General features: G+C 45.9%; 1 protein-coding gene across 1 annotated transcript; it reads left to right on the top strand.

The window, feature by feature from the left end:
- The first annotated feature begins 38,737 nt into the window (after positions 1 to 38,737).
- Positions 38,738 to 110,922, top strand: IRX6 (iroquois homeobox 6). Its single transcript, XM_068260203.1, has 5 exons — positions 38,738 to 38,935; positions 39,468 to 39,719; positions 42,320 to 42,429; positions 83,672 to 83,973; positions 110,492 to 110,922. The coding sequence occupies exons 1-5, from the start codon at positions 38,894 to 38,896 to the stop codon at positions 110,509 to 110,511; spliced, it is 726 nt and encodes a 241-aa protein (XP_068116304.1). The 5' UTR covers positions 38,738 to 38,893; the 3' UTR covers positions 110,512 to 110,922.
- Positions 110,923 to 144,179: the final 33,257 nt, after the last annotated feature.

Here is a 144,179-nt window from a genome sequence, read left to right as displayed (position 1 = left end):
GAGTGCGCACAGCGACGATGTGGCAAGATGCGTATATCTACGCCCCTGGAACAGTCCTCCAGTGGGGCGTAGTTATACTGCCTCAGCAAGAATAATTGTTTAAAGCCTGGTACTCGCCTTCAACTTTGATTGACCAACCACTGACTAATTTTACCACTTCCATGTAGTATACCTACACAAGCTTCTCATAGTATTCAGAATCTGCTGAATCTCATGCTACAGTATATTGATGTGGTAAAATTGGCAAATGGCCAATCACTGTTCAATCAAAATGTAAGGTGTGTACACCAGGCTTTATTCTAAAAGTGAGTGAGTGAGTGAGTGAGTGTGTGTTTATATACAACTTAAATTTAACCTGAGTTGAGAGGCATATGAAGGCTGACATATCCATGTAATCTTAAACAATACCAGTTGTAGTAATCATTCTGGCTTCAGTAGTGTCTAAATCACACACCTGAAAAAAGCATGCTGCTAATCTAGTGAGACTTCAGTCAGAGCCCCTGATGTGCATGCTTATTCAGGGTCTATGGCTAAAAGAATTAAGGCACGGGATTAGACAGCCAGGCAATGTACATTGTTTAAAATGAAATAATAAATATAAAAAGCTTCTATATCCCTCTCACCTGTGGCTCTGATTAGACAAACAATTATATCTATCCTCCTACTCCTAAAAATGACTTCAAGTTTCCTATGGTTTTCTTTTATATTTAAACATTAACCACTTAAGTTAAAAAAAGGTGGGGGGAAAGGCTGCGCGTCCCTAAACACATGTTGCAATTGAATAGTTAATCGCACAGGCATACACCGCCTCTGTCAGACTGAAAAATGCATGCCCTGCATCCTAGACAAGTGCTAACATTTATTAAACTAGGAGGAACTTTAGCTTCCAATATGGTATGCATAAAAAGTATATTATACTAGACACTTGCGCTACAGTGAGGCAAACCTCCAGGCAAGTGACCTAACCTAAATTTAAAACCTTGGGAGCAGCTAAGCAAAAAAAATGTGTAACTTGCATTTTGTTGAACAGCGAGGAGAACGCCAGCGCATACCACTAAGGCTGCATCTGAAATGACCACCAGCTCAGTGTGAAGCACCTAAATAGATTTTCTGCACACTTTGCATTCAATTCAGATGCAAATCATTTGCAAATCTGCTACTACTTATTATGCAAACAGGAAACTCAGGAGGAGGGGCTGGGAGCAGCTAACCTGACAGTTACATAGTTACAAAGTTAAAAAAGGTGGGGGAAAGGCTGCACGTCCCTAAACACAAGTTGCAATTGAATGGTTAATCGCACAGGCATACACCGCCTCTGTCAGACTGAAAAATGCATGCCCTGCATCCTAGACAAGCGCTAACATTTATTAAACTAGGAGGAACTTTAGCTTCCAATATGGTTTGCATGCAAAGTATATTATACTAGACACTTGCGCCATGGTGAGGCAAACCTCCAGGCAAGTGATCTAACCTAAATTTAAAACCTTGGGAGCAGCTAAGCAAAAAAAATGTGTAACTTGCATTTTGTTGAACAGCGAGGAGAACGCCAGCGCATACCAGTAAGGCTGCATCTGAAATGACCACCAGCTCAGTGTGAAGCACCTAAATAGATTTTCTGCACACTTTGCATTCAATTCAGATGCAAATCATATGCAAATCTGCTACTACTTATTATGCAAACAGGAATCTCAGGAGGAGGGGCTGGGAGTAGCTAACCTGACAGTTACATAGTTACAAAGTTAAAAAAGTTGGGGGAAAGGCTGCGCGTCCCTAAACACATGTTGCAATTGAATGGTTAATTGCACAGGCATACACCGCCTGTGTCAGACTGAAATCTTATCTTTTGTGACTCTCTTTCAACTGGCAGAGTCCCAGTGGATTGGCGTACAGCCCACGTTTTCCCATTATTTAAGAAGGGCAAAAAATCAGATCCAGGAAATTATAGACCTGTAAGCTTAGCATCAATTGTATGCAAACTATTTGAGGGGTTACTAAGAGATACTATACATGACTTCATACTAGAAAATAATTTTATTTCTCAGCATCAACATGGGTTTACTAAAAACAGGTCCTGTTTGACTAACATGCTCAGCTTTTATGAGGTAGTGAATGCTAATGTGGATATTAGGAATGCTGTAGATGTGATATACTTGGACTTTGCAAAGGCCTTTGACACTGTTCCCCACAAAAGTCTGGTGCAAAAGTTGAGGATGCAAGGACTGGGGAAGAGGCTGTTTGCATGGATAGGGAACTGGCTAATGGACAGAAAACAAAAAGTTGTGGTCAATGGATCGTACTCAAAATAGGAGACTGTTAGCAGTGGGGTACCACAGGGGTCTGTTCTGGGTCCAGTGCTCTTCAATGTATTTATTAATGACCTAGTAGATGCAGTAGTGAGCAATGTTGCTATTTTTGCAGATGATACAAAATTGTGCAGAATCATCAACTCTCAGGAAGATAGTGTCATATTGCAACAGGATCTGGATAGGATGGCTATATGGGCACATACATGGCAGATGAAATTCAATGTTGAAAAATGTAAAGTCATGCATTTTGGATGTACTAATGGTCTAGCACCATACAACATAAATGGGATACAGTTGGGGACATCAAACTTGGAGAAGGACTTAGGAGTACTCATCGACAACAAGTTAAATAATCGTACTCAATGCCAAGCAGCTGCAGCTAAAGCTAACAAAATTTTGGGATGCATTAAAAGGGAAATAAAAACTCGAAATGCTAGCATACTATTGCCCCTGTTTAACTCTCTAGTAAGGCCACATCTGGAATATGGAATTCAGTTCTGGGCACCACATTACAAAAAAGATATTGCAGTTTTAGAGCAGGTGCAGAGATGAGCAACAAAATTGATACGTGGGATGGAAGGTCTCACTTACCAAGAAAGGTTAGATAAACTGGGTTTATTTAGCCTAGAAAAAAGACGCCTTAGAGGGGATCTAATTAACATGTATAAATACATCAGAGGGCAATATAATGGCTTGGCGGATGAGCTGTTTGTCCCTAGGCCTTCTCAAAGGACTAGAGGACATGATCTGCGCATGGAGGAAAAACGTTTTAGCCATTTATTTAGGAAAGAGTTCTTTACAGTAAGAGTGATTAAGATGTGGAATGCATTGCCACAGGAAGTCGTTATGGCAAACTCTATACCTGCATTTAAAGGGGGCTTAGATGTTTTCCTTGCGTTGAAAGATATCCATGGCTACAATTACTAGGTAATGCCTAATGATGTTGATCCAGGGATTTTATCTGATTGCCATCTGATGACGCGCATTGCAGAAGCCATCACTAGAGCGATGAGACAGGAGACCACAGGGCTGCGATCCCGGGAGCCGCTGATACAGTAAGACTGCGGCGGCTATTTGGATATCGGGGGCAGCGTACACGCAATCGGGGAGGGTGGCAGAAACGAGCAGGGGGGCTAGAGCATAATTGCGGGGAGGGTGGCTGAAATGAGCGGGGGGGCTGGAGAATAATTGCGGGGAGGGTAGAGCACATTTGCGGGAGCGGACACAAGCAGGCAGGGGCACGAGTCAGCGGACCACACGGGGGGAGCCAGGAACACATAGGGGCAGCACAATCACACAACACACAGGTAACGGGGACACATGAGGGACAGCTATGGACACATAGGGGGCACCTGGGGACACATGGGGGACAGCTATGGACACATGGGGGCACCTGAGGACACATGGGGGACAGCTAGGGACACATGGGGGACAGCTAGGGACACATGGGGACAGCTAGGGACACATGGGGACAGCTAGGGACACATGGGGGACAGCTAGCATGGGGGACAGCTAGGGACACATGGGGGACACCTAAGGACACGAGGACCACACTGGGGACACCTAAGGACACAGGGGGACCACACTGGGGACCCCTGGGAACACCTGAGGGACACCTGAGGTCACATGGAGGACATTAATTGGGGGAGAACATCTACAAGACGCTCCAGTATATAGACACACCAGGTTTAGTACACATTTTTTTTTCCCCTGGTTTTTGCCCTCTAAACCTGGGTGCGTCTTATATTCCGGAGCGTCTTATACGGCGCGAAATACAGTAGGTTAGGTCACTTGCCTGGAGGTTTGCCTCACCGTGGCGCAAGTGTCTAGTATAATATACTTTGCATGCAAACCATATTGGAAGCTAAAGTTCCTCCTAGTTTAATAAATGTTAGCACTTGTCTAGGATGCAGGGCATGCATTTTTCAGTCTGACAGAGGCGGTGTATGCCTGTGCGATTAACCATTCAATTGCAACATGTGTTTAGGGACGCGCAGCCTTTCCCCCCATCTTTTTTCAACTTTGTAACTATGTAACTGTCAGGTTAGCTGCTTCCAGCCCCTCCTCCTGAGTTTCCTGTTTGCATAATAAGTTGTAGCAGATTTGCATATGATTTGCATCTGAATTGAATACAAAGTGTGCAGAAAATCTACTTAGGTGCTTCACTTTGAGGCATTTGGTTTCTAGACTACTCCTCACGCTTTAGGGCCCCTAAAATGCCAGGGCAGTATAGGAACCCCACAAGTGACCCCATTTTAGAAAGAAGACACCCCAAGGTATTCCGTTATTTTTTGTCACAAGTTAGTGGAAAATGACACTTTGTGAAAAAACAATAAAAATTAATTTCCGCTAACTTGTGACACAAATAAAATCTTTTATGAACTCACCATACTACTAACAGAATACCTTGGGGTGTCTTCTTTCTAAAATAAGGTCACTTGTGGGGTTCCTATACTGCCCTGGCATTTTAGGGGCCCTAAACTGTGAGGCGTAGTCTAGAAATAAAATGCCTCAAAATGACCTGTGAATAGGACGTTGGGCCCCTTAGCGCACCTAGGCTGCAAAAAAGTGTCAGACATGTGGTATCACCGTACTCAGGAGAAATAGTATAATGTGTTTTGGGGTGTATTTTTACACATACCCATGCTGGGTGGGAGAAATTTCTCTGTAAATGGACAAATGTGTGTAAAAAAATAAAAAAATTGTCATTCAAAGAGATATTACTGTCTCTAATCGGTGGCGGCCTATTAACCACTTCCCCGCCTGGGTACAGTATATCTACACTCCTTTGGACTTGAGTTCCCCGCCCGGATATACGCAACCCTGCTTCTGCCGCCGCTGTCCACGCTCCCGCTCGCACGTGCGCGTGCTCCCGTGATCGTGCACGCCGCCGCCTGCTCGCCCGGAGATCAATGAACGGGAAAAAACATTCCCGTTTGTTGATCTCTGCCCCCGCAATGATCGGCATGCTTCTATGAGAAGCAGCGAGATCATTGTGAGAAAAACTCAGTTTCCCAGCCTCCCTAAACTTCCTGCAAGCGTCCTTCCGATGGTTGTAGGACGCCTGCAAAAACAATAATGTGGCCATCTTGTGGCCAAAAAGTAATACTACACCCAAAACATTTTTCATATACAAATACATGATTTTCAAATGTAAAATTAACTCATTAACTCCCACACTCCCCAATTGTTACCATTTTTTTTTTGGTAATATTAAAATAAATTAAAAAAATTACAATAAAAAAAAACTTTTTTAGTTACCTTAGGGACTGAAATCTTTAAATATTTATATAAAGAGGGTATAACACTGTTACTTTATAAATTATGGGATTGTAATTAGGGATGGACGCAAAACTGAAAAAAATGCACCTTTATTTGCAAATAAAATATCGGCGCCAAACATTGTGATAGGGACATAATTTAAACGGTGTAATAACCGGGACAAATAGGCATATAAGTTACATGGATTTTAATTATAGTAGCATGCATTATTTAAAAACTATAATGGCGGAAAACTGAAAAATAATGATTTTTTTTCAAAATGTTTTCCTATTTTTCCATTAAAACACATTTAGAATAAAATAATTCTTGGCATAGTGTCCCACCTAAAGAAAGCCTAATTGGTGGCGAAAAAAAACAAGATATAGTTAATTTTATTGTGATAAGTAATGATAAAGTTATAGGCTAATGAATGTAAGGAGCGCTGAAAGAAGAAAATTGCTCTGGTGCTCAAGGGGTAAAACCCCTCAGTTGTGAAGTGGTTAAGTGCCCCAGACTTAAAATACATAAACTATTGAACTTTTTATATTTCTCCCCATAAGCTAAGAAGTTGTATTCTGCCAGGAAAACTTTTATGGCTGTAAGTTGCATATCAGTGATGTTAACTATATTACTGACAAGGTACAGAGAAGACAGAAGCGATCACTTCATGCCTAGAAATTAACTCTTTCAGGCAGCAAAATAAAACAAGTAAAACAGCTTGGTTATTAAAGTTGACCTGAACTCTTGCACAGGACAGAAGGTAAACATAGAGAAATGCACCATGCATTTATGTTGAGAGTTTAACCTGTCTAATACCCCCTCATCTGTGTCTAATCACAAGTTGTAATTTGATCTCTCCCTTGTGTGTCACCTGAATGCTTCCATGAATGCAAGAAGTAGAAACACTGCAGATTTATTGTAGGGTTTGTATCAGCTGTAACAAAGAAATGTTTTTCTTTAAAAGTTATTATAATGTTGCGTATCTTATAGAGCAGAGAGGAAGTTCTCAATTCAGGTCCGCTTTAATACAAAATGTAATACTTTTTATTTTTACATCACTTGGCAATAAATAGTGCATCATCGCCATCTGGTGGCATAAAAATAATTGGCAACAAAAAAGTTTCTTTATAGCTGTTTTGATATATTCTTATGTAAATATTACATATTATAAGTAGATATCTTATGCTTTCTCCTAGAAGATAATTGTTCTTCTGTTTAAATTAAATATAGGTAAAAAGGTACTGTCAAAATGACTCCAAGTATTCACAGGAGAGGAAAAAGCGAATTGAACAAGAGAGTGTGAGTGTGTATGTGTATATATATATATCTATATATCTCTATATATATATATATATATATATATATATATATATATATATATATATATATATATATATATATGTCTATATATATATATATATATATATATATATATATATATATATATATATATATATATATATATATATATATATATATATATATATATATATCTGTGTGTGTGTGTGTGTAGTGTGTGTGTGTAGTGTGTAGTGTGTGTGTGTGTGTCTGTGTGTGTGTCTGTGTGTGTGTGTGTCTGTGTGTGTGTGTGTGTGTGTGTGTGTATAAACACACATTTATATACAATAAACATTTGTTTAATTGGAGAAACCTGAGGAGACCCACAGAATCCACGAGAACTTAAAAGGACACACTGCATACACAGGCAGGTAAACCAAATATTTGATAGGTGACTATATAGAGATGGAACAACCAAGAACTCTGAAATGACAAGGTAAAAGTAAGCATGAATAAATCAAAAGGATACATAAAGAATAATTAAAACTTCTTTAGAAGGTGTAAAGATAATAATAAATATAATAAAATAAGTATATGCATTAAGGCTGGAATGTGTCCTGGTTATGGGCACCACTGAAACATTTATCAATTCAGTAAATAGTGTTTGGGCAAGACTCCCTGCAGCTCTCAAGTGCTTTGAGTTTGACAGAAGAAAAGCACTATGCAAAGTTAAGTTATTTAATATAAGTCACTATATAAGTTCTGTGTGAATATGTTAATCACTCACATGAGGCTTAAAGAAAGGGTGCACTCCAAAATAAATAATGCAGGGGTCTGCGCTGGTTCATGCCAAAATTACACTTTGGCAAGGGGTGAAAAAGAAAAGTAATACAGTTTTGGAAAATAAATGTGATAAAAAAGTAATTTCCTGCACTTACTTAGGCAAAGTGGTGTAATGTTAAATTTGTAAATAAGATATTCTTGCAGACGTAAAATTTTATGCATTACACCCGTAACGCGTAAAAATGTACTTGTTGACATCTGCAATAGCTTCCTGCACCAGCAGGGATGCGTAAAAACGTACGCATGACAGCCGGCCAACTCCCAGTCGGCAAAAACGAAACTAGCTGGGGACCAGAGGAGCCATGAGTGACTGCGAGGGCACAGGATGGCTGCAGGGGGCTGGTAGATGCCCCAGGTAAGTAAAACTCCTTTTTTTTTTTGTACAGTTAAGGTTCCCTTTAAATACGTCAGAGGGCAATATAAAAGCTTGGCAGATGAGCTTTTCGTCCCTAGGCCTTCACAAAGGACTAGAGGACATGAACTGTGCATAGAGGAAAAATGTTTTAGCCATTTATTTAGGAAAGGGTTCTTTACAGTAAGAGTGATTAAGACATGGAATGCATTGCCACAGGAAGTAGTTATGGGAAATTCTATATCTGCATTTAAAGAGAGCTTAGATACTTTCCTTGCATTGAAAGTCATCCATGGCTATAATTACTAGGTAATACCCAGTGGTGTTGAGATTTTATCTGATTCCCATCTGGAGTCTGGAAGGAATTATTTCTTTTGGGGCTAGTTGGACCATGCCTTGTAAGAGTTTTTTGCCTTCCTCTGGATCAACAGGGATACTGTATGTGAGGGAGCAGGCTGGTGTTGTACATTGTTTTCTGGTTTAACTCGATGGTCTTTTTTTAACCCAAATACATATGTAACTATGTAGCATGGGGGAGTCTGTGTGCACAGCATGGTGCTTTCTGATGTTGCTGCTGCTGCTGCTGGCTGCTGGATAAATGGTTCTGAATTGAGGTCTGATAAAGGTGTTGGATTTCAACATTAATTAAAGCGGAATATAACCCTGCATTTCAACTTTGCTCTAAAACATTATTTACAGTATATTATATGCAACCAGCATTTTTTTTTTACTAGACCAGCATTGGAAGGGTTACACAGGACTTTAAAGTCCCTGGAGATTTTTGCAGACGCATCCGAACTTGAGTTAGATACTTTTTGTTTACACAAATGTATCTAAGTGTTTATTGTGACTCATCTCTCTCACTGAGAAGGAGTTGGAGGACAGCCAAAGAGTGTGTAACATTTCTAAATATATACATATAACTAAATAGAATGTAACTATCTGAACGTCTGCACGGAACTTAAAACCTCTGTGTTTAACCCTTCCAATGCTGGTCTAGTAAAAAAAAATGCTTTTTGCATATAATATGCTGTAAATAATGTTTTAGAGCAAAGTTGAAATGCAGGGTTATATTTCGCTTTAAGGTAGGGCAGGGCTTATTATGCAGCTCTGCTTTCCCTGTTTTTGTGAAGTCGTGTGCTCCTTTCCCCTTGCTTAGCATTGTGCTTTTAATTGTACTGGGATATGTCCTGAATAAATCTATTGAGTGTTGAGACATCGGTGCGGACCGTCCTTCCTTTATTCTGTTTTTCGCTGGGCCTGGCTGCCTGTGATCCAGCACTGTCTCACAGTGTACAGTGAAGAGGTAATCCCTGTTTTTCACATTTTCCCCTTAGCAGTGATTCTTACCTGATGTGGGAGATCATTTGTTTAAAATGTCCTTTAAGTAAACTTGGTGTGTGCGTGTGTGTGCATGGGGGGGGGGGGGGGGGGTTGGGGGGTTAATTTTACTTACCTGGGACTTCTTCCAGCCCTCCCCCACCCTTACCAGTCCCTCAGTTTCCTCCTGATCCACTTTTGTTATGCTCTGTGCCCCTCCAAAACCCCACAATATTGCCCGTCGTTAATCGCACTCCTGTGATCTGGAGCCTTTTTATACATGAGCAGTTTAAATCTTTATGGACTGTGCATGTGCAGAATGCTCCTGGCTATGAACAAGGAGGCGTGCATGCAGTTGTGCAGCTAAAGACCTATGGGCCCAAGAACAAGTTTTACATTGGGCCCCCCCAAGCACTCCGTACATAACCATTGATACGTTGCACCAAAACCTGTCAAGGACTAGAGATGGCCCGAACCTCCGATATTCGGTTCCCGAACTGGGTTAATGAACTTCCACCAAAAGTTCAGTTTGCGTGAACTTCCGCGAACTGTAATAGACTTCAATGGGGAGGCAAACTTTGAAAACTAGAAACATTTATGCTGGCCAGTGATGGAAAAGATGTTTCAAGGGGTCTAACATCTGAGTTTTTGCATGGATGAGTGGGATAGACGCCAAAAGTCCCGGGGAAAAATCTGGATTGGACGCAAAGCAGCGTTTTAAGGGCAGAAATCACATTGAATGCTAAATTGCAGGCCTAAAGTGCTTTAAAACATCTTGCATGTGTATACATCAATCAGGGAGTGTAATTAGAGTGCTGCTGCACACTGAGACACCAAACTCACTGTGTAACGCACCGCAAACAGTTGTTTGCGTAGTGACGGCCGTGCTGGACAGGTGCGCACAATAGCAGGCCGTGGCGGTTTTCAAGCCCATATGGGCGCCGGGCTGAGGTAGCAGAATGACAGAACAGTAACTGTCCAGCTGCAGGCACGGAGCTAGGGGGGTCGGGGTAGGACACGTGCCCCCGGGCGCTAGGTCCCCAAGGGCGCCCAGCTGAGCTGCCGTGTTTTTTTTTTTTCGGGAGGGGAGCAGCGCAGAGAAGAGGGAGAGCTATGGGTACAGTGGGGAAGGGTGGACGTCTCCCCCCCCCCCTTCCCTCACCTTAGGGGGCTCTCCCTCGCTGGCTCTCCCCTCCAGAAGTAATGTCGGGGTGGGTAGCAGCGGCGGGCGGGGCTTACCTCCGTCTCGCTCCAGCGCCGGAAGTTCGGGTGTCGCAGCCGCTGCTCTGGACCAGACCAGAATAGTGGCAAATCCATTCCGCGCTGCGACGAGACGCAGGTAAGTTCTGCCCGACGCTGCCAGCCACCCGGACATTACTTCTGGAGGGGACAGCGAGGAAGGGAGAGCCCCCTAAGGCGAGGGAAGGGGGGGATGGCCCCCCTTCCTCACCGCTGCTCACAGCTCTCCCTCCACTGCGCTGCTCCCCTGCTGGGACACACACCTGACTACCTATTCTGGGGACATATACCCCCTGACTACATATACTGGGCACATATACCCCCTGACTACATATACTGGGCACATATACCCCCTGACTACATATACTGGGCACATATACCCCCTGACTACATATACTGGGCACATATACCCCCTTACTACATATACTGGGCACATATACCCCTGGCTACATAAACTGGGCACATATACCCCTTGACTACATATACTGGGCACATATACCCCCTGACTACATATACTGGGCACATATACCCCCTGACTACATATACTGGGCACATATACCCCTGGCTACATATACTGGGCACATATACCCCTGCCTACATATACTGGGCACATATACCCCCTGGCTACATATACTGGCACATATACCCCTGGCTACATATACTGGGCACATATACCCCTGGCTACATATACTGGGCACATATACCCCTGGCTACATATACTGGGCACATATACCCCTGGCTACATATACTGGGCACATATACCCCTGGCTACATATACTGGGCACATATACCCCTGGCTACATATACTGGGACATATACCCCTGCCTACATATACTGGGACATATACCCCTGCCTACATATACTGGGACATATACCCCTGCCTACATATACTGGGACATATACCCCTGCCTACATATACTGGGACATATACCCCTGCCTACATATACTGGGACATATACCCCTGCCTACATATACTGGGACATATACCACTGCCTACATATACTGGGCACATATACCCCTGCCTAAATATACTGGGACATATACCCCTGCCTACATATACTGGGACATATACCTCTGCCTACATATACTGGGGACATATAACCCTGCCTACATTTACTGGGCACATATACTCCTGGCTACATATACTGGGCACATATACCCCTGGCTACATATACTGTGCACATATAACCCTGACTACATATACTGGGCACATATACCCCTGGTTACATATACTGGGCACATATACCCGACTATATATACTGGGCACATATTATACCCCTGGCTACATATACTGGGCACATATACCCCTGGCTACATATACTGGGCACATATACCCCTGGCTACATATACTGGGCATATATACCCTTGGCTACATATACTGGGCACATATACCCCTGGCTACATATACTGGGCACATATACCTCTGGCTACGTATACTGGGGACATATACCCCTGCCTACATATACTGGGCACATATACCCCTGGCTACCTGTTCTGTGGACATCTCTACCCCTGGCTTCCTGGTCTGGGGACATCTATACCGCTGGCCACCTATTCTGGGGACATCTATACTGCTGGCCACCTATTCTGGGCATACAGCAGCCATCTCAGGAAGAGCACATGGCTCTCTAACTTACATCATCTACTCAGCCTAGCATGTACTGCAGGGCCTACAGGCTGCTAAAAAGCACACATATAACTCTTTACATTCTACAGAACTATTATGGATATAGATCATAACTTTTTACAGCAGATGGATTAACTTTAGCTTCAGAGAACACAGACAGAAGGCTGGTGCACACCGAGCGGCTTTTTCAGCGTTTCTGCAGCCGCTTGCGGCTGCGGATCCGCTTGGTCAATGTATCTCAATGGGGTGGTGCACACCAGAGCAGGAGGCGTTTTGCAGAAACGAAAAATGCTGGGGTGAGGAATTTTTTGGATTGCGGGTGCGTTTCTGCCTCAATGTTAAGTATAGGAAAAACGCAAACTGCTCTGAAAAACGCCAGTTCAGATCGGTTTTGCAGGCGGTTTTGTTACAGAAGCTGTTCAGTAACAACTTTACTGTAACAATATATGAAATCTACTATACTGAAATCCGCTGCAGCAATCCGCAAAACGCTAGCAAAACACCATAGAAAAATAAGAAAAAGCGTTTCAAAATCTGCTAGCATTTTGCGGATCTGCTAGCGGTTTTTGGTGTGCACCAGGCCAGAGAGCCTACCTCTTCCACAGTCAATCTTTGCACTGAGGAGACCAAACCAACAGGCGGGAATACACAGGGGGCTTTCTGGAAAAGTCCATTGCTAAGATTCAGCCTCTTAACACTTTCCTCAGTTTTAGCTAATGACACATTTAAAGAGGTTTATTTTGCCTGTCCTGACACTCTGTTAACAGCTTTTGAACAAATTAAACTATATCCAACAAGTGTACATTTCTGCAGCTCCTGTATGTTGGTATGACCCTCTTGCAAACCTGCAGACTGGATATTTGGTGAAACTTCATAGGCCTAAAAATCCCTGTGCTACACCAGCAGTCAGACTTCATTCAGAAACATCTGATCTGCATGCTTGTTCATCGTCTATGGCTTAGGCTGGGCTCTCACATAATATGTGTAAGCTCCTTTCCAGGTAAGTTCCTTTCCAGGTATGTCCTGGCAGTTTTCCTAAGTTTGCATCAGTTATTTTATCAGTTTTCTATGGCTGGGTTCTCACACACAATGTATACAGTTCTTTTTCAGCCTTGTCCTGTCAGTTTTCATCAGCTTGCATCAGTTTTGTATCAGTTTTCTATGTGTGGGTTCACACATACAGTGTGTAAATTTCCGTTCCTGTCCATTAAAACTGATAGAAAATAAATGCAAACTGACAGGACTGGAGCGGAATTATACACATTTTATGTGTGAACCAAGCCTAAGGTCCTGTTCACAGTGTTGTGTGTTGCGGTGTAACAAGTTTTGGTATGGTATTGCAATGCATGCAGAGCGTTACCAGTAAATGCGCACATTGACAGTAGAAGAGAAGCATACTTTTCATTGGATGATGGACGTGTGTCAAGAACTCAGACTAGTCCATTGATCTTAAAGCTGAATAGGCAGCCGAGGCGCATGCGCGGCGGATCCAAGATGGCCGCTTAGAGACAAAGCTCCGACCCCTCTCCGCACAAAATCCACCGCATCTAGCTACAACTCCGCAGACACCGTGCGGCGACCACAGGGACCAGTGCCAGAACACCCACCCGAGCAGATGGCTACCAAATCCGGCTCCAAAGCAGCCCCGCAAGCCGGAACTATGGATCGGTTCGTCCGCCCGCCCCAGAGCCAAGATGGCGCTGGCCACGCTGAGACTGTCAGCTCTGGCTCCATGACACAGGCCTCGCAGCAGCAGCATCAACCTAGCTCACTCCTCCAGCCCGCAGATGAGACTCCGCTGACAGCATTAATGCTAGAGGTAACCCTGGACAAACATTATCGATCCCTGCATGACTCCTTACAGCAGGTTATACTCTCTGCCATTGGAGACCTCAAAGGGGACATTACCACATTAGGGGAACGCACTAAGACACTAGAAGACAAAATGGAGGGCTTAAATGTTAAACAACAAGAGATTGAGGATGAAGAACTTATTATACAAAGTGATCTGAAAGCTATAAGGGCTGCACAAGAGGATAGCGAAAATAGAGACAGGAGACAGAACATCAGAATCAAAGGCATGTCAATGTCAGTCACACCAGACCTGCTGATACCTCATCTACTTGAATTGTATAAATCAGTTGTGCCTGATCAACCAGATGAATTCTGGCGCATGGATCGAGCTCATAGATCCCTGGGAGAAAGACAATCTACTGCACGTCGCCCCAAAGTTGTTATTATCAGGCTGCTTTACTATGAAGCAAAAGAAACATTAATGCGAGCTTTACGCAGCACGTCCAAAATTCCATTTAAGGGAGATGAACTTTCGATTTTTAATGACTTATCCCTTGTCACCTTGAATAAGGGAAGGGCCCTTAGACCTGTTACACAGCTACTTGCCGATGCAAAGATTTCTTACAAATGGGGATTCCCGTTTCGCCTGTTAGTGAACAGACAAGGACTTCAATACTCACTCACAGACATAGATGATGCTCCTATGTTTTTAAAGCAAATGGGCCTCCGCTTACCACCGAACACGATTGCCCAAAGCACCTCTTCCCCCTCGGCCAGATCTCCGCCACGGAAAATACGCCACATATCTGATTGGGCTAAAACCCCTATCCGCAGCCTCACCTATCCTGATAGATCAGATGACATGGAGGCCTTGCCTAGCTGATCTACCCTATACCTCTCTTTCTCAAAAATCCTAGATCTAGGAAAAAGAAAAAAAGAAAGGAAACATTTCATTATCCCATCTAGCAATGCCGCTATAATCCACAAAGTTCTGTATTGATCCCTCATAAGTAAACTTAATTGAGTGCTGGATCCAGGGCTCTGGGAGGCTTCCCTTGGACCCCCACATGTACCTCCAGAGGGCTGCTCATGAGTCTATCTGGCCCTTACGAGGACCAGATACCCTCAGACAGTTCTCCTTTATGCAACCACTTTTGGTTGCCCTAATATGTTGCCACAATTTGAACAGTGGCCATTATACGACTAAAACTGTTTCAATGATGTTTTGTTATTTGTTCATGTTCTATACATGTTCCCTCATTCTTTCTTGCTTATATGTATTCTTTCTTTCCCTCTTCTTCTACAACATCTATAAACTCTTTCAGGTGGTTACCGATTTTGTATGGGATGAAATCCTATTATTAGATAATGGTTAATCTATATTCGCTAAATACTAAAGGCCTCAATGTTCCACCGAAAATAATGTCTCTTCTGAGAGACTTACGGAGATTGGATGCAGACCTGGTCCTCCTACAGGAGACTCATCTAACTGCCCAAGACTCTTTACGTCTCCATAACAGATATTACCCAGATACATACATGGCATCAGGACCTAAAAAACGTGCAGGAGTGGCGGTACTATGTAAAAAAGGTTTACCCTTTCAAGTAGACAAAACAATCTGTGATGATAAAGGGCATTATATGATATTATTGGGATCCCTCGCGGGCAAACCAATTACTCTAGCAAATGTATATGTTCCCAATACACAACAAATTTCTTTCCTGTCGTCTTTTCTTACTAAACTGCATAAAAATGCTAAAGGCACTATAATCCTAGGAGGGGACTTCAACTTGGCCTTCTCCTCTACTAGAGACAGAAGTAAAGCACCCTCTACATCCTCTTTTAGTTCCCACGACCGCAATTCCCGTAAATTCCGAATATTGCTCAGAAAATTTGGACTAATAGACTTAGGGAGAGTTGCCAATCCAACAGCAACAGACTACACCTACTACTCACCACCCCATGCATCCCACTCACGCATTGACTATTTCTTTGCTAAAGCACCGCTCCTTCCCATCCTAACTGATTCCACTATACTCCCCACAGCCTGGTCTGATCATCAAGCGGTTACGCTAGAGCTAAACTGGCTTTCCAACACACATAAGCCAATGTTCTGGAGATTAAATGAATCCCTTCTAAGGGACAAGGCTCTGACACTGGACTGCTCAGAGGAGTTGCGCTCATTTTTCGAAACAAATATAAATTCTGTCCCATCATTCGGCCTAATCTGGGAAACACACAAAGCTTATATAAGGGGATTCTTCATAGCACAAGGCTCTAGGAAGAAACACAACACCTCCAAAAAACTAACAGAACTAAATGCCTCTCTCACAAGAGCAATCTCTACCTATAAACAACAACCGACACAAGAACACTTCTCAGCCATTCAGCAACTTAAATTAGAAATACATACTATCCAATTATCTCAATTGGAAAAGAGCCTAAAATGGAGTAGACAGTTGTTCTTTGAGAGAGGCAACAAACCACATACCATACTCGGCCGAAAGCTTAACCCACAAACTACTCAACAGCCAATTTATTCAATAAAAGACACCCAAGGGACTATCCATTATGATCCAACTAAAATAGCTAACTTCTTCACCTCGTTTTATGAACATCTATATAACTTGCCAGATCCTTCCCACAACCCACAATATTCAGATAAAGTATCATCCTTTTTAGAACAACTTAGCCTCCCCAAGCTAACAGAAGAAGAAGATCGATCCGCCCTAAACGCTCCTATAACCTCAATTGAAATATCAGAGGTCCTCAAAAAATTACCATCATCCAAATCTCCCGGACCAGATGGCTTACCATACTCGTATTACAAACATTTCCAATCAATTTTAACTCCACTATTAGTAACCCTGGCCAATAAAATCATGAAAGGTGAACATTCCCCTAACTCTATTCTTAACTCATTAATTACGGTCATCCCTAAAGATGGCAAAGACCCCCAACTACCCCAGAGCTATCGTCCTATATCTTTGTTAAACTCCGATCTTAAAATTATCACAAAAGTATTAGCTAATCGCCTCAATCCTATATTGGTTAGACTCATAAACAATGACCAAGTGGGCTTTATAGTAGGCCGCCAAGCAGGAGATAATACCCGCAGAGCTATTGACCTAATATCTCTAATGGGTAGATCCGAAAGGCCTTCTCTGCTCCTAAGCTTGGATGCAGAGAAGGCCTTTGATCGACTTCACTGGCCATTCCTATTTAAAGTCCTAGACCACCAAGGATTCACAGGACCTTTTATCAACTTAATTAGATTTTTATATTCCACTCCATCAGCTTCACTCAAACTTCCATTCGCCCCCACCGCTCCGTTCCAAATACATAATGGTACAAGACAAGGGTGCCCCCTCTCCCCTCTCCTCTTTGCACTCAGCATAGAACCACTAGCTGAAGCCATTAGGCAAAATATTAACATAAAAGGGGTCACACAGGGCAAACACAAATTCAAAATATCCCTATTCGCGGACGACATCCTACTAACTATAACGGACCCACTCACATCCCTTCCAGTCCTACATGACATTATAAAACTATACGAATCATTATCGGGATTTAAATTAAACCTAGACAAAACCGAAGCCTTACCCATAAAAATTCCTACTGACCTTCTTATCTCCCTACAATCAAGCTACCCCTATAAATGGCAGCACCAATCCATTAAATACTTAGGAATCCACCTCACCCCCCACTACAATACCCTATACAAATTTCGCTTTCCATCCCTCATCCAGAGAATCCTTCAAGATCTACACAAATGGACAGCTTAAAAGATTTCCTGGTTAGGCCGAATCTATGCATTAAAGATGAATATTTTACCCCGTTTACTATATCTGTTCGAAACCCTCCCAGTCTCAGTTGCATCCTCTCAACTCAAGGCCTTACAATCTGAATTCTCTAAATTTATCGGGAACTATAAAAGACCAAGAGTGCATAAAAATGTACTACTCTCACCCAGAGAACAAGGAGGTCTCGGGCTTCCACATATACGCTACTATTATTACGCTACACATTTAAGACAGCTACCTGAGTGGTCTAGTTTAAGAGTCTATACAGAATGGGGCCTCCTGGAAGCAACTAGTATTTTGCCAGTCTCATTAGCATCCTTACTATGGTCCCAACCACCACCAAAGCTTTCCCAACAACATATACTCCCAACAATTAAATTCACCATGCAGATATGGAGTACCACAGTCGATATGGCCAAGTTGAGGTCCTCTCCCTCTCCTCTCCTCCCGATATTGGGCAACCCTGGCTTCAAACCAGGCCTCTCTGAATCCTTCATGACCACTTGGTTTAAATTGGGCTACTTCAATTTGAACAACTGGGTTCACCCTCTTACAGGCAAAATTTTTACCAGATCACAACTGGAAGAAAAAATCCCTTTCACCCCACAACTAATTATGGGATATAACCAAATCACCCATTTTTTACACTCAATTATACGTAAACCTAACACAACTCTCTCCATCTCCCCATTTGAGCGATTGTGTTTACATGCGGGATCTCAGAAAGGCCTAATCTCACAAATCTATATACTTCTTCTCACCAAATCGGGCTCCTGGGTTCCGAGTCACCCATACATGTCTAAATGGTCAACTTCCCTCTCCAAAATCATATCCATAGATGACTGGTGTAAAATTTGGGAAAACGCTAAACATTCGTCATTATGTATACAAATCAGAGAGAACATATACAAAATTATCTTTCGCTGGTACCTTACACCAGAAGTTCTGTCAAAAATCTATCCAGACACAACAGATATATGTTGGAGAGGCTGTAATGATAAGGGCACATTGGAACATATTTTTTGGCTATGTCCTCTCCTCTCCCCCCTATGGAACAAGGTCCAAGAACTCATTACATCCATCACTGGTGTCACGGTTCCTCTTGACCCTCTACATATGGTACTAGGTAAACCAATGCCAGATATAAATAGACACGTAAATCGTCTAATTACGCACATCTTAACAGCCACTAGACTAGCTATATCCTCAGCATGGAAAAATCTAACTCCACCAGATATCTCAGAGGTGTTTCTTAAAGTTAACTGGACCAGGTCCGTGGAACAACTTACGGCTTCACTAAGGGACCAAGAAAAGAATTTCCATAAAATATGGGACTCATGGCCCTACACCTCACCTATCAGCCCCCATGAGTTATAGATCCTTAATCTTTACCATTGACGTAGGCTCGAGAAGGTACTGTGACACCATATAGACATCTCTCTTACCCCCCAATATAACATTGGGCCTTTACAAACCCACCCAACTAAACTAACTGCATCTTTCAAAAAATTGGCTAACCACTGACACATCATATATCATAGAAGCTAAGAATACTGTTCTATATCTTACTTCTTCTTCTCTCGACTATCTTTTCTTTCTATTTCTCTCAATCTAATCTAACCTTATCTATATCCATCAGTGGTGCTCAGCAGAGCTCGAATATTCGAGTAGCTCGAATATTCGAGCTCTTTTTCAGCTATCCGAGCTCGGTATTCGAGCTCCGAATAGCTGTAGCTATTCGAATGGGCTATCCGAGTACACTCGAATAGCCCATTCACTATTCGAGCTATTCGAGCAAACGGCGCTATTCGAGCTCGGTACCGAGCTCGAATAGCGTCATAGCCCAGATTGATGTCCTTAGAGCCAATCAGAGGGCTCCCAGGCCCTCTGACGGCAGCCAATCACAGAGGGGGACCCTGGCCAGCCCCTACCCTATAAATAGCGGCCGCCATGTTCCGTTTCTCCATGCTTGCCTGAGACTTGTACAGAGAGAGAGTTGCTCCTTTGTGCTTTGGCTTAGCAAGTGCTCTATTGTGATCATTTACCTAGCGTTTTTGCTCACCTACACCTGCCATATACACCTATATTGTTGTTAGTTAGATAGACATTGTATTTTAGTTAGTAGCTTGTGTGTTACATTAGAGACAGGCAGCTGCTGCAAGCTTACAGGTTTAGGCCTCAGGGGGGCCTTGCCTCTGTGGGCAGCGGTCCTCTGTTTATTTCTCTCATCTATACCAGTATTTCTGCTGTCCTTTACTAATAGTATTGTAGTTATACTGTACTAGGAGTAGGACACTCACTGACTGTCACTGTTTATAGGCTACTAGCTAGCTCCTGCGTGTGTGCACTCACTCACTGTCTGTGTGTACACACACTCTATTTCCTTCTGATTACTGATAGATTATTGTTAGTTAGTTGTACTTACTGTTACTACTTACTCTTACTGTACTAGGAGTCTAGGACACTCAGTCAGACAGTCACTGTGTTCATAGGCTACTAGCTCCTGCGTGCGGTCACTCACTGTCTGAGTGTACACACACCACCCACACTCCATTTCCTTCTGATCGCTGATTGATTATTGTAATTAGTTAGTTCTACTTACTGTTACTACTTACTCTTACTGTACTAGGAGTCTAGGACACTCAGTCACTGTGTTCATAGGCTACTAGCTCCTGCGTGCGGTCACTCACTGTCTGAGTGTACACACACCACCCACACTCCATTTCCTTCTGATCGCTGATTGATTATTGTAATTAGTTAGTTCTACTTACTGTTACTACTTACTCTTACTGTACTAGGAGTCTAGGACACTCAGTCACTGTGTTCATAGGCTACTAGCTCCTGCGTGCGGTCACTCACTGTCTGAGTGTACACACACCACCCACACTCCATTTCCTTCTGATCGCTGATTGATTATTGTAATTAGTTAGTTCTACTTACTGTTACTACTTACTCTTACTGTACTAGGAGTCTAGGACACTCAGTCACTGTGTTCATAGGCTACTAGCTCCTGCGTGCGGTCACTCACTGTCTGAGTGTACACACACCACCCACACTCCATTTCCTTCTGATCGCTGATTGATTATTGTAATTAGTTAGTTCTACTTACTGTTACTACTTACTCTTACTGTACTAGGAGTCTAGGACACTCAGTCACTGTGTTCATAGGCTACTAGCTCCTGCGTGCGTGCACTCACTGTCTGAGTGTACACACACCACCCACACTCCATTTCCTTCTGATCGCTGATTGATTATTGTAATTAGTTAGTTCTACTTACTGTTACTACTTACTCTTACTGTACTAGGAGTCTAGGACACTCAGTCACTGTGTTCATAGGCTACTAGCTCCTGCGTGCGTGCACTCACTGTCTGAGTGTACACACACCACCCACACTCCATTTCCTTCTGATCGCTGATTGATTATTGTAATTAGTTAGTTCTACTTACTGTTACTACTTACTCTTACTGTACTAGGAGTCTAGGACACTCAGTCACTGTGTTCATAGGCTACTAGCTCCTGCGTGCGGTCACTCACTGTCTGAGTGTACACACACCACCCACACTCCATTTCCTTCTGATCGCTGATTGATTATTGTAATTAGTTAGTTCTACTTACTGTTACTACTTACTCTTACTGTACTAGGAGTCTAGGACACTCAGTCACTGTGTTCATAGGCTACTAGCTCCTGCGTGCGGTCACTCACTGTCTGAGTGTACACACACCACCCACACTCCATTTCCTTCTGATCGCTGATTGATTATTGTAATTAGTTAGTTCTACTTACTGTTACTACTTACTCTTACTGTACTAGGAGTCTAGGACACTCAGTCACTGTGTTCATAGGCTACTAGCTCCTGCGTGCGGTCACTCACTGTCTGAGTGTACACACACCACCCACACTCCATTTCCTTCTGATCGCTGATTGATTATTGTAATTAGTTAGTTCTACTTACTGTTACTACTTACTCTTACTGTACTAGGAGTCTAGGACACTCAGTCACTGTGTTCATAGGCTACTAGCTCCTGCGTGCGGTCACTCACTGTCTGAGTGTACACACACCACCCACACTCCATTTCCTTCTGATCGCTGATTGATTATTGTAATTAGTTAGTTCTACTTACTGTTACTACTTACTCTTACTGTACTAGGAGTCTAGGACACTCAGTCACTGTGTTCATAGGCTACTAGCTCCTGCGTGCGTGCACTCACTGTCTGAGTGTACACACACCACCCACACTCCATTTCCTTCTGATCGCTGATTGATTATTGTAATTAGTTAGTTCTACTTACTGTTACTACTTACTCTTACTGTACTAGGAGTCTAGGACACTCAGTCACTGTGTTCATAGGCTACTAGCTCCTGCGTGCGTGCACTCACTGTCTGAGTGTACACACACCACCCACACTCCATTTCCTTCTGATCGCTGATTGATTATTGTAATTAGTTAGTTCTACTTACTGTTACTACTTACTCTTACTGTACTAGGAGTCTAGGACACTCAGTCACTGTGTTCATAGGCTACTAGCTCCTGCGTGCGGTCACTCACTGTCTGAGTGTACACACACCACCCACACTCCATTTCCTTCTGATCGCTGATTGATTATTGTAATTAGTTAGTTCTACTTACTGTTACTACTTACTCTTACTGTACTAGGAGTCTAGGACACTCAGTCACTGTGTTCATAGGCTACTAGCTCCTGCGTGCGGTCACTCACTGTCTGAGTGTACACACACCACCCACACTCCATTTCCTTCTGATCGCTGATTGATTATTGTAATTAGTTAGTTCTACTTACTGTTACTACTTACTCTTACTGTACTAGGAGTCTAGGACACTCAGTCACTGTGTTCATAGGCTACTAGCTCCTGCGTGCGGTCACTCACTGTCTGAGTGTACACACACCACCCACACTCCATTTCCTTCTGATCGCTGATTGATTATTGTAATTAGTTAGTTCTACTTACTGTTACTACTTACTCTTACTGTACTAGGAGTCTAGGACACTCAGTCACTGTGTTCATAGGCTACTAGCTCCTGCGTGCGGTCACTCACTGTCTGAGTGTACACACACCACCCACACTCCATTTCCTTCTGATCGCTGATTGATTATTGTAATTAGTTAGTTCTACTTACTGTTACTACTTACTCTTACTGTACTAGGAGTCTAGGACACTCAGTCACTGTGTTCATAGGCTACTAGCTCCTGCGTGCGTGCACTCACTGTCTGAGTGTACACACACCACCCACACTCCATTTCCTTCTGATCGCTGATTGATTATTGTAATTAGTTAGTTCTACTTACTGTTACTACTTACTCTTACTGTACTAGGAGTCTAGGACACTCAGTCACTGTGTTCATAGGCTACTAGCTCCTGCGTGCGTGCACTCACTGTCTGAGTGTACACACACTAAATTTACTTGTGATTACTACTGATTATTGTAACTGCTAGTTGTACTTCCTGACTGTTACTACTTACTTACTGTACTAGGGGACACTCACTCAGTCACCTCACCAACCAACCCACTCCATTAAAGTACCCCACTTTTCACCCGCCCTTTTACAAAACTTTTGTCTATACGCCCAAAACATTTAAGATGTCTGGAAGTGGCAGCCAGGGGGTTTGGGCAAGGGGAAGGGCAGCAAGGGAATCAGGAGGAGAGGGAGCAGCATTGTGGCAAGCCGCGGCCGCGGGCGCGCCACCATGCACAGTTCCGCAGCAGCAGCAGCAGCGTCAGTGGCTAACATTCCTCCCATAGCCACTGGCCGTGGACGCCTTGGGCGCCGCCCAGCAGGAGCATCTGCAACTCACGCTGCAGAGACACAGCAGCAGCAGCGTGTAGCACCTGCTCCCATTTTCCTCCAGCCGGGTCGGAAACGTCCCATTGAGGAAAAGGATGCAGACACTGTGGTGCAACTCATGACGGAGGATGAGCAGCCCGCCATCAGCTCTGCATCCGAGGCCTCCACCCTCACCACCACCACCACCCCTGTTCGCAGCAGCCGCCCAGCAGGGTCTGGGGAGGAGGCCAGTTCACCGTCACTCGCCGACCTGTCATTCAGCAGTCTTTTGACCCCAGGCATCATGAGTAAATTGTCTGCTGTTGTTGGCGATCTTGAGGAGGAGATGCTGATGGGCACTTTGGGGGATGAGGGATTGGACAGCAAGACTGTGGCGACAGTCAAGCAGCCCATCCATGCATCAGGAGAGGAGTTTGGGGGGTCCTCATCCCAGCAGGACATGTTTCAGGAGGGGGAGGATGATGATGACCCGGTGACAGACAGAGACTGGGTGCCACCACCTCCAGGGGATGTCGTCCTCAGCAGCTCTGAGGAGGAGGAGGAGGATGCTCTTGTGGGCCTTGCAAGGAGGCGCATCATTGCAAGCATTGGCAGCAGCAGTAGGCAGGTCCCACAGCCTGCTGGTGTCTCAGGCTCAGCAGCAGCAGCATCTGCCAGTACCACCACCAGCCGCACCCAAGCCCCCCCCCCAACCACCACAGGGAGACAGGCAGCAGCGCTTCCATGCCGTAGGGGGATGTTTAAGTCACCAATCTGGCGATATTTCACCATGCCCACTGTGTACAGCAAGTACGCCACTTGCAACCACTGTCAGCGGAAGTTGAGCAGAGGTGCAGACCCCTTAAAGTTCTGCACCAGCTCGCTCATCAACCACCTTGCGGCTAAAGATTTCCACCAGCATGAGGAGTTCCAGAGGCTGAAGGCATCTGGTGCTGGCAGTGGCACCACACCCATCACTGCACAGCCTTCAGCAGCAGCAGCAGCAGCAACAGCAGCCACCCGCCCTCCTGCTCCTCCAGCAGCACCAGCAGGAGTGCGGAAACGCACTGCTCCTCCCCCCTCTGCAACTCCTGCCGCCGACACTGAGGCCTGTTCTGGCAGCCAGTCCTCAGTGGCCTCCTCCGCTGTGTCTGCTGATTCCCGTGTCAGCAAAAGGCCACGCCAGAGCCTTTTGAGCGAGTCCTTCCAGGGGGTGGTTAGGGCTCTGCCTCCCAGCAGCCGTCGCGTGCGGCAGCTGAACGGCTTGCTGGCACGGGCCATGTGCTCCCAACTCCTGCCGTACACGCTCGTGCAGGAGGGGAGCGACATTCGTGCGCTGCTTGCTTGCGCAGCCCCAGACTGGCAGCTCCCCAGCAGACACTTCTTTGCCCGCAAGGCCATTCCTGCACTGCACCGCTTTGTGATGGCCAATGTGGAGCGAGGGCTGGAGCACGCGGTTGGTGAAAGGGTCCACGTCACCATGGACTCCTGGAGCAGCCGCTTCGGGACAGGCCGCTACCTGTCCTTCACTGTCCACTGGGTCAGCTTGGTGGAAGGGGGTGAGGATGGGAGAGCAGCAGCGGGCACAGCAGCAGCAGCAACACAGTGGGTGGTGCCACCCCGCAGGCTCAGGGGAACTGCAGCAGGTTCCTCCGATCCTCTGCCATCCTCCGGCACACCTGGCCAAACCCCCCGCCTCAGCAGCAGCGTGAAGGCCCGCCACTGCCAAGCGCTGCTGCACTTGGTCAGCCTTGGGAAGACCAAGCTGACGGCAACCCATGTGTTGGCCAAACTCCAGGAGCAGGAGAGGATTTGGCTGACCCCCAGAGGCCTCAGAGTCGGAGAGGTGGTGGCCGACAATGGGGCCAATCTGGTTGCCGCAATAGACAGGGGAAACCTGACCCACATCCCCTGTCTTGCCCACGTGCTGAACCTGGTGGTGCAGAAGTTCCTGCGCACCTACCAGGGGATGGGCGAACTGCTGGAAACGGCAAGGAATGTTGTGCGTCACTTCCGGCGCTCGGCTGCAGCCTGTGCGAGCCTGGCAGACGTGCAAAAGGAGCTGGATCTGCCACGCCATCGGCTGATCCTTGACGTTCCGACTCGCTGGAACTCCACCCTGGCGATGTTGGAGCGTCTGGTTGAACAGAGGCGCGCTGTCAAACAGTACCTTGCCCTGGCCACTGTTTCCGCAGCTCAGAGAAGGGACAAGACCAGCAACATCCCGTCCATCGTCCCCGATGATGACTGGAGGCACATGCAGCAGGTGTGCTTTGTGCTGGCTCCCTTCCTGCAGGCCACAAACATGGTGAGCAGGGACCATGCTATGGTCTGCGAGTGGGTGCCCCTGGTTTCTCTGCTGAACAGGGCCCTCGATGCTTTGCTGGAACAGGGAGCGGCAGCCTTGGACCAGCAGGAGCGGCAACCAGCTGCGCAGTCCACCTCTGAGGGGGAGGAGGAGGAGGACTTGGTGGAGGTCCCTGACCTGGCTGCTGATGAGGGGGATCAGCACAGCGCAGCTGAGTTGGTGCGGGGGTGGAGAGAGGATGAGGCGGCAGAGGAGGAGGATGAGGACAGCACTGACGTCGATGTGCCAGCAGACGTGGCCCGCCTCTTCCCAATGGCAGCGCACATGCTGACGTGCCTGCGCAGGGACCCCAGGGTGATCCAGATGAAGCAGAGGGAGGAGATCTGGATCAGCATGATGTTGGACCCACGCCTCAAGGGGAAGTTGAGCCAGTTCCTGCCGCCTGCAGGAGGAGACCCAGCGCAACAAATAAGGAGCTTGCAGCAGGCCCTTGTTGAGCGCTTGGAGGAAGCCTTCCCCCAGCCTTCCACCCCCACTGTCCAGCAGCCAGCACAGAGGCAGCAGCAGGTGCCTGCATCCAGCAGCAGCAAGCGCCCCACAGACCTGCTGTCTCTCAGCCACGAGCTCTACAGGACTGTAGAGGCTCCGGCAGCAGTGACTAGAGAGGAGATGCATGCAGCAGCATCCTCCTCCGGTCACAGCCAGCGCCTGACCCGCATGGTGGCTGACTACATGGGGTCGTACAGCGGGCTTGACAGCGATGCCCCTGTTGATCCCATGGAGTATTGGGTCAAGCGCATGGAGATCTGGAGCGAGCTGGCGCAGTACGCCCTGGAAGTGCTGTCCTGCCCCCCTTCCAGCGTGCTGTCCGAGCGCTGCTTCAGTGCAGCTGGTGGCGTGGTCACCGAGAAACGCTCACGTCTGTCTCACAAGTCTGTGGACAGACTGACGTTTCTCAAGATGAACCAGGCGTGGGTGGAAGGCGAGTTCCTGGCCCCTGTTGTCGGCGAGAGGGGGACATGAACTGGCTGCCGGAACCATCGTTAATGTGCCTTACCACCCTTTACCACCTCCTGGCTCCTGCTCACTAAGCCAGCCTGGTTCACTTTGACTATTACGTCGCCTGCAGCCACACATTTTACACCTACAGTGGGCTGCTGTGTACTGCCCTTCTGCTGTCTGTCTGTGTTTCCCACTGCCAGGGTACACAGAATTACCTTCTTCTGCTGCCACTCTGCCACCAGCTATTACGTCAAACAATAGCTATATTGGTTGCAAAACCAAAACCAAACAAACCATTAAAAAAAATAAAAGGTTTAATTTTTCTGAGGTGCCCGGGTTGAAAACTGTGTTGTCCCAGTTGTGTATTGGACACAATGTGGGCTGCACGACCGCTGTCTGGGACCTCCTGTTGTGTTTATTTACAGCCCTGGTATCACCGCTAGGTACCAGGGTTATTATGTCACGCTGCCTACCTGCTGCCACACTCACACTGCTCCTCCACACCTCCTCCTGCTGCTGCTGCTGCTGTCTGTCTGTGTTTCCCACTGCCAGGGTACACAGATGATTTACCTTCTGCTGCCACTCTGCCACCAGCTATTACGTCAAACAATAGCTGCTCGCCTACTCCTCCATTCCTCCTCCTGCTGCTGCTGTCTGTCTGTGTTTCCCACTGCCAGGGTACACAGCATTACCTTCTTCTGCTGCCACTCTGCCACCAGCTATTACGTCAAACAATAGCTATATTGGTTGTAAAACCAAAAACCAAAAAACCATTAAAAAAAAAAAAAGGTTTAATTTTTCTGAGGTGCCCGGGTTGAAAACTGTGTTGTCCCAGTTGTGTATTGGACACAATGTGGGCTGCACGACCGCTGTCTGGGACCTCCTGTTGTGTTTATTTACAGCCCTGGTATCACCGCTAGGTACCAGGGCTATTATGTCACGCTGCCTACCTGCTGCCACACTCACACTGCTCCTCCACACCTCCTCCTGCTGCTGCTGCTGCTGTCTGTCTGTGTTTCCCACTGCCAGGGTACACAGATGATTTACCTTCTGCTGCCACTCTGCCACCAGCTATTACGTCAAACAATAGCTGCTCGCCTACTCCTCCATTCCTCCTCCTGCTGCTGCTGTCTGTCTGTGTTTCCCACTGCCAGGGTACACAGCATTACCTTCTTCTGCTGCCACTCTGCCACCAGCTATTACGTCAAACAATAGCTATATTGGTTGTAAAACCAAAAACCAAAAAACCATTAAAAAAAAAAAAGGTTTAATTTTTCTGAGGTGCCCGGGTTGAAAACTGTGTTGTCCCAGTTGTGTATTGGACACAATGTGGGCTGCACGACCGCTGTCTGGGACCTCCTGTTGTGTTTATTTACAGCCCTGGTATCACCGCTAGGTACCAGGGCTATTATGTCACGGCGAGCTGCCTGCCTCATTGACTGCCTGCTGCCACACACTCATCCTCCTCCTCCTGCTGCTGAATTTACCTCCTGCTGTCTTTGTGTTTCCACTGCCAGGGAGCACATACAATGGCGCTTCCAACATGCGTGCGCCCACCAGCTATTTGTTACGCTCAAAAATAGCTGCATTTCTTTAAAAAAAAATTGAAAAGAGAAATACGTGAAGATGATGAAGAAGAAGATGAAAAAGAAGAAGAAGATAAAGAAGAAGAAGATGAAGAAGATGAAGAAGAAGAAGATGAAGAAGAAGATGAAGAAGAAGATGAAGAAGAAGATGAAAAAGAAGATGAAAAAGAAGAAGAAGATGAAGAAGATGAAGAAGAAGAAGATGAAGAAGAAGAAGATGAAGAAGAAGAAGAAGAAGATGAAGAAGATGAAGAAGAAGAAGATGAAGAAGATGAAGAAGAAGAAGATGAAGAAGAAGAAGATGAAGAAGAAGAAGATGAAGAAGAAGAAGAAGAAGAAGATGAAGAAGAAGAAGATGAAGAAGATGAAGATGAAGATGAAGATGAAGAAGAAGATGAAGAAGAAGATGATGAAGAAGAAGAAGAAGATGATGAAGAAGAAGAAGAAGAAGAAGATATAGAAGAAGAAGATCTAGAAGAAGAAGAAAGATAAAGAAGAAGAAGAACAAGTATATACAGTAACACTACTGAACAAAATTTAGGACACAACTTCTCTTTCCACATTTTTTTTTAAAGGAACATCCCCACATAATCACTTGCTGTTGTTACTTGGAAAAAAAGATGTTTCTTGCATCATTCACCCTCAAAACAAGTGTTGGAAGCTATTTAAGGCCAATTCGAATAGTCAGCTCGAATAGTGAGCTCGAATACCGACTCGAATAGTGAGCTCGAAGTCCGAGGTCGAATCGAATAGTAAAAATTATTCGACTCGAATATTCGACTGACCTCGAATAATTTACTATTCGAATTCGACCAAACTCGAATTTTAAAAAGGGGTATTTGAGCATCACTAATATCCATATTGTTGTTGATGTAAATATAGTTCTCCACTTCTACTGGTTTAGATTTATGCAGTTAAAGCAAACCTGTAACTTCATTTCTCTAAATGCTTCAACTCAACCTCTATAACAAGTATGATGGGTTAGATTGTTCGGCTTTGTTGATAGTTAATATGACTCAGGTCAAAAGAAACTTTAATCACTTGTTATCTACGATTTGAGCACTGCTAAACTGGACTCTATTAGATCTAATATATTCTTATGTTATTCTGTATGCTTAAAAATAAGTGACTTCGACTACTTCATATAATACCTTAAGATCTTTATCTCATAAGAACTTGCTCAATATCAGACTATCTCTGCCTATTACCTGTATTTTGAATATTGAAACTTACCTGAAATTTTGTGAAAACTCTAATGTTTAAAATCAATAAAAACAGTATAACTAAAAAAAAAAAAAAAAAGCTGAATAGGCAGCCTGGCAGGGTCACAATCCGCCCCTTTGTTTCCCGACTCACCAGGTCTGTCAGCCGATATGGGCCCTTTTTCACATCAGGGGTATAGGCCACCCCTACGCCTCTCCGGCTCCCAGCTGGGCTCCCTTGTATCCTGGTTTACTAGTCTTCATTAGACGTGATACCTGTATTGGTGGGCTGTTTGCTTCGAACAGCTGTTATATACGCGTATCCCTCTTAGTTGCTGGTGACTGGGCACTGGCAATCCAGTGATAGGCAAAGATGTCCTGTGTATGCGAAGGTTGGTTTCCCGAACAGCCCTCCTGCTCCTGGATGTGCAAGGCTAGTGCGTATTCATGCAGACAAGTGATGACAATTGAATTAGTTTACATCTAATGTTTATTAAACAATGCTAAGATACACTGGGATTCTGTCCCCACTTTATCAAGTGTTGTCTGATAAAGTGGGGGCAAAACCCCAATGTATCGTGACCTTGCCAGGCTGCCTATTCAGCTTTAAGATCAATGGACTAATCTGAGCGCTTGACACACATCCATCATCTACATTTTTTTGCTCCATCACAATAGCAGTGCAGCACTCTAGCAGTGCAACACTCTACCTATACGAGACTGTTAACTGTTTCTACGGTGTTTACAAGCTCCAACTGTACTGTGAGAATTGAGATACCTTATAAACTGTTCTTAAATTAATTTGTGAGCGCTTTAGTACTTGAGTTGTATTATACTTTTAATTGACGGTACGCTTCACTGTATGCAACCCAGCATGACCGTAACGTGTGGTATGATCGATGTTCTGTTGCGTTGTGGGGGCAACATCCCACTATAAACATGGCCTAAAGGGGGGCATACATCTAGCGATGATAGGCAGATTCAGCCAAGAGACAAATCTTTCTATGATCGAATCTGATTAGTGAGAGATCTATCGGCTGCCCATACACCGCCGGCTAATTCCTGATCATGTTCAGCATGGAATCTCTTAGGAAATTGGCCAAAGTCACCACATCTGCCACATTCGTCACCTTACCAATGCCCCCTAATGTATAAATGAATGTGCATGTATGCATTTATACATTACCTGTCACGTGTCATGGTGCCTGTCCGTCTTCTTAATCTGCCTTCTATAGCTGCATTCACGCTTCCGACTCGAAATATGACGTCATGTATATGTATGGGGCTAACGGAAGAGCAGTAGATTCAGAAGACGGATGGGCACCGTGACACAGGACAGGAAACATATAAATGCACACATGCACACACATTTATATGTTAGGGGGCAGTGCCGGGGGTTTTGTTGCATTTATTGCACGTCCCGATATCGCACACCATCTTGCAGCATGTACGGCCGATGTATGTGACCAATTTTGGCCTGAAATTGGTTGCATTGCCAATCAGGCATGCACTTGGTGGTACCTATTTTAATACGATTCCAATTATTATAATCAAATTGGATGGTTGCAGTGTTGCTCGGATACCTCATTATCCTATTCGAGTTTGGTCGAATTCGGATAGTAAACTATCCGAATTCACTTGAAGTTTGATATTCGAGTTAATCGAATATCCAATTTGACCTCGGATATCCGACATCACTATCCGAGTCTGTATTCGAGTAAAATATTCGAGCTGGCCTTAAATAGCTTTTAAAACTTGTATTGGAGGTCAATGATGCATGAAACCACCTTTTTTATGAAGAAGAATATCAAGTGATTATGTGGTGATGTAGTAGTTATAAAAAAGGTATCAAAAATAGTAAATTAACTTCATGAAAAGTGTTGGCATGAGAAGGTGTGTCCAAAATGGTTGTTGGAAGTCCTCATTTACGTCGTCTTCATCTTCTTCTTCTATATCTTCTTCTTCTATATCTTCTTCTTCTTCTATATCTTCTTCTTCTTCTATATCTTCTTCTTCTATATCTTCTTCTTCTTCTATATCTTCTTCTTCTTCTATATCTTCTTCTTCTTCTAGATCTTCTTCTATATCTTCTTCTTCTATATCTTTTTCTTCTTCTTCTTCTTCTTCTTCTTCTTCTTCTTCTTCTTCTTCTTCTTCTTCTTCTTCTTCTTCTTCTTCTTCTTCTTCTTCTTCTTCTTCTTCTTCTTCTTCTTCTTCTTCTTCTTCTTCTTCATCTTCTTCTTCTTCTTCTTCTATATCTTCTTCTTCTTTGTTTTCTATATCTTCTTCTTCGTCTTCTTCTTCTATATCTTCTTCTATATCTTCTTCATCTTCTTCTTCTATATCTTCTTCATCTTCTTCTTCTATATCTTCTTCATCTTCTTCTTCTATATCATCTTCTTCTCTATCATTCTATTATGTGTCTTGGACACCTCTAAATTAAGTACAATTTTTTTTTTCAAATTGATGCAGGCAGGAGGCAGCTATTGTTGAGCGTAATAGCTGGTGGCGCATGGGCAGCAGCACCTTGTAATGTGTTCCCTGGCAGTGGAGAGGAGACACAGACAGCAGGAGGAAATATAACAGCAGGCAGCGTGAGGAGGATAAGTGTGTGGCAGACTGGCATTTGGCAGCAGGCAGGAGGGCAGGCAGCGAGACATAATAGGCCCTGGGTCCTAGCGGTGGTTCCAGGGCCGTAAATGAACAGCATGAGGTTCCAGACAGCGGTCGTGAAGCCCACATTGTGCCCAATACACAATTGGGACAGCACAGTTTTCAACCCGGACACCTCTAAATTAATTACAATTTTTTTTTTTAAAATAATGCAGCTATTGTTGAGCGTAAAAGCTGGTGGCGCATGGGCAGCAGCACCTTGTAATGTGTTCCCTGGCAGTGGAGACACACAGACAGCAGGAAGAAATACAGCAGCAGCAGGTGTAATGTGTGTGTGCGCCACTTCATGTCCCCCTCTCGCCGACAACAAGGGCCAGGAATTCGCCTTCCACCCAAGCCTGGTTCATTTTGAGAAACGTCAGTCTGTCCACAGACTTGTGAGACAGACGAGATCGCTTCTCAGTGACGACTCCACCGGCTGCACTGAAGCAACGCTCCGACAGTACGCTGGAAGGGGGGCAGGAGAGCACTTCCAGGGCGTACTGCGCAAGCTCCCTCCAGATCGGCCGGTGCTTGACCCAATACTCCATGGTATCCACACTGTCAAGCCCGCTGAAGGACCCCATGTAGTCAGCCACCATGCGGGTCAAGCACTGTCTGTGACTGGAGGAGAAGGATGCTGCTGCAGGCACCTCCTCTCTAGTCCCTGGCAGATCTACACTCATGTAGAGCTCGTTGGTCAGAGACAGCAGGTCTGTGGTGCGTGTGCGCTTGCTGCTGGTGGATCCAGGCACCTGCTGCTGCCTCTGTGCTGGCTGGACAGTGGGGGTGGATGTCTGAGGGAAGGCTTCCTCCAAGCGCTCAACAAGGGACAGCTGCAAATCCCTCATTTGTTGCGCACGGTCTCCTCCTGCAGGTAGGAAGTGGCTTAGCTTTCCCTTCAGACGTGGGTCCAGCATCATGCAGATCCAGATGTCCTCCCTCTTCTTCATCTGGATGACCCTTGGGTCCTTGCGCAGGCACCTCAGCATGAGCGCTGCCATTGGGAAGAGTCTGGCCACGTCTGCTGGCACATCATCGGCAGCCCCAGAGCCGACAGTGCTGTCCTCCTCTTCCTCTGCCCCCTCCACCTCATCCTCTCTCCACCCCCGCACCAGTCCAGCTGCGCTCTGCTGCTTCCCCTCATCAGCAGCAAGGTCAGGGACCTCCACCAACTGCCGCTCCCTCTTCCAGCAGTGCATACAGCGCCCTGTCCAGCACACACACCAAGGGGACCCACTCGCACACCATTGCCCTGCTCACCATGTTGGTGGCCTGCAGGAAGGGTGCCAGGACTGAGCACACCTGCTGCATGTGCCCCTAGTCCTCCGTGGAGATGATGGATGGGAGGTTGGTGGCGGCACACCCAGTTGCAGTGAGGGAGGCAACTGTTGCTCGTGCAACGTACTGGCTGACAGCCTGCCTCTGTTCAACCAGACGCTCCAACATCGCCAGGGTGGAGTTCCAGCGAGTTGGAACATCGATCATGAGCCGGTGCTGTGGCAGGTGCAGCTCCTTCTGCACCTCTTCCAGACTCGCCATGGCTGCAGGCGAGTACCGGAAATGACGCACAACCTTCCTTGCCGCCTCAAGGAGTCGGTCCATCCCCTGGTAGGTCTGCAGGAACTTTTGGACTACCAGGTTTAGGACGTGCGCCAGGCAGGGGATGTGGGTCAGGTTTCCCTTGTTGATGGCAGCAACAAGGTTTGCCCCATTGTCGGACACCACCTCTCCGACTCTGAGGCCTCTGGAAGTCAGTCAATTCCTCTCCTGCTCTCGGAGTTTGGCCAGGACGTGGTTCGCTGTCAGTTTGGTCTTCCCCAGGCTGACCAATTCCAGCAGCGCTTGGCAGTGGCGGGGCTTCACGCTGCTGCTGAGGCGGGGGGTTTGGGCTGGTGTGCCTGGGGATGGAAGCGGATCAGAGGAACCTGCTGCTGTTCCGCTGACCCTGCATGGTGGCACCACCCACTGCGTTGTTGGTGCTGCTGCTCTGAAAGTGCCCGATGCTGCTCCCCCCTCCTCACTCCCTTCCACCAAGCTGACCCAATGCGCGGTGAAGGACAGATAGCGGCCTGTCCCAAACCGGCTGCTCCACGAGTCCATGGTGACGTGGACTCGTTGACCCACTGCGTGATCCAGCCCTCTCCCGACATTGGCCATCACAGAGCGGTGAAGTGCAGGAATGGCCGTGCGTGCAAAATAATGTCGGCTGGGGAGTGGCCCATGCCAGCAACCCGTTCAGCTAACGCACGCGGCGGCTGCTGGGAGGCAGAACCCTGACCACCCCCTGGAAGGTATCGCTGAGCAGGGTCTGGTGACGCCTTTTGCTGGCACGGGAATCACTGGAGGGAGCAGAGGAGGCCACTGAGGACTGGCTGCCAGAACAGGCCTCAGTGTCGGCGGCAGGAATTGCAGAGGGAGGAGGAGCAGTGCGTTGCTGACGCACTCCTGCTGGTGCTGCTGGAGGAGGTGGAGGAGGGCGGGTGGCTGCTGCCGACGGCTTCGCAGTGGTGGCGGGTCTGCCACTGCCAGCTTCCTTTAACTTCACGAACTCCTCATGCTCATGACAGTGTTTCCCTGCAAGATGGTTGACCAGAGAGGTGGTACCAAACGCAGAGGGCTCCTTCCCTCTGCTGAGCTGCTGGCGGCACTGGTTGCTGGTGGCATACTTGCACTCCACATATGGCAGGGTGAAAATCCATATTGGGGAGGTGAAGTTGCCCCTTCGGCCGGAAGGTGCTGCTGCCCCTGGTCTCCCTGTGGTGGTTGGGGGGGGGGTTCTTGGTGCGGCTGGTGGTGGCACTGACAGAACTCGTCTCCAGATCAGCACGCTGTGTGGCCTGCATACCACGCCCACTTGTGATCCTGCCCATGCCTGCGATGCTGATCCTTCTAGCAAGGCCCACAGACGCATCCTCCTCCTCAGAGCTCATGACATCCCCACTCCCAGGACCTGGCACCCAGTCTCTGTCCTTCACCCTGTCATCATCATCCTCCCCCTCCGCAAACATGACCTTCTGGGATCCCCCAAACTCCCCTTCTGCATGCATGGGCGGATGGACAGTCACCACTGTCTGACTGTCCAAAGCATCCCCCCCCCAAAGTGCCCATGAGCATTCCTTCCTCCTCCAATTCTGCCACAACAGCACTCCATAGCCCCGCTGTGCTTGGGGATAACAAGAAGGTGCTGCTGAGTGACAGGGTGCTGGTGTTGCCCACTGGGGCTGTAGAACTGCACTCCTCCTCCTCCCCCCCAGGCAGTGCTGGGAGGCTGCTGCTGCTCTTGCGAACAGCAGTGGTGGCGGGGGTGGAGGACTCGGTTCCAGAGCTAATGGTGGCCTGCTCATCCACCATCAGTTCCACCACAGCGTCTGCATCCTTCTCCTCAATAGGATGGCTACGACCTGGCGGTGGGAGGAACATCTGCGCCACACGCTGCTGCTGCTGTGTCTCTGCAGCGTGACTCCCAGCTGTTGGGCGGCCAAGGCGTCCACGGCCAGTGGCTAATGGCAGAATAGCCACTGGTGCAGACGCAGAACTGCGCATGGTGGTGGTGGCGCGGCTGCCACGCCCACGACCTCCTCTCTTGGCGATGCCCTTGCTGCCCTTGCTGCCCCTGCCCAAACCACGGCTGCCAGTGCCAGACATCGTATATTTTTAATATTATACAAATGAAAAAAAAACTTATGTATGTAAAGGCGGGTGGGACAAGTGGGGTACTTTAAAGGGGTGGGACTGGTGGTGGTGGGTGTGTGAGGTGACGGACAGGTGTACTCTACAGCAGAGATCGGTGTAGCGCTAACGAGAGAGTGCACACTGCTCACACAAAGACCCTAGCTGACGCTGACTGACGGTGTCCCTATACACAGACTACAGTACAGTACAAATCAGCAAATACACAATAGAAGTAATAGAAAAAAATAGGATGGGTGTAGCACTAACGAGAGGGTGTGGACAGCGCAGACGTGCACTGCGCACACAAAGACCCTAGCTGACGCTGACTGACGGTGTTCCTATACATGGACTACAGTACAATTCAGCGAATATATAATAGAAGTAATATATAAACGATAGGACGGGTGTAGCACTAACGAGAGGGTGCGGACAGCGCAGATGTGCACTGTGCACACAAAGACCCTAGCTGACGCTGACTGACGGTGTCCCTATACACAGACTACAGTACAATTCAGCGAATACACAATAGAAGTAATATATAAACAATAGGACGGGTGTAGCACTAATGAGAGGGTGCAGACAGTGCAGATGTGCACTGCGCACACAAAGACCCTAGGTAACGCGGTGACGGACGGTCCCTATACACAGACTAGAGTACAGTACACTACAGTACTACTAACTAAACAATAGAAGAATCTAGCTAAATAATAGAACAGGTGTGACTAGATTACAGTATAGTAGTAAAGCTGGGCCTTGCTAACTACAAAATAGTACAATAATCTATCTAACACAGAAGTAGTAGTACAGGAGTAGAGTAGGACAGGTGAGAGCACAGGTAAGGTAGAGACTAGAGCACAGAGCAGGGCAGGCTGCCTTGCCTAGGCACAGGGCCTAGTAGCTGCTGGCTGCAGTTGCAGCAGTGACTGTCTCCCTCCCTAGTCCCTAGTAATCACACAAACTAAACTGCCTAAAATACAATCTATCTACAATACAAAGCAATACAGTTCAATATCAAGTGTTGGAGTGTAAAAACGCTTGGTTTAGAACAATAGAAATGCACTTGCCCACAGACAAAACGCACTGGAGCAGTCTCTCAGTACATTCAGTCAGTAAGTCACAAGCAGGACGAGTGAGGCAAGATGGCGTCCGCTATTTATAGAGGGGGGCTTGGCCAGGCTCCCCCTCTGTGATTGGCTGCAGTCAGAGGGCTGGGAGCCCTCTGATTCGCTTGTGAGGACTCGAGGTGACGTCTGTCGTGACGCTATCGGAGCTCGTGACGCTATCCGAGCTCAGATAGCTAGGATATCTCCGGATAGCTGCTTGCTATCCGAGTGCGCTCGGATAGCACAGCCCGGATAACTAATACTATTCGAGTTCGGTATTCGAGCTTGAATAGTGAAAAAACAGCTAGGATATCCGAGTATCTCGGATATCCTAGCTCTGATGAGCACCACTGGATGGTTGATCAGCTGCCAAGTCGCCTGATGTATGGCTACCTTAAGAGTATGGGAGGCACAGGATTAGCAGGGCAGCCAGGCAATTTGCATTGCTTAAAAATAAATAAATATGTCAGCCTCCATAAAACTCTCAGTTCAGGTGTACTTTAAGGCTTTGTTCACATCTAAAATAGAAATAGCTGACTGACGCGTTTTGCACAATTTTTCCCCCCCTCCTGGCACTCCACTGCGCACTATGATTTTGTACACATCGCTTTGTAAGCACGTTTGCAGAGCGATTCAGTTTTTTTCTTAACTCTTTCACCTGTAAATGAATAAATACAATGTCTTTATTCATAACAGCGTGAACACAGTCGTCAGATAAAGCGATTTGTGAGTGTTTTGTGCATTTCCTAAACCCTCCATTGTAGCAAAATCGCTCCAAAAATGGTACATGCAGCTGCACTAGCGCTTTGCAATTTGCTAGTGCAATGAAGCAAAGAATTAATTGCACTAGCGATTTCAGGACATTTTTGCCGCCGCTAAAAAAAACGCAAGATGCCCTAGATGTGAACAAGCCCTAACTGTAGACCAATGTTACTTTTTTTCATTAGATGTCAGTTAAAATTGGCCTTTTTTTGTAAAGTATGCATTTCTAAATAATAATAGACCTAACTTTATTTAGACACGTAAACACTGGGAAAACAGTTGGAGCACAGATAGCAAATTAAATACTTTGCATTATCATGTATTGGATGTCTTGTATCCCCAACTGTCAGTCTTTTTATTCTTCTTTAAATATTTAATACCTAGTACTCAACCAGGTTTCTTGTGTGTGATTTCCATTAATTAAACTCTAAGGTGTTATTAATTTAGAAATCCATATTTAAAATAACCTTTACTCATGTAAAAGGTTTAGTCCATAATGTGGACTTTAAGGCAAAATAATATGTTCCTTTTCAAAATACTATTCTTAACTATTGCTGTGACGCTGTCCTAAAGTAGTCCACACTGAATAGTTTGCCATGATTATCTTTGTGCTGATGGGGTTAAAATGACATGAAGCAAATATCAAGGCTATCTGGAAATATTAAATGCAAACTATGATTGGGATTCTATCCTGTCTTGTGCTTTGGGATTAGTGTGACGTAATTTTCTCCCTCTTTCATGGATAAATCCTAAAGAACTCTAGATAATCAAATAATACAACAGGCTGTCTTCATATCTTGCAAGATATCTTTTTCTTCTAGTCTGTGAAATTCCTTATTCCTGATTCATGGCCTGGAAGCTAAATATGTTTCCTTTTTCTTGAAATAATGTATTTATAAGTTAAAATCTAAACCTAGGATGAGCATCTGACTCACACTAGCTGTAAACTTAACTTCTGTTTATGGTAATAAGGAAAAAAAGGAGAAGGCGAAGATGTCATTTTCTCAGTTTAGTTATCCGTACAGCAATACTCAGGTAAGTGACATGAATGTGTGTGTGTGTGTTTGTAAAGGGGGGAATGTACAGGGGGCAATGTTAGATGTGGTTTTATGTAGTAGAAATTAAATGCCACACATGCAAACAGTTATCTTAGAACTCTGATTTTAAACTTTACTTAAAACATTCTGTTTTCAATAGATTGGTTTGCTTACTTCCATATCTACCACCTATAGATATCTAAACTAAATTTTAGACATAAAGTTTGTAGGACCAATCTGAGAAACTGGTGACTAATTTCCCTTGAGGGAGGTGTTTAAATCTGTTGTCTGTAAAACATGTAGTATAACCAAAAAATACAAAAGGCTGTTTAGTTAATTTTTTTTTTTTTTACAAAAATTCTGATATATTGTAAACATTATATTCTGATATATAGCAAGCATTTCTGATTCATGCATAATGAATGAGCTGGGGTTAATCATGAATTTCCAGAATAAAAGTATATAAGCATATTGCTTGCTCTTATTTTTTAAATATGTCCCACAAAACTGAAGTGGATTTTTTTCTACAGATCTTGGTTTCTGCAAGTCCCAGCACTCTTTGTTACGACATGTGTGCACCCAGGTCTGTATCTGAGGTCTCTGCTGTGTCTGCCCAGACTCCTGCCATTTGCTGCCCTTCCTATGAAAACAGACTGTTGGTGAGCACAAGGACTGATCTCAGTGGAACCCTAGGAGTTTATAACCCATCATACACCACAAGTCCAGGATATACAAGTTACCTCTCTTGCAGTTCTGATCCTGCAGTCCTATATCCCACATTGGTGAGCAGCTTATGTTAAGTATTCCAGTTTATCTTCATTATTGTCAGTATTTTAAAATTAGTTTAAACCTGTACAAGTGGCAAACAGCTGCATACATGTATTTCCTAAACTTTGTAGCAAGTAAGTGTGTATTACTTGTTTTAGGCCTCTTTCTTTCCTAAACTTTGTAGCAAGTAAGTGTGTATTACTTGTTTTAGGCCTTTTTCACAGTGCGACGTTAAAGTCGCACGTTCACAGTGCACACATTGTGTTGTGTGTAACGTATAGCAATATTTAGTAAGTGCTGCATGCTGTGCGTTTAGCAATACTTTTGCTGCGTCATGTGTGTTGCACATGCTCAGTAAGGTTTTTTTTTTAATGTAACGCATGCGCCGTTTTCGTTCCATCACTGTGCAACAAAAACGGCGCACCAAATGCAGGGCTAAAGAATGTACTATAACGTCCAAGTTATAGTCTTTCAATGTGTTGCATTAGGAGCATGTTATGCGACCTTAACGTCGCATCAAACACAACGTCCCACTGTGAAAGAGGCCTTAAAGAGAAACTCCAACCAAGAATTGAACTTTATCCCAATCAGTAGCTGATACCCCCTTTTACATGAGAAATAGAATGATTTTCACAAACAGACCATCAGGGGGCGCTGTGTGACTAATTTTGTGCTGAAACCCCTCCCACAAGAGGCTCTGAATACCGCGGTACTCTGGGCAAACTGCCACAATGTAACAATGTTCACAGACAGGAAATGGCTGTTTAAAGCTGTCTGTAACAGCCAGAGCAGCTAGAAACAGCTACATAACTTGCCCACAGTAACAATGTCACCATGTAATACATGTCAGAATGTGAATCTGGGAGAGGAAAGATTTTACAATGAGCAAACACTGACTAAATCATTTATACATAATTATTGTAAAAATGAAGCACTTTTTTTTATTAAATTATTTTCACTGGAGTTCCTCTTTAAATGCTTCACTGCCACAGAAAACATGTTGTCACACGAGCCCTAGTGGTCTGACCGCACTTAGCCTTCTAAACGGTGCCAGCGCACAGATCGTGCGAACGCTGGTCGCAGTCAATGCGCAGTAACCGTTAAGAATTAGCCGCAGACAACCCAGAAGGAAGCCTGTGAGACACGGGTAATTACAACATACACACGATTCCACGGTATCTGCCACCACCACTGGTATGGGCCAGTGGACCCGATTTACTGACTGACTAGTCCTGCGAATAAAAAGGTTAAACACACGGTATTCTGTCTAGCCAACAACAAACAAACAGTAGCGTATCTTCAGAGACCCGGGATCAGTTCTGTGTGTGCTGATAAGCAGGGTAGCGGACAGTGAATGACTTGGAGAAAGTCGTTTATTCACGCAATATAAATAATTAATATATACAGACAATTATTAAAATCAACAATTATTAAAACAGTAATAGCCAGTATAAAAAATAAAAGAAGGGAGAAAAATACTTAGTTCCTGGAAAGATGTCCTTTTTGTGGGAAAAATCAGAGTTCTGGGTTTCAATCAAAGTTCAGAGTTCAGACCAGGTGGATGCCAGCATATCCTCAAGCTGGCACCGATGAGTTCAAGATGTTTTTAGGGTGGAGGACACTGAGTTTGGGTCCTCTGCCATTCTTATGCCCCTGATTCAGTAGGAGGGAGTGAGGGCGGGCCCACACACCCCCTTAGAACATGAGATGAGTCCTCCCCTTGTCCTGGGAACCAGAAATCATACCTTAACCATATATGGGCTCTATCTCACAGAACCATACAGGTCAGGGCAGATTTACTAATATTTTCAGGTCTGCCTCGATGTACCCAGCAGCCTGATACCAAACATGAGGGGTGGGACCCTTGTGGTATCAGCAGGGCACTTTCGAACTGCCTAACTGGCAGTCTTTCTCTCAGAATGGTCTGAAATTTCTTCAGAACCAGCGCCAGATAGGGCCAAGCATGCTCTGTTAGTTTGGAGGGTCTGCCAGCCTGGCAACACAGAAAATATGACATATATAGCCGTTTATGGAATATGATATACCCCTGGGATTGATAGCAGGTCATTCCCAGGCAAAGGCTCTTTGAAGTTTGGGGCAGCTAGCTAGGTGTCAGCTCCCCTGCTGGGAGGGAGCCGGAGGGTCTGGCTGTTCTCCCAACTAGATTGCTTCTGTCATGGTCTATACCTGATGGATGGGCCATCAGCACAGCTTGAAGCCAGGGACTCTCTGGGCCCAGGCTCATTAGCATATCAAAAGAGCCATCCTGCAGTTCGGCTGATGCTACCTCTCTGCTGGGAAAAGGACTTCAGCTGCCCCTACACACTCAACCCAGATTGTATCGATTTGAAGCGCAATCGATGCAGAGAATCGAGTGCGATCGCTTTTCTTCACGGGCGGTTACAGGACGCGCCTGCGGCCCCGCAACCGTCCGTGACACATGTTAAAATGGTTTATGCTACTGCATGCACTCTCATTTAGTTAACTTATGTATTATATTCTAGCATCACATGCTGCTTTAATATTTTTTTTTTATTTAATATTATTATTATTTTTATATTGAAATGTACTGTTGTGTGTTGATTTTGACTGTTTTTTTTCCTGATTATGCAAGACCTCCCAATATGAAATGAAGGATACTAGCAACTCTCTGCACCCAGGGATAGCTCAGCCTACTGCATACTATCCATATGATCATTCCTTGGGGCAGTACCAGTACGACAGGTAAAGTTCTCTTTGATTAATAAGAATAGATAATGGTCTGTCATGTTGCTACAGACATGAAATCATGCCATTCTTCAGATTCTTACCCTGTAAGTGAATCACAAATAGAGTAATGTAGTATATACATATTATTGTTAGCTAATCAAACTGCAGTTAGGCCCCTTTTACATTTAATCAGTTGCTCTTAGTTAAAACCGAAAGAAAACTGATTTTCAAAGTAATGGCCATGTTTTCCTATGGCACAGTTCCCACTATATACGCGTTTTTAACTTAAAGCTTTTTCACAATGCACTGTATGGAAAAAATGCGTGCTAACACGTACAGTGGGCTTCGAAAGTTTGGGCAACCTTGCTAATCGTCATGATTTTCCTGTATAAATCGTTGGTTGTTATGATAAAAAATGTGTAAAAGTTAAATATATCATATAGGAGACACACACAGTGATATTTGAGAAGTGAAATTAAGTTTATTGGATTTACAGAAAGTGCACAATAATTGTTTAAATAAAATTAGGTAGGTGCATAAATGTGGGCACTTGTCATTTTATTGATTCCAAAAGCTTTAGAACTAATTATTGGCGCTCAAATGGGCTTGGTAAGCTCAGTGACCCCTGACCTACATACACAGGTGAATCCAATTATGAGAAAGAGTATTTAATGGGTGAATTGTAATTTTCCCTCCTCTTTTCATTTTCTCTGAAGAGTAGCAAAATGGTGGTCTCAAAACAACTCTTAAATGACCTGAAGACAAAGATTGTTCACCATCATGGTTTAGGGGAAGGATACAGAACGCTGTCTCAGAGATTTCAGCTGTCTGTTTCCACAGTTAGGAACATATTGAGGACATGGAAGACCACAGGCTCAGTTCAAGTTAAGGTTCGAAGTGGCAGAACAAGAAAAATCTTGTATAGAGCGAAGCGACGAATGGTGAGAACAGTCAGAGTCAATCCACAGACCAGTACCAAAGACCTACAACATCATCTTGCTGCAGACGGAGTCACTGTGCATCGTTCAACCATTCGGCACACTTTACACAAGGAGATGCTGTATGTAAGAGTGATGCAGAGGAAGCCTTTTCTCAGACCACAGCACAAACAGAGCCGCTTGTGGTATGCTAAAGCACATTTGGAATAAGGTGCTGTGGACTGATGAAACTAAAATTGAGTTATTTGGGCATAACAAGGGGCGTTATGCATGGAGGAAAAACAACACAGCATTGCAAGAAAAACATCTGCTACCAGCAGTAAAATATGATGGTGGTTCCATCATGCTGTGGGGCTGTGTGGCCAGTACAGGGACTGGGAATCTTGTCAAAGTTAAGGGACGCATGGATTCCACTCAGTATCAGCAGATTCTGGAGACCAATGTCCGTGAATCAGTGACAAAACTGAAGCTGCGCCGGGACTGGATCTTTCTACAAGACAACGACGCTAAACACTGCGCACAATCCACTATGGCATTCAGTGTGTGTCTCCTATATGATATATTTAACTGACAATTTTATATTAATTTTATTCTGCTGGCGCCTCTGATCACCTACCAGTATAGATTTATACAGGAAAATCATGACGATTAACAAGGTTGCCCAAACTTTCGCATCACACTGTACTAACGCATATTAACGCATACCAATGCATTAAGTGTAAAAGGGCCCTAAGAATAATAATTCTTGTTATAAATAACACCATTTTTTGTGGTTCAACAAAAACAGAAGATATATATATATATATATATATATATATATATATATATATATATATATATATATATATATATATCTGAAATATATCGTTACATAGTTAGTTTGGTTGAAAAAAGACATCTGTCCAACCATAAATGTGATCTACAGAAAAGAAATCAAAACGGTAAACATAATTATATTCACTTCTCTGAATGGGCCAAAATCACACTTCAGTGAGATCATGTTTGTAAAAACATACACAATGTATAAGGTTTGTCTAAAAGATATCAGAACTTAAAGTATAAATTATTGTTATTGAAACATATTTATGATTCCCTTTCTTGTACACTCTCTCTCTCTCATTTACTCTTCGTTGCATATGTTTCTATCATTTATCAACTCTGTGCTGAAAGTCAGAGTCATAATCTCTGCTGGCTGTATAACTGTATACAGCTGTATAACTTAACTTAAATGTACTTTAAAGTAGAATGGAAGGGAACATTTTTTAATAGTTAACCACTTGCCGACCGCCTTAAGCCGATGGAAGGCGGCAAGGGCTGGGCCCAAACGGCCGCAATACGCCCATCTGTGGCGGCGGGCGTGGTTATGCGGTGGCGATCTACCGCCGGCTATAAGCTCCGCCCACCTGGCGCAGTAACCCGCCGGCTGTTCAGAAGCGCCGGCGGGTTATTAGCTGCTTGATCGCCGCACAGCAAGGGTATAATACGCTTTGTAATGTATACAAAGCGTATTATACAGGCTGCCTCCTGCCCTGGTGGTCCCGGTGATTGAGGGACCACCAGGGCAGGCTGCAGCCCGCCAGGTAAGCACCCAAGCACACTGATCTGCCCCCCCCCCCCTTCCCTCTGATCGCCCACAGTACCCCTCAGACCCCCCCCTGCCCACCCCTCAGACCCCTGTTTTCACCCAATCACCCCCCTAATCACCCATCAATCACTCCCTGTCACTATCTGTCAATGTTATTTTTTTGATTAGGTCCTAAACTGCCCCCTGGGGGCTCCTGATCACCCCCCACACTCTCAGATCCTCCCCAGACCCCCCCCCCTGTGTACTGTATACATCTACCACCCGTCAATCACACCCTGTCACCACCTGTCACTACCACCAATCAGTTCAGACCCTAACCTGCCTCTTACGGGCATCTGATCACCCACCTACACCATCAGATCGCCCACAGACCCACCCTCAGATCACCTCCAAAGTGCATTGTTTACATCTGTTCTGCCATCTAATCATCCACTGATCACCCATCAATCACCCCCTGTCACCACCTGTCACTGCTACCCATCAGATCAGCCCCCATTCTGCCCCTAGGGCACCCAATCATCCGCCCACACCCTCAGAACACCCTCAGACCCCCCCAGACCTCCCCCCCGTGTACTGTATACATCTATTCTCCACTGTAATCACCAGTCAATCACCTGTCAATCACCTGTCAATCACCCCCTGTCACTGCCAACCATCTGATCAGACCCTAACCTGCCTCTTACGGGCATCTGATCACCCACCCACACAATCAGATCGCCCGCAGACCCACCCTCAGATCACCTCCAAAGTGCATTGTTTATATCTGTTCTGCCATCTAATCACCCACTGATCACCCATCAATCACCCCCTGTCACCACCTGTGACTGCTACCCATCAGATCAGACCCCTATCTGCCCCTAGGGCACCCAATCACCCGCCCACACCCTCAGAATGCCCTCAGACCCCCCCCCCCCGTGTACTGTATACATCTATTCTCCCCTGTAATCACCTGTCAATCACCCGTCAATCACCCCCTGTCACCACCTGTCACTGCCACCCATCAGATCAGACCGTAACCTGCCTCTTACGGGCATCTGATCACCCACCCACACAATCAGATCGCCCGCAGACCCACCCTCAGATCACCTCCAAAGTGCATTGTTTACATCTGTTCTGCCATCTAATCGCCCACTGATCACCCATCAATTACCCATCAATCACCCCCTGTCACCACCTGTCACTGCTACCCATCAATCAGACCCCTATCTGCCCCTGGGGCACCCAATCACCCGCCCACACCCTCAGAACGCCCTCAGACCACCCCAGACCTCCCCCGTGTACTGTATACATCTATTCTTCCCTGTAATCATCTGTCAATCACCTGTCAATCACTCATCAATCACCCCCTGTCACCACCTGTCACTGCCACCTGTCAGATCAGACCCTAACCTGCCTCTTACGGCATCTGATCACCCACACCATCAGACCGCACGCAAACCCACCCTCAGATCACCTCCAAAGTGCATTGTTTACATCTGTTCTGCCATCTAATCACCCACTGATCACCCATCAATCACCCCCTGTCACCACCTGTCACTGCTACCCATCAGATCAGACCCTAATCTGCCCCTTGGGCACCCAATCACCCACCCACACCCTCAGAACTCCCTCAGACCCCAGCCCTGATCACCTTGCCAGTGCATTGCTTGCATCTATTCCCCCCTCTAATCACACCTTGAGACACCCATCAATCACCTCAATGTCACCACCTGTCACCCCCTAGCACACCTACCCATCAGATCAGGCCCTAATTTTCCTCGTGTGGGCTTCTGATCACTCGGCAAAACCCTCAGATCCCCCTCAGACCCCCTTCTGAGCACCTCCCCAGTGCATTGATTGCATCTATTTTTCCCTCTAATCACCCCTGAGACACCCATCAATCACCTCCTGTCACCCCCTAGCATTCCTATCCATCAGATCAGGCCCTAATCTGCCCCCTGCGGGCTTCTGATCACCCAGTCAAACCCTCACCCGCCCCACCACAGTGACAGAATTTTTTTTATGATCACTGCTGGTCTCTACGACTTAATTATGGCTGAGACCAACCGTTATGCCACACAATACGCAACCGCCAATCCAAGAAGCTACCATGCCCAGCCTTTTCGGTGGAAACCACTCCAAGTTTCCGAGCCTAACATTTTTTGGGGCCTTCTCCTTAACATGGGTCTAGTCAAAAAGAATGTAATGTGGTCTTATTGGTCTACGCACCCAATACATCACATGCCCATGTTCTCTGCTGCCAAGTCCAGGTCACGATTTGAGAACATCCTGCGCTTCCTGCACTTCAGTACCAATACAACCTGTCACCTAAGAAGCCACCTTGCTTATGACCGGTTCCACAAAATCCGGCCCCTCATAGACCACCTGTCACCAAAATTTGCAGATGCTTATACCCCTGAACAGTCATTTTGAGGCATTTGGTTTCCAACTACTCCTCACGGGTTTGGGCCCCTAAAATGCAAGGGCAATATAGGAAACCCACAAGTGACCCCATTTTAGAAAGAAGACACCCCAAGGTATTCCATTAGGTGTATTACAACAGAGAGAAAATGTGTGCATCAACCAAGTGAACCTGACAAATCTGGCTTTGCAAATTTGGCCTATTGGCTAATCACGAGACATTGCTCATGCAAATATGCATTTGCTTTTGCATGCCTAAATATGCAGGGTCAAAAACCAAAAACCGCAAAACAATTGCCCTGCGGGAATTAGTTCATGCTACTTAGCACTATCCAGGGGCGCCACGAGGAGGCTTCCCATTGGGTGTATGACGAGTTCCTAGAAGATTTTATGTTTTGTCACAAGTTAGCGGAAATTGATTTTTATTGTTTTTTTTTCACAAAGTGTCAATTTCCGCTAACTTGTGACAAAAAAAAAATCTTCTATGAACTCGCCATACTCATAACAGAATACCTTGGGGTGTTTTCTTTCTAAAATGGGGTCACTTGTGGGGTTACTATACTGCCCTGGCATTTTAGGGGCCCTAAACCGTGAGGAGTAGTCTTGAAACCAAATGTCTCAAAACCTGTGAAATCCTAAAGGTACTCATTGGACTTTGGGCCCCTTAGCGCAGTTAGGGTGCAAAAAAGTGCCACTCATGTGGTATCGCTGTACTCAGGAGAAGTAGTATAATGTGTTTTGGGGTGTATTTTTACACATACCCATGGTGGGTGGGAGAAATCTCTCTGTAAATGGACAATTGTGTGTAAAAAAAAAATCAAAACATTGTCATTTACAGAGATATTTCTCCCACCCAGCATGGGTATGTGTAAAAATACACCACAAAACACATTACACTATTTCTCCTGAGTATGGCAATACCACATGTGTGACACTTTTTTGCAGCTTAACTGCGCTAAGGGGCCTAAATCCAATGAGCACCTTTAGGCTTTACAGGGGTGCTAACAATTTAGCACCCCCCAAAATGCCAGGACAGTAAACACACCCCACAAATGACCCCATTTTGGAAAGTAGACACTTCAAGGTATTCAGAGAGGGGCATGGTGAGTCCGTGGCAGATTTCATTTTTTGGGGGGGGGTCACAAATGGAAACTTTTTTTTTTTGTCTCAAAGTGTCATTTTCCGATAACTTGTGACAAAAAATAAAATCTTCTATGAACTCACCATGCCTCTCAGTGAATACTTTGGGATGTCTTCTTTCCAAAATGGGGTCATTTGGGGGGTATTTATACTATCCTGGAATTTTAGCACCTCATGAAACATGACAGGTGCTCAGAAAAGTCAGAGATGCTTCAAAATGGGAAAATTCACTTTTGGCACCATAGTTTGTAAACGCTATAACTTTTACCCAAACCAATAAATATACACTGAATTTTTTTTTTTATCAAAGACATGTAGCACAATAAATTTGGACAAAAATGTATACAGAAATTTTACTTTATTTGACAAATTTTATCACAGAAAGTTAAAAAAATCATTTTTTTGACAAAATTCATGTCTTTTTTGATGACTATAATAAAAACTAAATTTCACAGCAGCAATTAAACAGCACCAAAAGAAAGCTGTATTAGTGACAAGAAAAGGAGGGAAAATTCATTTAGATAGTAGGTTGTATGACCGAGCAATTAACCGTTAAAGCTGCAGTGGTCTGAATGGAAAAAAAGGCTCTGGTCCTTAAAGAGAGTCTGAAGCGAGAATAGATCTCGCTTCAGACCTCATAGCTAGCAGGGGCATGCGTGCCCCTGCTAAAACGCCGCTATAGCGCGGCTTAACGGGGGTCCCTGTCCCCCCAAACCCCCTCCGTGCAGCGGGGGAGCGCTTCCTGGTTGGGGCAGGGCTAACCACCGCAGCCCTGCCCCATGCGCGTCTGTCAGACGCGTATCTCCGCCTCTCCCCCGCCCCTCTCAGTCTTCCTTCACTGAGAGGGGCAGGGGAGAGGCGGTGATGCGCGTCTGATAGACGCAACTGGAGGCAGGGCTGCAGCCGTTAGCCCTGCCTCCAGGAAGACAATCCCCACGACCAACTTGCCGACCATCTTTTGCGGGGGGTGGGTTGGGGGTGAAGGGACCCCCGTTTAGCCGCGGGATAGCGGCGTTTTAGCAGGGGCACACGTGCCCCTGCTATATATAAGACCTGAAGCGAGATTTAGTCTCGCTTCAGTGTCTCTTTAAGGGGCAAAACGACTGTGGTCCTTATGTGGTTAATGAGAACCCGAGGTGGGTTTGAGAAATGATATTAGGACAGAGGCATATTGTGCGTACTGTTACCAGCCTCTGTGTCCCGTGTCCTTCTTTAGTTCCTTAGTTCCTCCAGCACCCCCCCCCCCCGCGCTCTGCTGTCCCCCCTTATAAAAAGGACCAGGATAGCGACACGCAGATTGTCGCTGGCCTGGTATTGTCCTTAAGGCTGCCACTCAACGCCGCTCCCCCACCTCATGTATAGAGCGGCTCCCCGCCTGTGTCCCTTCCCTCCCTGCCTTTGTAAGCCGATTGGAGGAAGCTTACAGAGGCTGGGAGGGAAGGGACAAAGGCAGGGAGCCGCGCTATACAGGAGGCGGGGGAGCAGCAGTGAGTGGCAGCCTGAAGGTAAATACCAGGCTAGCGACAATCTGCATATCGCTAGCCTGGCATTTTTTATAAGGGGGACTGCAGACTACGGGGGGGGGGTGGAGGCTGGAGGCAATATAGAAGGACACAGAGGCTGGTTACAGTAGTACACACAATATGCCTCTGTGTCCTAATATGATTTCACAAACCCACCTCGGGTTCTCTTTAAACAGTGACAGAAAAAGCCAACAGTGGGCTCCTATGCAGAATACATTTAGGGGGTCCAATGAGAATGGGAGTGATCATAACAGATAATGGGTAGAACCCATGTGAACCTAGACTGCATTCTGTAGGCACTGTATAAATGAGCACATATTTTCTGTCTATGTAATATGTCACATACATAACTGGGCTACAAGCATGCAGCAGTCATAGATGAAAAATGTAAATGGTCAAAAACTACCGTATGATTATTATAACATTTACTCTGTATGTTTATAGTAATATCTTCCACAGTTGGTTTACGTAGTACATAGTCATGTCGCTAACTGTCCTCAGAGGAGCTCATACTCTCATACCCTAACACCTGCCATAGTCTTAATCTTATGTCCTGCCATATTATTATGTATTTAGCGCTGACATCTTCTGCAACACTTGACATAGTACGTAGTCATGTTTCTGGCTGGCCTCGGAGGAGCTCACACTCTAATACCTACCATAGTCCCAAAAACATACAGATAAGTTAAATGGCTTCCCCCCCCCCCCCCTAAATTGACCCTAGCCTAGACTACGTTACATACACTACACAATACATACAGAGACATGACACTGGTAGGGATTACATTGTGAGCCTCTCTGAGGGACAGGTAAGTGACAAAACAATATACTCTGTACAGCGCTGCAGAAGATGTCAGCGCTATATAAATACTAAATAATAATAATAGTCATGGTCTAATGTCCTATAATATTATTATGTATTTATATAGTGAATGTATGAGACATAATGAATAGGTAGAGAATATGTGCTACATTAATACAGTGCCTACAAAATGCAGTCTAAAGGTGGCCACAAACTATACTATTTGTAAAATATCTTTTCAATTCAAGAATTGCAATCATTTTTTCTGACTGATTGTAACATTTCAAAAATCTGACCGATGTACCACACACATATGTTACATGTATCCCCAATTATAATAAAAATGATTAAAAACTTAAAAAAAATTGCTTGCGACTGTCCAACAAGTATCCTACCACACACCATTCAATTTTCATAAAAATTGATCAGAAAATACAACACTCGCGATCTTCTTTTATCGAATAAAAACAAGAAATTCAATCAGATTTCTCGAATGTATGAAAAAAAAACACCTTTTACATTTTTTTTTGTACAACTGATCATATTTATCGAATTGGTGTAAAATTGGAACTTTTAATTGCATGGTGTGTGGCCACCTTAAGTTCACATAACTTTATGTTGCTGACACTTTTTCAATCAACCTGTGATGTGTTACATGGTGGGGAGTGAGACAAGGGGCTTGATTCACAAAAGAGTGCTAACTGATAGCACGGCTGTTTCCGCCCGAATTTTCGCGTTTCGCGTGATCGTGAATTTTCACGCAAAATAATAACTTTTTTGTGCGCAAACGCAAATTTTCACGCTACACTGATATCGTTTGAGCGCAAAAATTCACATTTGGGTGTGAAAATAATTCGCAATTGCACGGAAACGTGAAAATGCACGTAGTTAGCACTCTTTTGTGAATCAAACCCCTGGAGGGAGAGACAGCTACTGAATGTGTTGGGTGCTGACTGACACATACACAAACCTATTGTAAATTGAACAGAGGTACCAAAAGAATAAGATCAATATTTAAAAAGTTTAAAAAAGCTTAGGAGGCAGTGGTGGACTTACCTCCTTCAAGCAGACACAACAAGCTGTGTATTCAATCAAAGATATATTTATTGGTACACTCCAAGGGATATTGGGCTCTTGGTTCTTTTTTTACATATACATACACAAACCTAAATGATAATCTGGACCATGCTGTAATGGAGCTGCATGTTCGCACTAGAGATGGCCGAACGGTTCGCCGGTGAACTTTTTGCGAATCTCAGTGGTTCGTGTTCGCGGCAAACCGCAAACACATAGCGAGTGCAACCCGTCCCGTATACCACATCAACTTTAACTCTCTACATCAGTCAGCAGACACATGGCAGCCAATCAGGCTGCACAGCCTCCTGGACCACAGCCCCCCCTATAAAAACACTGCAGTGTCAGCCATGTTCTTACTTTGCTGATCTTGCTATAGTGAGAGGAAGGGACAGAGCTTGCTGGAGATAGGGAAAGCGTTAGTTAGGCTGTTGTTAGCTTGCTCCTTGCTGATATTTGTTGCTGAAAGCACACCAAAACAGTTCTTTTGAAAGCTAATGTTCTTCTGATGTGTTTTTTTTTCTTTGTATGTGCCACAGTGACACTTCATATATACAGCCCTGTCTGTCGCAGCTGGCCCTTGCTGTACTGTGCCAGGCCCAGCACACTGTATTACACCAGTCACTGCATACCTTTCACTGCATCTGTGTGACTGCACTCTGTATTAAACCCTCCTGTAATGTTATTTTTCATCACTACTTCCATGAGTCGGGACTTGGCGTGCCATGCCTGCTGCCTTCCTTGGGTGTGTGGTGGTGGTAGCTGTTTCTCAGGCTCCCACTCCGGAGCGGAATCGAACCCTGATTCCCAGCTAGTTACTTGTGGTCACCATTTTACTGAGAAAGTACCATGAAAAGTTTATCACACACAGTTGAATGAATGGCAGACTTCCCCTCCATAACAGATTTTCATTAAAGGATTTAAAGTTTATTTGTCACATCATTATACAGCAGGGCCTCGAAAGAGTCCTCCTGTAATGTTATTTTTCGTCACTACCTCCCTGAGTCGGGACTTGCCCTCCATAACAGATTCTCATTAACAGATTTAAAGTTTATTCATCTCATCATTATACAGCAGGGCCTCAAAAGAGTTCTCCTGTAATGTTATTTTTCGTCACTACCTCCCTGAGTCGGGACTTGCCCTCCATAACAGATTCTCGTTAAAGGATTTAAAGTTTTTTCGTCTCATCATTATACAGCAGGGCCTTGAAAGAGTCTCCCTGTAATGTTATTTTTCGTCACTACTGTCAGAATATAACAGTCATTTTTGTGATATGGCATATAATACAGAAGCCATTTTGTTCATTTACTCTCTGCTGTGTACTATTTCAGAAGTGTACGTAGGTTAAGAGGCCAGTCTGGCAGCTGGCTTTCGGGTATAATTGGTGTTGGGCACCAGGATGGAGGAAGCTGCTAATGTGATTTTCTGTATTTCAATGAAAATTACATTTGCATTCAGTTCCTCTGGAAGCAGGGAGCTGCTAATTAGCAGCCATTTGGCGAAGAATAGCCTGTGTCTGCATGGGTTTGAACTCTGTGTATATGTAAACAGCCAATGTACAATCAGGCTGTCTGCGTCTGGACAGTTGAAAGCTTAAACAGGAACTTTTGGAATTTGCATATCATAGCCAGAAAGGTTGTGCTGTCACACCTGAGGAAGTTGAATTATTACTGGATCTGGACATTTGAGTGGCCCCGGGCCACAAATCTTTCTATAAAACCTTAGCTAGGAAGATTTAGAGTTGTAGTTCCCCGGAGAAAGCAAAGACGCTAGGACTATCCTGGTTTCTGACCAGCGACTGCGTGCTCCTCGCAAACAACGCTCTGATCTGTATGCCGGTAACGTTTTATTCCCGTTTTTATTTTGTTTATGAGCAAACTGTCTTGTTGTGTGTCTTTGTAACTATTACTTTGTTTTTGTAAATATTATGTATATATTACTTTCTGCACTGTTCCACTTTTTCTGAAATATTAAATATGTATTTAATAAGTTTGACTTCTGCTGTACTAGCCAAAACTCATAGTCTGAAGAGACTGCAGTGTAACTTGAATTACAAGTTCAGTGCCTGATTGTGCCTTGCTACTGTGTGATTGTATTGTGTGTGTGGCGTTCTTGTATTTGGCCTAAAGTGCAAAGCTGACCCAAATATGAAAACGCTGGACTGAGTGCAGGACACTCGACAGCAGAGTGGGAATTGTTGGAGTGTCTAGCAACAGCTAGTGGTGGCAGTGAGAAGTGTTTTTGAGGGGGTGACAGCCTTGTGTTAGCTTGAATAAGGCTGCTCCCCTCGCGATCTAATCTAACCCCCAGTCGGGAACCATATCTGCAGGAGTGCCGCGGGCCCGGTTCCTGAAATTATTAGCTGGCAGTGGTGGGAACATTTAGTACATTAGTAAGCAGTTTAGTTCCCTATTCTAAGTACTAAGAGCTAGAAGCTGTTAGAAGCAACTAGCCTACAGAAGTCTACTTAGTGCAGAATCTATATACTTTTTTTTTCACAAAGGTACACACTTGGCATTTTGCTTCCCCTCCCCCTATTTCATTATTTTTTTTATTTGGCAATAAGATGGCTCAAAAAGCAACCAGCTATAAGAAACAGAATCACAACTTAGGGCATAGGGGCTTTCGTTTGTACCTGTGCTTTGTGGCTTCAATAAAAGAGGATTCTATTAGGAGTGCCGGAGTCTGTCAGTTCTTTCAGCTATACAGAATCACAACTTACTCAACCTATGTGAGCACAGAGGCATCGAGACGGTGAGAGACCAGACTAAGGAGCAGTTAGTTCGTGCCCTCGAGGAGTTTGATGAGGCAGAGCAAGCCCATGCTCCAATGCCAGCCGTTGCAGCTCACAACACATCAGAGGAGGAATCGCTCCCGCCACAGGATGCGAGTGAAGACGATGTCCTGGATGATCCACCGGACATGGAGATGACATCTCTGGAAGCTGACCTACAGCTACTAGGCTCGGCTGGTCCCGAACTGCGCCTAAAGCTGATCCTGGAACATCGGCAAGCAGAGAGGGAAATACGACGGGCAGAGAAGGAACGTCGACACCAGGCCGAGAGGGAAAGTGCTGAACATCGACACCAGGCCGAGAGGGAAAGTGCTGAGCATCGACACCAGCTGGAGCTGGCAAAACTTCAGCAGCAGAATAGGTCTGCTACACCCGCAGAACATGAGGGTGAGCGAGTCCACAGAATCCCCCTATATAAGTTCCCCGCTATGGACAAGGACATAGACACTTTCTTAAAGGGGTTTGAAAGGACTTGTCGTCAGTATAGGGTGCACCCAGAGCAGTTGGCAAGGTATCTCACACCAGGGCTGAGAGGCAAGGCCCTGGAGGCATTTGTGAGTCTTCCACAGGAGGAAGAAGCAGACTTTGAGGCAATCAAGCAAGCCATAATTAAGCGATACCACATTATACCTCAGGACAGTGCAGCGAGGTCCTAATGACAGTTACCTGCATCATGCTTGCAACCTGTGCAGTGCCTTCCAGCAGTGGTCAAAAGGACTGTCAGTTAAAACCTTTGATGCCCTGCAGGAACTGATAATAAAAGACCAGTTCCTCCACACTTGTCCTATGGAGGTCCGGCAGTTTCTACTAGACCGAGAGCCGAAGCCGAAGACCGTGGACGAGGCAGCGGAAGTCGCAGATTCCTACACTTCCCATCGAGCATCCGAGTCCCGGAGGACTACTGCACCCAGCTGGAAGGGAGAACAGCGTGCCAGACCAACTTCCCCCATCACCCAGAGGAAACATGCACCACCATCTCCTGGATTGAAGCCACCAACCACTGACACCCGGAAATGCTTTGTATGTGACAAGGTGGGTCATATCAGTGTGACTTGCCCAGAGAGGAAGAGGGAGGCCCCAAAATCCAGTGAGGCCCCAAACCCCAGCGAAGTCCAAGCTGTGTTGTGTGCTACCAGGAATGCCACTAGCTATGCAGAGAATCTGCAGCTTGTCACGGTTGGGGGTACAGTTGCCACTGGGCTGAGGGACACTGGAGCAGAAGTGACTCTCATCCATCCTCAGCTTGTAAATCCGTAGCAGTATATTCCTGGGAAGATGATTGCTGTCAAAGGAATTGGGGGTATCACCACCAGCCATACCCACCGCATTGGTCCAGCTGGATTGGGGGGCCGACAGCGGAATGAAAGAAGTTGGGGTAACTGATAAAATCCCCACCAACATTTTGCTGGGTACTGACCTGGGATGGTTAGTAGCCCGTTATGAGCCTAATCTAGCCTCCGTGGAGCCTGCATCCCAACCAGAAGTCCCGGACTCATGTAAGGTACTAAATACAACATTTAAGTTTCCTTTGCAAGCTGAGGATCCCTGAACACAGGGCAATCTCCTGCCTTTTTGCCACCTCAGAGAAGAAAATACACAGCTACTCCACCCCCACAAAAATATACAGTACAGTACAGTACATACACACTATAAAATGAGTCCCATATGATATATTCCAGCTGTCGGAAACATCTATATGCTGTCTGTAGAACCTATATATTGGCAAGGTAAGTTTAACTACAGGTGCAGACATAGGTGCGAACTAGAAATGGCTCAAACCTCAGATTTTGGGTTTGCGAACTGCGAATGCGAACTTCCGCAAAACTTCGCGCACCGGCGAACTAGGCGTATCGCAATAGACTTCAATGGGCAGGTGTACTTGAAAAACTACAAACACTGTTTCTGGCCACAAAAGTGATGGAAAATATGTTTCAAGGGGTCTAACACCTGGAGGGGGGCATAGCAGAGTGGGATACATGGCAAAAGTCCCTGAGAAAATTACAGATTTGACGCACAGTAGGGTTATAATCCCTAAAGGGCAGAAATCACATTGCATTCCTAAATTGGAGGCATAAAGTGCTTTAAAACATCTTGCGTGTGTATACATGGATCAGGTAGTGTTATTAGTGTACTGCTTCACAATGGCAGACCAAATTCACTGTTTAACACACCGCCGCAAACAGCTGCAAAGGGTTGTCAGTTGACACTCCCAGCCTAGGACATAAACTGTCAGTCCTCTCGGTGGCAATTTTTGTGTAGTGATGGCCATGCTCGTGCGCACGTTGGCGAGAGTGCAGGCCATTATGATGAAAATTAAAAAAATACGTTTGTTTTTTCTTGTTTTGTTTTTTATTAATTGAAAATTGAAGTTACTTATAAAACTCTACATTTTTTTTCTGATATATGTTACTTTGATAACTGTGGTAATTCCAGAGCTAATACCTGCTGACGAGAGCTGACTAGATAACCTTGGGCCGTTCGCACGTCCCTGAGACGGCGATGACGTATTTGGATGTCTGACTGCCTTATCAACTTTCGATGATTCTTTCTCTGCCATTGTTAAAGCTTACATCTATACCTCAGGGAGGTAGTTGTCAGGAACCGGCCCCACGGCACGCCTGCAGATATGGTTCCCGACTGGGGGTTAGATTAGATCGCGAGGGGAGCAGCCTTATTCAAGCTAACACAAGGCTGTCACCCCCTCAAAAACACTTCTCAATGCAACCACTAGCTACTGCTAGACACTCCAACAATTCCCACTCTGCTGTCGAGTGGCCTGCCCATTTTCATATTTGCGTCAGCTTTGCGCTTTAGGCCAGATACGGGAAAGCCACACACACAATACAATCACACAGTAGCCAGGCACAATCAGGCACTGAACTTGTAACACAAGTTACACTGCAGTCTCTTCAGACTATGAGTTTTGGCTAGTACAGCAGAAGTCAAACTTATTAAATAAATATTTAATATTTCAGAAAAAGTGGAACAGTGCAGAAAGTGATATATGCATAAGATTTACAAAAACAAAGTAAAAGTTACAAAGACACACAACAAGACAGTTTGCTCATAAACTAAATAAAAACGGGAATAAAACATTACCGGCATACAGATCAGAGCGTTGTTTGCGAGGAGCACGCGGTCGCTGGTCAGAAACCAGGATGGTCCTAGCATCTTTACTATCTCCAGGGAACTACAACTCTAAAGGTAGCCATACACTGGTCGATTTGCCATTAGATCGACCAGCTGACAGATCCCTATCTGATCGAATCTGATCAGAGACGGATCGTATGGCTGCCTTTACTGCAAACAGATTGTGAATCAGTTTCAGCCTGAAACCGATCACAATCTGTTGAGCTGTTCCTGCCGCCTGTCTCCCCCTTCCCCGTATACATTACCTAAAGCTGGCTCCGGGTCCTCTTCTCCGCGCTGCACCCCGCACCGCATCCCAGCGTACACTGTGTCACTCCGTGACCAGGAAGTTCAAATAGAGCGCCCTCTATTTGAACTTCCTGGTCACTGCAGTGACAAATGAAGTTAATGTACGCTGGGATGGAAGCAGGAACAGAGCGGAGAAGACGCGGAGAAGATGCCCGGGAGCCAGCGTCAGGTAATGTATACCTGATCGGATCGGCCGCCGCTAGCGACGCGCTCCTTACACGCGGGCGATTGACGATATTTTTTTGCACGGCGCGATCGACGGACCGATCCGATTTCGGGAGGAAATTGGATCAGCGGGTGCGTTTAGTGCAAACGATTGGCAGCAGATTCGATCCCAGTGATCGAATCTGCTGTCGAAACGGCCGCAAATCGGGCCAGTGTATGGCCAGCTTAAATCTTCCTAGCTAAGGTTTTATAGCAAGATTTGTGGTCCGGGGCCACTCAAATGTCCAGATCCAGTAATAATCCAATTTCCTCAGGTGTGACAGCACATCCTTGCTGGCTATGATATGCAAATTCCAAAGGTTCCTGTTTTAGCTTTCAACTGTCCAGACGCAGACAGTCTGATTGCATATTGGCTGTTTACATATACACAGAGTTCAAACCCATGCAGACACAGGTTATTCTTCGCCAAATGGCTGCTAATTAGCAGCTCCCTGCTTACAGAGGAACTGAATGCAAATATAATTTTCATTGACATACAGAAAATCACATTAGCAGCTTCCTCCATCCTGGTGCCCAATTATACCCCAAAGCCAGCTGCCAGACTGGCCTCTTAACCTACATGCACATCTGAAATAGTACACAGCAGAGAGAAAATTAACAAAATGGCTTCTGTATTATATGCCATATCACAAATGGCTGTTATATTATGACACCTCCCATCTTCAAAATGGCGTACGGCAGACGATTCCCACAAATCGTCTTTCCAGCGCCTACACTGATGGCCTGGCCTGGTGGAGTAACTCCTTAGCATTTTCAGGAGGGTTCCCCACCTGGCAGTTAGCTCTAAGCTACCTTGCTGGAAAACTAGACCGTGTTGCTGCAAGGTGCCGTTGCCCCCAGCAACCTGATGTAACCAACCAGGGGGATGATGGTCAGTGACGAATGGGAATTTGTGACCATAGAGACAGTTCCGCAGCTGATGAAGGGTCTCAACAGTCACTATGCGCACTTTCTCTATAGTGGCAGGAGCTACCTCTCTGTCCCTTTGGGGAACAATTATCTGCCGGTTTGCCTCCTCCACTTCAGATGGCTCCGAAGGAATAACTTTCCAGAACACTCTCTGCCTGCCCCTCCCAGCTGGCGACCTGCTGGCCAGACCCCTAAACTCTTCCAGGCTGCTGTAAAATCGAACAGCCCCAGAGAACTCAGTACTGCCTGTCACACCCACCAGGGAGGCTGCAAACTGAGAGGCTCCTGGGCCCTCAGTGACAGGTTCCGAAGCAGACGCTGCTGACCCGGCAACATCTGTCACTTCAGTGGACAGTCCCTCTGCTGTAGACCCGCTAGTGCTGCTGGTTACCACTGCAGCTGAGGGAGTGTCCGCATTACACATATCATTGCTCATCACATTATATTTTATCTCAAAATCATCTGAAGGGGAAGGATCTGGCCTGGTGCCATCTGCCCCTTCAGTGGGCAGTTCATCTGCTGCAGACCAGTGAACACTGCTGGTTATTCCTGCAGCTGACGGAGTGTCCACATGACACATAGCATTGTGTAGTACATCACATATGACATCAGCATTATCTGCCCTACACATATTGTCATCTGGTACATCACATAAAACATCAACATTACCTGTATTACACACTTCACTATTCAGCACCGCACAAGTGACATCAACAGTTCCCGCGTTGATTGTATCGATAGTCCGTGTGTCATAAATGACATCATCAGAGTCTGCCTTTTCTGTATCAGCATGTCCAACTCCAGGCTAGGCACTGGAGACTTACTAGGGCGGGCTCCTAGTACACAGTCCTTATCCCCTGGAGACCGACTAGTGTCCTTTGGGCACGGGTAGGGGCCAGTTTAGTAGTATCCCCTAAAATACAATATAATGGGTCGGTTGGAGTATGTATTTTAATGATCTTTGTGATATACTCACAGATGTCCTTCCATTTGGAGGAAATATTGGGACATAGCCATAACATATGATCTAGGTCTGCGTCAGCGGCTGCACATCTCCAGCAGTGTACAGGGTTTGATCTATCATATCTGGATAGTTTAGAGGGGGTGAGATATGCTCTATGTAGGATTTTAAATTGAATCAGTCTATCTCTAGTGGCTATTAGATAAGTAAAGGGTTTTATCCATATATCCTCCCACTCCTCATCATCCAGACCCGACCGGTATCATATTTAGCCATAGGTTTTTGTACATAGTAATATGGGGTTCAGTTATGAGAATAATATGTTGGTATATTGCTGACATAGCCTTAGTAAGGTTATCATTTAATAAAATATCTTCTATCTCAAAAGTATTGAGTCTCACAGGGACACCCCCAAATTGTGCCCCAAAAGCATGTCTTAATTGTAAAAAGCGAAAAAAATGAGTATTTGGTAATGAGAAGGCTTCTTTCAGAGAGTCAAACTGTATTACATTTCTAGACTGTACAATATACTGCAAGTGAGAGACTCCCTTAGATATCCAAATGATAGGGTCCGGAATTATATAGAAGTGTGATAATTTTGGGTTATTCCAGATGGGGATATGAGAAGAGAATTATTGTCTGGGGGGCGACTCCATTTGTGCACTAGATCCCAGGCTTTTATAATTAGTCTCATATTGTTAGTTAGTGGATAAGGTGTGGTTGTCCCCCTATATAATATTTGTTTAAGGGCTTCAAAGGAGCCGAGGAGAGCAGCGTCTAGTACAGTTGCAGCATTTGTAGGGTCCTGTGATAGCCACCAGTGAGCGGTCACTAATTGACTAGCTAAGTAATATTTAAACAAGTCTGGAAACGCCAGTCCCCCCTCTGTCCAAGGCCGTTGGAGTTTTTTAAGACTTATTTTTGGGATTTTATTATGCCAAATGAAACTTGTAAGCATAGATGTAAACTGTTTAAAAAAACTACGGGGAATACATATTGGACAATTTCGAAACATGTATAAATATTTCGGCAAGAGTTTCATTTTAATTAGGTTTATCCTACCTATAAGTGACAGGGGAAGACATTGCCAGCCTAGAAGCATTTGCTTTGTATATTGCAATAACGGTATTATATTATCCTTTAGAAATTCATTAGCATTGTTGGAAATCCAAACCCCCAGATATTTTGTTTTAGACACTATCTCCATTGGGGATTGAGGTATGGCAGTACAGTTCAATAGGAGAATCTTGGATTTTGCCAGGTTTTGGAAAATCTCAAATACGCCCTTAAAAGAGTTGTCAGGGTTTGCAACATATACTACTAGGTCATCAGCATACAAGGATACCCTCTCCTCCAGCCCACCAACAGAGAAACCGTGTATATCATGGCTCTGCCTTAGGGCTGCTGCTATAGCTATGGCAAATAGAGCTGGAGAGAGAGGGCATCCCTGCCTAGTACCCCTATAGAGCCCAATCTGATCAGAAACCTGTGTTCCAATTTTGATTTGCGAAGTCGGTGTTTTGTAAATGGTCTTAATCCATGAGATTAGCTTCTCACCAAAGCCTAATTTATTAAGTGTTGACCACAGATACGGCAATTCTACCGAGTCAAATGCTCGTTGTATATCCAAAAAGGCCAGAGCTCTAGGGGAATTGATAGATTCGGATGACTGAATGTGTGTGAAAATTCTTCTAAGGTTTATATCAGTGGTTTTGTGTGGCATAAAGCCATTTTGATCTGGGTTAATTATTTCTGTGATATATTTATTTATTCTAGTAGTTATTATTTTGGTAAGGATCTTTACATCATTATTTTGCAAGAAGATTGGCCCATACGATTGACAGTCTAATGGGTCTTTGTCTGGCTTTAATATTAAAATAACATGGGCCTGGTAAAAAGAGGGTGGAAGCTCTCCGGTAACTAAACATTTGTTTAAAATAGTTTTAAGGTGTGGGGCTAGTAGACGTGAATATCTTTTATACAATTCAATGGGAATTCCATCTGGTCCAGGAGATTTATGTGATGGAAAGGAGGAAATAGCATCTAAGATCTCCTCTTCTGTAAGTTCAACCTCCAGCTCAGCCGAAATCTCCGCTGTTAGAGGCGGCATGTCTAAATTACTCAGTAGTTGAGGGTTAACTGTCTTTGTATTATTACAAGAGGTTTTATATAAGGTTTCGTAATAATCATGAAAGGTTTGAAGAATTTGGGAGGGGCTTGCAGAGATCTCACCTGCCGGTGTTCGAATTTCAGGGATATTAGATTGAGCTGTAGGGTTTATTGATATATTTGCCAAAAGCTTCCCATTTTTGTCCCCCTTTTCAAAACACTGACTGCTGCCATTCCAGTAGTGGAATTTTGGTAAGGTCTGTTAAATGTAAGTTTATATTTCTCTGCGCATGCATAAGTTCATTGAATGTAGTTTCATCGGGAGAGTTTGTATATGCTAGAGTGGCAGCTTTTTCAGAGTCTTGAAGAGAAGTTAGGGTGGTATCAAAATTCTTTCTCCTACCGGTGATTTGACTAATATAATCACCTCTAATTGTGGCTTTAAAGGCGTCCCAAAGGATTTTCTCATTAGCTGAGTCTAAATTTATTTCCCAATATTGCTGTATCGCTTTACCTATCTTATCCCCAATTTCTTTATCATTAACCCATTTTGGATCCAGCCTTAACAAAGATCTATTAAAGAGACACTGAAGCGGAAAAAAAAAAATATGATATAATGAATTGGTTGTGTACTATGAATAATTACTAGAAGATTAGCAGCAAAGAAAATATTCTCATATTTTTATTTTCAGGTATATAGTGTGTTTTCTAACATTGCATCATTCTCTAATATGTGCAGATTACACAACACTGTGCATTCAAAATGATTCTTTCAGAGCAGTCTGTGAACTAATGACCTCTCCTCTGGCAGATAAAAAGAAAACTGTTTACTTACAGTTGAGATAATAAAAGTCAGAAGACAGCCCTCTCCACGACTTTGAAAGTCGTAGAGCTTAATGGCTTTTTTGCATAGAGATAACAACTGAAGTTTCTTAACTCTTCCTGTATTGGAAACAATTATACTGATGTATCTGATCTTAATGTTTTATTTCTTAGCTGTGCCACACATATAAATCATAATATCATCATTTTTTTTTCGCTTCAGTGTCTCTTTAAGTGTAATGCCTATTCGGCAAGTAATTTCCAGGGGAGCATGGTCAGAGAGGCCACTTGGTAGGTAGGATGCCCCAGAAACATTTGTGAGAAAATCAACATTAGCAAAAGCCAGGTCTATTCTTGATGCAGAGCGGTGTACTGCTGAGAAATGGGAGTAAGCCGTGCTTTGGGAATTTTTCCACCTCTATACCTCCGTTAGCGAGAGAGCTTTAGCCCAATTAGAGAGGTCTATGTTATGAGATCTGCTAGTATTAGTCGAGTCTTTGCCCGAAATTAGTATATCATTAAAGTCACCTATTATTGATTGAGTATGTACATCAAGAAATTGTCAATCTACCCTACACCATTCAATTTTCACATAAATTGATCAGAAAAATCCAACACTCACAATCTTCTTTTATCAAATAAAAATGGGAAATCCCGTCTGATTCCTCAAACTAATGGAAAAAAAACTTCCAATTTTTTTATACAACTGATCATAAATTGATCAAAATTGGATCTTTTAATTATATGGTGTGTGGCCACCTTTAGTGTTCTTATCTGACATCTGAAGTTTTATTTTATTTGCATGCTGAGATAAGCTTGTCACTGTAGTTTAAAATTTAAAAAGAAAACCTTCCCACCAGTGGCGTAGCTAAGGAGCTGTGGGCCCCGATGCACGTTTTACAATGGGGCCCCCCCCCCAAGCACGCTATACATAGCAATTAATAAGGCGCACCAAACCCTGCCAATGACAACTACAGTGTCAGAGGTGCAAGAAGGGGATGGGGAACAGTGTGTTAATGATTTCCGCTATTCAAAGTACCTATAGAAGTCATTATTATAAGCACAGGACCAATAGAGAGCTAATACTGTAGTTGAGTGAGGGCCCTTTGGGGCCCCTCTGGCCCAAGGGCCCCGATGCGGTCGCTACCTCTGCACCCCCTATTGCTACGCCCCTGCTTCCCACAATCCAGCTGGCAATGTACAGTTATTGCAGTTAGGCAAAGTCACCTAGACCAGGTAAAAATAAAAAAATGGGGAACATATAGGTTCCTATTTTAGAAAAAAAAAGGGTGGGGATTACATACATTTTTAGGGCACTGACCTGTTTTGGGGCAATGTTTTATTTTTGGATAATACAACCCCCCTTAAGCACTGCATATATAGCAGAGATAATATGATGCCCTGGCAAAAAGCAGTGCTGTGGTGGATGACTTAACCACTCTGTGCTGAGGCTCAGAGCAGGATCATCCACCAGTCAACTTAGGCTGGTGCTTCGGCCTAGTTGGTGTCAATGGACTAACCAAGAAAGGGCCTGATTATCAACCAGGCAGGCACCTCAAGCATCTGCTTAGGCCCCCATGAGGATTGCCAAATGTAAATATTTGGACAGGCAGTCTGTCCAAATTACACTCAGTCTCTCCTGCATGCTGAGTGCTCCGTCCTGCCCCTCCCCTCTTACGCTGATACATACAGAGCGGGAGATAAGAGGAGTGCAGGCATGGAGAGGTAGTTATGGAACAACTGCTCTGAATTTGTCTAATCTACGCAGACTGCTGACTTCTGCACTCTCTGCTAAACTCTTTCCCCACCAGGGACATTCTTTAGTCCGTTGGCTCCCCTCTCTCAGGTTATGTCATCTAGGAGAAGGACTATCCTCCTTAGGGCCCGTTCTCACCTGAGCGGGAATCACGCGATTCCCGCTCACGGCAAACCACTAGCGGTTCTGCAAGAACCGCTACACAATGTAGCGAGTGGCAGTGTTCTCACTAGCGATAACCGCAACCGCGCTGCATGCAGCGATTTGCCGGCGACGAGCTTTCCGCGATTAGCGATCGTGATTAGCGTGCATAGCACGCTAATCGCGATCGCTCCAAAACCGCCGCAGTGTCCAGGGATTTTTCCGCGCTAATCGCAGGAAAATCACTCCCGCAATACGCCGGCGGTAATCGCTGGCGTTCTGCGATTTTAAGTGTGAACGGGCCCTAAGTGTCTCTGTCCTGCATTTTTTTCAGTGCTACCGGTAACTTTGCTCTGCTGTGTCTCTGAGATCAAAAAGCCACGGGGAAAGGGAAGTGAGGGCTGGATGTGTCCATCTGCTGACATGTAGAGAGGGATTCACCAGTTGCTGCTTGTGTAGTTGTTTATTCCAGACCAGTGAGTTAGTATACAGAAACTTTGCTTAAAAGTGTGTTAAATAATACTTTTGTGTGTGTTGTACGTTCTGGTATGTTTCAAAGAAGTGTTTGCTATCTGTGTGTGAACTTCCAACACAACCAGATTTAGATTTGCTCATTGCTGGGCTTGTTATTGCAGAAGTTGCTATAGGATCTCTGAAAAGGGAACACAGGTCCCAGATGTCCCTTTTGTGGAGGGACAGTCCTTCTTTTGGAACTAAGTCCTCTGCCTTTTTGTATTTTTCTGTTTTATTTGTGTCTCTTTCAGGACCTGTGTGTGTGTGCGTGCTTGCGCATGCAGTGTGTGTGTGTGTGTGTGTGTGTGTGTGTGTGTGTGTGTGTGTGTGTGTGTGTGTGTGTGTGTGTGTGTGTGTGTGTGTGTGTGTGTGTGTGTGTGTGTGTGGTGTCTGTGTGTGTGTGTGTGGTGTATGTGTGTGTGCAGTGCGTGTGTGTGTGTGGTGTATGTGTGTGTGCAGTGCGTGTGTGCAGTGTGTGTGGTGTGTGTGTGCGGTGTGTGTGTGTGTGTGCGGTGTGTGTGTGCGGTGTGTGTGTGTGTGTGTGTGTGTGCATGCAGTGTGTGTGCAGTGTGTGTGTGTGTGTGTGTGTGTGCAGTGTGTGTGCAGTGTGTGTGCAGTGCGTGTGTGTGTGTGTGTGTGTGTGTGTGTGTGCGCGTGCGTGCAGCGTGCGTGCAGTGTGTGTGCAGTGTGTGTGTGTGTGTGTGTGTGTGTGTGTGTGTGTGTGTGTGTGTGTGTGCGCGCGTGCGTGCATGCATGAGTGTGTGGGGTTTTTTTTTGAGCATCAACATTCAAAGTAAAACCGTGGCAAACAAAATAATTTATACTTATCCTGGGCTTATTCCAGCCTCCTGTAGTCTGTGGACTCCATAGGTGTATGTCCAGTTCCGTTTGTTCTCCTGTCACCCCCAGTAGTCGAGTACTGCGCATGCGCGGCTCTGGCCACTCACCTCACCTCCTTGGTCATGCTCCTCTGGCCGCGAGCATTATGTGACTATGCAGTTAGTAAAGGCTTGTAACTGCACAGGCAGTAAAGGCTTGTAACTGTGCAGGCACAGAATGCTCACGGGCGGCCATGGCAGCGCAACCAAGGGGCTGCTTGAATGGCTCAGTTGGAGACTTTTCTGGGACTGTCTGTGGCAGAACAGATGGCACTGTAAAGGTTCTGGATAGTATAAAGCATTCCCATTCCACTTTTTGGGGCGCTATTACAGCACCACTGTATAGAGCTATTCCACCAAAAACTAGTTCCCGAGGACGAGTACATCCCTACTACATATGCTCTTATCCTCAGAACCAATCAGGGACAGGAGTAATTACAAAGAGCTATTCTGCTAAGTGGCTCAAATAGATTTACTGGGGGACAGCGCTGGAATGACGGGCCAAATTGAGCAAAGGGCAGGCTCTATACTATCCAGAGTTCTCCCTCTCATGAGGTAAGTATCAAGCCTGAAGTTAGTGTTCTCTCCTCAGGTTTACTTTAATTCCATCCTGAAGTAGTGAGCAGAACAAAAATTATGAGACTGTGCATTTCCTATGTGACAAGAGACGTGGCTGGGGGTGTGATTTAAAAGTCTCTCGCTTTTTTAAAGTACAACTGTAGTGAGGGATATAGAGGCTGCCTTATTTATTTCATTTCAAACAATACCAGTTGCCTGGCTGATTCACTGATCCTCTGCTTCTAATACGTTTAGCCTTAGCCTCTGAACAAGCATGCAGCATATCAGGTGTTTCTAATATTATTGTCAAATCTGACAAGATTAGCTGCATGCTTGTTTCTGGTGTGATTCAGACACTACTGCAGTCTACTGCAGCCAAATAGAAAAAAAACAATAGCCACTCTCTCTCTGCTTTTCTGCTGTCTGTCTAGCTCTGCCTTTTTGCTCTCTCTCTCTCTGCCTTTCTGCTGTCTCTTTCTCTCTTTCTACCTTTCTGCTCTATCTCTCTCTCTCTGCTGTCTCTTTCTCTCTCTCTGCCTTTCTGATGTCTCTCTTTCTGCCTTTCTGCTCTCTCTCTCTCTCTCTGCTGTCTCTCTCTCTCTCTCTCTCTCTCTGCCTTTCTGCGGTCTCTCTCTCTCTCTGCCTTTCTCTTTCTTTTCTCTCTCAGCCTCTCTGCTGTCTCTCTTTCTGACTCAACACTTTCAACACTGCATGCCATAGAGGGTGCTAGGGTTTAGAGGGAACGAATATATATATATATATATATATATATATATATATATATATATATATATATATATATACATATATGTATATATATATTATATACATATATATATATATATATATATATATATATATATATATATTATATACATATATATATATATATATATATATATATGTATATATATATATATATATATATATATGTGTATATATATATATATATATATATATATATATATATATATATATATATATATATATATGTTAGGGGGGGCAGAGGGGGTTAAGGAAGGGGGGCCCAAATCTGTTAGTTTGCTTAGGGCCCCATCTGGCCTTTATCCGGCTCTGATTACCTGTAGTCTTGCCTGTGTGGATGCTTGCTGGTGACTTTCGTTAGCCTGCTTGCTCTGTGTAACGATTGGTGTCAGCAACACAGATACTCTGATTATTGGTGATCTGCAGTATCACCAATAATACAGATGCTATACCTGATTATGTAGTGATCTGCAGAATCACCAGGGGCGGACTGGCCCGGGAGGACGGGGGGCGATTGCCCCCCGGGCCGCCTCCTGTACTTTGCATCAGGGCCGATGCTTATGTTATAGAAGCGGCTCCCTCCCCCGAACACAGTTTTGGCAACTGCCTGCTGTCTGGTGAGTTGGTCCCACAGCAGCACTTTAAGCTGAGGGACCTCGCTCCGGCTACAGATTCTTCTAAGCAACAGAGGTTATGCCCCCTGCCAGCAGCGACAAACAGCCAGTGAGGAGAGAGCGGCTCAAGCGTGTCATTTGAAGTGGCCGAGGCTGCTGGAGGATTCCAGTCTTGCCTTGTGAAAGGAAAGATGACATGGTAATTTAAGTGGCATGGACATAAATGCAAAAATTAGTGATTAATAAAAAACGCGGACATCCGACTTGGATTTAAATGGCCGTAGGCTATATTTATTGCGGTTTAAATAAATAATTAATTTAATTGTTTATTAACGGGTAAACCAACATAAATAGTGATAAAACGATTCAGAAACAAATGTATCAATTGATACTTAATCAAACCATAAAGTCTTTATACCAGTGTAAATGTTCATTCAAAAGTCCAAAGAACAGCTAGCCCACCCACAATCGTGGCCGACTATAACCGCCAATAAAGTCAATCCACCTACGACATAAACAGAAGAAAAGGGATGGGGGGGTGGGTGGGTGCTTCCAGCTTGCTTGACTGAAGACTGAGGAGAAAGGTCAGAGCATCACAGGTTTGAGGTAAGCCCTTCTGTGATTGGCTAGCAGAAATTGGCTCTAACAGCCGGCTGCCAATCAACTGAGAGAGACCCTTCACCTCTGCTCAGCAACCCAATTCTCCTCACAGCTCCTAGGACCATCCAGCATCTGTAAGAGATGAAAAACACAGCAGCATCAAAAGGAAAGGGTACATGTCATTATATAGCCTCATACAATCTATATCCCCATATTACCATTCATATATCAATTAATATAAAACTAGCCTGAATGTATATGCATATAACATACAGAGCATACCTATGTATACATTAATATGCATACACATTCATACCTACAGGTATGAAGTAACCTTCCCTGAACTGTCCCACCACCAAATTACCAAGAGGCCTGTGTTCCATGCTCTCACTATGGCCGTACAACTTTCTCCCTCATTCCCAGCCTCCTGCTTGAAGCTGGGACACTGATCACAGCAAACATCAGGTACATACAGACCAGACAGATGGGCCTGGTGCACACAAGAGGAGTTTTTCTGAGCATTTTGAGTTTTTAAATCTGCTGCTAATGTTATCCTATGTGTATGTGCACACTGGAGCAATGAGGTTTTGTAAAAAACACCATAGCATTACATTGGGAAGAGCTTTTGAAACCTCTAAAAGCTCTTCCCAATGTAATGCTATGGGATTTTTTTTTACAAAACCTTATTGCTCCAGTGTGCACAGACACATAGGATAACATTAGCAGCAGATTTAAAAACTCAAAACGCTCAGAAAAACTTCTCTGGTGTGCACCAGGCCATACTGTCTTGTAAGCGGACACCTCCTCCCCATTTGTTTATTGTGCTTTGCAAAGGCCAGCTCTGATGACACTAGCCCTGCATCTTCCTGTCTCCTGTATACCTGTAACCCTTTCACTGCTGCCTGCTAGTGTTAGCTGATTTAGCTTTTTGCAGCACTGGTGCTTTGTATCATGCATATTTATGTATTGTTGTACTTTGGCTGCACAATGATGTATTGTACTACCTCAATAGCACTAAGCACTTTACTTTTAAAGGACTTCCAAGGCAAAATACATAACCTATTTTTTTACTCACCTGGGGCTTCTTCCAACCCTGAGCAGCTATCTCAGTCCCTCGCTACAGCCCTGGTCCTTTGCGTTTTCCCTGCTGGCCTTCCACCGGCGGGGTCGGTTCTTCTGCACCTGCCTGTGCATCCACGTCACCCGGCGCATACTGCGCTTGCACATTAGTTGTGTACAAGTACAGTATATGCCAGATGATGTTGACGCACAAGAGCCGACCCCACTGGTGGAAGGCCAGCAGGGACAATGCAAAGGACCAGGGCTGTGGCGAGGGACTGAGACGGCTGCTCAGGGCTGGAAGAAGCGCCAGGTGAGTAAAAAAAAATTATTTTTTACTTTGCTTTGGAAGTTCTTTAAAGGAAACCTTAAAGTGTACCTGTGTTGTGTACTGGTGTATTTATACTTACTTGGGCCAGCCCCATGAAGTGCTCCCTCGCTGTCCTCTCCGGTTGCTTTTTTGTCTTCTAATATTACACAACCCCACCCCCCAGTACTCTGGCCACTCACAGCCAGTCATGCGCTTCTGCACATGCCCTACCACGCATGCACCAACGCTGCGCTCCCGTGCCTGGGAGTGCTCTGTGCCTGCACAGTATTACTCCCAGCTGTGGGAGCGGAATGGGGGGAGGGGGAAGAGGCGGTCATGCTGCACCTGTGCAGAAGAGTGCAGCCAGCCAGATTACTGTGGGGGACTACAAGACAACGGTGCGGGCAACCTCATGAGGCTGGAGGAAGCCCCATGTAGGTATAAATATACCACTTCTCAGGTTTCCTCTAAATAAACCTAATGTGGTCAGTGTAACTTACCTAGGGCTTCTTGTGGTCCTTCTGGTTCTTCTCTAATATCCATTCAGCAGCATAGGAAAACATGGGCATTACTTTGAAAATCCGTTTTCTTTCAGTTATAACTGAGAACAACTGATTAGGTGGAAAAGGGGACTTACAGAGAAACCATAACCAAGAAGTGCACTTCATCCCAATCAGTAGCTGATACCCCCTTTCCCATGAGAAATCTTTTCCTTTTCACAAACGGATCATAAGGGGGCTCTGTATGGCTGATATTGTGCTGAAACCCCTCCCACAGGTAACTGTGAGGACCATAGTCCTGGCAGTTTCCTGTCTGTGAACCTTGTTGCATTGTGGGAAATAGCTGTTTGCAACTGCCAAAAAAGTAAGCAGCAGCTACTTCCACTGACATCACCTACCAGCAGTAAAAATGTCACCATGTAATATATGTCAGAATGTAAATCAGGGAGAGGAAAGATTTTACAATGGGAAAACACTGACTAAATCATTTATACATAATTATTGTAAACACGGGGGAACAAAAGTGACACGGGGACAAAAGAGATACGGGGGAACAGGTGACACAGCGGGACAACAGGCAGAAGGGGAACAGGTGACACAGGGATATGAGGTGACGCAGAGGGGCACAAAAGAGACACAGACGTAACACAGAGGGGGACAAAAAAGGCACAGGGGTAATAGGTGACTTAGAGGAGGACAGAAGAGGCACAGAAATGACAGTGTTCTAACTTAAGAACGAACCTACATTCCCTATCTCCTTCATTAACCGGGGTCTACCTGTATTTCACTAGCTTGTTTATTAGGCATGTCTTGCTAGTACTGAACATTTTTTTGCCATCAGAACTGCCTGAATATTTTATGGCATTCCTCAGAGATTTTTGGTCCATACTGACATGATAGTGTCATGCAGTTGGCCCCGCCCACATCATGCCATGGTCACACCCATTTTGTCATTGCCTCACTGTCATAGCCCCCCCAACTCCCCCCTCGGGCCTCTGGGTTGTGTTTTCCCCCCAGGCCAAAAGGTTCCAATCCTCCCCTGAGAATCACCAATAATACTAGTATAGCTTGACACAGGACACCTAGTGTGGTAGAGTGTTTGGTGCAACAGTAAAGAAAGGTTATCTCCCGAGGAGCGGGAGATACAGACACTACTGCAGCCAAGGATTCCCTGAAGAGCAGGGAATTGGACTGCACTGCAGCCAGTGGACCCCTGAGGGGCAGGTGGCCACTGACTGTGTTGAAGCTGACCTCCTTAAGAGGAGGATATACAGACTGTACTGCAGCCAAGGATTCCCTGATGGTTTGGGAATCAGACTGTACTGCAGCCAAGGATTCCCTGATGGACTGGGAATCAGACTGTACTGCAGCCAGTGGACTCCTATGGGGTAGAGACCACAGACTGAACTGCAAGATGGTCTACCTGAGGAGCAGGTGGCCCTTGCAGCTAATGGACACCTAGAGAGTTAGGTGTCACAAGTAGTACAGTAAGGCTGATCATCCAAGGAGTGAGTGACAGCCAGAAGAGTCAGACAGGCCAGGTCGGCAACACACGGGCAGACAAGGTACAGAGACAGAAAACTGATTCGGTATCCGGGTACAGGCTAAGTCGGCAACAGGTAGACAGATAGGCAAAGGTACCGAATCAGTAAGCAGGAGAATGGTCAGGAAAGACAGCGATCATAACGGGTAACAGTATCTCTCAATCCTAGTCTTAGGTGTGAGGTCCTTGGTCTCAACATCTGGGAACTAGTCTAGTAGATGACAATAGCAATACAGCAATATCCTAGTCTTAGGTGTCAGGTCCTTGGTCTCAACACCTGGGAACTAGTCTAGTACATACACAATACAATAATACAATAGAGGCTATCAACGGAATCTGGCTAAGTGTGAATTCCCAGCTCCGGCTGGTTCAAACACACTGTAAGATCTGACTGAGGTCTGAGTGCTCACACGTAAGCATTCGCAATGGCAGACAACTTGCAACTAACAGGCAAGTCCTATATATACCTACAGCGCTCCGCAGCGCCGCTCCAGCCACTCAGCCATTCCGGAGCCTAGTTGGGATCAGCTGATCGGCATGATCAGCTGATTCCCCTTCTGCTAGCATAAAGTTCATGTCACCTGGCGCGCGCGCGCGTAGCTCTCCATCTGTGTGCACTAGAAGGACCAGGCGAACCAGTGACATGTTGCTGCGCGTCAGAGGCTGCCGGCTGGGACGCGGAGATAGTCGCCCTGCCGCTTGCCCGCGCGGCGGTATCTCCGCTATTCATTACACTTTGCTTCTGTGGACGTGACTTTGAGCGGTTGCTACTAGTTATGCTCCAATCTATAGTCCTGTCTTGTATCTGTCTGAATGCTTCCTATCGCAAGAGCAGCGCAACATCGCACTGCGCTGCCATTGCGTCTTATTTGTAGCGATATCGGAAGCCCAGAGCTGCAGTTGCTCTGGGCAGCCTGTGTAGCCTCTTCCATTATCCAGCCCTTAGCCTTGTTGTGCTGGGTGGTCAGAAAGTATGACCCCCCAGCATTACAGTAATGTGATTTCAGCCCTTAAGAGATTAAAACATGACTCTGCGTAATCTAGGTAATTTTTCGTGGAACTTTTGCCATGAATCTCCCTCTGGCATGCCACTGTTCAGGTGTTAGGACCCTTTAAAAACTTTTTAATATGTTTTGAGGCCAGAAACAGGTGTTAGTGTTCGCCTGCCCATTGAAGTCTATAGCGGTTCGCGAACAGAAGCAGAAATGTTCACAGACCGTTCACAAACTGATTTTAGGAAAGTGTGTCCATCACTACAGATGCATCTCTAGGCAATGGCAGAGCTATACATCTGTAGATTCCCCAAAATAGCTGTGCTTGACTTACTCTTTTAAATTACAAATGGCCACCTATGTTTATGTGTTTACCAATCAGTGGTAAACACACTGTATTATACATTAGCGATCAGTCCTCAGATTCTTCATTAATCCTATAGACCATCCTAGGAGACACCTTTATAGGGTTACAGTTTGGGGGCCATAGTGCTGTACAGATGCATCGCTAGGCAGAGTGATACATCTGTAGTGCATTGGGGCCCCAAACTTTCACCCTAGCCATCTTATCCAATCGTTACAGGCGGCAGTCATTAAAAGTTTATAAACAGGTATAGATATTGCAGGAGTTAACAAAAGGTTAATAGGCTATGCTGGGGTTGAAACTTAACTGGGGATTAAAAAAAACTATTTTTATTTTACTGGGACACGTCATATAATTATTTTTTTTTGCTTACTTTGTTGAATGGGAATAACAGCAACAAGATGAAAAAACAAAGAAAAAAAAATCGGTGACTAATATGGTATACCACAATCAGTGTTTGGAACCACGGGAACTGTACCATCTGTATCTATGGATTGCTAATGTGTTTTGACAATTTTTTTTCTCCCCTATTTGCTGACAAGTGTGTCGCAACTGTTTCTTGCTCTTGCTGTGGACTTATACCCACGTACCCACATGGAATTGTGAGGAACCGCTCGGCTGCCTGCGCAGGCAGGCAGCTTTTTGACCACTGTTCAGGTCTGCTTCTGCAGGTCTCTGGAAGAGAGACCTTTTGTCAGTTTTGCAGCTTGCTGCTGCTGAGGAATTTGCATACGTTGGTCATGCAAATTTCCTAGCCACATCCTCTGGAGGTTTGTACTATAAATAATATGTGATATCACAGACCTGGGCTGGTCATAAGGGTTAGTCCTGTGAAACACTCCTGGAGTGTCAGCCTTGCTCATTGTTTGAAGATTAGCCTAGAGTAATTCCTGGGACTGCACTAGGCAGGTTCCCTAGTGCAGTTAGGATTGCATATCTGTTTTGTTTGTCTCTTGCGATTGTCCTGTCCCAGCGGTGGTCGACAGGAAGTCGTTCTGATCTTTGTTCTTGGAGTATAGCTGGAGCAGCGGTTGCTACCAGCTATCTCATCTGATCTGTCTTGCTTGGATCGCACTCGCCTTGTGCTAGTGCTGTGGATCCATCTGATCTCCATCTCTCTTTCTATACTTGGATCGCACTTGCTCTGGCGGAAAGAGCAGTGGATCCAGCTCGCTATGTTTCTATACTTGGATCGCACTCGCTCTGGCGGAAAGAGCAGTGGATCGTATCTCTCACTTATTCCTGTTTTCGTGTATCTGTCTTGTCTGCTACGAACGCTTGCTGGAGGCTCGGTAAGGTAACCGTTAAGCAAGCGCTCGCGTCCTCTGTTTCATGTTTGTCTGTCGGTGGTTAGTTAGTCGTGCTTGTCTCTGTTGTGCTTATCACGCGGAGACCGCGCAGAAAACGCGTTCGCTGTTGCGAATGAGTGCGGTGTTCGCGTTTAGTTAGCGTTTGTTGTTTTCCTTGTCTTCTCATTGTATTATTTGCTGTGCCTTTGCTACTCTTGTGCTCTGCCTTGCTGTAGCCTTGTGTCACCTCTGGCAATCGCCTCTCTCACGATTGCGTTCCTACTTCATATCTGCTGTTGTGTGTGCACCGTCGCGGGTTGGCGACTAGATTGGGGAACATACATACATTCTATCCCTGTGCTCATTCTCTTTCGCAATCGCTTCTCTTGCGATTGCGTTCTCACTCGGTTTCCTCTGTTGTGTGTCCGCCGTCACAGATTGGCGGCTAGATTGGTGGACATACATACATTCCTCATCTGTGCTTATTCGGTCTTGTGTCGCTGTTAGCAACCGCCATCTCTGGCGATTGCCTTCTCACTTTATCTTCCTGGTTGTGTGTCCGCCGTCGCAGGGTGGCGACTAGATTGGTGGACACACATACCCTCTGTCGCTTTGGTCTCTCTCTTTCAGGGCTATCTTGCCCTGCGTTTCTTCCCTTCGTGCAAATCCTGTCTGGCGTCTGTGGCAGGGCAGAGGAGCTGTTCCTCTGCACTCCACAGCTCCACCTGCCGACAGGAATTTCCCTCTACAGGTGCATTGCACCTTTTGCTGGGTTCCCTCAAATTATACGCTTGTGGAGGATTTCCGCAGTGTCAGCGCACGTCTTGTGCGCTGATCACGGAGAGAATTCCACAATCGTTACAGGAATATGCTGACTACTGCACCCACTAGACTCTAAACTAGACTAGAAATCTGTGCCTAGAGTTTGCAGCAACGAACTACATATTACAATACAATTTCGGGGCACTACTTGGCCTACTCCATCCCTTGAGTCAATCTTTGGGAGCTTTTATTCAATATACCGTATGTTTGTTTCCAGTTATGTGTGTCAGGAACCGGCCCGCGGCACGCCTGCGTATACGGTTCCCGACTGCGGGTTTGACCAGACTGAGAGAAGAAGCTGCCTTAGTCAAGCTAAAACAAGGCTGGAACCCCTCAGAACACCTCTCACTGCCACCACTAGCGGTTCGCTAGACACTTCCACTCTGCTGTCGAGTCCTCAGCGTGCACTTCGCGTTTTCGGATTTGGGTCAGCTTTGCGCTTAGGCCAAATACGGGAACGCCACACACCCACACACACACACAGTTGCAATCTTACACTGTCGTGAAGCAAAGACCCACTAACAGTCGTTCCGAACGATACTGTTAGCCACTCTGCTGTCGCTACTCGCACTGGCGTTGTTCGTACGTTGGGTCAGCTGCGCGCTTAGGCCAACGTATGACAAACGCCCCCACACACAATGCAATTACAATTTCATACGGTAGTGTTGCTCAAACATACAACTAGGCATGAACTTATACACGGTTACACTTCAGTCTCTTCTAGGCTATGAGTGTTAGTTTAGTACAGCAGAAGTCAAGCTTATTAAATAATAATTTAATATTCCAGAAAAAACATAGAACAGTGCAGAACTTAATATATACAAAAAGATTACAAAAAACAAAGTAAAAATAGTTACAAGATAAAAGTTACAAAGATAACACACCAAGCAATTTGCTTACCAAAAATACAGGAATCCAGATAGAAGAACCTTGGACTTTGGTGGACGGACACAATTCTGATTAGACCAGGAGTTCACTAGCTTGGGCCAGGAGACCGGCTGCCACTACCGTCAGAAGAGAACTGATTTGAGGTAGATGTCCCCTGGTTTTTATAATGAAATATTCGCCTCGAGGCTGTAAGCCTGTGTGGACGGGGGGAAGCTAGATTTAATTACATCCTCAGTCATAATTGGATCTCCAGAGATCTAACATCCACCTGCGAAAAATGTACAATAGCCCACATACATGAAAAGACTTCCAATAGATGTAATTTACAGGTTATAGCTTGCACCTCCAGGCAATAATTCAATTTCCTCACAATGAAATAGTGTTTAACACACATGCCAACTTTTGGTGCAGCTACTCTTCCTGACTTAGCCTACAGTTCTTCACTTCCTCAACAGAAGTGTAAATGTTTCAAGTGTCAAGGACTTCAACACACTTCACTTCTGCCATTGTCTTATTACCCCAAGCATTATTCACTGAAGTCCTCTTTAGATGCAAATGTAGGTCTTTGAAGTTCCCTGACTATGTCCTGATTGGTATAATGGAACAATAGGGCTTCTAATTAGCTCCCTGCTCTCCGAGGAACTGAGGGTAATTGTATTCCACACTGTCACACAGACAAGTACAGCTTCCCCCAAAGCCAGATGATGACCCATACATACGCATCTGAAGTACAGTACATAGCAGTCAGACAGGCAAATTAAAATATTATCCTTACATCATAAGCACCCTAGTATATTCCTGACACGCCCCCTCTTCCAAATGGCGCCGGCAGATGATTCTAACGAATCGTCCTGCCAAAGCCGACACTGACGGCCGGGCCTGGGGGGGGGGGTAATTCCTTAGCTCCAAGCTACAGGACTGGAAAGCTAGGTCAGGTTGCTGCAATGTGTCATTGCCCCTGACAACCTGACGTAACCAACCAGGGGAATGAGGGTCAGTGACAACCGTGAATTCGCGACCATAGAGACAGTGCTGCAGCTGGGGGAGGGTTCCAACCGTCGCTACACGCACTTTCTCTATAGTGGCAGGAGCTATCTCTCGGTCCCTTTGGGGATCGATTATCTGCTGGTCTGCCTCTTCCCCTTCGGACAGCTCAGAGGGAATAACTTCCCAGAACCCTCTCAGCCCGCCCCTCCCAGCTGGTGACCTGCTGGCTAGCCCCCTGAGCTCTTCCAGGCTGCTGTCAAATTGAACAGCCCCAGAGAGCTCAGTGCTGCCTGTCACACATTCTAGGAAGGCTGCAGACGGAGAGGCTCCTGGGCCCTCAGGGCCAGGTTCCGAATTAGATGTGGCTGACCCAGCAGCATTTGCCACTTCGGTGGACAGTCCCTGGGCTGTAGACTCGCTAGCGCTGCGGGTTACCACGGCAGCTGAGGGAGCGCCCACATTACACACATCGTAAATCACATCGCCTTTGGTCTTGAAACCATCTGAAGGGGGAGGATCTGGCCTGGTGCCATCTGCCCCTTCAGTGGGCAGTCCACCTGCTGCAGCCCAGCGAGCGCCGCTGGTTACTCCTGCAGCTGACGGAGTGTCCACATGACACACAGCATTATGTAGCACAACACATATGACCTCAACATTATCCATCTTACACATATTGACATTTAGAACATTACATTCCACATCAACATTATCTGCTGCATTATACCCAGTGCTACCCAGCACTTCACAAGTAGCATCAACAGTTCTTGCATCGATCGCCTCGATAGTCCATGCGTCATAAAGGACATCATCAGTTTCTGCATTCTCCGGATCAACATGTCCCACTCCAGGCCTAGGCACTGGAGAATCACTAGGGCTGGCTCCTAGTATACAGTCCGTAGCCCCTGGGGCCTCACCAGCACTCCCCACTTGCACTGCGTTATCACACAGTACCTTGCAAGAGTCCTGAATTTCTGCTGGGGATGCAGGCTCCCCGGGGTTTGGAGTAGGCTCATACCGGGCCACTAACCGTCCCAGGTCAGTACCCAGCAAAACGTTGGTGGGGATTTTGTCGGTTACCCCAACTTCTTTCAATCCGCTGCCGGCCCCCCAATTCAGGTGGACCAAGGCGGTGGGTATGGCTGGGGTGACACCCCCAATTCCTCTGACAGCAATCATTTTCCCAGGTATGTACTGCTCCGGGTTCACAAGCTGGGGATGTATGAGAGTCACTTCTGCTCCAGTGTCTCTCAGCCCAGTGGCAACTGTACCCCCAACCGTGACAAGCTGCAGATTCTCTGCATAGCCAGTGGCATTCCTGGTAGCACACAAAGCCGTTGGGACTTCACTGGCGTTTGAGGCCTCACTGGATTTTGGGGCCTCCCTCTTCCTCTCTGGGCAAGTCGTGCTGATATGACCCACCCTGTCACATACAAAGCATTTCCGAGTGTCAGGTTGCTTGAATCCAGGAGACAGCGGTGCTTGCCTCCTCTGGGTGCTGGGTGAAACAGGTTTAGCAATCTGTTCTCCTCTCCAGCTGGGCGTAGTAGTCCTCCGGGACTCAGGTGCTCTATGGGCGGTGTAGGCATCGGCCATTTCCGCAGCCTCATCCACTGTCTTTGGTTCTCGATCCAGCACAAACAGCCGGACCTCAACAGGACATGTGTGTAGGAACTGGTCTTTTATCATCAGCTCCTGCAGGGCATCCAAGGTTTTAACTGACAGTCCTTTTAGCCACTGCTGGAAGGCAGTGCGCAGGTTGCACGCATGATCCAGGTAACTGTCATTAGGACCTCGCTGCACTGTTCTGAAACGTTTGCGATACACCTCTGGCGTGAGGTGGTATCACGCAATAATGGCTTTCTTAATTGCCTCAAAGTCTGTTTCTTCCTCCTGGGGGAGACTCACAAACGCCTCCAGGGCCTTGCCTCTCAGCCCTGGTGTGAGGTATCTTGCCCACTGCTCACGGGGCACCCCATACTGCCGACAAGTCCTTTCAAACCCCTGCAGGAAAGTGTCTATGTCAGAGTCCTTGTCCATAGCGGGGAACTTATCCAGGGGGATTCTGTGGACTCGCTCACCTTCGCGTTCTGCGGGTCCAGCAGACCGGTTCTGCTGCTGAAGTTTAGCCAGCTCCAGCTGGTGTCGCTGTGCAACTTGTTCCCTCTGGGCTTGTCGTATTTCCCTCTCTGCTTGCCGATGTTCCAGAATCAGCTTTAGGCGCAGTTCGGGCTCAGCCGAACCTAGTAGCTGTAGGTCGGCTTCCAGAGATGTCATCTCCGTGTTCGGTGGATCATCCCGGACATCGTCTCCCCTCGCATTCTGTGGCGGGAGCGATTCCTCCTCTGTCGTGTCGTGAGCTGCATCCGCTGACGTTGAAGCACGGGCTTGCTCTGCCTCATCATACTCCTCGAGCGCACAAACTAACTGCTCCTTAGTCTGGCCGCTCACCGTCTCGATGCCTTTGTGCTCACACAGGTTGAGTAGTATCTCTTTGTTTTGCCTTGCATAGCTGGATGCTTTCTGAGCCATCGTGTTGCAAAATAAAAAGAAAAAAAGGGGGGAAGGGAAAGCAAAATACCAAGTGTGTATCTTTGAACCAAAAAAAACAAAAACGTATATAGATTCTGCACTGAGTAGACTTCTGTAGGCTAGTTGCTTCTAGCAAGCTTCCAGCCTTTAGTACTCAGAATAGCGAGCTAAACTACGTACTAATGTACTAAATGATCCCACCGCTGCCACCAATTATGTCAGGAACCGGCCCGCGGCACGCCTGCGTATACGGTTCCCGACTGCGGGTTTGACCAGACTGAGAGAAGAAGCTGCCTTAGTCAAGCTAAAACAAGGCTGGAACCCCTCAGAACACCTCTCACTGCCACCACTAGCGGTTCGCTAGACACTTCCACTCTGCTGTCGAGTCCTCAGCGCGCACTCCGCGTTTTCGGATTTGGGTCAGCTTTGCGCTTAGGCCAAATACGGGAACGCCACGCACCCACACACACACACAGTTGCAATCTTACACTGTCGTGAAGCAAAGACCCACTAACAGTCGTTCCGAACGATACTGTTAGCCACTCTGCTGTCGCTACTCGCACTGGCGTTGTTCGTACATTGGGTCAGCTGCGCGCTTAGGCCAACGTATGACAAACGCCCCCACACACAATGCAATTACAATTTCATACGGTAGTGTTGCTCAAACATACAACTAGGCATTAACTTATACACGGTTACACTTCAGTCTCTTCTAGGCTATGAGTGTTAGTTTAGTACAGCAGAAGTCAAGCTTATTAAATAATAATTTAATATTCCAGAAAAACATAGAACAGTGCAGAACTTAATATATACAAAAAGATTACAAAAAACAAAGTAAAAATAGTTACAAGATAAAAGTTACAAAGATAACACACCAAGCAATTTGCTTACCAAAAATACAGGAATCCAGATAGAAGAACCTTGGACTTTGGTGGACGGACACAATTCTGGTTAGACCAGGAGTTCACTAGCTTGGGCCAGGAGACCGGCTGCCACCAGAGCAGGGACAAGGTCCTCCAGCACCCAAGGCTGAGACACCAAAGTGCGCCCCTCCATCCCTCCCACCCCAGCTGTCACAGACTGATTGCTATTAGACTAAGAGGGCCACCTCCCCAACACCTTAATATCTAGTTATCTGGCTTGCAGTCACTACTATGTATCCCCTTTTCTTATGTCTTTCTGCTTCATACACAATTAGTAATGACAGCTGAATTAATTGTGTGCCCCCTCCTACACTGCGCCCTGCGGCTGGAGCCTCTCCAGCCTATGCCTCGGCCCAGCCCTGGCTGCCACTACCGTCAGAAGAGAACTGATTTGAGGTAGATGTCCCCTGGTTTTTATAATGAAATATTCGCCTCGAGGCTGCAAGCCTGTGTGGACGGGGGGAAGCTAGATTTAATTACATCCTCAGTCATAATTGGATCTCCAGAGATCTAACATCCACCTGCGAAAAATGTACAATAGCCCACATACATGAAAAGACTTCCAATAGATGTAATTTACAGGTTATAGCTTGCACCTCCAGGCAATAATTCAATTTCCTCACAATGAAATAGGGTTTAACACACATGCCAACTTTTGGTGCAGCTACTCTTCCTGACTTAGCCTACAGTTCTTCACTTCCTCAACAGAAGTGTAAATGTTTCAAGTGTCAAGGACTTCAACACTCTTCACTTCTGCCATTGTCTTATTACCCCAAGCATTATTCACTGAAGTCCTCTTTAGATGCAAATGTAGGTCTTTGAAGTTCCCTGACTATGTCCTGATTGGTATAATGGGACAATAGGGCTTCTAATTAGCTCCCTGCTCTCCGAGGAACTGGGGGTAATTGTATTCCACACTGTCACACAGACAAGTACAGCTTCCCCCAAAGCCAGATGATGACCCATACATACGCATCTGAAGTACAGTACATAGCAGTCAGACAGGCAAATGAAAATATTATCCTTACATCATAAGCACCCCAGTATATTCCTGACAATGTGCAATTGCATTTTTCATGTTTTGCTATCTTTATGATATTAATAAATGCACACTTTTGTATTTCTGCATACTGAAGTACTTGTCTGCTGTTTGGTATAAATCCCATTTATTTCTATCGTTCTTATTAATTTTATTGAATGATTTTTGCTATTTTCTAGCAGCAATCATTCACAGGACCGTGCACGTGCACGATCGCATGCACGAGTGTACACAATCACATGCACGTGCAGGGTGCGCTAGTGCACGCACAGCAGCTGGCAGTGATTTTTGATGGGGGATGTAGATTCTACATTCTAAAACCTACAGCAGCACTAATTAGTACCTGACACTATAAACAGTTTTAAGGAGGGGATGGGTCATGTGACTGAGGAGCAGAATCCGGGTCCTAGCAAAATTAGGACTGTTGAGAGCGGTGAAGTGTTTTGACAATGCAATCACAAGACCACCCCAAACAAGTATTGTCTTGCCAGTGCAACTATACTGCACCTCCTTGCCTTGAAAGTCACTATGAATGTACAGACAAAACAGGGTTTCATTTCAGCAAGTGTCTGCCTCTACTTAAATACACACTGGGGTGCTTTACCATTGTGTAGCATGAACAGTGATCAGTAGAAAAAGGATTGAGCATTTAAAATGGGCTGTCAGCACAGGCACACAGTGATCTCCAGAATCCAACTCCTCTCCATCCCTGTCCACTGCTGCAGCTGCTGGGTAATCGCATGGTCTCTTCCCCAATTCAAACTGTGTGCTGATAGTGAAGGGGCATGAGGGTGCGGAGCCAAGCAGTGTGCTTAGTGCACAGGTTTCTGACAGGCACATTAACCTTCCTGGCGGTAAGCCCGAGCTGAGCTCGGGCTATGCCGCGCAGGAAGATATCTCAGCCCCTGGTGGAGCGATTTGCTCCATTTAAAATGCTGTACGCACAGCTAGCACTTTGCTAGCCGCGCGTACAGCTTGATCGCCGCCGCTCTGCGGCGATCGCCCGTACGCAGCGGCGCAAGAGGGCCCCCCCCCCCCGCCAGAGCCCTGCGCTGCCCGGACCAATGAGTTCCGGGCAGCGCTATGGGCTGGATCGGAGGTGTCTGACGTCAGGACGTCGGCTGACGTCCATGACGTCATTCCGATCGTCGCCATGGCGACAGGAGAAGCCAAACAGGGGAGCGCGTTATATACGCGTTCCCCTGTTTGCTATTGATGCCGGCGACAATCGCACTAGAGGGACACATGCGCCCTCTAGTGGTGTTTCATGTAGCTACCACTCTGGTAGCTTTACATGAAACACAAAAAAAAAAATAAAAAAAAAGGATTTTTGCCATTTTGGAAAAAAAAATTAACCGCCAGGAGGGTTAAGTTACAGTATACAGTATAGTATGTGTTTTTGTTTATGAGTTTCATACTTTTAAATCCATACTCCAATTTTCTCAAATATTTATTTTTTGCTGAAAGGTTTGGAACATTGGACTTTACAGTCTCTACCAGGAGAAAAAATGCAACTAGAGAAACGACAAGCACTCTTAAAACATGGTTATCTGAGCATAGGAAAAACCCCTATCCAACAAAGGGAGAAAAAATAATGTTGGCAATTATAACCAAGATGACCCTCACTCAAGTGTCCACCTGGTTTGCTAATGCAAGAAGAAGATTGAAAAAGGAGAATAAAATGACATGGTCTCCAAAAAACAGAGCAGATGAAGAGAAAGAGGAAAAACAAGAGACAGATGAATGTGATTTAAAGAGAGACAATCCAGGTAATTTTATGCAGGTCATGTGTGGTAATATGAATACCAATAAACAGCTTCTTTGGAGCATGCACATATAAAGTGATAATATTGAAAAGTATCTAATTCTACTTTGTTGTAAAATCTTAATGAAAATTGCATTGGAATCAGGGCGGAAGGCAAAATTAAGGTACTCTTGAGGCTGGTTTCACACTACAAATTGGCGTTAACAATGTGGTGCGTCACGGCAAAAACAGGCCTTCAGGGAACACCTCATTAGTACATGGTGTTACCTGTCTGGCATCTGTTCAAACAGGAAGTGACACCCGCTTGTGGTCACCTCCTGTTTCGGGTATGCGGAAGTGCTCAGAAGCCTATTGGAAAAATATGCTTCTGCGCATGCAGGCCGCAACGTTGCAAAGACAATGTGTTTAAAGAATCCTGCATTGCCTTAGACTAACATTGCAGATTCCTGCGGTAACATAGGTATGTGCTAGCATTAAATCGGGAACTTCTGGTACAACGTACTGCAATATGGGAAATATGAACTTCCCCATACACTTTCATTAGTTTTGGTCCAGGTCTCTGGAAATCCCTTCACAAGGGGAGTGGAGATCCTTTGGCCTTTAGAGAGGGGGAGACCGCAAGCCCAATAGTGCAGTATTGGTGGGGGATTGTGGGTAGTGTATACTCACAAGCATGGGTTGCAGTCCTGAAACCACCGTATAGGCATGCGGAAAATAACCGTTCCCGTTCGGTGTCCCTGAACCTTCTGGAACTGGGTGGTCGCTCCCCTCCTATGGACCTTTCTACTAGTGAAGACTATACTCCCCTTTTGGAGGTGTAAGGTTACAACTGATTTGGTAGTTTGGGGAGGCGCTCCCAATGGAAATCTAATAGTGGGTCTAACTATAGTTGCTATGTGGTAATATAAAAAGAGGTGTCTTACCTCCAATGAGGACTCATTCAGATGGAAATAAGGAGTCTTTATTATAAAATGGTTATACTGTAGACCAGGGGTCCCCAACCTTTTTCGGCCCGGGGACCGCTATCCGACCAAAATTTTTCTAGGGACCGGGGGGAGTGGGAGTTTGGGATGGGGGGTGTGGTTTCCGGGTTGAGCAGTGTCATATGCAGTGGGTTACGGGGGGGGGGGGGTCGGGGGTCGGTGGTTGGGGCGGCATAGCAAGCAAACTTGCCCCAGTATAGGGAGTTTAGTTACCCCAGTATAGCATAGTGCCCCAATATAGCTAGTATAGTGCTCCAGTATGGGTAGTATAGTACCCCAGTATAGCTAGTATAGTGCCCCAGTATAGGTAGTATAGTTGCCCCAGCATACGCTTCCCTCCCCTCCCCCTCCGTCGCTGCTGTTACCTTAGCTGGTGGCCGCTTCCTCTCTTATATTCCCCTTGCCTCCATGAGTGTTATTGTGCTTCACAGCAGCACTCCCCGTGGCTGCTGTGATGAGGCAGGAAGCAGGAGAGCGGTTCCCCTGGTAACGACGATACACAGATACACATCGCTGCTACAGGAAGCCACTCTCCTGCTTTCTACTCATCACAGCAGCTGCGGGGCGCGCTGCTGTGAAGCACAATAACACGCACGGAGGCAAAGGGAATATAAGAGAGATAGCGGCCGCCAGCTAAGGTAACAGCAGCGGCGGCCACGGGGGGGGGGAGGTGGGGGCAAGAGGCTAGACCCACGGACCACCCGCAAATGGCCCACGGACCAGCAGTGGGCCATGGACTGGGGGTTGGGGACCCTGACATGGCTCAGAAACAAGGTTATTTGTTTGTATTGACCTGAGGAAGCAGGCTGAGACCCACGAAACGCGTTGTCTACAGTGTAGACAACGCGTTTCTTTGGTCTCAGCCTGCTTCCTCAGGTCAATACAGACAAATAACCTTGTTTCTGAGCCATGTCGGGTGCGAGTGCCATTTAGATCTAAAAGGCGCCCGCACCCCACACGGCTCAGAAACAAGGTTATTTGTTTGTATTGACCTGAGGAAGCAGGCCGAGACCCGTGAAATGTGTTGTCTACAGTATAACAGTTTTATAATAAAGACACCTTATTTCCATCTGAGTGAGCCTTTATTGGAGGTAAGACACCTCTTTTTATATCACCACATAGCAACTATAGTTAGACCCATCATTAGATTTTCATTGGGCGCCTCCCCAAACGTCCAAATCAATAGACTTTCATTAGGCTGCGGTAGCAGTACGGCAACTTGCCGTATTGCACCACCACAGTATGAAAGGGCCCTCAGTGTTTTAAGGTATGCATAGGCCTTAACTTGCTTACAGAAGCTCATTGAAACTAGTCTGTATTTATACTTCAGTCAGGTAAAGAGCAAAAAGTTAGAAAGAGGAAAGGGGGGGGGGGGGGTGTTAGGGTTCTCTCTGTATTCTGTACACTTTGTAAAAAAAATGTTTTTTTGTTTGTTTCTCAGTTTGACTCTACAGTATATATTGCAAATATGAATGGAAAATATTTTTTTAAAAACTTTTTATGCTTGTATAAATCAGATATTACATGGTGTGGGTAACAGAACTGGTAGTCCAGGAATCTTTCTAGGAACCAGTGGATTTGGAAATGAGTACCAAAACCTTTTTCCACTTGTCCAATACCGCTAATTACAACAGCAGCAAGGTGCAAATTTCTAGACACGCTTATAGTAATTGTACTGTGTGTAAAAGAATATGGAGAGTCTTGTTGAGCCTGCACAGAACTGTCATTTGACCTGTCATTTTTGGAACTTTTTAGCTGCCCGCAGATTAAAATGAAAAGGAGGAACTGTGGTGAAATGACGTAATCAATAAAATTGCTTATTTATTTATTTAAAATATTAATTTATAAATTATTTAGTCAGTGTTTGATCATTGTGAAATCTTTCATCACCCTGAATTACATTCTGAAATTTATCACAAGTTAAAATTGTCAGATGGAGCTCTACCAAATGTTTGTTTCTAAGAATTCCAAAGCCAGTGAAAATAGTCCCTGGTCTCCTAGAATGCTCTGGAAGGAAAATTCCACATAGTTTAACAACCTAGGCTAAGCATTAATGGGATGGAGGGGCTACATACCAATATAGAGCAATACTGTAAAGTGGGAATCTTAAATACTTTTCTGAATTCTAGTTTTTGTTACTACAGTGCCTCTTTAAATGTGTAAGGCCCGGTTCACACTTGCGGTGGCCCTCCGGAATCGCCGTGCCGGAGCCGCACCGCTTGCAGAACGGACGGAACGGACGCACGGCATAGCAATGAAAGCCTATGCGTCAGTTCACATGCGTCCGTTCTGCCGGACTGGAGCCGGACCGGATCCGGGCCGGATCCGGACTCCGGCCTCCGTTCCAACATGCGCTATTTTTTGATCCGGCTCCTCCGGCAGCCGTATCCGGGGCGGAGCCGGACTGCACCATCCGGCCAATACAAACCAATGGGAACCGGAGAGCGCACAACACACTGGCTGAGAAATCCGGATGTTCTACCCCACTTCCTATGGGGATTGTTGCGGCGATATTGGATGGGGACACATGGGCAAGCATTTTGGAGTGGAGCAGCACAGCTGGATCCGGATCCGGAGATGTTGGCAGCATGTCGGAGGTGGAGGTGAGTGCTAAACAGCAGAGGGCCTGATTCCACAGGTCCCCCTTCTGCTGACCTCCCAGACCCCAACATTTTTTTTGTTTTTAACGTACTTTTGCCAAACGGATCCGGATCGCATCCTGATGGACACCTGATGCAACCTGACCGGATCCGGATCGGATCCGGATCAGAACCGTACGGTTCCGATCCGGATCCGGTCAGGTCATCCGGTCCGTTTGGCAAACAACCGCTAATGTGAACCGGGCCTTAAGCACATTAAATTGCAAAAGACTTTAGTACTAGTCAGTGTTTTGGGTATTTTATTTACAAATATAAAATTTCCCTTTAAGGTTTATCTTTGTCTCTATTGAATGTTCAAACATTTCGGTGTTTTAGGCCATTGATAAATTATTTCACTGGTTGTTTTTTTTTTTTTGCTTGTTTTTTTCTTTTGTGTATGAATAAAATATTTTTTTTTCACAATAATTTTGGTGCTTGTAAGGACTCGGTAATTACAGCTTTCTATAGGTAGAAGGCTGCGCATCCCTGACCCAATACTGTACAATTGAATGGTTAATCGCTGTGGCGCACACCGCCCCCCCTGGACTAAAATGTACGCCCGCATCCAAACAATGCAATACTGGTCTATGGAGAAATTTTAGCTTCCATCATAGTTTTGCATGCAAAAATATAATATGCTGGACATCTGCACCAACGTTGAGGTAAATCTCCAGAGCAGATTTCCTAACACTAAACTGACCTAAGTTAAAAGCACATGTCTTTACCCTGGCAGCAGCTACGCTAAAATGTGTAACTTACATTCAGTACAGACAGCAGAAAACAAAGCAAGCGCTCACCAACATGGGCTACAACTGAATGACTCATCACCTCATATGCACCGCTTAAATAGCTCAAATGCACACTCAGCAATCAGACAGATGCAAAACATATGCAAAACGAAATACTTACCATGCAAAACAGGATAGCACAATGGGTGGTCCAGTATATTATATTTTTGCATGCAAAACTATGATGGAAGCTACAATTTCTCCATAGACCAGTATTGCATTGTTTGGATGCGGGCGTACATTTTAGTCCAGGGGGGGCGGTGTGCGCCACAGCGATTAACCATTCAATTGTACAGTATTGGGTCAGGGATGCGCAGCCTTCTACCTATATTTTGTTTTCACAGTTCTGTAACTACCAGGCTAGCAGCACCCATTGTGCTATCCTGTTTTGCATGGTAAGTATTTAGTTTTGCATATGTTTTGCATCTGTCTGATTGCTGAGTGTGCATTTGAGCTATTTAAGCGGTGCATATGAGGTGATGAGTCATTCAGTTGTAGCCCATGTTGGTGAGCGCTTGCTTTGTTTTCTGCTGTAATTACAGCTTTCTGTCCAGTCGAAATCAGCAGTTACGACATCATGATTGGAAATTGTAATCTATCAGAATTCCCGATTACAAGTGTACTTAAAATAACACTCACAATTTCAATAAGTACTCATAATTTTGAGTACTTACAGTAACTACAGAAGTGCATATTTTTTTAAATCAGGCCAATCAGAGTGTCACTAGCATGTCCCTAGCAACCAACAGGAATTAGCCAGGACAGGATTTACCATAAGGCACTGTAGGCAAGTGCTTACAGGCGCCTGATGATGGAAAGGCGGCTCACATCCCTCCCTCTCTCCTTCCCTTTGCAGAATCCTGATGAGAGTGTAAATGAGAAGTTTCTCACCCTACTATAAGCATTCCACTGATAAGATCTCCATTCAGTCTGAGGCACTTACCCGTATAGTCCGGCGTATAAGACGACTGGGCGTATGAGACGACTCCCCAACTTTTACAGTTAAAATATAGAGTTTGAGATATACTCGCCGTATAAGACTACCCCTCTTCCAATGCACACCACATTAAAATTAAAAAAACATCATATACAGGTGCTATATATGAACATATACTGGTGCTATACTGTATGCGTTCCCCAGTATATAACAGTATATAGTCAATTGACTGGTTGGATTGGTCAACTCTCCCTCTCCCTAAGCGGATTAGTCAGCTCTCCCTGTCTCCCTGTTTATTAGAGTGGTATGGAAGAATAGATCACGCTGTGCCCATAAAACACGCCTCTTTCACCCTTCTGGCCCACCCTTGTATCCTATTTACCTACTTCTTTGCCTCTCAGATCTCGCATATGTGCGCCTGCACTGCTTCACTACAGTCCTCAATGACATACTGGCGTATAAGACGACCCCCAACTTTTCAGAAGATTTTCAAGTGTTAAAAAGTAGTCTTATACGCAGGAATATACAGTAATACTGAGGGTACTAATGGCTACCTAATACTAAGGGGCATCTGTAGCTACCTATGACAGGCACGGGAAGTAAAGGAAAGGTGTCAGCTGGGCAGCCAGCACACTTGCGGTGAAATTTGGTGGGGGTTTTGTAGGTTCATGGAGGGCAAAATCTAAGGTGCCAGGACATCTGTGCCGATAGGCTCCTGTGCTCCTGTGAGTTAAAGCCAGGCCTGGAATTAGTACCCAAAATTACATCAGCGCAAAAAGCAATCAGTTATCTCCCAGGCAGAGCCTACCCGTGGATAGTGGTGATAGATCGAGCAATACAGTACCTTATCCTGCAACTCTATTTGGATGATCAGTGCTCAAACTGCACTTCTGTGGTTTCGCAAACTTTCTTTAAACTTCCTGTAATCCCGACATCCCAGGGTAAAAACAGCGGCAGATCTCCGCTTAGCGGTGAGACAGCCCGGCTCAGCTCCCCAAGTGCTCCGATCACGTGACTTCCTGACTTCCAGTCTCGCCGGAAACAGTAAATTCGGGCGCCTGAGGCTAGTGGACAAATCGGGCGCCGCCATTCACTCCTATAATAAATATCGTTTAATGGGCGCCCGATAGGAAAAAAGGGCGCCGGAGAAAAATAACGTTTTAAAAGCGGCGCCCGGAGACTTAATGTTTTATTACTGTTTCTCATGATTACACATTATTTAATGATTTATACATTTTTAAATCTTATTTTTAAACGAAAAACAGTACAATATTTTTTTTCAAACATTATTTTTAAACGAAAAACAGTACAATATTTTTTTTAAAACATTATTTTTAAACGAAAATACCAACAGGGGGGTCTTAGGTTTAGGCACCAACAGGGGGGTCTTAGGTTTAGGCACCAACAGGGGGTCTTAGGTTTAGGCACCAACAGGGGGGTCTTAGGTTTAGGCACCAACAGGGGGGTCTTAGGTTTAGGCACTAACAGGGGGGTCTTAGGTTTAGGCACCAACAGGGGGGTCTTAGGTTTAGGCACTAACAGGGGGGTCTTAGGTTTAGGCACCAACAGGGGGGTCTTAGGTTTAGGCACTAACAGGGGGGTCTAGGGGTTAGGGGTAGGTACAGGGAGGGTTACTTAGGCACCAACAGGGGGGGTCTTAGGTTTAGGCATCAACAGGGGGGTCTAGGGGTTAGGGGTAGGTACAGGGAGGGTTACTTAGTATTTTTTTTTTTAAACGTTATTATACGTTTCACTATTTAAACGAAAGATTAACGTTTTTACAATTGCCGATTTAATGCACATTATTTAATGATTTATAACTTTAAAAACCATTAATTTTAAACGAAAAACAGTACAATATTTTTTTAAACGTTATCCATGCTTATCGTTAAAAACCCGGCGCCCTTTTTTCCCAGCGCCCCTTTTTAACGTACGCAGTCTCGCCTGCTATGCGCTCCAGCGTGGTTGCGTGCTCAACGCTAGGAATGAGCATCTGCAGCCTCCTGATAAAAAAAAGTAGTACAATAGCGCAGACTGCTGGAAATAAGGGGCCACACATGGGGGTTCAAACTTACAAGGAAGCTTCCTGCTTATTGCACATCAAAGACTGTAGCCTCCTTTTGATGTGCAATTTTGATTTTGCATCGTAATTGTGAATTTTAAATTATGTAACTTTATGCTCATCGCTACACAAAACAAAGGCATAGAGACTTTGGCCTCAATTCATTAAGCTTATCTCCTGTCTTTAATAACATTTCTAGAGTTATCACCATGGTGATGAAGCATGGAGTATTCGGGAAACACTTTACCTCAGGCAAACCTAAAGTTAACTCTTCTGTCTTTAAGTTACTTCTTCAATTCTTAAAATAACTCCAGAATTCCAAAGTTAAAGACAGGCTGTTAATTAACTGCGTGTGAAAATAACTACAGACGAAGTAACTTAACTACAGAGGAGGTAACTTAAGGAATGAAGAGATAAGATAACTCTCTTACTGTGTGGTGGTAAGTTTACTATTGCCTTATTTTCTCCAGCATAATTTTAGTGAATTGAGGCCATTAGCTTCCATACTTCCTTCTCCCCCCCATGCTTTCACCAGGAAGTAGGATTGCCTAAATGATAAACTGTATAAGCCCCTCTTGCACCAACAGTAATATTGTAACAGCTGTAATTTGAGGCAGTAAGCCACACAGCTGTATATTTTGTATTAGCTTATCATTTAAAAAAATAGAATGTGATAATTCTGAAAACATTTAACCCATATATTAATTATATATATTCAAAATACTGTATGAAATGTTGAAACTGAGAAATTGTATTCTATGAAAATTATTTGTCCATCCTGAATTTGATGATATACTGTATATTCATATATTAAAACTCATTCCATGCTGGAGACCTGGAGGATGGCTGCTTATGATGTTACTAACTCCGTTTCCCCCATGGTCCATGCCCCTACAAAGTTACACTACCCTAAAATCATTTTACACCCTGCCACTGTTCACCCATCCACAGACTAACACCACTTCTGTGCTGCAAACTAGCAGGGACTGAATAGTGTACTGGTTAGAAAGACACCACCTGAGGCACAGGAGACCAAAGTTTGGATCATGGCTGGAGCCAGCACCTGTGTATTAAGGAGTCATTGGGCAAAACTCCAGGATGGCCTAATGTGTGTGCATTTAGTGGCTGCAGCTTTCAAGTGTATTCAGCCTTTTAGGAGAAAAAAAGTTTCTATAGACGGACTAGCACCATACACTATTCAATGTAATCATATAACTGAGAGTATGCACCTGGATATGAGTAGGGTAAATCACATACACATACTAAGTGCATATATCAGAAAACTAGAATGTTATATGGGTATGAATGACAATAATACTATAAACTCCTCTTACTCAGAGGCATAACTAGGCCCCTGCAAAACTTTGGATGGGTCCCCCCTACTACAGGACACAGCACTTGGGGAGGGGTAGAAAGGCTGGAGAGCAGCGCTGTACACAAGAGCCTGCTGCACACTGAATAGGGACTGTCTACAAATCGTTGTCTACACAAATCTTTGTATCGTTATCAGTGGCTGAGCAGATGCAGTCATTAGAACAATTATGCAGGGAGCAGAAACTTTTTCCTCTCTGTGCCCTTAGTTGTCAGTCTCTCAGGATAGGGAAAAAAAATGTTTCCCCCACGGGGCCCTTGTGGCTTCTGCCAATCCCCCCTTCCCCACGGCTGCATCCCTTGCATGGTCTATTGTTACTCCCCTGCTCTCACTCCAAAGATAAATATTAATACTAGCAATATACAAATTACAGGAACCAGGGTCGGACTGGGACACTGAGGGCCTGCCATAGAAAGCTCAGGCTGGGGCCCACTCGCCCCATGATGACTTGGAGCTTACATTCCTATGTACTCTAAATAAAGTATTGCAGAAGATGTCAGTGCTATATAAATACATAATATTATAGTAAGACATTAGACTATGCCTATGGAAGGATTAGATTGTGAGCTCTGAGGACAGTCAGTGCAATGACTATTCATGGATAGCTGCAGAAACTTTTAAGGGAGAGTGGAATGCAGGTACCTGCGGCACGTCCACACACTGGAAAGACGTGAATACACAATGGAAAGTGCCCATGATTATAATGAATCATGGACAGGCCCAACTGTACATAAAATAAGTAGCAGTATTATTGAACAAAACCCCGGCACTATTTCCGCAATATGTGTATGCATGTATGTAATGTATATGTGCTGCTGTAATGTGCATTTATACATTACCTGTCCTGACCCCATCCATCCTCTGCCTCTCTTCTATTAGCCACATACACGTTGCCGGCCTGTGATGTCACACACGTGCCATACCAGCAGCGTGTATGTGGCTAATTAAAGAAAGGCGGAAGACAGACGGGCACAGGACAGGTAATATATAAATGCACATTACAGCACATATACATTACATACATGAATGCATACACTAACGCAGTGGTGGACTCGGCCAATACCTGAGAGATTTCATGCTGAAATTGATCGGAATCGGCCTGTGGTGTATGGGCATCTGACAGATCTCTCTAATCAGATTCGATTAGAGAGAGATCTGTCTCTTGGTCGATCTGCCCATCATTGCTAGATGTATGGTCACCTTAAACTGTCAGATTGTGCACAAGGGAACAGGAGAACCTACTAGAAAAAAAAATGTGGCATATAGATTAGAACAATCAGCACAATAAACAATCGCCCAGCAGGGAAAGGGTGCTGTGGAGAGCAGAGAGGGAGGAATAGGCAGGCAGAGGGGGAAAGATCAAAGACAGGAGGGAGAGTAATGTGAGCCAACAGCTTACTGTGCTGAATGCAGGCTCACTGCCCAGTGACTGGACTGAGGAGAGGCAGGGAGGAAGGAGAGATGTCGGTGTAATGTCTGATTGCACTGCCCGGAAGCTCCCTTCCACACTGAGTAGCACGCATGCTCAGTGTGAAGGTAATTATGCTACCGATGGTAAAATAATAAATATCTCCGCTTCCACACATAATACACTCCTCAAATTTTCAGGGTAGGGAGGGGATCCCCCGAACAACCTGTATGCCAAATTGCAGCCCCCGAGCCCCGCTGGTTCAGGAGATAGATTAGATAAACCTATCTCGGGAATCAGCAGGGCTAGGGGGCTGCAATTTGGGGAGTGTAGGATGTGAGGAAGCGGAGATATTTAGTATTTTACTACCAGCAGCATAATTAAATGGGAACTGTGGCCGCACAGTCTCCTGCGTATGCGGGGCAGCGCAAATCAACAGGCAGCGTAATCAGACACAACACCGGCCCACTCCTCGGCTGGCTCCACTTTCACTTTTGCTTTTATGAGCTTCCTTGGCTGTCGGGCTCTCATTTCGTGCACTGCTGGGCACGGTCTCCTCTTCAAAGGCTCACACACAGTCTGAGACTCTCACTCCCCCGAGGCAGAGTTCCCTGGCTGCGGGCGGCATCTCCGAGACTGGCAGACTGACAGTAGGCCAGGCTCTGACAACCCCTGTCCCTCGATCTCCTGCCGGCTTGGACTGAGCGCGGGGAAGTGACGTCTGTGATGCGAGCAGAGCTGCAGAGCGTGTCACTCAGTGATCTTGTAGGTGGCATGCGTATCTCCGCTCGCGTGATGATGTCACCGCAGCCCACCTACTAGTTCTCTCTGCCGCTGTCCAGAAGAGAGAGAGAGGAGAGGGGGCCCTTGGGTCATGTGACAGGTGACGTCACACTGTTTTACAAGGGCCTACCGAACTTTTGCACGCTAGTTCGCTGGGCCAGTACGAGCTTGACACGAACAACAAATCCCAAAACACCAATAATCATAAAATCTGCAAGATTTATGTACACACACAATGAGCATAAGGGATACAATGTCCCAATAAATCCTGGATGGACACCTGTAAAGTGATGAACTAATTCACAAAGCCATATGATCTATAGAACCCATTAGTAAAGTGCAGCTGTGCCAACAATACCAGAGCAGTTCAGCCAAAGCACCAAATACCAGAAAGTGAAAGAAAGTGCTACATATAAGAGGAGATGAGGGGTGTCAGATTCACCAGTCCGCCGCCGTCTTAGTGCTCATTGCGGGCAACTCCCATTTCTTGAAGAAGCATTGGGGTGCAGACTGGTGAATCTGGCACCTCTCATCTCTTCTTGCATGTTAACACTTACATCATGAATCTGTTGGACAAAATGTCAGATTGATCAGATTTGAAATGACCTTGACCTAAAATTGATTGAAAATATCAATGAGACATGACAAAACATTGCTTTCAATTGGGAGACAGGGAAGGAGCGCCAGTTAATTGATGTGTCGTAGCTTTGCACTGCATCAAACAGTGCAATGCTGCAGCCTAATACACTGTTAATAGATTTTGTGCTAGAACCTATTAAAAGTCAATGTGCTGTGTGGAAGGAATTAGTCAGAATCCAGTCAGATTTTGTGATGGATGGATAGGCACATTGGCTCATGACTGAGCCATGCCCTTTACAATGGCACATTTATACGTAATTACATTATTACCTAGTCAATATGCCTTTATTTTGAATAAACCACACACACAAACACACACTCTCACTCAGTCACCACCTTTCTACTTTATTTCCAAGCCTGTGCTCCTATTGCAGCCAATCCCATTGCACAAATAGTCATTGTCCATGCTGACTTGACAAAGACACACTGGCATGTCTAAACGCATCGTCATTATCACCCGGCACACGAAGCTTGCCTGGACTCCAGACCTACCACAGACCCTTGTTGATGTCCCCCGCTGGCCACGGTAGACGTCTGAGGAGTGGAACATTGAGCATGTGAGATATGCTTGCAAATTTATGCAATCTTATACTTGCATTTCTTTTGCAAATTGCAAACTGAAATAAAGGTATTGCCCCATAGAGGCGCTCTCTTCTCTCTCCTTTTTCTGATACAGTCACTTGTCAAATCCCACCACTGAGAGAGCTGCACTGGATGCTCCCTTTCCTCCTTTCATCATCTGACACTAGAAATGGAAAACTGATTCACTTTGGAATATCATTTAGACCTGGTTGTAACACACAGCGTGCATATATTTTTCTGCTGCACAAATAGTCATGGCTGACCTCTTGGTTTCAAACTCTTACACATGGTCTATAATGACTCAACATTTTAAACTGGGTCTGTGGGGCAGAGGAAAAGTAAAATCAATAGACTACTGGTTAATTGCCTAACCACTTGCCGACCGCCCACAGCCGATGGGCGGCAGTAAGGGCTGGGCCCAAACGACCGCAATACGCCCATCGGCGGTGGTGGCAGCGGGCGTGGTTATGCGGCGATCGCGTCATTCGTGACGCGATCAGCCGCCGGCGACAGGCTCTGCCCCCCTCGCGCTGTAACCCGCCGGTCATTCAGAAGCACCGGCGGGTTACTAGCTGCCCGATCGCCGCTGACAAAGCGTATAATAGGCTTTGTAATGTATACAAAGCATATTATACAGGCTGCCTCCTGCCCTGGTGGTCCCAGTGTCCGAGGGACCACGAGGGCAGGCTGCAGCCACCCTAGTCTGCACCCAAGCACACTGATCTCCCCCCCCCCTTCCCTCTGATCACCCACAGCACCCCTCAGACCCCCCCCCCCCCCTGCCCACCCCCAGACCACTGTTTGCACCCAATCATCCCCCTAATCACCCATCAATCACTCCCTGTCACAATCTGTCAACGCTATTTTTTTCTATGCCCTAAACTGCCCCCTGCTCCCTCCTGATCACCCCCAACCCCTTAGATTCTCCCCAGACCCCCCCCCCCCCTTGTGTACTGTATGCCTCTATCCCCCTGTAATAACCCACTGATCACCTGTCAATCACCTGTCAATCACCCATCAATCACCCCCTGTCACTGCCACCCATCAATCAGCCCCTAACCTGCCCCTTGCGGGTAATCTGATCACCCACCCACACCATCAGATCGCCCACAGATCCGACGTCAGATCACCTCCCAAGTGCATTGTTTACATCTCTTCTCTCCTCTAAACACCCACTAATTACCCATCAATCACCCATCAATCACACCCTATCACCACCTGTCACTGTTACCCATCAGATTAAACCCTAATCTGCCCCTTGCGGGCACCCAATCACCCGCCCACACGCTCAGATTGCCCTCAGACCCCCCCTTATGAATTCGCCAGTGCATTATTTACATCTGCTCTTCCCTGTAAATATAGAGATGGCACTAACCTCCGATTTTCGGTTCGCAAACTTCCGCAAGAGTTCGGTATGCGCGAACTTCCGCAAACCGCAATAGACTTCAATGGGAAGGCAAACTTTGAAAACTATACAAATTTATGCTGGCCACAAAAGTGATGAAAAAGATGTTTCAAGGGGTCTAACACCTGGAGGGGGACATGGGGGAGTGGTATAGACACCAAAAGTCCCGGGGAAAAATCTGGATTTGACGCAAAGCAGCGTTTTTCAGGCAGAAATCACATTGAATGCTAAATTGCAGGCCTAAAGTGCTTTAAAACATCTTGCATGTGTATACATCAATCAGGGAGTGTAATTAGAGTACTGCTTCAAACTGACACACCAAACTCACTGTGTAACGCACCGCAAACAGCTGTTTGCTTAGTGACGGCCGTGCTGGACAGCTGCGCACCATGGCGAGAGTGCAGGCCGTGGCGATTTTCAAGCCCATATGGTCGCCAGGCTGAGGTAGCTGAATCACAGAACAGTGACTCTCCAGCTGATCAAATTTGGTCTGTCCACAATGAAGCAACGACCTTATTATCTTGGGTGTGCCCCCCTCCCCGAGACACTCATATAGCCGGCGGTCATTGCTTCATTGTGATACACAAGCCCCTTCACCGCGGCATGGTAATGATCATGAAGGGGAATTGGCACATGTGCATGCCTTTTGTTTTGTTGTTGCAGCTGCAGTACAGCCACAAAAATTAGGCAGGCATGTACACGCACCAGAAAAATGAGTATAGCGGCCGCTGCTAGCAGCGGCCTTAAAAATTCAGGAAACCACCTGCAGTCCTGGACTTTGTTGGTGGTGGCGGAGAAGGCAGTCAAGCGGCCTGCGGGCAGAGGTGCTGTGTGGGGAGCAACTTAGTCTTGGGGCAGGCAGTCACACGGCGTGCAGGCAGAGATGCTGTGTGTGGGGACTGACTTAGTCTTGGGGCGGGCAGTAGGCCTCCGGGATCCATGCCTCATTCATTTTGATAAAGGTCAGGTACTCAACACTTTTGTGACTTAGGTGACTTCTCTTCTCAGTGACAATGCCTCCAGCTGCGCTGAAGTTCCTTTCTGATAGGACGCTTGAGGCAGGGCAGGGCAGGACAGAAGTTGGATGGCAAATTGGGACAGCTCTGGCCACAGGTCAAGCCTGCGCACCCAGTAATCCAAGGGCTCATCGCTGCTCACAGTGTCTACATCCACACTTAAGGCCAGGTAGTCGGCTACCTGCCTGTCCAGGCATTGGTGGAGGTTGGATCCGGAAGCGCTAAGTTGGACTAAAGAATGTCCGCATGTCCGACATCACCATGAGATCGCTGGAGCATCCTGTCCTTGCCTGTGTGGACATGGGAGAAGGATTACTGGCAGTGGTACCTTTATTCCGTTGTGCTGTGACATCACCCTTAAACGCACTGTAAAGCATAGTTGCCAGTTTGTTCTGTAAGTGCTGCATCCTTTCTGCCTTCAGGAGAGTTCGTAACATGTCCGCCACTTTGTGCCTATACCGAGGGTCTAGTAGCATGGCCACCCAGTACAACCATTCCCCTTGAGTTTTTTTATACGGGGGTCCCTCAACAGGCATGAAAGACGCCATCTGCACAAGCAGCACAAGCCTCCTGCGATGCCTGCTGCGGTTGTTCTTCTGCCGCCGCCTCCTCCTCCTCCAAAGAAACACCTTCCTCATCATCCGAGTCTGATTCCTCTTCCAAACACGACTCTTCCTCCTCCTCCCCCTCTGTGCTGCCGCAGGTGTTGAGGAAACATCTAGTTCTGATGAGAATTGATCCCACAACACTTCCTCCCGTAACTGTTCCTGTTCATGCTCCTCCACAGCTTGATCCACCACTCTACGCACGGCACGCTCCAGGAAGTAAGCGTATGGGATCAAGTCGCTTATGGTGCCTTCACTGCGACTCACCAGGTTGGTCACCTCCTCAAATGGCCGCATGTGCCTGCATGCATTTTGCATGAGTGTCCAGTTGTTGGGCCAGAACACCCCCATCTCCCCAGATTGTGTCCTTCTACTGAAATTGTAGAGGTACTGGGTGACAGCTTTCTCCTGTTCTAGCAGGCGAGATAACATAAGGAGGGTCGAATTGCAGCAAGTCGGGCTATCGCAAATGAGGCTTCTCACCAGCAACTTGTTTCTCCGCTGAATCTCGGCAAAGTGTGCCATGGCCATGTAAGACCGCCTGAAATGTCCACACAACTTCCTGGCCTGCTTCAGGATGCCCTCTAAGCCTGGGTACTTTGACACAAATCTTTGAATGACTAGATTCAGCAAATGTGCCATGCAGGGTACATGTGTCAGCTTTCCCAAATTCAACGCGGAAATGAGATTGCTGCTGTTTTCACACACCACGTTGCCGATCTCCAGCTGGTGCGGGGTTAGCCACTGATCCACCTGTTTGTTAAGAGCAGCCAGGAGAACTGGTCCAGTGTGACTCTTTGCTTTGAGGCAAGACATGTCTAAGAGGGAGTGACACCATTGTACCTGGCATGCAGCATAGGCCCTGGGGAGCTAGGGCTGTGTAGCTGCAGAGGAGATCACAGCACCAGTAGAGTTGAACTGCCACTCAGCCAAGGAGGAGGAGGATGAAGACAGCGAAGCGGTGGTAACAGGTGGAGAGGAGGTGGCAGGAGGCCTGCCTGCAAGCCGTGGAGGTGTCACAAGTTGGTCCACTGCACAGCCACGTACTCCCTGCTTGCCATCGGTCACCAGGTTGACCCAATGGGCTGTGTAAGTAATGTGCCTGCCCTGACCGTGCTTGGCAGAGCAGGCATCCGTGGTCAGGTGGACCCTTGACCCAACGCTGTGTGTCAGAGATGACACCACTTGTCTCTCAACTTCACGGTACAGTTTGGGTATCGCCTTTTTAGAGAAATAATTGCGCCCTGGCATCTTTCACTGCCGTGTCCTAATGGCCACAAATTTACGGAAGGCCTCAGAGTCCACCAGCTGGTATGGCAACAGCTGGCGAGCTAACAGTTCCACCAAGCCAGCTGTCAGACCCCGGGCAAGGGGGTGACTGGCAGAAATTGGCTTCTTCCCCTTAAAGATTTCCTTCAGAGACACCTGGCTGCTGTGGGCAGAGGAGCAGGAACCGCTCAAGGTCAGAGGCAGAGTGGAGGAGGGTGGCTGTGAAGGTGCAAGGGAGAAAGCTGCTGAAGATGATTCACCTTAAGGAGGAAGAGTGGAAGGAGGGTGGCTTTTCTTTTGTGTGCTGCTTTTGCTCAGGGGCTCTTCCCATTGCAGTTTGTGCCTTTTCTCCATGTGCCTTCGTAAGGCACTTGTCCCTACGTGGGTGTTGGTCTTTTCCACGGCTCAATTTTTGGAGGCAGAGAGAACAGATGGCATTGCTCCGATCTGAGACAGACACATTAAAAAATGTCCAAACCGCTGAGCCCCCCTGGGGTGATGGCACTATGGTGGCATCAGCAGCTGACGTTGAAGGGCATGTTGGCTGGCTGTACATAAGTGGCGATACATGCCGCCAGACACTGCCACCAGCTGTTTCTGACTACGAGCTCCCCCTGCTTCTTTCAGGAACTCGTCTCCTCCTACTCCTCTCTGACTGCCCCTCTGAACTGTCCCCCTGTTCATCTCCTCTATTGGGAACATACGTGGGATCCGTATCATCGTCATCATCCTGCCCAGCTTTGCTTGCCTCAGACACCTCCAAAACTGCACCAACAGCAGTACTTCATCATCCCCCCTCCGCAGTGTTGCTTGCGAATTTTCGCAAAAAGGCATTTTCACATCGAAAATGCCATTTTCGTTTTCGCTTAATTTTCGCTAAATTTAGCTTAATTTTTCGCGTTTTCGCCTAAATGGCGAATTCAAAGAAAAAGTGCAATATTTTCGGCGAAATAGCAAATTTCTAAATTAACTGCTATATTTGAAATGTGCTTTGCGTGATAAGGCGAACATTGATAGGAAGTAATTTCTTCTCTTCCCATATTAGGCCTCCCATGATTCTTAGCAGCACAACTGACCCAGGAACCAGATAACTGCAACCGATCAAACAACAGACAGCCCCCTGAGCATAAGAATAGCTCTCTGACACACCAGCCAGAGCCGGCCTTTGGGGGTGGCAAGTGGGGCAATCGCCCCAGGCCCCGCGCCTGAGGAGGCCCTGCACCCTCTGCAGTGCTGGGGAGAGCGGGATTAGTTGTTAGAACTCACGTGTCTTCCTCCGGTCCTCACAGCCACCATCTATTTCCTCTCCCACCATCTGTGTATTGGTAACAGCGCCCCCTGGGATGACATGACCGCATGTCACCACAGGAGGGCACTGTTACCAATACACAGATGCTGGGAGAGGAACTAGATGGTAGCTGTGAACATCGGTGAAGACACCTGAGTTTTAACAACTATGCCCGCTTTCCCCAGCACTGCAGCCACCTTATCTAACCTGTACTGCGGGGCACTTACCTATCTAATCTATACTGCAGGGCTTCTACCTATATAATCTATACTGCAGGGCACCTACCTATATAATCTATACTGCGGGGCATCTACCTATATAATCTATACTGCGGGGCATCTACCTATATAATCTATACTGCAGGCACCTTCCTATATAATCTATACTGAGGGGCACCTACCTATCTAACCTATACTGCAGGCTGGCACCTATATAATCTATACTGCAGGCACCTATCTAACCTATGCTGCAGGCTGGCACCTATCTAATCTATACTGCAGGCACCTATCTAACCTATGCTGCAGGCTGGCACCTATCTAATCTATACTGCAGGCACCTATCTAATCTATACTGCAGGCTGGCACCTATCTAATCTATACTGCAGGCTGACACCTATCTAACCTATACTGCAGGCACCTATTTAACATATACTGCAGGCTGGCACCTATCTAATCTATACTGCAGGCACCTATCTAACGTATACTGCAGACTGGCACCTATCTAACCTATACTGCAGGCACCTATCTAACCTATACTGCAGGCTGGCACCTATCTAATCTATACTGCAGACACCTATCTAATCTATACTGCAGCCACCGTCCTATCTATTCTATACTGCAGGCACCTACCTATCTAATCTATACTGCAACCACCTTCCTATCTAATCTATACTGCAGGCTGGCACCTATCTAATCTATACTGCAGGCTAGCACCTATCTAATCTATACTGCAGGCTGGCACCTATCTAATCTATACTGCAGGCACCTATCTAATCTACACTGCAGGCTGGCACCTATCTAATCTATACTGCAGGCTGGCACCTATGTAATTTATACTGCAGGGCACCTATATAATCTGTACTGCAGGGCACCACCCTACCTAATCAATACTGCAGGCACCTACCTAATATATACTGTGGGGTACCTACCTAACTAATCTATACTGCAGGCACCTTCCTATCTAATCTGTACTGCAGGGCACCTACCTGTCTAATCTATACTGCAGGCACCTATCTAATCTATACTGCAGGGTACCTACCTACCTATCTAATCTGTACTGCAGAACACCTACCTGTCTAATCTATACTGCTGGCACCTATCTAATCTGTACTGCAGGGCACCACCCTATCTAATCTATACTGCAGGCCCCTATCTAATATATACTGCAGTGTACCTACCTAACTAATCTATACTGCAGGCACCTATCTAATCTATACTGCAGGGTACCTACCTACCTATCTAATCTGTACTGCAGGGCATCTACCTGTCTTATCTATACTGCAGGCACCTATCTATCTAATCTATACTGCAGGGTATCTACCTATCTAATCTATACTGCGGGGCACCTACCTATCTAACCTATACTGGAGGCACCTACCTATCTAACCTATACAGTGTGTGCTTCCACAACGTGTATCCATAGCATGTGTCTCTAGGCCCCGCATATGACACTCGCCCCAGGTCCTGCGTACTCTAAGGCCACCTCTGCACCAGCCTCTGTTGGGAAGAGTTAGTGGATGTGATAGGAGTAGAGAGAGCTTAGCTGTGTTTGTGGTTTGAAAATCTCCACAAATACAAACTACAGCAGGCTAGATTGTACTTGTATTCTAAAACAAAAGTCTTTTTTAAGACTATTTTTTTCTGTTCTCACTCAGTGGATTTTATGTAGAAGCAGAAGTGATATAGTGTTACTGTCACTTTTCACTGTGTACTGTTGTATGTCTGTGCCACATAGGGATGATCGGAAAGAGCAAATTCCGTTCAGCCGGAATTCGTGGAATTCCACGGAATTCCGGATTCCGGTGGAAAAATTTAAATAATCGCAAATGGAACCTTATTTATGCTAAATGGTAGCCCATAGAACCTATTGACTGTTCCCTTACTCCTTTTTTTCCCTCCCGGAGGGAGGAGGGTCTCATCTTCCAGGGAATTGTAGGATTTCAAAAGCCAGCTTACATACCTTGGCCGGGAATCGAACCCAGGTCTAGTGCTTGGTAGGCAGCTCTCTTCACCACAATGCCACCACCAACACTACATGGTGCAGCCAGCCTAGCATGTACCATTATGATATATCCAAGAGATAAATGAGGGATTAGGGATTTGTAGGATGTCAAAAGCCAACTCACATACATACATTGGCCAGGAATCAAACCCAGGCCTACCGCTCTATAGGCTGCTATCCTAGCCATTATACCACCAACACTGCATGCTGAAACTTCTTGGAGTAGACTTACTTCCTTCCTCCAAAAGACACACATATGGATGGTCACCGCCTTCCACGGAATTGTATTTTAAATTTTGGGCGGAAATTGGTCATTCTGTTCCGTTTGGTCGGAACGGAATTGCTTTTTCAATCCGGCGGAATTCCAAAATTGCCTGTGAAATTCTGCCGGTATCCGTTGATGGTTTTAAGCTAAAAATTCACTTCAATGGCATCAAGTCCTTGAGAGAGAGAGAGCTCATTTTTCTCTTGCATATATCACAATGGTACATGCTAGGCTGGCTTCAGCATGTAGCATTGTAGTGTGTTGTGTTGGTGGTATAATGGTTAGGATAGCAGCCTACCAAGCACTAGACCTGGGTTTGATTCCCGGCCAATGTATGTAAGCTGGCTTTTGAAATCCTACAATTCCCTAAGCAAGCTCATTTTTCTCTTGGATATATCACAATGGTACATGCTAGGCTGGCTGCAGCATGTAGCATTGTAGTGTGTTGTGTTGGTGGTATAATGGTTAGGATAGCAGCCTACAGAGCGGTAGGCATGGGTTCGATTCCCGGACAATGTATGTAAGCTGGCTTTTGAAATCCTACAAATCCCTAAGCAAGCTCATTTTTCTCTTGGATATATCACAATGGTACATGCTAGGCTGGCTTCAGCATGTAGCATTGGAGTGTGTTGTGTTGGTGGTATAACGGTTAGGATAGCAGCCTACAGAGTGGTAGGCCTGGGTTTGATTCCTGGCCAATGTATGTGAGTTGGCTTTTGACATCCTACAAATCCCTAAGCAAGCTCATTTTACAATGCTACATGCTGAAGCCAGCCTAGCATGTACCATTGTGATATATCCAAGAGAAAAATGAGCTTGCTTAGGGAATTGTAGGATTTCAAAAGCCAGCTTACATACATTGGCCGGGAATCGAACCCAGGTCTACCGCTCTGTAGGCTGCTATCCCCCCACTACTGTCATCTTGTGGGATATGTACACTGCCTGCTTCTCCCGACTTATGGGGGTGATGGTCACACTGACCGAGCCGCTGCTCGTCCAACCACTGTCATTTTATGGGATATGTACACTGCCTGCTTCTCCTGACATATGGGGTGATGGTCAATCTGACCGAGTCGCTGCACTGTCATTTTATGATTTGACGCAAAGTAAACAAGAAAAAAAGAGCTTCCTCGCACTCCAACGAAGAGATTGGTACACATAAAGGGCAATGTGCCTTACAAATATTGTGCCTCCATAACCGTGTTTTAACTTGAATACAGTCCTTAGAAGAGAGAGTAGCGTGGGCACCAATATATTCCAACAAGCATTTATTGCACATAAATGTAAAAACAGTGGTAGCAGTGTAACAAGTAGGTATGGTCTGAAAATTCCGCGGAATTATTAATTGCGTGATTCCGGCCGAAATTAGCTAATTCCGATTCCGGTGGTCGGAACGGAATTCCTATACCTCTTAAACGGAATTCCGCGGAAATTTTATAATTCAGACGGAATTTTCAGAATAACACACAAAAAATCTCTCTCTCTCTCTCTCTCTCTCTCTCTCTCTCTCTCTCTTCTCCTTCTCCTCCTCCTCCTCCTCTCCATCCATCCATCCATCCTCTTATATCGGAAACGGAAATGGGCTCTTCCGACCATGCCTGGTAACAAGGTAAAAAAACAGTTGTACGTCACCCTCCGGATGTCACCACACACACAGAACCTGTTCCCCGACAAATGTTTCGCAACCGGTGCTTGATCACGGGAAGCCTGTCGCTATGGCGCTGAGACAAGTCACATACCTACTGTCATTTTATGAGATCTGTACACTGCTTGCTTCTCCTGGACCTAGGGGGGTGATGGTCACACTGACCGAGCCGCTGCTCCCCCACCACTGTCATTTTATGGGATATGTACACTGCTTGCTTCTCCTGGACCTATGGGGGTGATGGTCACACTGACCGAGCCGCTGCTCCCCCCACCACTGTCATTTTATGGGATATGAACACTGCCTGCTTCTCCTGTCTTATGGGGGTGATGGTCACTCTGACCGAGCCGCTGCTCCCCCCACCACTGTCATTTTATGGGATGTGTACATTGCCTGCTTCTCCTGGACCTGCCTTATGGGGGTAATAGTCACTCTGACCAAGCCGCTGCTCCCCCCGCCACTGTCATTTTATGGGATGTGTACATTGCCTGCTTCTCCTGGACCTGCCTAATGGGGGTGATGGTCACTCTGACCGAGCCACTGATTTTTATTCAAATCACTATGTATATGGAGGCGTTTAACAAAAAAAAAATAACAAATGTATACTTTTTTCCTATCGGAACTTTAAATTGATTATCTCCAAAACTATAAGATCTTTTTGAAAAAAAAATGTTTTCCCCTTTATACCCACTGTTCTCCTTAACATACTCTGCTAATTTTGTGATTCTAGCTTTTATGGGGGCTTTGCAATTTACCGCGAAAATTGTACTTATTTCCGCGAAAATTCGGCAAAAAGAATATTTGCATTTTTGCTCATCACTGCCCCTTCACACACGTTACGTCCATAGTGTCGCCTAACTCAGACATATGAGGTGGTGTAACATGCTTAGCGCCTTCATCTGGTTGTAACAATAATGACTGTGCATCAGTGATTTCCCCACCAAATAACTACTGCGAACTGTCAAATGTAGTGGATGTGGTACTTGGAGTAGCACTGGTGGCTGCGGAAGATGAGGTGTTCTGTGTTAAATAGTCAACCACGTCCTGACAATCTTGGGAGTTGATGGGACGTGCCTTCTTCTGAGCACTGTACTCGCACGACCTCGACATCACCACGACCTCGGACAGACCTGCCAGGTGGCCTTCCTCTGGGTCTGCCTCTACCTCTGCCTCTACCTGTTTTGTCCGTTTTGTCCAACTCGGGGGGGGGGGGGGGATGAAGTGAAAGGTATACACAGACTTGAGTAATACAATGTGCAGTCACTCAGGTGCAGTTAACAGGTATGCACAGAGTGGTATATCACACTGCGTGCACTCACGTAGGTGGGTGAGTGCACTGAAGTGAACAACAGGCAGTAGTAGGTATATGCAGTGATGGGTATTACAATGTGCACCTGTCACACACAGACATGTACTGGACAGGCACAGTGACACTGCGTGCGCTCACGTAGGTGGGTGGGTGCACAGTGAACAACAGGTAGGTATATGCAGTGGGTATTACAATGTGCACCTGTCACACACAGACAGGTACCGGACAGGCACATTGACACTGCGTGCGCTCACGTAGGTGGATGGGTGCACAGTGAACAAACAGGTAGGTATATGCAGTGGGTATTACAATGTGCACCTGTCACACACACAGGTAGTAGTCACTGAATGTGCTGGGCCTGACAGTGGCACACACAGTAGGAATTACCAAGGCTGTCTATCCAACACAAGTGTCAGTGGGACACACAGAAAAAAAATAGATCACAAGAACAAGATTAGGTCTCAAAAGAGCTGTTGTGAGGTGCTGTTTTTAGCAATAAGAATCAGCAAGAAGCAAGCTAACAAGCCTACAAGAGCCTAATAAGCTTTCCCTATGAGAGTCTGCAGCAGCCATCCCTTCACTAATCACTGCTGGCACACGAGTAAGTGAAAAGCCTGATGCTGCCCTGCCTGTCTTTTATAAGGGGGGTGGAGCTCCCGGAGGGAGTGGAGCCCAATTGGCTACAATGTGCCTGCTGACTGATGTAGAGGGTCACAGTTGACCCTCATGATGCACTATGGGGGCGAACCGAACTTCAGGAAAAGTTTGCGGTTCTCTGCGATCACAAACCCCAGAAGTTCACCGGGAACCGTTCACCGGCAAACCGTTCCCTGGCAAACCGTTCGGGCCATCTCTATACATATATACCTTGTACATGCAAGTACATACTGCATGGCAGTAGCGGTGGTGGAAATGGGTGCCTCAGGTTAAGGTGGGATCAGCGACAGCTTTCACCAGAAGCAATAAATAAAGCTGAGCACAGACGGATGGTGCACGTTGCTGCTTCTTTGTTTTGAAAGCACTATACTAGCTATACTGGGGTACTATACTAGCTATACTGGGGTAACTATACTAGCTATACTGAGGCAAATAAACTACCTATTCTGGGGCAACTATACTAGCTATGCCGTGTCACACGGCTGCCCCCTGTACAGTGCTGCCATAGATCGCAGTGATGTACCCTGTTAAAAGACGCCTAGTGGCGATCGCAGCTGGGAGACTGATGCCGGAGCGGAGCTCGGTTATCCATGTGGAGATGCACGCACATCGGCGCGCGTGTTCTCCTGCAAATCCCTGCCCAATGACTTGACGCCAATTGGCGTTAGGCAGTCCTGGGGCTGCTGCCTTGGTCACACCCATTGGCGGAAGGCGGCCCCCTGAAAGTTAAAGTCAGAAATTCCAGAAGTGAACCGGAGGCGGGGTTTTAGAGCATTGCTGAGCACAGTTAGAAGCCCCGGGTAAGTTCAACTCTTTTTCTCCCTACCCCCCTACAGTAGTCCTTTAACAGTTATTAACATGTCTTGTACACACGGAACAACTGCACAATTTCAGACAACTGTAGACCAACAAAGATTGGACAGTTGGGCCGGGTGGATAACTGCCTGTTATCAGTCTCTGGTAAAGTCATTTGCACGCGTACACACGCCTGATTGTCGTCCAACAGTCTAAAACGGAATAAAGTCAAACGACAATCAGGCAGTTTTGTTGAGCATGTGTACGGGCCGTAACCCCCTTGGCATTATGATTCTTTCCGGATTTTAGGGTCTAAAAGTGGTGCAATTTCTTTGCACCATTTCACACCCTAAAACCTGGAAAAAATCATGCTGCCAGGGAGATCTGCAGCAGTTTTTGAATCACTCACCTCCCTGGCTCCAGAGCTGCAGTTAAGCCTCCATCCTCCAGGTGGCGCTGCAACTCTAATGTGAAATTGCCGGCTGTTGTCATGACGACAGCCGGCAATCTCACCAGCAGGAAGCAGAGCCCCGGAGGAGAGGAAGAAGAATGCCGGCCGATGTCGGGATCCCCGGGAGGTATGTAGAAATGCTCCCGCTGTGCGCATTGCTCTGCATACAGCCTCCGGCGACTACCCCAAGCAGAGGTCGGGATCACCGCTCTTAGCTGCGGTTTTCCGCCTCTACCCTAGCTTGGGATAACCGCCAAGGAGGTTAAGTCATAATGGGATAGGAGTAGGAGTTTGGATAGCTCACAGACACAGACAATTAACATCTTTCTTTGGCAATCCAGTAAGGTAATGAATGATGGAAAAATGGATTATGTGCACTGCACAAAACCTTGTGAATTCACATAATGTCCATTTAAAGAACAGTGGCCTGAGCTAGATGTTAACCTCCTGTGGCTACGATAAGTGAGCTTTGTTTATATGTTTAGCTTATGAAAAGCAGCAACGGAGAAATGGTAGCAAGTAATGTAGAGAACAGTGAGGAGAACTGAGAAGTGCCCAACATAATGGTGTCCATTATCATACTGTACATTATCAGTACAGAAACTACCCAACAAAGACTTTAACGTGTACCCGAGGTGCCGGGAGGGGGGGTATAACAGATGGGACACAGATGCATGTTCCCCAATCCATTACATTCCTCTGTGTCCCCTATGCACTACTTTGAACCTCCCACCCCACCCTCCGCTGTCATCCCCCAAAATAGCCAACATGTAGCTTGTTGGCAATCTCGAGAGGAAGGGATGTCCCTTGCAGGAGATGCACTCCTGCAAAACGCCCACTGGGGTCATTCCTAAGACCCCTTCCCCAGATCTAATTGGGCAGTTCTGCTTCTCCCTACTCTCCCACATCGCTCCCTTGCATCCCTGCACTCTGCTCTGTGATGAGACACACAAAGCAGAGCTTGCAGCATTGTAACCCCAGGGGCCACTGAAAGTGAAATTGGCTCATATTTGACCACAGGAAGTGAGGGGATTGAGGCTACGTGATCTGGCTAGCCCCCTGTATCAGGTAGTGTGTCTGGATACAATGGTGCCAGACAGAATACAAAGTACTAGCTACGAATAAACAACAGACTTCTCAATACATGCCATTTGTATGAGCTATTTTATGACCATAAAAAAACAGTAATATTAGGTTATTTTCCAAAATGAAAACTATGTACAATATTGTTAAATACGTGTAATGAATATAATATGCATGAAGATGTATTATTTATTTATTGTATTTATAAAGTGCCAGCATATTACGCAGAGCTGAAGATGCAGCTATATACAGGTTGCACAGTGAGAACATATTTTTTATTGATATAATGTTACAATAATGTATTTATCTCTCTCTTCATAGGTATATCAGATAAAGTTTAACAAGAAAAAAAAATAATGGTGTAACATGATACCTTAACACCAAATAACAGAATGTACATTTGTGCAAAACTACAGCCATGCCTCTTGTGGGCCGTCAGCATCCAAAGTGTTATCTTCAGTTGAGATAAGAACATCTGGAATGCAGTAGACTGAAGAGGATTACACATTTTCAGATGAACCTTCAGAAACTGTTGGTGCAGATCAACACGATCCCTTCTACAAGTGGACTGGAGTGTCATGTATGTGAATGATAACTACAGAAGCACACACCATCTGACAGAATAAGCTTCAATTATTAAGTTATAGATATATTTCCATCACAGATACATCCTACATGGATTTTGGAGGGGGAAGAGGACTGTAAGATAGTTTATATTTTATGTGGATGAAATTGTATATTTGAATGTTCTGTTGTTGAGTTTTCAATACAACTCTGGCATCCAAATATTTTTGCAGAATGTGTTGATCTGTTAAGTTTATTACATCTCCATTGTGTTTGTGTTGTTACATAGTTACAGTATTTGGGTTGAAAAAAGACATACGTCCATCAAGTTCAACCAGAAAATAACCACTAGCCTGCACCCTCACATATCCCTGTTGATCCAGAGGATGGCGAAAAATCCCTAGCCCTTAAATGGTCCAATTAGCCACAAAACGAAAAACAAAATCCTTTCCCGGCTCCAGATGGCAATCAGATAAAATCTCTGAATCAGCACCACCAGAAATTACCTAGTAATCATAGCCATGGGTGTCTTTCAACACAAGGAAACCATCTAAGCCCCCCTTAAACGCAGATATAGAATTTGCCATAAGTACTTCCTGGAGCAATACATTCCACATTTGAATCACTCTTACTGCAAAGAACCCTTTCATAAATAAATAGCTAAAACTTTTTTCCTTAATTGCGCAGATCATGTCCCGTAGTCCTTTGCAAAAGCTTATGGACAAAACGCTAATGTGCCAAGCATTGATATTTCCCTGTGATGTATTTATACATGTTTATTAGATCTCCTCTAAGGTGTCTTTTCTCCAGACCAAATAAGCCCAGTGTATCTAAACTTTCCTGGTAAGTGAGACCTTCCATCCCTCGTATCAATTTTGTAGCTCGCCTCTGCACCTGCTCAAAAACTGCAATATCTTTCCTGTTATGCGGTCCCCAGAACTGAATTCCATTTTCCAGATGCGGCCTTACTAGAGAGTAAGGGAATATTATGCATCCCGATTTTTTATTTCCCTATTAATGGATCCCAAAATTTTACCTGCTTTAGCTGCAGCAGCCTGGCATCGAATATGATTATTTAACTTGTTGTCAATGAGTATTCCTACGTCCTTCTCCAAGTTTGATGTCCCCATCTGTATCCCGTTTATTTTGTATGGTGCTAGACCTTTGGTACGACCAAAATGCATGACTTTACATTTTTCAACATTGAATTTCATCTGCCATTTATGTGCCCAAATTGCAATATGTAAGTATCATCATGAGAGCTGAAGATTCTGCACAATTTTGTATCATCTGCAAAAAATAGCAACATTGCTTTCTACTTCATCTAATAGGTCATTTATAAATACTCTAAAGAGTACTGGACCCAGTACTGACCCTTGTGGGACCCCACTGCTAACAGTCACCCATTTTGAATATGACCCATTGACCACAACTCTTTGCTTTCTTTCCATTAGCCAGTTCCTTATCCATGCATGCAGACTTTTCCCTAGCCCTTGCATCCTCAACGTTTGCACCAGACTGTTGTGGGGAACACTGTTGAAGGCCTTTGCAAAGTCCAAGTATATCACATTTACAGCATTCCCAATATCCACACTAGCGTTCGTCACCTCATAAAAGCATAGCATCATAGTCAAACAGTATTGTTCATAGTAAACCCATGCTGATGCTGAAAAATAAGTTTATTCTCTGCTATGAAGTCTTGTGTAGTATCTGTTGTCATAGACCGCACGGGCTGGTACTTGATCGGGCAATGGCTCAGAGTCAGAAACTCGGTCTCGCTGTCGCTTTGTGCATAGATGCCCATATATGGATTCGCAATCTATGAGCTGACTAGCCTGGAGGAGCGTCCTCCTGACTACAAAGGATTCACCACACACATACAATTCAAATACTTGCCACCACATGTGAGTCAGCACATGACTGTAAATATACTAGCACACTGCGAACACTGTAAGTTAACCTTTAGCTGTATGCAGGGATCGACGCCAGATCTGTCTATCTGTGCCCGTTCAAGCATACAGGTTATAAAGACAAGATACTCTAGAACACAAGGTAACGGTTTTGGAGGAGTAAGTACGATTGTGTATGTTCAGGAACAGGTCATAACCGTAAAACTATTTTTAAACGTTTTAATAACAAAAATGCATTACACACATTTACATACACTAATTAACATATACACACAAAGCTTAAAATAAAAGGGAATAATTGTGAAAGGTTTACTTAGCCGAACTGCAGTCTGTGTGGGAATATTTCCTTCTGGGAAAGAAATGCAAAGTCCTTGGTTTCAGAATCGTAGGCCTTTAGGTATATTTTGTAATCCAAGCAGATGTTACAGTTCCAAGATGGCTGCTAACCACATGGTCCTCCGGTTAGCAGCAGCAGGCTCTCGTGAAGATGGGATTTGGAGGACTGAAGTCCACCTGCTGGCAATGTGCTTTTGATAAAGCTGGTTTGGGGGTGTGGCAACACCTGCCCCCTCTGAATCACCCACCAATGACAGTCCACCTCCTCCTAGGAGGATTTTGAGCTTAAATTGTGAAACACTGTAACTCATAAACTATGGTATACATGTCATATTTAGGTGGATAGCAGATTCATAATTGTCAGAAAATACCAATTAATATGACATCTTGCATGAGTGCGTTAGGCTCACCGGTCCCCAAGAAGAGTCCTACACCAATAACCGGACGGATTAGGGTTAGGATTTTTATATCAGCACATTGGGCAGATTTTAACGAACAATACTATATTAATTTCAAAGCTGTGCTATACACGGTTTTCATTTAACAGACTGAAGTTAAAAACCATATGCATTTAAACCTGTTCCCCAGCGGTGCCGCTTCAGCTGGACTCCCGCTGGGAACGCTTCCTTAGCCCTTCCTGTGATGAAAGGAACTTTTGGTGCTCAATTAGCATCTGAGTGTGACCAACCAGCCAGAGCAACCTTTGACATATTACACCCGGATTCTGGCTAGGTTTCACACCCCTTGCCTAATTAACAAGTCACAGGCCAGCAAGGAATTCTGTTTAAACAAGTTAATCAAACACACATGCCTTCACTGAAAAGAAAAAATTTCATTTTGCGCTGCTTTGTGGAACTATACAGAATTGCTAATCATCCTGACTTCCGTATTATTCATGACACCCCCCCACCAGGTCGGCACAAAGAGCAGGTTAGCACGACCTGATCGGTGCGTCTACTTGGTTACTGAATGGGCTCTCGACTTTCGTATCTGACTGTACCTTAGACAACTCACCAGAGGCATAAGGCCGCATGGTCCGGTGTGTCCCAGTGTCCGCCTTGCGGACGGCGAGATGCACACCAACAGGCTTACCTCTAAATGCCTGGCTGTGTTTGCCTAGCACTTCCTGTAAGGGAGAGAGTCTGGAAGCAGCGTGGCATACCCCTGCTCTAACTGACTACACCTTGGCAAAACATTTTGGTCAGCACAACCTAGGTGGACATAAGAACACATTTTAAAAAATGAATTAGCCTTCACCTGGGTGGGCGGCTTGCCCCTCCTACAGGAGGGATAGAGGGTTGACCTCTGTGTAGCTTTGCGCTGGGCTGCTTCTGCGAGGGTGAGACATGAGAGGAACTGCCTGTCTTTACCAGCTGTTTGGTAACAGGCAATGGTGGAGCACTCTGGCTGTCATAACAGGAGGGGAGGGCTAGGCCCCCAGCTGCCTGCTCTGACACCTGGCCCCCTTCAGCAGCCCTGCAGGAATCTGATGCAGGCAAAACAGGACCGTTACCTCCTAGGTTGGAGGCAATCACATTTAAACATACAGTGTAATTCAATAATAGGGCGCAGGGGGGCGTGGTGCCCCGGGTGACATACAGCCAAGGGGGTGTCACCACGACCCCCCATTGTTGCAGTGCGGGAGAGGAAGAGCAGCGCTAGAAGGAGGGGTGACAGGGATAGCGGCGGGGAGGGGGGACAGATCCCCCCCTCCCTCACCTGGGTCCCCTCCTTCTGCCTCTCTTCCCCTCCAAATGACAGCGGGGGCAGTGGGCAACTTACAGTCAGATCGGGCAAGCGGGCGGGCGGAGACTACTCACTTTACTTCTGCGTTCCAGCAGCTGGAGCGCTCTGTCGCCGTCACGTGCCTCTTCTGCGCCTCCAATGCGTGTCACAGCATTGGATGCGCAGAAGTGGCACGTGACGGCGACGGAGCGCTCCAGCTGCTGGAACGCAGAAGTAAAGTGAGTAGTCTCCGCCCGCCCGCTTGCCCGACCTGACTGTTCGCTGCCCGCTGCCCCCGCTGTCATTTGGAGGGGAAGAGAGGCAGAAGTAGGGGACCCAGGTGAGGGAGGGGGGGATATGTCCCCCCTCCCCACCGCTGCCCCCACTGCCCCTCCTTCTAGTGCTGCTTCCCCCTCCTGTGGAGGTACTGGGGCAACTAATCTAGCTATACTGGGGGCAACTAAACTAGCTATACTGGGGGCAGCTATATTAGCTATACTGGGGGCAGCTATACTAGCTATTCTGGGGGCAGCTATACTAGCTATACTGGGGGCAGCTATACTAGCTATACTGGGGGCAGCTATATGAGCTATACTGGGGGAAACTATACTATCTATACTGGGGCAGCTCTGGGGGCAACTATACTATCTATACTGGGGCAACTATTCTAGCTATACTGGGGGCAATTAAACTAGCTATACTGGGGGAAACTATACTGGGGACAAATAAACTAGCTATACTGGGGGCAACAATACTAACTGTACTGGGGGCAACTATACTAGCTATACTGGGGCAACTAAACTAGCTATACTGGGGGCAACTATACTAGCTATACTGGGGGCAACTAAACTAGCTATACTGGGGGCAACTATACTGGGGGCAACTATACTATCTATACTGGGGTAGCTCTGGGGGCAACTATACTACCTATACTGGGGGCAAATATACTAGCTATACTGGGGGCAAATATACTAGCTATACTGGGGGCAACTATACTAGCTATACTGGGGGCAACTATACTAACTTCATTGGGGACAACTATACTAGCTTCACTGGGGGCAGCTACACTGGGGGCAACTGTACTAGCTATACTGGGGGCAACTATACTAGCTAATACTTTAAATTACAGTTAGCTCCGCCCTCATCCGGTCATGACCATGCCCATTTTTTTGGGGGTGTCTTTTAATACCCAGCACCGGGTGCCAAATGCCCTAGGTACGCCACTGTAAACATACATTATTTTTAGCAATATGAGGTTCAGCATGAAACCTACTAGCAATATTTGGTACAACATCAATATTACAGTTATGTTCATTCCTCACATAATGTACACATGCATCTGGAACAACAGTGACAGGTTTAGAATCAGACAAACTGTGATAAGACAGCTGTCCATTAGGAACAGGTACTTCTTCCTTGCCTCCTTCCCTAGGAGAGCTAGGTACCATTAGCCCAGCTGCCTCCCTCCCCAAGCTTGTACAGTACCTGAGTAGGTCCAGACTGGCAATCAGGGGTGTTGATCATAGGTTCATAAAAGGATCGTAGGGTGCCAAGATCTGTGCCCAACAGCACAGGCACTGGGATGTCATCAGTCACCCCAACAACTTTTGTCTGGCACCAATCTAGAACAACACGAGATTTGACGATGCGTGCATGTGTGTTACCAACTCCCACAAGTGTGAGCGTGTTGCTCATTAGGAAGAAAATTCTCCCTGGCAACAAGATGAGAGCGAACTAATGTAAGCTCTGCGCCTGTGTCGTGGAAACCGACAGCGATTGGTCGTTTACTTCCACGACTTGATGATTCTTGGAAAGTCGAGGATTTGCTGCTCCAATGATGAGGTAGGCGTGTGCCGTAGAGGGTGGGCTATCTGACTCTGGGCTAGGCTCTGGAGATGGTGTCCTCACCTCGGGGCAGGCAGACTTGAGATGTCCTCGCTGTCCACATTGGTAACACTTTGGAACATATGTTGCATCAGGCAAATGAGTAGCAGGTGTAGCTTCCGGCCTCTGTGGCTGTGGGACCCGATTCCCATAGTTTGCAGGGGGAGGAGAGCTAGGTTGCATAGGTCTCCCCCCTTTCCAGCTCTGGGATGTAGGTTTGCGGCTGTCCGGTACACGGGTGGCCACAAAAGTGTCTGCGAGGTCCGTGGTAGCTTTGGTGGATTCAGGCTTCTGCTCCAAGATAAACTGCCGGACCTCTGGTGGACAACAGTGCAGTAACTGGTCCTGTACGATGAGGTCCTCCAGACCTTGGTGAGAGTCTTTGTTGAGGCCTCGTGACCACTGCCTGAACACAGTGAGCAGGCGACCCGCCAGGTCTGCATAAGTGTCTGTGGGGCCTTTCTGCAGGGCCCTAAATTTTTTGCGATATACCTCTGGGGTCAACTGGTACTTAGCGATAATTGCAGCTTTTATCGCATTGAAGTCTACTCGGTTCGCGAAAGTTCGCATGTTCGTGAATGTTTGCGGAGGTTCGCGAACATAGTTCGCGAGCCGAAAAAATAGAGGTTTGGGCCATCTCTAGTAGTGATGGCCGTACTCGGGCAGAGGTAGTTCAATGACAGAACAGTGACTGTCCAGCTGATCGAATTTGATCTGTCCACAATGAAGCAACAACCTTATTATCTTGGGTGTTCCTCCCAACACACTCGTATAGGTCATTGCTTCATTGTTTTAGGCTTGTACACACACCAGAAAAATTATTATTTTTGGTAGCAAAAGGCAGTCAAGCGGCCTGCAGGCAGAGATGCTGTGTGGGGACTGACTTAGTCTTTAGGCAGGCAGTAGCCCTCCGGGATCCATGCCTCATTAATTTTAATAAAGGTGAGGTACTGAACACTTTTTTGACCTAGGCGACTTCACTTGTCAGTGACAATGCCTTCTGCTGCGCTGAAGGTCCTTTATGACAGGATGTTTGAGGCAGGGCAAGCCAGAAGTTTGATGGCAAATTGTGACAGCTCTGGTCACAGGTCAAGCCTGCGCACCCAGTAGTCCAGGGGTTCATCGCTGCTCAGATAGTCTATATCTGCACTTAAGGCCAGGTAGACGGCTACCTGCCGGTCGAGGCGTTGTCGGAGGGTGGATACCAAAAGGCTGAGGTGAGGCATTGGACTAAAGAAAGTCTGTATGTCCTACATCACCATTAGAGATAGATCGTACCTCAGATTTTGGATCCGCAGGCGAAACTTCCACTAAAGTCTGCAAACTCGGCAAACCGCAATAGACTTCAATGGACAGGTGAACTTTAAAAACTACAAACACTGTTTCTGGCTACAAAAGTGATGGAAAAGATGTTTCAAGGGGTCTAACACCTAGAGAGGGGCATGGTGGAGTGGCATACACGACAAAAGTCCCTTGGAAAACTACGGATTTGACACTGTGCAGGGTTATAATCCCTAAAGGGCAGAAATCACATTACATTCCTAAATTGGAGGCATAAAGTGCTTGAAAACATATTGCGTGTGTATACATGGATCAGGTAGTGTAAGTAGTGTATTGCTTCACACTGACAGACCAAACTCACTGTGTAACGCACCGCAAACAGCTGTTTGTGTAGTGATGGTCGTGCTGGTGCGCACAATGGCGAGAGTGCAGGCGATGTCGGTTTTCAAGCCCATGTGGTTGGGCTGAGGTAGCTCAATGACAGAACCACAGTTACTGTCCAGCTGATCGAATTTGGTCTGTCCACAATGAAGCAGCAACCTTATTATCTTGGCTGTGCCCCCCAACACACTCATATAGGTCATTGCTTCATTGTGATATGCAAGCCTCTTCACCGCAGCAAGGTAACGATCATGAAGGGGAATTGGCAAATGTACATGCCTTTTTGTTTTGTTGTAGCAGCTACAGTGCAGCCAGAAAAATTAGGCATGTACACGCATCAGAAAAATTATTATTCTTTTCGGTAGCGGCCGCTGCTGGCAGCGGCCTCAAAAATTCAGGAATCCACCTGGAGTCCTGGACTCTGATGATGGTGGCAGAGAAGGCAGTCAAGCAGCCTGCAGGCAGAGATGCTGTGTTTGGACTGACTTAGTCTTTGGGCAGGCAGCAGCGGTGTGCCGGCAGAGATGCTGTGTGGGGACTGACTTATTCTTCGGGCAGACAGTAGCAGTCACACAGATGCAGTGGAAAGATATGCACTGCTCTAATACAGTGTGCAGTCACACAGATGCAGTGGAAAGATATGCACTGCTCTAATACAGTGTGCAGTCACACAGATGCAGTGGAAAGATATGCACTGCTCTAATACAGTGTGCAGTCACACAGATGCAGCGGAAAGATATGCACTGCTCTAATACAGTGTGCAGTCACACAGATGCAGCAGAAAGATATGCACTGTGCCACTTGTCTAATACACTGTGCTGTCAGATGTGGGACTACAAATACCAAGCAGGGGGCAAATGTCTGTGAGCTGTATCTATGCAGTGTCACCCATGAAGAGAGCTATGCTTTAGTAAGTTAAATCATACAAATAGAATGGGAAGAAATGCACTGATCTATTACAGAGTGCCAGCAAGCAAGGGCACAGCTGCAAGGGCTGTATCTATGCAGTGTCAGTGTCACACAGATTAAAAAAACCACATCAAAAGAACATTAGCCCTAAAAAGAACTGTTTTGGGGTGCTTTCAGCAACACATTTCAGCGAGGAGCATGCTAACAAGAGCCTAACTAATGCTTTCCCTATCTCTCCAGCAACCTCTCCCTTCCTCTCACTACAGCAGCATCAGCAGAGTGAGAACACGGCTGATTCTGCAGCGTTTTTATAGGGGGGCGGGGGTCCAGGAGGGAGTGCAGCTTGATTGGCTGCCATGTGTCTGCTGACTGTGATTTAGAGGGTCAAAGTTTAGCCCAATGACAAGGTATAAACGGGCGGTCGAACGCACCATCTGTTCGCTACCCGCCATGGGCGCAGATAGCTGATATCTGCATGAACTACCCACTGTGCGAACCATTTGGGCCATCTCTAATCACCATCAGATCACTAGAGCGCCCTGCCCTTGCCTGCATGGACATGGGAGGAGGAGGAGGATTACTGGCACCTCTTTCCCATTGTGCTGTGACTTCACCTTTAAATGCAGTTTAAAGCATACTTGCCAGCTTGTTGTGCAAGTGTTGCATCCTTTCTTCCTTCTGTTAATTTGGTAACATTTCCACCACTTTGTGCTCATACCGGGGGTCTAATAGCGTTGCCACCCAGTACAGGTCTTTCAGCCTTGAGTCTTTATATACGAGGGTCCCTCAACAGGCTGGATAGCATGAAAGACCCCATCTACACAAGGTTGGATGCCGACCTAGTCATCTCCTCTTCCTCTTCCTCACTGATGTCACAGAAGTTCTTCCCCCCCCCCACCATGAACAATACCACGGGTACTTGAAAGGTGAGCAGCACAAGCCCCCTGTGACGCCTGCTGCAGTTGCTCTTCCATCTCCTCCTCAAAGCCACCTTCCTCCTCTGACAGCTCTTTCCCAGACTCCTCCTCCCCCACCTTGCTGCTGCAGGTGTTGACTACAAATCTGGTTCTGGGGGTTAGCCTGCCCTAGCACCATAGCTGTACAGATACTCATTGTCTGCTTTCTCCTGTTGTAGCAGGCAGTTAAATATGGAGAGGGATGAATTCCAGCGAGTCGGGCTATCGCAAATCAAGCACCTCACTAGCAAGTACTTTTGCCGCTGAATATCGGAGAAGCGAGCCATGGCCATATAGGAATGCCTGGACTGCTCCAGGACCTCCTGTAAGCCTGGGAACTTACACACAAATCATTGGATTATAAGATTCAGCACATGTGCCATGCAGGGCACATGTGCCAACTTGCCCAAACTCAAAGCCGGCAAGAGATTGCTTCCATTGTCACACACCACTTTGCTGATCTCTGGTTGGTGCGGGGTCAGCCACTGATGTACCTGTTTGTTCAAAGCAGCCAGGAGAGCTGGTCCGGTGTGACTCTCGGCTTTGAGGCAAGGCATGTCCAAGATGGCGTGACACGGTCATACCTGGCATGCAAAATAGGTCCTGGGGAGCTGGGAGCGTACTGTTTGAGAGGAGACCACAGCAGTAGAATAGGATTCAGCTGAGGAGGAGGATGACAGTGAAGAGGATGTAGGAGGAGGAGTAGGCGGAGAAGTAGAGGAGGTGGCAGCAGGCCTTCCAGCAAGCCATGGTGGTGTCACCAAGTCCGCTGCACAGCCACGTACTCCATGCTTGCCAGCGGTCAGCAGGCTTACCCAATGTGCCATATAAGTAATATACCTGCCCTGACTATGCTTTGCAGACCAGGAATCCATGGTCAAATGGACCCTTGACCCAATGCTGTGTGCCAGAGATGACACCACTTGCCTTCACGGTACAGTTTGGGTATCGCCTTTTTGGAAAAACAATTACGACCTGGTATCTTCCACTGCGGTGTCTCAATTGCCACAAATTTTCGGAAGGCTTCTGAGTCCACCAGCTTGTATGGTAACAGCTGGCAGGCTAACAGTTCTGACACGCCAGCTGTCAGACGCCATGCAAGGGGGTGACTGGCAGACATTGGCTACGTCCTCTCAAATATTTCCTTAACGGTCGGACATCTGGCTGTGGGCAGTGGAGGAGGGTGGTTGTGAAAGTGCAAGGGCAGCAGAGGATAAAGTTGCTGAAGATGCTGGACCACGAGGAGGAAGAGGAGGCAGAGGGTGGCTTTGCATTTGTGTGCTGCTTTTCCTCATGTGCTCATCCCATTGGTGTTTGTGATGGGAGATCATGTGCCTTCGTAAGGCAGTTGTCCCTAGGTGGGTGTTGCACTTTCCATGACTCACTTCCAGGAGTTTTTGTTGGCAGAGATTACAGATCGCATCACTGTAATCTGAGGACGGGGTCACAAAGAAACACACACAAATATTTGTGAGCTCTGGAATAACGGCATTCTGGTGGTGGTGGCAGCAGCAGGTGTTGAAGGACGTGTTGGCTGGCTGACCCTAGGTGGCGATACATGCCATCAGACACTGCCACGAGCTGTTTACGATGAGCTCCCCTGCTGCTTACAGCAACTCGTCTCCTCCTCCTCTTCTCTGTCTTCCCCTCTGAACTGTCCCATTGTTCATCTCATCTTCTGGGATCCCACGTGACATCCATGCCATGATCATCATCATCATCATCATCATCCACAGCTTCGCTTGTATCAGACACCTTCAAAACTGCACCAACAACAGGTAGTTCATCATCATCCTCACACCTTATGTCCATGTGTGTAGTGACGCCTAACTGAGACATATTAGGTGGTGTTGTAACATCCTTAGTGCCTTCATCTTGTACCAATAATGCTTGTGCATCAGTAAATTCACCACAAACATGTGTGAATAACTCCTGCGACATCTGAAGTGGAGTGGCTGTGGTGCAAGTAGTGGTGGCTGCCAGCTGAGCGGTAAGTAGTTGTGGGGTGCCCGAATCAGAGCAGAAGGAGGAAAATATGTCACGGTTCCATGCGGAAGCTGAGGAAGATAAGGTGTTCTGTATTAACCAGTCCTCCACGCGCCGCGACAAACAATGGGCGTGGTCATGCAGGGGAAAGTGGGTGTGGTCATAGGTGGGGCCAAATGTACATGAACATAGCAGTGGCGTAACTTAAATATATTCAATAGGCAGTATTTCACATAAATAAGCCCCTCACCTGGCTTCTGTCTTGTCTTCGGCTGGCTGGCCTGTGTGCAGTACTTGTCTGGCAGTTATGCTGGGCTGCCTCGTTGGTGGTTATGCTATGCTATACTGGCCTGGCTGGTGGTGATGCTGTGCTGGCATTGCTGGCAGTGATGCTGTGCTGGCCTGGCTGACGGTGATGTTGAGCCGGCCTGGCTTTGCTAGGTGACTTGCTGGGGGCTTTGCTGGGCTGGGCAATTTGCTAGGGCATTTTGGGGGGGCTTTGCTGGACTGGGGGCTTTACTTGGCTTTGCTTGGCTGTATGCTTTGCTGGGCTGAGGCCAGGAGGTTTTAATAGGCTGGGGGGGGGGTTGCTTTTCTCGGGGCTGTGCTTTGCTGGGCTGAGACCAGGAGGGTTTGCTAAGCTGGGGGGTTTGCTTTGCTGGGGCTGTGCTTTGCTGGGTCCCTGGGGCTTTGATTGGCTGTAGATAGGTAGGTGCCCCCAGTATAGCCTAGATAGGTAGGTAGGTGCCTCAGCGGATCATTCAGAAACAGCCTTATCAGTCTGCCGACAGCGCATACACATGCGCATACTGTCGGCTAAAGACCGCCCAGCGGGAGGGTCAGGCGGACCCGTTGTTTACTTTTGTAGTGCGTGTGTATGCACCTTTAGATAGGTAGCTTCCCGCAGTATAGATTAGATAGGTAGCCTTCCTCCAGTATAGGTTAGATAGGTAGCTTTCCCCTGTATAGATTAGATAGGTAGCTCCCCAGTGTAGTTTAGATAGGTAGGTAACGCCAGTATAGATTAGATAGGTAGCTCCCCAGCGTAGGTTAGATAGGTAGCTTCCCGCAGTATAGATTAGATATATAGCTTCCCCCAGTATAGGTTAGATAGGTAGCTTCCCCCAGTAGAGATTAGATAGGTAGCTCCCCAGTGTAGGTTAGATAGGTAGGTGACTCCAGTATAGATTAGATAGGTAGTTTTCCCCAGTGTAGGTTAGATAGGTAGCTTCCCGTAGTATAGGTTTGATAGATAGATCCCCCCAGTATAGGTTAGATAGGTAGCTTCCCCCAGTATAGGTTAGATAGGTAGCTTCCCCCAGTATAGGTTAGATAGGTAGCTTCCCTCAGTATAGGTTAGAAAGGTAGCTTCCCCAAGTATAGTTTAGATAGGTAGCTCCCCAGCGTAGGTTAGATAGGTAGGTAGGTTCCCCCAGCGTAGGTTAGATAGGTAGCTCCCCAGCGTAGGTTAGATAGGTAGGTAGGTTCCCCCAGCGTAGGTTAGATAGGTAGCTCCCCAGCGTAGGTTAGATAGGTAGGTAGGTTCCCCCAGTGTAGGTTAGATAGGTAGCTTTCCCCAGTATAGGTCAGATAGGTAGCTCCCTAGCATAGGTTAGATAGGTAGCTCCTTAGCATAGGTTAGATAGGTAGCTTTCCCCAGTATAGGTTAGATAGGTAGCTCCCCAGTGTAGGTTAGATAGGTAGGTTCCCCTAGCATAGGTTAGATAGGTAGCTTCCCCCAGGGTAGGTTAGATAGGTAACTCCCCAGCATAGGTTAGATAGGTAGGTAGGGTCCCCAGTGTAGGTTAGATAGGTAGCTTCCATCAGTATAGGTTAGATAGGTAGCTCCCTAGCATAGGTTAGATAGGTAGGTAAGTTCCCCCAGCGTAAGTTAGATAGGTAGCTTCCCCTAGTGTAGGTTAGATAGGTAACTCCCCAGTGTAGGTTAGAAAGTGAGGTGTCCCAAGTAAGGAGGCAGGGCACTGGGCGGAGCGGCGGAGGGGAGCGGGCAGTTAAAAACTCACCTTCCTTCACCAATGCATCCCTTGCATTGGTAACAGTGCCCCCTGTGATGACATTGGTCACGTCATCACAGGAGGCGCTGTAACCAAGTTAACGGATGCTGGGGGAGGAAGTTAGAAGCACATAGAAGCTGTGCCTGCATCAATCTGAAGGAAGGTGAGTTTTTTACTGCCCGCTCCCCCTCGCCGCTTCACCCAGTGCCCCCTCCTCCCGCTTAATCTGATCCGGGACACCATGGCAACAGGTCGAGGATAGTGCCCTGGATCAAAGGCCCTAGCGACGCCCCTGGGTCGAGGGCTGCACAAAATCACACCGGCAAGACCTTGAAAAAAACCTGCGGGGTAGCCTGCCTCTGCCTGGCATTTTTTCCATATTGGGGGTATGCAGTACTACTAACAATATTCAATACTGGTAGATAGTGTGTGTAATCACAAAGAGGCACACAATCAGTGTCAAATACACAGCAGCTGTGTGTGTGTGTATACTCCTATAATAAATATCGTTTAATGGGCGCCCGATAGGAAAAAAGGGCGCCGGAGAAAAATAACGTTTTAAAAGCGGCGCCCGGAGACTTAATGTTTTATTACTGCTTCTCATGATTACACATTATTTAATGATTTATACATTTTTAAATATTATTTTTAAACGAAAAACAGTACAATATTTTTTTCAAACATTATTTTTAAACGAAAAACAGTACATTTTTTTTTTACATTATTTTTAAACGAAAAAACCAACAGGGGGGTCTTAGGTTTAGGCACCAACAGGGGGGTCTTAGGTTTAGGCACCAACAGGGGGGTCTTAGGTTTAGGCACCAACAGGGGGGTCTTAGGTTTAGGCACCAACAGGGGGGTCTTAGGTTTAGGCACCAACAGGGGGTCTTAGGTTTAGGCACCAACAGGGGGGTCTTAGGTTTAGGCACCAACAGGGGGGTCTTAGGTTTAGGCACTAACAGGGGGGTCTTAGGTTTAGGCACCAACAGGGGGGTCTTAGGTTTAGGCACTAACAGGGGGGTCTAGGGGTTAGGGGTAGGTACAGGGAGGGTTACTTAGGCACCAACAGGGGGGGTCTTAGGTTTAGGCATCAACAGGGGGGTCTAGGGGTTAGGGGTAGGTACAGGGAGGGTTACTTAGTAATTTTTTTTTTAAACGTTATTATACGTTTCACTATTTAAACGAAAGATTAACGTTTTTACAATTGCCGATTTAATGCACATTATTTAATGATTTATAACTTTATAAAACATTTATTTTAAACGAAATACAGTACAATACATTTTTAAACGTTATCCATGCTTATCGTTAAAAACCCGGCGCCCTTTTTTCCCAGCGCCCCTTTTTAACGTACGCGTGTGTATCACTGTGCTGTTTACTTTAACACACACTGAGAGATATCCTATAGTTATATGCTTATGATACACAGTGTGCTGGCTTGTAATAGATAGAAGAGGATACTTTAGAACTACAAGGCCCAGCAAATGACTGTGGCCTGTATGCAGTGTGTCACCCACACAGACAGATATCCTATAGTATGTTCAATCACAAATACAGTTGCAAGCTAAGCACAGCTTATGATAGACAGTGTGCTGGCTTGTAATAGATAGAAATAGGGTTGCCGCCCAGCTGGTATATGACCAGCCGGTAAATTGTCTGAAAAGTCAGCACTGGTATTAAATTATTTCCGGCACTTAATTTGCCGGTAAACTTAGCCCCAGGGCCCAAGCTGAGAACCATGGAAACACAACTCCCTCTTCTCTTCTCAGATTGGCTGGCCATGTACTGCCAGACAATCAGCAGAGTGGCTGTATTTTTCCCGGCTGCTGAGGACTGTGGAAGAAGAAGGAGGAGCCGACTGGGTGTGAGAGCTAGCTCTCAGAGCGGCAGAGGCAGAGCACATTGCCTGAATGATTGCTGCTCAGCTTGTCTCACACTCACACAAGCAGTCAGCTCGGTCAGAGCACTCACTGGGGAGTGTGTGACTGTGTGCAGGAGTCGCTTTTCAGCAGCACCAGCTCAGCTGAGAGCCACAGAAAAAGACAGACCAATAGTCAGTCAGAAAGGACGACAGGAGAGAGAGAGACTGGAATCTTCAGAGAGCCCAACCCCTGCTCAGAGCAAGCAGCTCGTGGAGAGCCAGGAGAAAAAGAGAGAGAGCGAGGGCCAGCCAAACTTTAACACACAGTGCTGCCTGTTGTCGTGGGAGCAGAACTGAGAGCAGACAGCAGCTGCCTGAATTGAGCCTGGAGTGAGTGTGTGTGTGTGTGTGTGTGTGTGTATAGAGCATGTATGCGATGTGTGTGTGTGTGTATGCTCCAACTACTTCAGTGTAACACCCCCTCCCTTACCCCCATATCAAGCATGGGCAGTAGACCCCCACTTCTGGGCTGGTTGTACTGCCATACTCCTTTTCTTTGACAGACCTGACTCCCCTTCCTTTAAAGAGTACCTTAGATGTTATTAATTTATGCATTATATTTATACTTACCTGGGGATACCTCCAGCCCCATGATGAGGTGTGTGGGCTCCCTCGCTGTCCTCTCCAGCCGCACCGTTTACTTGATATCCCCCACCCCGGTAATCTGGTTTGCCACAGCCAGTCATGTGCTTCTGAATATGTGCGACCTGGCCACTACTGCACAGGTGCAGAGCGGTACAGGGTGTGTGTGCACAGCACAGAAGAGCGCAGCCAGCCAGATTACCGGGGGTGGGGGATATCAAGAGAATGGAGCAGCTGGGTTGGAGGTAGCCCCAACTAAGTATAAATTCACCCATTAATGCTGCCCGCAAGAGACCCATACTGAGCCTAAAGGTGGCCATACACTGATAGATTTGCAGCAGATTCGACCATCAGATAGATTTCTGTCAGATGCCTGTGAGGTCGAATCTGACAGGAATCTATCTGATGTATGCTAGAAAGTAGGAACAGATTTCCAATAGATTTCAGAATGAAATCTATTGGAAATCTATTGAACATCAATCTGAAGGCATTACTGCACCATTAGATCCAATGCAACTCTATGGGCCATCCATCTGCTGCCAGCAGCAGATCAACCTAGATTTTCCATCCTGTCAAATCAAACCGATCAAAAACAGTGGCAAACCAATCGATCGGCCATTCGACCGTACATCGATTTGCAATCGATTGATTCAACGCAGAAACCAACCAGTGTATGGGCCCCCTAATGCTAGGTACACACTATACAATTTTCTGACAGATTTACTATCAGATCGACTATTTCCAACTGGTCTGATGTGATTTCCAAACGATTTTCCATAGAAGTGAATGGAAAATCAATCGGAAATCAGATCAGACCTGTTGGAAATAATTGATCTGACAATAAATCTGTTAGAAAATTGTATAACGTGTACCAAGCATTAACCACCCTGGCGTTCTATTAAGATCGCCAGGGCAGCTGCCGGAGGGTTTTTTTTTAATAAAAAAAAAACGATTTCATGCAGCCAACTGAAAGTTGGCTGCATGAAAGCCCACTAGAGGGCGCTCCTAACCCATATTTCTGATCGCCTCCGGCGATCCGCAGTAACAAGGAAGGCCGCAATGAGCGGCCTTCCTTGTTTCGTTTTGCTCGTCGCCATGGCGACGAGCGGAGTGACGTCATGGACGTCAGCCGACGTCCTGACGTCAGCCGCCTCCGATCCAGCCCTCAGCGCTGGCCGGAACTGTTTGTTCCGGCTGCGCAGGGCTCGGGCGGCTGGGGGGACCCTCTTTCGCCGCTGCACGCGGCGGATCGCCGCGCTGCGGCGGCGATCAGGCAGCACACGCGGCTGGCAAAGTGCCGGCTGCGTGTGCTGCTTTTTACAGCGAGCAAATCGGCCCAGCAGGGCCTGAGCGGCAGCCACCGGCGGTGATGGACGAGCTGAGCTCGTCCATACCGCTAAGGTGGTTAAAGGACAACTGACCTGAGAGAGGGATAAGGATGCATATTGATTTCCATTTAAACAATACCAGTTGCCTGGCTGTCCAGCTGAGCTTTCTGGCATTAGTAGTGTCTTCATCACACACCCTCGAAACAAGCATGCAGTTAATCTTGTCACACTTTAGTAAGAGCACCTGATCTGCATGCTTTTTCAGGGGCTATGGCTAAAAGTATTATGCTAGGTACACACAATACAATTTTCTGACAGATTTACTATCAGATCGATTCTTTTCAACAGTTCTGATCTGATTTTCCGATCGTTTTTTATAAAACTGAATGGAAAGTCAATCGGAAAATTGATCAATTATCAGATCAGACCTGTCGATAATAATTGAGCTGACAATAAATCTGTCAGAAAATTGTATCTTCTAGCATTGGAGGCAGAGGATCAGCAGGACAGCCAGGAAATGTGCATTGTTTAAAAGGAAATAAATATGGCATCCTCCATATCCCTCTCAGGTCAGTGGTAATTTAAAAAGTCTGTGACAAACCACTCCTACTTTTAGGCCACACCCTTCAGGTCGGTATTTTTTTCCACTCTAAGGCCTCTTGCACACTGCAAGTGATTCCGATTCAGATTCCGCTTTTTAATCAGTTTTTACATCCGATTCCGATTCCGATTTGCAGTTTGCTCTTTGCACACTGCAAAGCGGAATCTGAATCGGATGTAAAAACTGATTAAAAAGCGGAATCTGAATCGGAATCACTTGCAGTGTGCAAGAGGCCTAAAGGTGGCAACCTTAGATAGGAGAGGATATTAGAACTACAAGGTCCAGCAAATGACTGTGGCCTGTATGCAGTGTTTCACCCACACAGACAGATATCCTATGGTATGTTCAATAACAAATACAGTTGCAAGCTAAGCACTGCTTATGATAGACAATGTGCTGGCTTGTAATAGATAAAAGAGGATATTAGAACTACAAGGCCCAGCAAATGACTGTGGCCTGTATGCAGTGTCTCACATACACACTTTTCCATCACTTTTGTGGCCCTTCCTCTCAGCTCTCACTATAGCAGCAGCTGGAGACTGAGAAAATGGCTGGCGCTGCTGTGTTTTTATAGGGAGGTGCATAGATAGGGAAGTGGCTAATGGGCAGAAAACAAAGAGTTGTGGTCAATGGATCATATTCAAAATGGGTAACTGTTAACAGTGGGACCCCACAGGGGCCAGTACTGGGTCCAGTGCTCAATTTATTTATTAATGACCTAGTAGATGCAATAGAAAGCAATGTTGCTATTTTTGCAGATGATATAAAATTGTGCACAATCATCAAGTCTCAGGAGGATAGTGATATATTGCAACAGGATCTTGATAGAATGGCTATATGGGCACATAAATGGCAGATGACATTCAATGTTGAAAAATGTAAAGTCATGCATTTGGTACCAATGTACCAATCTATCACCATACAAAATAAATGGGATACAGTTGGGAACATCAAACTTGGAGAAGGACTTAGTACTCATCGACAACAAGTTAAATAATCGTATTCAATGTCAAGCCTCTGCGGCTAAAGCAAATAAAATATTGGGATGCATTAAAAGGGAAATAAAAACTCAAGATGCTAGCCTAGCATAATATTGCCCCTGTTCAACTCTCTAGTAAGGTCACATCTGGAATATGGAATTCAGGTGTGGGCACCACATTACAGGAAAGATACTGCAGTTTTAGAGCAGGTGCAGAGACAAGCGACAACATTGATACGAGGGATGGAAGATATCACTTACCAAGAAAGGTTATATAAACTGGGTTTATCTAATCTGGAGAAAAGGTGCCTAGATAGCTAATTAACATGTATAAATACATCAGATGGCAATATAAAAGCTTGGCGGATGAGCTTTTTGTACCTAGGTGTAATGCTGGGGGTTCATACTTTCTGACCACCCAGCACAACAAGGCTAAGTAGCTGGATAATGGAAGAGGCTCCACAGATGGACACAGGAGTAATGAACAAGGGAGCAAGATTGCCCAGAGCAACTCCAGCTCTGGGCTGCCTATCAGGCTAGATGCTATGTGATACAATACACAACAGACATAGTCGGTAACAGGCTTGGGTCATACACGTTAATTCAGATGTCAGTCGTATTGGAAGGATTAGGCAGATTTGTAGTCGAGAAGCGGGCAAAGGTCGGTACACAATACAATATTACAATAATACAATACTGACTGACTAGAGCATATATGTATATATATATATATATATATATATATATATATATATATATATATATATATATATATATATGTATATATATATATATATATATATATATATATGTGTATGTATATATATATATATATATATATATATATATATATATATATATATATATATATATATATATATATATATATATATATTGCTGATGCGCAATATATGAAATGTAGCTCTCAAATAACTCATTAGCTAAAGCACAAGTAATGACAGTTAACAAGACAGACAACAGACAGACAGACGGAATGCTCTGCCAATCTAGTCACTGTTTCAGTGACCGCAACATTCACACTGAGATAGACAAGACTAACAGGTAGGTGCAAACTAATGGCAACCGCTGCTATAGTTCATCCTCAAGAACAAGGCTAGAAGGAATACTACCAGTCACCAACGTGGTACTGGCAGAATCTAACTATCAGGATCAGAAGGACTTCACTGACCCCCACAGGTCAGCACACGTCCAGCAGACACGACAATACAGAGCAAGGCATTATACATATACAATAATAACTTTCACAGCATAGACCCAACGACAACTGAGGCAGGGGTCACACTTGTCTTTCAGTTTCTATACTTTTCAGAAAACTGAAAGACAAATGTGACCTCTACCTTACAACAGCTAATGTAATTTATAGAGAAAATTGACAAATTGCGCAAGATGTCAGTTTTTTTTTCTGCATGCGAAATCTGCATTAAAGTGTGACCTAGCTCATTGATTAACATGAGTTCTCAGTTGAAGTCAGTTTTCCTGTGCAGAAAACGCGTACGAAAGCCGGTAAGTGTGACCCCTGCCTCAGAGAGCTGAACGCTATGTTGGGTGGGGTATGAAATGGGAGGCAGACTTTTATGCTGGCATCAGCCAATGGATACAGGTATGCAAATTCCCACACAGCTGAATGGTAATCATTCAATCCTGAGCTGGCTTGATTACCATTTGCTAGCTGGCTGTAAATGCAAATAACTCCCATAAGAAATACATGCAGTATTATGCAACACCATGCATGCAGGAAATCCAGGGCTATCTGGCCGCAGCTCAGCTGCAACAAGCAATTAGTGGAATGATGACAGCATCCTGGGCTGCCCAGAACTGCAGAGTGATCGCGAATGACAATGCCAGAACTGTCCGTTTGCAGCTCCACTGCAATGGACAGAACATGCCACTGGAGGGATCCTTACACTAGGCTTTTACAAAGAACTAGGGGATGTGATCTGTGCATGGAGGAAAAATGTTTTAGCCATTTATTTAGGAAAGGGTTCTTTACATTAAGAGTGATTAAATGTAGAATGCATTGCCACAGGAAGTACTTATGGCAAATTGTATATCTGCAGTTAAAGGGGGCTTAGATGCTTTCCTTGCGTTGAAAGACACTCATGGCTATATTTACTAGGTGTTGATCCAGGGATTTTATCTGATTGCTATATGGAGCTGGGAAGGATTTTTTTCCCTTTTGGGGCTAATTGGACCATGCCTTGTAAGGGTTTTTCACGTTCCTCTGGATGAACAAGGATATGTGAGGGAGCAGGCTGGGTGTTGTATTTTATTTTCTGGCTGAACTCAACGGACATGTGTTTTTTTCAACTCAAATAACTATGTATCTAAGATTAAATTTAGATTTAATTTAGTTCTGTCCAAATTCTTCAATTATTCAGCTGAATACTAATTACCTGCAAACACTATTATAGCAATAACTGGTTTATATAAAATTTCATGAACTCTATAATTGTAGCCATTGGCCTATATTTACTGTGCTTTTCAAATCAACATTAGTGAATCACCCAGATTACATTCATATTTAATATGAACACATATCTACTTGTTCTTTTCAGATTATTTTTTACACGATGATTAAAGCAATGTTTAAACTCCTTGGAGTGTTTTTTTTAAGGCTAGAGGCATATTAAGGTAACCTGCTGTGCCTCTTTTAAGGATGGTATTTTCCACCCTTTTATTAAAGGTCAGCTGGCTTTAGATTATCTAGGCAGCTCAAGTGCAAATGCAATCTGTCATACAGACCAGATATGTATTGCAAATCTAGCAAAAAATAATCTTTATGAATCATATTCTGAATACTGTTTTGATTAAAAATAGGACCTTGGGTTGATTTTGAACTAATATGTTAAGAAATGGCTCCAGGAGATTGAATTAAACCTGTCAGTTCTGAGAATCTAAAAGCAATTTCCAAAAACAGATAACTCAGCCACAAGTCTATCAGTTATCAACAAATTCTTCCATAGATGTATTCTAAAAAAAAAGACAGTGTGAGGAAAAAAAAATATTAAGATTCAAATTTTGTGTATTCTTACACATGGAAACATGTGTTAACGTCTAATATTCAGAGCTAAAGCCAGCATCCTAATATATAAATCATTCCATACAAATTGGTTGAAAATGGCTAACTTTACATAAAAATGCATGCAAACAGCAAATATTACTAGTATCTGAGGTTGAAGTTTCACATTCATCATAAATTACCTTAGTGTACATATCTGTTCATTTTCCGCGTGTATCAAAAAAGGGTGCCTGGAAAAAAGGGCGCGGGATATAGCCGAAATTATAAGTTGTAATGTAAAACAATATTTTTCGTTTATAGCTTGTCAACGAAAATGTAGTGCTAAATAGGTTGAATAAACGGAAATTTAATGGCAAAATACTGTCTATAACAAAAAACGAATTCTGAAATGAAACATCAAATAGCGTATATAACAAAACACAATATTTACACTTGTATTAAAGGGACACTTAAGTCAAAAAAAAAAATGAGTTTTACTCACCTGGGGCTTCCAATAGCCCCCCTGCAGCTGTCCGGTGCCCTCACCGTCTCCCTCCAATCCTCGTGTCCCCCGCCGGCAGCCACTTCCTGTTTCGGTGACAGGAGCTGACAGGCTGGGGACGCGAGTGATTCTTCGCGTTCCTGGCCACACTAGCGCCATCTATGCTGCTATAGCATATATCATATACCATATAGCAGCATAGAGGGTGCTAATGTGTCTGGGAACGCGAAGAATCACTCGCGTCTCCAGCCTGTCAGCTCCTGTCACCGAAACAGGAAGTGGCTGCCGGCGGGGCCAGGAGGATCGGAGGGAGACGGCGAGGGCACCGGACAGCTGCAGGGGGCTATTGGAAGCCCTAGGTGAGTAAAACTTAATTTTTTTTGTTTGACTTAAGTGTCCCTTTAAGCATAGTAATACAATGGTAGATTTTACAAGTATTTTACTGCAATTATACCTAACTGTAGGCTCACACAGATCTCTCCCTATCCCTAGCCCTAACCCCTAGACCTCATCTTTGTGTAAATATCCATAATTTAATAATTTGTATATATAACATATATTGTGCTGTAACTATACCTAACCCTACTCTCACACAGAACCCTCCCTGTACCTATCCCTAACCCCTAGACCCCCCTGGTGGTCCCTAACCCTCCACCCCCCTGGTGGTGCCTAACCCTAAGACCCCCATGGTGGTGCCTAACCCTAAAACTCCCCCGGAGGTATCTAACCCTAACCACCCCCCTGGTGGTGCCTAACCCTAAGACTCCCCTGGGGGTGCCTAACCCTAACCACCCTCCTGGTGGTGCCTAACCCTAAGACCCCCCTGGTGCTGCCTAACTCTAAGACCCCCCTGGTGCTGCCTAACCCTAACCACCCCCCTGGTGGTGCCTAACCCTAACCACCTCCCTGGTGGTGCCTAACCCTAAGACCCCCTGGTGCTGCCTAACCCTAAATCTCCCCTGGTGGTGCCTAACCCTAACCATTCCCCTGGTGGTGCCTAACCCTAACCATCCCCCTGGTGGTACCTAACCCTAACCATCTCTACTGCACAAACAGTATGTTTGTTTATATGTGTGTAAACACATATAAACAATAATATATTTAATCCTTAAAATAGAATAAATAGCCTTAAAATTACCTAAATATTAATAATATTATAAATAGAAAAAGATAAATATATATATATATATATATATATATATATACACATATACATATATATATATATATATATATATATATATATATATATATATATATATATGATCTTCTCAAAAAATTAGCATATTGTGATAAAGTTCATTATTTTCTGTAATGTGCTGATAAACATTAGACTTTCATATATTTTAGATTCAAATACACACAACTGAAGTAGTTCAAGCCTTTTATTGTTTTAATATTGATGATTTTGGCATGCAGCTCATGAAAACCCAAAATAGATACCTGTAACAAACGTTGGAGAAGCAGTTGTGGTGAACAGCGCTACCACCGCAGCTGCCTCCAGCTCTCTGCCTAGCAATCTATCCGTGCCTCGGGCGTCTAGCATGCCGAGGACGGGTTTGTCAGTTGCACATAAGGTCGCCTTATCGTGTGCGCGCGCGCACAGACAGGACCTTTATGCGGGGAGGAGGCGCGTCAGCTGACCGGCCGGTTGGCTGACGTCAGAGGAGACACTCGCCACTCCTCATTGGCTGAGAGGAGTAGGCATGACGGAGGGGTCCCCTCTGCTTCATAAGCCAAGCTGAAGCACTCGCAACTTGTCTGCTGTTGCGAATACTTGGTGTTAGCACTCAGACCTTAGATAGTTCCGGTGTGCTTTGATCCAGGAGGAAACCGGGATTTCACACAAGATAGGAATTGTTTGATAGCTATAAAGATTTTTCATTACTGTGTTATTATCTGTGCATGACTCTGGCTCCTTCTGACTATTCTTTTGCTCAGTGATTCTGTACCTCTGCCCATCTGATCTTGCTGCTGATTCTGCCTGTTTAAACTTTCTTGTCTCTGCCTTCCAATTTTGTAATGCATCTGTCTGTCTGTTGCCAACCCGATTAGTCTGACCACTCTACTCTCACCAGAGGGCCCTTGACTCTGGTGAGGGGCGCTGTACTGTTAGTATCCACCAGCTCCTCTGGTGAGGTATAGCTAAACCTATCAGTAGTACTGTTGCACCAATCACTATACTTGCTATTGCTGTCACATCAGCTGTCTGATATACCTGCATTATAGGTGATTTTGCAGATCACCATATAATCAGGTATATATCTGCAGTATAGGTGATACTGCAGATCACCTAATAATCAGTATTCTGTTTCTTGCTGACACAAATCGTTACAGAACAGCAGACCAAAATGTCTATGGACGCAATGTGTAGCCAGGTTGAGGCCTTGACCACAGCGGTGAACAATTTAACCGTATTGGTCAATACCAAACAGACTCAGATCACCCAGCTGTCTGGGGTGGTCCAGACCCTCCAGACTGCGACCGTACCAGTGCAGTCCCCTTCAATTATAGAGCCTAGAATGCCTCTGCCGGGAAAGTTTTCAGGGCACAAATATGATTTTCAGAATTTCAGAAACCGCTGCCTTTCATACTTTGAGATGAGACCTGTTTCATCAGGGACTGAGAGTCAGAGGGTAACCTTCATTAAAACACTTTTATCAGGGGATTCACAGGCATGGGCTTATAGTCTTCCTACTGGTCATGAAGCATTCACATCAGTTCAGAATTTTTTCAAATCAATGGCTATCATATACGATGATCCAGATATCGCAGTCAATGCTGAGAGGAAACTTAAAAATCTCAGGCAGGGACATAACACCGCTGAGACCTATGCTGCAGAGTTTAGACGGTGGGCAGTGTCGGCTAGATGGGGACAGTTTGCCTTATTAGACTGTTTTCTATCAGGGTTATCCAATCCCGTTGCGGATGTAATGCTAAGTCATCCTGAACCTAAAAATGTTGATGATGCAATCTCACTTGCAGTAAAAATAGATTGCTGTATTCGTTATCAAAGGCAAGCTAGTGGTAGACCCTCTGTGAGGTCTGTTCCCGTCACCTCCCCTACACCTTCTCCTCCTCGGGATGAGCCGATGCAGATCGGACATTCAAAATTGTCAGAGGTCGAGAAAAATCGAAGACGGACGGAGGGGCTCTGTCTATATTGTGCAGAAAGGGGCCATATAGTACAGAACTGTCCTAAAAAGGCGGAAAACTCTGCCGCCTAGGAGTAGCTAGAGGTACTACCCTAGGCGAATCAGTGTTACCTCTAATCGATAATCGGTTACTACTCCCTTGTTCTATTTCCTGGAAAGATCAAGTCCTGTCCACCCAGGCATTTATAGACTCGGGTTCAGCTGCCAATTTTATAGATTATGATTTTGTTAAGGAATTGGGGATACCCCTGCTCCCCTTAGACAGACAGATTGTTCTCACAGCAGTGGATGACTCTCCACTTCAAGGGAGTCAGCTCCTGTATCAAACTCCGGGTTTGTTATGTCATGTGGGGGTATTGCATAGAGAACAAATGCATTTTTTTTGCGCTTAAAATGGCCACTTCCACTGTAATCCTTGAGATGCCGGGGCTGCAAAAGCATTCTCCTCAGATAGATTGGAGCTCCGGCCAGTTGCTAAGCTGGTCCTCCTTTTGCAATCATCATTGTATGGAGAAAGTTGCTGTTTGCACCACCAGGATTCAGGTGGAAGGGTTACCTGCACAATATGCAAAATTTGCTGATGTATTTTGTCCTAAGTCGGCGAACAAACTTCCTCCACACAGAAGTTTTGACTGCCCCATTGAGTTAAGGCCTGGTTGTATGCCCCCTAGAGGTCATTTGAATAACTTGTGCGCTCCTGAAAAACTCGCTATGCAGGACTACATTAAGAAAAACCTCGCCAAAGGTTTCATCCGTCCTTCTAAGTCTTCTTTTTTGTTCAGAAAAAAGACGGTGGGCTCCGCCCCTGCATAGATTATCGAGAATTGAATAAAATTACCATAAAAAATCGTTACCCACTCCCGTTAATTGACGACTTGTTCTCCCAGGTTACTGATGCGTGTGTCTTTTCTAAACTCGATCTAAGTGGGGCATATAACCTGGTACGCATAAGGGAGGGTGACGAATGGAAGACGGCGTTTAACACACCAGACAGGCACTACGAGTACCTTGTTATGCCCTTCGGGTTGTGTAACGCTCCTGCCGTCTTCCAGGAGTTGGTCAACGAGATTTTCCGAGAGGTCCTGGGGCGATTCATCTTGGTATATCTAGACGACATACTGATTTTCTCACCCAGTCTAGCGAAACACAGGGAGCATGTGAAGTTTGTCCTGAAAAAATTGAGACAGAATTCTTTATATGCAAAAATTGAGAAATGTCTTTTTGAAGTGTCGGAAGTTCCTTTCTTGGGGTATATTATTTCAACCTCAGGACTCTCCATGGGCCCCAAAAAAGTAACTGCCGTCTTGGAGTGGCCACAGCCCATGGGGCTGAAGGCACTCCAAAGATTTCTTGGCTTTGCCAATTATTACAGAAAATTTATCAAGGGATTTTCTTCTATAGTGTTACCTCTCACTAACCTCACCAAAAAAGGAGCTGACACTTATAATTCGTCACCTGAAGCACACTCTGCTTTCTCATCTCTGAAGAAATTGTTTTGCTCCGCCCCTATTTTGCGGCATGTGGATGTCACTTGCCCTTTTATAGTTGAGGTGGATGCATCAGAGATTGGGGTTGGGGCTGTACTGTCTCAACACTCGGGTTTCCAGGGCAGATTGCATCCATGTGCCTTCTTTTCACGTAAATTCTCTCCCACTGAGAGAAATTATGATATTGGTAACCGAGAGCTGTTAGCCATTAAACTCACATTTGAGGAATGGCGTCATTGGCTCGAGGGGGCAGAACATATGATTACAGTCTATACTGACTACAAAAATTTGGAATATATTGAAGGGGCCAAGAGGCCCGCTGGTCATTATTTTTTTCGAGATTCAGATTTATCATTACGTATAAGCCAGGGAGTAAAAATGTCAAGGCAGATGCCCTGTCTAGATGTTTTGAGCCCGAGACAGTACAGCCACCAACTCCCAAGAACATACTGCCCGAGAAAGTTGTTGTGGCAGCCACCGAGACATGGGAGGATTGGTTGCTTACTTTGGGGCCCTATCAACAGGACGTTCCCGAAGGGAAACTTGATGGAGTTCCATTTGTGCCTCTTCATTTTCGTCTGCAAATTTTACAATTGTTCCATGCACATAAAAATGCAGGGCATCCTGGGTTGGCCAGAACGCAGGATCTACTATCTAGATGTGTGTGATGGCAATCACTGGTCCTAGATTGTAGGGAGTTTGTCAGAGACTGTGCAGTCTGTGCCAGGAATAAGCCATCCAGACAGGCTCCTGTGGGCACCCTTCAGTCATTGCCAGTGCCTGAGGAACCATGGACCCAGTTATCCATGGACTTTGTGGGCAAACTCCCCAGGTCCGAGGGGAAAACAGTTATATGGGTGGTAGTCGACAGGTTCAGCAAAATGGCTCACTTTATTCCACTGGATGGACTCCCCTCTGCCCAGTAACTGGCGGATCTCTTCATTCATCACATTTTCCGCCTACATGGCATACCAGAAAATGTGGTGTCAGATAGGAGAGTCCAGTTTGTGTCCAAATTCTGGAGAGCCTTTTGTCATCATCTTGGAATGAACCTGTCATTTTCCTCCGGCTACCACCCACAAACCAATGGGCAAACTGAGAGGGTTAATCAGTATTTAGAACAGTTCCTTAGATGCTATGTGGTTGATGCGCAGTTAGAATGGGCAAAGTTCTTGCCATTCAGAGTTTGTGCATAATAACCTGAAAAGTACCTCTTCAGGCTTTTCTCCCTTTCAGGTGGTGACAGGGAGATCTCCCAAATTCTCTCCATTGCCAGTGGTATCTTCTCCTTTCCCTGCTTTGGAAGATTGGCAGGGATCTTTTAAAGAGAACCCGAGGTGTGTTTAAAGAATGTTATCTGCATACAGAGACTGGATCTGCCTATACAGCCCAGCCTCTGTTGCTATCCCAAACCCCACTAAGGTCCCTCTGCACTCTGCAATCCCTCATAAATCACAGCCATGCTGTGAGGCTGTGTTTATATCTGTAGTGTCAGTCTCAGCTGCTCCCCCGCCTCCTGCATAGCTCCGGTCCCTGCCCCCGTCCCTTTCCTCCAATCAGCAGGGAGGGAAGGGATGCAGGCGGGGACTGGAGTTCTGCAGGAGGCGGGGAGAGCAACAGACTGACACTATAGAGATAAACACAGCCAGCTCTGACAAGCTGTTTGTCAGCAGCGTGGCTGTGATTTATGAGGGATTGCAGAGCGCAGGGGGACCTTAGGGGGGTTTGGGATAGCAACAGAGGCTGGGCTGTATAGGCAGATCCAGCCTCTGTATGCAGATAATATTCTTCAAACCCACCTCGGGTTCTCTTTAAGGAGATTTGGACCATGGTCAAAAGGAATCTGGAAAAAGCCTTTCAGACCCAGAAGATGCAGGCTGATAAAAAGCGATCAGTGGAATGGGACTTTGTACCCGGGGACATGGTGTGGGTTTCTACCCGACATCTGGCGCTGAAACAGCCTTAAGCAAAATTGGGCCCCAGATTTATAGATCCATACCCTGTTTCCAAAAAGATTAATAATGTCACTTATGTCTTTTCACTGCCACCCAGTATGAGAGGTGTTAGGTCATTCCATGTGTCTCTGTTGAAGCCAGCTGTGCGTGTGGCTTCCTCTCCCCCCCCCCCTGCCCTGAGATGATTGATGGGGAACCTGAGTATGAGATTCAGCGGATTTTGGATTCTCGTCGGGTGCGTAACTCGGTGCAGTACCTTGTTCACTGGAAGGGGTATGGGCCTGAGGAGAGATCTTGAGTGCCGGGTCATCGCATGCATGCTGAGGAACTTAGGAAAGGGTTTCATGAGTTGCATCCTCAGAAGCCATGCAGAACGTGTCCGGAGTCCACGCCTCAAGGGGGGGTACTGTAACAAACGTTGGAGAAGCAGTTGCGGTGAACAGCGTTACCACCGCAGATGCCTCCAGCTCTCTGCCTAGCAATCTATCCGTGCCTCGGGCGTCTAGCACGCCGAAGACAGGTTTGTCAGTTGCACATAAGGTCGCCTTATCGCGTGCGCGCATGCACAGACAGGACCTTTATGCGGGGAGGAGTCGCGTCAGCTGACCGGCCGGTCGGCTGACGTCAGAGGAGACACTCGCCGCTCCTCATTGGCTGAGAGGAGTAGGCGTGATGGAGGGGTCTCCTCTGCTTCATAAGCCAAGCTGAATCACTCGCAACTTGTCTGCTGTTGCGAATACTTGGGGCCTGATTCACAAAGCGGTGATAACTCAGTTATCACGCCTAAAAGACTTTAGGCATGATAACCTTTGCACCACACTGGTGAAAAGCCAGTTTAGGCGTGATAAGTTTAGGTGTGATAAGTTTAGGTGTGATAAGTTTAGGCATGCTAAGTTTAGATAAGTGTAGATAGCGTGCAAAGTCCCGCATGCAAAGCAGCGCCATTAAACTCTATGCAAAGTGCACCAGACTTTGCAAGCGCAAAACTTTTGATCAGCTGTGCACTGCGGTGCTAACGCAGTTGGTGCTTAAACTTATCATGCCTAAACTTATCACACCTAAACTTATCATGCCTAAACTTATCACACCTAAACTTATCATGCCTAAACTGAGTTTAGGCGTGATAAAGGGCTTTTCACCAGGGTGCTAACTGTTAGCACCACTTTGTGAATCAGGCCCTTGGTGTTAGCGCTCAGACCTTCATAGTTCCGGTGTGCTTTGATCCGGGAGGAAACCAGGGATTTCACACAAGATAGGAATTGTTTGATAGCTATAAAGATTATTCATTACTGTGTTATTATCTGTGCATGACTCTGGCTCCTTCTGACTACTCTTCTGCTCAGTGATTCTGTACCTCTGCCCATCTGACCTTGCTGCCGACTCTGCCTGTTTAAACCTTCTTGTCTCTGCCTTCCGATTTTGTACTGCATCTGTCTGTCTGTTGCCAACCCGATTAGTCTGACCACTCTACTCTCACCAGAGGGCCCTTGACTCTGGTGAGGGGCGCTGTACTGTTAGTACCCACCAGCTCCTCTGGTGAGGTATAGCTAAACCTATCAGTAGTACTGTTGCACCAATCACTATACTTGCTATTGCTGTCACATCAGCTGTCTGATATACCTGCATTATAGATGATACTGCAGATCACCTAATAATCAGAATTCTGTTTCTTGCTGACACAAATCGTTACAATACCATTACAATCACGAACGCATTCAAAATTTTAAAATAACGGTAATATTAAAAGCAATATATTAGTAAGTTAATACAACTATAAGTGACGCATTATAAGTGTGAAAAACAAAGTTAATACCAAAAGTGATGTATTTCTAATAGAACAAGGTTGAAAACGATATTTAAGCATTATACGTATGAAAACAAATTTTAAATGATAAAAAAGTGTAAACGAAAATGTATTTGTTACAGCCCTGAAAGCGAAATTTAAAAACGGAAAAATAAGTAAAAAGCTCCTATAAGCGAAATTTAGAAATGAAAAAATAAGTAATGCACAAACTTAAAACAAACTTGTAAACGGTATTTGTAACAAACCTTATTCTGTAAACGAAAACTTTTGTTAACTCGATCCCTGCAACCGCTATTTCTCGGACGCCCATATTTCCTGTCGGGCGCCCAATAGCCGATATTTTGCATTTTATAGGGATATAGATGTAGCATCAATTTGAGTCGCAGCAAGCCTGGGTATAGAGGGGAGAGGGGTAGGAGGGGAGCGCAATTGATATACTTATATATAGATATTTTGCACTGCAGTCTATTGCGGCGCCGTTTTTGTCCACTAGCCATATGCGCCCTTTTTTACTGCCCTGTCATTTTCCACCCATCTAGACACACAAGACACAGAACATAATATTTTGCTTTTCTTTTGTCTTAAAGCACTTTTTTAGTTCAGATGTGCTTTAACCACATAACGACCGCCTAACGCCGACAGGCGGCGGCTGGTCGTTTGTGGATTTCCATGGAAGTGGCCGTTCCATGTCAGTTCACGGAGGGTGTCTCGGTGAACAGCCTGCGAGCCTCCGATCGCGGTTCGCAGGCTAAATGTAAACACGCGGGGAAGAAATCCCCTGTATTAACATCCATACGGCGCTACTGCGCAGCAGCGTCGTAAAGGAGATCGGCGATCACCGGCCTATCCCCGGCCTCTGATTGCCCAGGGATCGCCGCCGTCTGATAGGCTAAAGCCTATTAGAGGAGGTACAAGACGGTTCTCCATCCTGTGCCACCCACAGCCAGAGGTAGTGAGGAAGACGGAGGGAGGAAAATCACTTTGAGGAGCCCCTCCCCCGCTCATCCACACAGAGCGGTGACGATCAGACCCCCCTCAGCAGGACATCCCCCTAGTGGGGAAAAAAGGGGGGGGGGGAGTCTGATCGCCCTGCCTCATTCTTGATCTGTGCTGTGGGCTGGAGAGCCCACGCAGCACAGATCTGTTAAAACAGCCCCAGTCCTTAAGTGGCTAAGTTAGCAACAATCAATACTTTAAGTGTCAAATCAGCAAGAGCTTATTTGCCATATTTTTGCTTAGCAAGTTTGATGATTATGTTTTGTTTTGTGCAGACCCTTATCATTTGCATATTATTATCATTATTTAGTATTTACAGTATATAGCACTGACATCTTCCATAGCACTATACGAAATATATTGTCTTGTCACTTAATTATCCCTCAGAGGGGCTCACAATCTAATTCCTACCATAGTCATTTGTCTATGTATGTATCGTAGTCTAGGGCCAATTTAAGGCGCCGCCAACTAACTTTTCTCAAAGTCTTCAGGAGGAGGCCCATGCAGACACGGGGAGAGCATACAAACTCCAAGTAGAAAATGTCCTGGCTGAGATTCGAACCGGGGGACCCATTGTTGCAAGAAGAGAGTGCTAATGTTACCGTTTTTGGCATCCTGGTTCCCGTCCTCAGCGTCCTGTGTCTACGTGCGCATGCGAGCCCGCACTGTCTTTTATTTGCGACGCCGTGGTGGAATATGCGTGCACACTCGCATGCGTACACATGTACGCGTCTAATGCACATGCACATACGCCTAAACACGCATGCACGTACACGTTGATGTGAAATCTGCCAGATTCAAATTCACTATATAAGGAGACTGGTGACAGATATTCAGTGCTGTTACTTCATTGCAGCTTGTTGGTGTATTACTAGCATTATCTACGTTCCCGATTACTGATATTTGACCTCGGCCTGTTCCTGCCGCCTGCTTCGACCGGTGCCTGTTTACCCAACTACGCCTGTCTGCCGCCTGCCTTCACCTGTGCCTGTTTACCTGACTACGCCTGTCTGCCACCTGCCTCGACCCATTGCTTGTTCCTTGACTACGCTTCCAGCCTCTCACAGTGGACTTGGTTGTTCTCTCTGCCTCTGGAGGGGCAATCCTGGGGGCCATGACCTGGTGGCTAATAGGCAGCTAAAAGTAGTCCATTGTCCACTAGGGGTAGCGGCCCATCACGCCTTGCGGGGTGCTCTGGTGAAGACCCGTAGCCACTTAGACTCCGCACCCCGGAAGAGCCTACATCAACTACTGGTGTCGGGGTCAGCAGCCCGTCAGTCCCCGTAACAGCAAGTAACAGCCAGATGGAATCCACGGGAACTGAAGCTGCTACACTGACTATGGAAGATTTATATAGACTGATTGCAGACCTATCCATCTCTATTCAAAGTACTCGGCAAGACTTTGCTCACCTGGAAAGCAATGTTCAGTCACTCACTCCTGCTCCTGCTCAGCCGTCTCTTGTTCCTGTACCTGTTCCTGCACCTGAGCCTGAGATCCCATTACCAGACAGTAGTGATGGCTTGAACCTCCGATTTTAAGTTCGCGAACCCCAAACGAGAACTTCCGAAAAAGTTGGCGTTCATGCAAACTTTGTGAACCGCAATAGACGTCAATGGGCAGGTGAACTTTCAAAACTTCAAACATTAATTCTAGCCACAAAAGTGATGGAAAAGATGTTTCAGGGGTCTAACACCTGGAGGGGGGCATGGCTGAGTGGGATGCATGCCAAA

The sequence above is a fragment of the Hyperolius riggenbachi genome, chromosome 11, assembly GCF_040937935.1.
Source record: "Hyperolius riggenbachi isolate aHypRig1 chromosome 11, aHypRig1.pri, whole genome shotgun sequence".
Lineage (NCBI taxonomy): Eukaryota > Metazoa > Chordata > Amphibia > Anura > Hyperoliidae > Hyperolius > Hyperolius riggenbachi.
The sequence above is the reverse complement of the archived record's forward strand: the minus strand, read 5'-3'. Positions and strand labels throughout refer to the sequence as shown.

Bases quoted from the DNA above. Each gene is read 5' to 3' on its own strand.
- IRX6 (XM_068260203.1), top strand. From the start codon at position 38,894: ATGTCATTTTCTCAGTTTAGTTATCCGTACAGCAATACTCAG. The intron at 39,720-42,319 runs GTGAGCAGCTTA...TGATTATGCAAG, and splicing joins CAGTCCTATATCCCACATTG to ACCTCCCAATATGAAATGAA. The intron at 42,430-83,671 runs GTAAAGTTCTCT...TTTTGCTGAAAG, and splicing joins GGGCAGTACCAGTACGACAG to GTTTGGAACATTGGACTTTA.